This window comes from Choloepus didactylus, chromosome 2 (genome assembly GCF_015220235.1).
Source record: "Choloepus didactylus isolate mChoDid1 chromosome 2, mChoDid1.pri, whole genome shotgun sequence".
Taxonomy (NCBI): Eukaryota; Metazoa; Chordata; class Mammalia; order Pilosa; family Megalonychidae; genus Choloepus; species Choloepus didactylus.
In genome coordinates, this window is record NC_051308.1 from 155,296,364 (window position 1) to 155,425,126 (window position 128,763).

Below are 128,763 nucleotides of genomic sequence, written 5' to 3' on the forward strand. Positions count from 1 at the left end.
CCAGTTAGGGGATGAAAAGCAGCAGCTGTTCAGCGAGCTCCATCAGATGTGTTGGGTAGCAACACATATATGAACTGCCGTCGCTATTCACTCAGTTTATCCTAAGGGACTCCCCTGGTAGTCAAGATTCTGGGATAGGGGTGCCCTCCTTCAACACAGTGTCATTTGGCCAGGGACTGAGTTCACCCTCCTGCAGATCCTAGATTTGGCTCTATCTTGTAGGTGTCATTTTAAGTTTAACAAGGAGGCTTCAGTTCCATGTAGAAGTTGTGGAGTGCTGCTTTCATAACTCAAGGCATAACAGCAGTTGAGTGTGAAGGATCACCTACTCTGGGTCTATGAGAGCCTCTGTTTCCAGGATGTTCTCTAATGGTATACAGCATAGGACCAAGGATGGCAGCCCAAGGGGTTCCTTTATGTCAAGTCAATAATAGTAGGTGCCAAATAATTTAATTTTTTACTGTATTATTCATTGGGTCAGAGTGTTGATGCCCATTATGGGGTATTTTAAGGCAATGGATGCTATGGCTATGGGAAGTTTAGGCTAAGGCAATAATTCTGATGGTTAAGTTGCAGGCATACCCATTTGTCCTCTATTTTATGTTCGGTAACACCCCAAAGATTATGGTCCCTTCATTGTTCAAATCTGGTGGGATACCCAGGTATAAGTGTAATTTGAGTCCCAGTATTGATTAAGGCATGGAGGATTGCCAATTGATTTATCTCGGTGGATGTTAGTTAATTCAGAACCTACGTTTTTTTGTCATATAATTTCTTTTAGTCAATTTTGGATTTCCAATTTTGTCAATATGTGGACCTCTCTGTCTATTTTGTGTTTCCTTCCCCTGTATCCAAATTTTTGTTTTTGTTTTTAGTTTCAATTACTGGATATACATCAGGGGTGATCCACTCTACCTACCCTGCTCATATTATAAGTGTCTTCCTCCATGGAGTTTCATATCAGTATCATCAGGGTTGAGAGTCTCCCCAGTGGAAACGGTTGAATGAACTCAGATGGCACAGGTGTTTTTCTCTGTAACTCTTGAGTATCAGAATCTCTTTTTTGGTGACAGAGAATAGTTAGTAACTGCAGCAAAGGTGTTTTTGTTGGGTCCTAGTGAGCCAGCTTTTTAGGGTGTGGACCTCAGCATGCTACCTTGAAATGGCTCTTCATCCATATGAGTGACAACCCAATGGGCCCATACATTGCACAGTTATCAGTCCTTCCCCCAAGTGCACTATGGAATGGGGCCAATGCTTGGTTAAGACACACATCCAATAGTCATAGAGTAAAAGTCATTTCCCTGAGCTTTGCATCGGTCATATTTGTGCTGGAATCAAGACACATGGTTCAATATGAGGCACACAAGTAGGTGTATGCTGAGACGTGATCCAGGGCAGCTTTAAGAAGGCTCCCTATCCCATACTCCTGTCCCTAAATTATTAAAACCTCCAACTTAGGTTGATTAAATCCATAACAGGACTCAGACTCAGCAAAGGCAGTACAAAGCTGCACAGCTCAAAGCACAAACTTGACAGCAGGCAGCAGTACAGCTCAAAGAGCATGCTAGTCAGCAAACATCAGAGTTATTTAACAAGCCAAAGCTAGAGAAAAAAGACCCCCAGTGGTGTCAGTCATCATCTAGACCCCCTGTTCACTGCTCCAATTGTGGTCACTCCACAGATGTGAAAAGGGATTCCACCCAAATTTGATTCAGATGTCAAAACTGATGACACAATACACGCACAAATAGGGCAGGAAAAGGTTTATTACTTGCAAAATGCAACTTTCTGGAGAGAGAAAAGCAGGCTTCTAAACACGTCTGAGAATGGCTTGAGAAAGCAGGGAGTAATGAATGGCTTAGGGTTTTATGGTGGATAGTTGGGCATGAGATTGGGGTGAGAGTTCTCTCACATGGACTGCAGTGTATATCGTTTGAATTTCCTGCTGGTGCCAAAGGGAGGAGCACCTGGACTTTCTTATCAGCCTGCCCAAATATATGGTGGAAAGGGAGAGAGGAGTGGTGAGGCCTTAAAGCTGTCAGCAAACACCAAATATGGAGTCATAGTCTTTATTACACTCTATATTACACATGGTTAATTAACTTAATTAACTATTATTAACAATTAGGATAAAATAAAGACCTTCTTAGAAAATCAAAAACTGACTTTATCACAAGTAGAATCTCAGTGAAGGAATGACTAAAGGATATACTTCAAGTCAAAGAAACATAAACCTAGAAGGGAGGTCTGAGATGCCAGATGAAATGATAAGCAAAGAAATGGGTGACAGCGAGCTGTCTTCCAAGCCATTAAAGTTTTTGAACGTATTAGTTCATTTACAGAGCACTGTTTAGTTGCTGACATTGTAGCACTGCACAAGATAAGTACGTATCCTTGACCTCGTGGAATTTACAATAACATGGTGGGAGGAAGACTGCATACACGCAGGCTGCTTCCCCAAGTCCTAGAATTGTATTGCTGCCCTAGCTTCTTGTGAAAAAGCACCGCATTCTTTCCGTCCTTGTTAATTGGTTTTAAAGGCTTTTGCCTAAGGTATAGGTATACATCAATTGCTCAGTTGCTTTCCCCCCAAAAAATGTGCTGGGTAGTAAGTTCATAGTACCTGAGGTTTTTGTCCTCTAGATTTCACTGCATTTCCCATACTTTCTGTAAGCTTGTAATAAAGTCCTGTTCTTAGTCTCGATCAGTACTATCCAACAGAAAATTTAACATTAGCCATTTTAGTCATTTAAAATTTTCTAGTAGCCACATTCAAAATAAGTAAAAAGAAACAGGTGAAAATAATTTTACTAATTTTATTTAATTTTATAATAATTTTATTACTTAAATTTATATATCTACATATTTATTTAGTATAAGTTTTATATTAAGATAGTATTTGTTTACTTATTTATATTTCAATTTATTAGATAATTTTAGATATTTTAGTTAACCTAATATATCCAAAATATTATCATTTCAGCATGTAATTAATACAAAATTGATAATTACATAGTTTACATTCTTAGTTCCTGTTAAATCTTCAAAATTTGATGTATATTTTACACTTGCAGAACGTCTCAATCAGATGTAAACTTTCCCTGGAAATATTTGACCTGTATTTTAGATTTAATAAAATTTACAGTTGAAAAAATAGATTCACATCCCTAAATTGTTCCAAACATTAAAAATGTTTCCAAGAACTGAATTGAGTGTCAGTTTTAAATTTGAATTTAAATAAAATTAAAACTTCCATTCCTCATTCGCCCTTGCCAAATTTAAATGCTCAGTAGCTAAGTGTAGTAGTGACTGATAACAATGGACAGTGCAGGCCATCACTCAACTCAAATTCTCCCTTTGGTTTGCATATTACTCCCCGAATCAGAAAGGTGAGAGAGCTTCTCAGTTCTTGAAAATAACACCAAAACACCTTAAACTCACATTAAAAAGTCTTTGCAACATGTTGAAGACATTGATATCACCATGGATCACAAGCAATGAAACTTCCTAATGACACTAGTTAAAATTAATTATTTTCTCCTTTGTTCTCCCAAATAACTTTTTCCTACCTCTGTTTTAGCATTTATTCCAAAATGCTTGGTATTATTATTCATTGATGAGGCACTGTATCTTAATCCTAAATTACATGAGTTGAGAAGATAGATCTAGCTTTGATTCCGGGTTTGTCTATTTACTGGCTGTGGCTCTTGGGCAATGTTATTCAATTTTTTTGAGCCTCAGATTCTTTACCAATAAAATGGTAATAATAATGGTACTTAATCTCATAGTGTTGTAGTGAGGATCAAAAATGATACTGTATAAACTGCTATGCCCAGTGGTTGGCACAAATTACAAAAAAGAAAACATGCTAGCAATCATTATTGATCTGTTTCCCCATTACAATACCAGCTTTTTAAGGTGAGGGACTGTGTCATATTCTGTTTGTTAAGTCTACATTATCTAGCACTGTGCCATACATATATGGCTATATATATATATATATATATATATATATATATATATATATATATATGGCTATATATATTTATGGCTATATGTATATGGCTATATATATATATGGCTATATGTATATGGCTATATATATGGCTATATATATATGGCTATATATACAGCTTAATAAAAGTTTATTTTGAGTTTAAATTCAAATTGATTGCTATCACTGACTGGATTTATGCTTCTCTGTGCTTCATATCCCCTCCTTGTTTTATCTCAATTTTTATATCTTTTCCAGTTTCTTTACCTTTTTGTCTTTGTAATCTCAATTGTCGCAAAAGTCCCAAGAGTAGGTAAGAAAATAATAAAATAAAATAAAATAAAATAAAACAAAATAATATAATGTAAAGTAAAATAAAAACCTCTTTTCATAAAGCAAGGTCCTAATGGAATATAAATGACATTTAATTTCAGAACTGCACTGGAATAAGGATGCTAGGCATAAACACTTAACTCCTAGAAATGTATTCGAAGCAACCTGGTCCCTTGGCCAGCTCACCAGTGGTTGGATAGTGTGGCATTGTGTCATAGTGTAAAGGTAGAGAGCTACTGAAATCTCTTGGGTCAACATATCAGTCCTGTGGAAGTTTGCCCTCCCAGGGCCTGGCAAAGGTATCAGGAAGTCTCCATGAGTGAAAAACCTCAGACTCTGTCACAGTGACTGCCATTAACTGATGAAATCAGTTAGGCTAGCAGCACTACCTGCTGAAAACTGACCCAGCAAAGTCACAGAGGAAGAGATGGCAGTATAGAATAAATGAAACAAAAAGATAGTGGACTGTGTTTTCTTCTTGTTCTGTGTTTAGAAAGGTAAGTTCCACCAATGCTTTCTTTAATACTGTTTGAACAACTGCTTCCCAGCAACTCAGAGCAGCCGCCTGCTTGGCATCGTTCCTTAAACTCACTAAGTTATTACAGTTAATACTGTAGTTAATGGTTTCTAGAAAGATGATCTCTATCGGCATCTGAGTGTACACATTTTGGGCTAAATATTGAGAAATCGTAGGTATGTAATACAAAGCCTGGGTGTGTTTGTCTGCAGAAAACAGCTCGTTAGGATTAATCTTTTACAGAGTGACTAATGCAAAGGGAACGAGGACCTTTCCTCTGTTTGCACAGAGGTTTGTCAAAGCTTTCCAACAGGTTTCTCTGGAATGCAGCAGGTCAATATTGGAGACTCTACTCAAACTCAGGAACTTAAAAAGCTTGAATTTTTTTTTTTCACTTTTGTATATTGTAGTAAGTTCTTGAAAATAAAATGGCAGAACCTAAGCAGAGGACTGACTGCCAAAACGCATGCTCAGTTGGGGAAAAGTGTGTTAAGCAATCATCCAGCACACTTCAAGAGCTTCAAGTGCAGCTGGTAGGACTCTGTATTGCCTTCTGTTCTGATTCTTGAGCTTTGCCAAGCTTTTGTTTGAAAAACCATCTTTACGAAGCAGTGCATTTGTTATGCTATATCTGAGAATACTTCTCACCTTAGCTTCTGCTTTGAACTTTAGTGAAATGACTTGCTCTCTTGAGTTACTCTTACATGAGAGGCCAGAGGACACAAGGCAGGTGACTTTAGGCTGAAGGTATGAGGCAGAACTTCTTAAGGGACATTTTTTTGGTAAAAATTTGCATAAGAGTTATAATAAGAGTTTCATGTATGAGTGCTATAGTCAGCTAATAGAAGTTAAATTCTTTCCCAGGGTAATGTAATTGTTAGTCCCCATAAAAAGAGAAAGGAAAAAAATAAATCGCTGCTTTATCAATAAAAACATTCAAAGCTGAATACCTACACAAGGAAATTTTCAGTATAATTTATGACATTTCATCATGTTGAACTGCATTCCAAGTAATTCATCCCAGCAGTTTTATTCTCAAAATGAAAATCTGTATTGCTCTTGACTTCCTCAAATAAAATGAGTTTACATTCAACTGTAGTCCATATACTTGATAATTTATCTGACAGGATAAGGTTATTAGCAATTTAAGAAATAAACCCATTTGGATTTTCAGAGAGATTTAGCAGAAATAGGAGATTGCTATGATGATCTCTTAAAAATTACAATGTAACACACAAAAGTGAGACTTAAGTAATAAAATTTTCCACATACCAATAAAACCAGAGAAATTCAAACTCAAACTCTCTCAACTAATTTCCCAGGATTAAGCGGCTGGTATTGAAGTCAATGAAAGATATACTTCACAAAGCTGGGAGGTCAATTCAATTCAGGAAAGCAGACCAAACAGCCACTATCTTTAGAGTTCCTATGCTTGAAATGCATCCCCATCAATTGGCTGGAAGATCTTGTAAGATTTTCGAGGCTAGTCAGAGTGAACTGAAATGACGGTGGCCATAGCCCAAGAATTCTGAAGCTCTCAGGTGATTGAATGTTAGATGTGTAAGGGCACTTGAGATTGTCTAGCCCAACCTCATAGTTTTAGAAAAGAAGAAAATGATCCTTGCAGAAAGTTAAATGACTTGACCACTGTCACTCAGTCAGTATATGTCTTCACTCTCTTGCCTTTCAGGTAGATCTTTTAAAACCCCCATCAAATTCTTACAGGAATTATTTATTCTCTTGATTTTTTAAAAAGAAGTTGTAGATTTCCAGAAATATTATGCAAAAACTACAGAGTTCTATATACCCCCCATCACATTCAGTTTTCTCCATCATTAACACTTTGCATTAGTGTGGTAACTTTGTTACAGTATATGAAACAGTACTATAATTATCCTCTTAACCATGGCCCATAGTTTATGTGTTGGTGTAAATCCGTTTGTACCTCAGAAAAGACTATGTTCTTTTAATCCACTCTTGTGGGTCCAGACTTATTGTGGGTGGGATCGTTTTGAGTAAGTTGCTTTCATGGAGATGTGGCCCACCCAATTGTGGGTGGGAAAGTTTGATTAGATTCTTTCCATGGAGATGTGACCCTGCCCATTCAAGGTGGGTCTTAATTAGTTTACAGGAGTCCTTAAGACAGCTCAGGGAGAGAGAGAGCTCAGAGCTGACACAGACCCAGACACTTGAGATGCAGACAGAAAGACATTTGGAGATGCTAAGCTAAGAGATGAAGCCCAGAGTTTGCCCTGGGGAAGCTAAATGAGAACCCACATATGCTTAAAGAGAAAGCCACTGGAATCAGAAGCTGAAAGCAATGCAACCCAGGAGCAAATGTCCAGCAGACACCAGCCATGTGCCTTCCCAGCTGACAGAGGTGCTCCAGATGTCTTGGGTCTTTCTTCAGTGAAGGTGTCCTCTTGCTGATGCCTTAGTTTGAACACTTTTATGGCCTTAGAACTGTAAATTTGCAACCTAATAAATCCCCATTGAAAAAGCCAATCCCTTTTTTTTTTTTTTTTTTTTTTTTTTGGTATATTGCATTCTGGCAGCTTTAGCAAACCAGAACAGTTTACAACAGTTTTCACTGTTTGTGTTGTTAAGTCCTATTGTTGTTTTTTATTATTTTTATTCCAGTAATATATATACTACCAAAATTTCCCCTTTTCACCACACCCAAATATAAATTCAGTGTTATTTCATTTTAAATGTTGTGCTAGCATCAACACCATTCATTACCAAAACTTTTCCATAAATCCAAAAAAGAAACTCTGTACCAATTAAACATGAATTCACCATTCCTTACCAGCACCGCTGCCTCTGGTAATCTATATTCTAGTTACCAACTCTATAAATTTCCTTATTCTAATTATTTCATATCAGTGAGATCATACAATATTTGTCATTTTGTATTGGCTTATTTCATTCAACATGATATCTTCAAGGTTCATCCATGTTGTCCCACATATCAGAACTCCATTCCTTTGAAAGTTGAATAACATTCCATTATATGTATATACCAAATTTTGTTTATCAGTTCATCCCTTGATGCACAGTTGGGCTGCTTTCATCTTTTGACAATTATGAATAATGCCTCTATGAATGAACATTGGTGTGCAAATATCTGTTGAAGTTCCTGCTTTTGGGGGAGTATATACTTAGAATTGGGATTGCCAGGTAGTATGGTAATTCTATACTTAACTTTCTGAAGAAACTCCAAACTGTTTGCCACAGTGGCTGCACCATTTTACATTTCCACTAATAATGAATGAGTGTTCTTATTTTTACATATCCTCCTTAGCATGTGTTATTTTATATTTTTTTGAAACAGTAGCCATTGTGGTAGGTGTGAAATGGTGTCTTGTGGTTTTCATTAGCATTTCCCCAATGACTAATGATGTTAAGCATCTTTTCATGTGCTGCTTGGCTATTTGTATATATTCTTTGGAGAAATGTCTATTCAAGTCTATTGCCTATTTTTCAAACTGTATTATTCTTTTTGTTGTTGGATTATAAGATTTCTTTATATATTCTGGATATTAAGCCCTTATTGGATATGTGGTTTCCAAATATTTTCTCCCATTCTGTAGGTTTTTTTTTTTTTTCATGGTAAAGTCCTTGATGCACAAACATTTTTAATTTTGATGGGGTCCCATTTATTTATTTTTTTCTTTTGTTGATTGTGCTTCTGGTGTAAGGTCTAAGAAACCATTGTCCAATACAAAGTCCTGAATGTGCTTCCCTATGTTTTATTCTAGTAGTTTTATAAGTTTTGGTTATCATATTTAGGCCTTTCATCCATTTTGAGTTGAGTTTTGTATATGGTATGATGTAGGAGTCCACCCTCATTGTTTTGCATATGTAGATCCAATTTTTCCAGCACCATTTGTTTGAAAAGGCTATTCATTCCCAGCTGAATGGACTTGGCACATTGGTGAAAATACAATTAGCCATAGATGTGAGGGTTATTTCAGAACTCTCAGTTAATTTCATTGGCCTGTTTGCCTGTCCTTGTGCCAGTACCATGCTGTTTTGATTACTGTAGCTTTGTAATAAGTTTTAAAATTGGGAAATACGAGTCCTTTAATCTCATTCTTCTTTTTCAGGATGGCTTCAGCTATTCAAGGCCCCTTGTCCATCTATATAAATTTGATGATTAGCTTTTCAATTTATGCCAAGAAGGCTGATGGAACTTTGATTGGAATTGCATTGAATATGTAAATTGCTTAGGGTAGAATTGATATCTTAACAATATTTAGTCCTCCAGTCCATGAACATAGAATGTCCCTCCATTTGTTTAGGTGCCTTTGATTTTTTAGCAATTCTGTATAGCTTTCTGCATGTAAAACCTTGACATCTTTGATCAAATTTATTCCTAGCTACTCCATTCTTTTAGTTGCTATTGTAAATGGAACTTTTTTTTAAATTTTCTTTTCATATTGTTCATTACTAGTGTATAGAAACACTACTGATTTTGGCGTGTTAATCTTGTACCCTACCATTTTGCTGAATGAGTTTACTAGCTCTAGTAGCTCTGTTGTGTATTTTTCAAGATTTTCTATGTATAGATCAGGTAATCTGCAAATAGGGAAAGTTTTATCTCTTCCTTTCCAATTTGGATGCCTTTTATTTCTTTCTGTTGCATAATTGCTCTGCTAAAACTTCCAAAGCAATGTTGAATAACAGTGGTAACAGTGAGCATCCTTGTCTTGTTCCTGATTTTAGGAGGAAAGCTTCCAGTCTTTTACCATTCTTTATGATGTCAGCAGTGGGTTTTTCATATATTCCCTTTAACATGTTGAGGGAGTTCCCTTCTATTCCTATTTTTCTATATGTTTTTTCAAGAAGGGATGCTGGATTTTCAAATGCCTTTTCTGCATCAATTGAGATGATAATGTGTTTTTTTTTTCTTCATTCTATTAATGTGGTGTATTATATTAATTGATTTACTTGTGTTGAACCATCCTTGAATACCTGGGGTAAATCCCATTTGATCATGCTGTATAATTCTTCTAATGTGCTGTTGGATTCAGTTTGCTAGGATTTTGTTGAGGATATTAGCATCTATATTCATAAGAGATATTGGTCTGTAATTTTCTTTTCTTGTGGTATCTATCTCTGGCTTTAGTATTAGGGTCATTTTGGCCTCATAGTAAGAGTTAGGAAGTATTCTTCCTCTTAAATTTTTGGAAGAGTTTGAGCAGGAATAGAGTTAATTCTTCTTGGAAAGTTTGGTAAAATTTGCCAGTGGAGCCATCTGGTCCTGGGTTTGATTACTGATTCAGTCTCTTTACTTGTTATTGGTCTGTAGAGATCGTCTATTACCATTTAAGTCTATGTTGGTTGTTTGTGTGTATGCCCATTTCATCTAGGTTATCTAATTTGTTGCATGCAGTTGTTCATAATATACTCTTATAATCCATTTTTATTTCTGTCAGATCATTAATAATGTCCTCCATTTCATTTCTGAATTAGTTATTCTCTTTCCCTCCCTCCCTCCCTCTCTCTCTCTCTCGTTCTCTTTCTCTCTTTGTCAGTCTAGGTAAAGCTTCTTTGATTTTATTGATCTTTTCATAGAACTAACTTTTAGTTTTGTTGATTCTATTGTTTTTTAGTTCTTTATTTCATTTATCTCTGCTCTAATCTTTGTTATTTCCTTCTTTCTGGTCACTTTGGATTTCATTTGCTCTTCTTTTTCTAGATTATCCACTTTGAAGTTAGGGCTCTGAATTGAGATTTTTATTCTTTTTAAATGAAAACATTTAGGTCTATAAATTTTCCTCCCAGCCCTGTCTTATTGTACTCCACAAGTTGTGGTATGTTGCATTTTCATTTTCATTCACATCAAGATTTTTCCTAATTTCCCTTGTGATTTCTTCTTTCACCCCTTAGCAGTTTAAGAATACATTATTTAATTTCCACATATTTGTTAATTTTCCATTTCTCCCTCTGTTATTGATTTATGGCTTTATTGCATCATAGTCAGAGGAGATAAACTGTATGATTTCAATAATTTTGAAATTATTGAGACTTGTTTTGTGACCTTATATATAGTCTATCCTGGAGAATGATCCATGTACATTAGAGAAGTATGTGTATTTTGCTGTTGTTGGGTGAAATGTTCTATATATGTCTGTTATGTCAAGTTGGCTTAGAATATCATTTAAGTCTTCTATTTTCTCATTGATCTTCTGTCTAGATGTTTGATCCATTATTGAAAGTAATGTATTGAATTCTCCAGCTATTAATGTAAATCTATTTCTCCCTTCCAATCTGTTAATATTTGCTTCATATATTTTGGAAATCTCCCATTAGGTGCATATATATTTATAATTATTATGTCTTCTGTTTGAATTGATCCTTCATCAGTATATAGTGACCTTCTTTATCCATGATAACAGTTTTTTTTAAATGAAAGTCTTTTTATCAAGGAATGACTATGGTTTGTTAATTTTCTTGTAGTATGGTATGAGCATATTGGAAGCAATGAAGTTATATTTCAGGATATTTGTTTTTCCTATTCCTTTGCTTTGTTTTGTTTGGAAATGTTTTCTTTTAATATAAATAAAGTTAATTTTAAAAAAGAAAGTCTATTTTATCTATTGTTGGTATACCTACTCCTGTTCTCTTTAGATAACTATTAGTTTGGAATAATTTTTTCCTTTCACTTTCAACCTGCTTGTGACTTTGAATTAGGGTGAATGTCTTGTAAAAAGCATATAGATGGGTCGTGCTTTTTTTTTAATTCTCTTTGTGCAAATATCTGCCTTTAGACAGGACGGTTTAGTTCATTTACATTTAAAGTAACTCCTGGTAATGCCAGACTTTCTTCTGCCATTTTATTGTTTCATCTTTGTAAGTTTTTTACCTTTTTTGCCTCTCAATTATTGTTAATGCCTACCTTCATATTTACTTGATTTTTTTTGTATTGTACAATTTTCAGTCCCTTCTCATTTCTTTCTGCATTTATTTTTCATAAATTTTCTTTGTGGTTACCATGGCTAAAATTTTATTATCCTAAATCTTTAACAATCAATTCTGATTTGATATCAGCTTAATTGAAATGCTTACACATCCACTGTTCCTATAGCCCTCTGTCCTCTTGCCTTTTCATTGTACATATTATAAATTATATCTTTATTAATTGTGTGTCCAAAAACACATATTTATCATTACTTTTTATGCATTTGCATTTTGGAATCTGTAAGAAATAAAAATTGAAGTTACATACCAAAAAATACAATACATAATACTGGCATTTATAATTACCCATACCTTTACCAGAGTTCTTATTTCTTTATGCCACTTTGATCCACTGTCTAGCATTCTTTCCATTCAGTCTTCAAATTTCCCTTCAGCCTTACTTGTTGGGCAGATTTTGTGATGACAAATTCTCTCAGCTTTTCTTTATCAGGAAATGTCTTAATTTCTCCCTCATTTTTGAAAGACAGTCTCACTGGATATAAAATAATCTTGACTGGCAATTATTTTCTTTCAATTCTTTAAATATTTTGTCCCACATCTTCTTGCCTCTATAGTTTTTGCTGAGAAATTGGAACTTAATCTTATTGAGACTCTTTTGCATTTAACACACTGCTTTTCTCTTGCAGCTTTCAGAACTCTTTCCTTGTCCTTGGCAAGTGACAGTTTGACAACTGTTCTGGTTTGCTAATGCTACCATTTTGCAAAACACCGGAAATGGATTGGCTTTCATAAAGGGGACTTACTTGGTTACAAAGTTACAATCTTAAGGCCATAAAGCATCCAAGGTAACACATCAACAGTAGGGTACCTTCACTGGAGAAAGGCCATTGGCATCCAGTAAACCTCTGTTAGCTGGGAAGGCATGTGGCTGGTGACTGCTTGCTTCCAGACTGCATTTCAAAATGGTGTTCTCCAAAAAGTCAGTGTCAGCTTTCAATGGCCATCTCCAAAATGCCTGTCTCAGCTACAGCTCCAAAATGTCACTCTTAGCAGGCTCTCCAAAATGTCACTCTTAGCTGCTCTGAGTTCCTTCTGTTTGTCAGCTCTTTTATATGGCTCTTAGTGATTTAAGAATGGGTAGGGTAACACCTCCATGGAAATTATACAACCAAAGGTCTCACCTGAAGTTGACTGAGTCACATCTCCATGAAAACACTCAATCAAAGGATTCCAACCTAATCAACACTAATATGTCTGCTTCCACAAGATCGCATCAAAGAACATGATGTATTGGGGGACATTTATTTGTATGAAACGTTTTGATGACTGATTGGATCTCTTTACTTGTGATTGGTTTGCTGAGGCCTTCTGTTTCTGTTCAGGTCAGTCTCGGCTGTTCATGTGTTTCCAGGAAATTATCCATTTCCTCTAAATTGTCTAGTTTGTTGGCATACAGTTGTTCATATTATCCTTTTATGATTTTTAAAATTTCTTTGAGATCCACAATAAAGTATCCCTTATCCTTTCTGTTTTTTTTTTTTTTTTATTTGGGTCATCTGTCTTTTTTACTTTGTCAGCCTGGGCCAAGGGTTTGTCAATCTTGTTGATCTTCTCAAAAATTCAACTTTTGTTTTATTTATTCTCTCTGTTGTGTTTTTTGTTGTTGTTGTTGTTTGTATCATTTATTTCTGCTTTAATCTTTTTTATTTCTTTTCTTCTGCTTGCTTTAGGGTTAGTTTCCTGATAATTCTCTAGCTTCCTCAGTTGGTCTTTGATTTTAGTTCTTTCTTCCTTTTTAATGTCTGCATTTAAAACTATAAATTTCCCCCTCAGCACAGCCTTTGCTGCATCTCATAGGTTTTGATAGGTTGTGCTCTTGTTTTCATTCCTCTCTAGATATTTACCAATTTCTCTTGCAATTTCTTCTTTGACCCTCTGATTTTTAGAAGTGTGTTGTTTAACCTCTAACTTTTTGTGAATGTCTGGCTCTTTGGTGGTTATTGACTTCTAGTTGCATTCCATTATGATCAGAGTATTTGCTATGAATAATTTCAATCTTTCTAAATTTATTGAAGATTGTTTTGTGCCCCAGCATCTGATCTATCCTGGAGAACATTCCATGAGCCCTAGAGAAGAATGTGTATTCTGATAATTTGGGATATAATGCTCTATATATGTCTATTAAGTCTAATTCATTTATCGTGTTTTATAGGTTCTCAATTTCCTTATTGGTCCTCTGTTTGGTTGTTCTATCTATAAAAGAGAGTGGTGTATTGAAGCGTCCCACTATTATTGTAGAAATGTCTATTGCTTCCTCCAGTTTTGCCAATGTTTCTCTCATGTACTGTGGAACACCTAGATTGGGTGCATAAATATTTATGATTGCTATTTCTCTTTGGTGAATTATCCCTTTTATTAATGTATAGTGTCCTTCTTTGTCTCTTATGACATCTTTGCATTTAAAGTCTATTTTGTCTGATATTAGTATTGCTACCTCTGCTTTCTTTTGGCTGTAATTTGCATGGAATGTTTTTTTTCCATCCTTTCACTTTCGATCTCTTTATGTCGCTGGGTCTAAGATGAGTCTCTTGTAAACAACACATTGATGGATCATACTTTTTAAAGCATTCTGCCATTCTGTATTTTTTAATTGGGGAGTTTAATCCATCCACATTCAATGTTGTTACTGTGAAGGTAGTCCTTGAGTCAACCATCTTATCCTTTGGCTTTTATTTGTCAGGTCTGTCCCCACCCCCCACCCCCATATCTTTTTTTTTCCTTCAAGTTTCCTTTGCTAGTATTCTTCAGTTCTGTGCTCTTCTCCAGACCTTTTTATCCTTTCTTTTTCTCTCAGCCAGGAGAACTCCTTTTAATATTTCTTGCAGTTCAGGTCTCTTGTTAGCAAATTCTCTCAGCATTTGTTTTTCTCCCTCAATTTTGAAGGAGAGCTTTGCTGGATAAAGAATTCTTGGCTGGTAATTTTTCTCTTTCAGAATCTTAAATGTGCCATACCACCGCCTTCTTGACTCCATGGTGCCTGCTGGGTAGTCAATATTTAGTATTATATGGTCTTCCTTGTATGAGGTGAATCACTTCTCTTTTGCTGCTTTCAGAACTTTCTCCTCTTCACATTTGACAATCTGATTAGTATATGCCTCTGAGTGGGTTTATTTGTATTTATTATATTTGGAGTTCATTGGGAATCTCTGATTTGCATATTTATGTCATTTAGAAGGGTTGGGAAGTTTTACCCAGTTATGTCTTCAAATACCCTTCTTAACCCTTTACCCTTCTCTTCTCCCTCTGGGACACTAGTGATTCTTATATTTTCGTGCTTCATGTTTTCCATCATTTCCCTGGGATCCATTTCAATTTTTTTTTTCACCATTTGTTCTCTTGTGTATTCACATTCAATTGATCTGTCCTCTACTTCACTTATTCTTTCTTCTGCCTCTTCATATGTGGCATTATGTCTCTAGTATATTTTTAATTTGATCAACAGTATCTCTTATTCTGTAAGATCTATTTTTTATTTACTCTTTCAAATTCTTCTTTACACTCTTCTAGTCTTCTTGATGTCCTTTATGCCCTTAGCCAACCATTAAAGTTGTTTTAGAGATTTGTGTGCACTTCTTTGATTAATTGCTCCAAGTTCTATGTCCCCTCCAGCTTTTTAATTAGTCACTTGGCTTGTCCATTTCTTCTTATTCCTTCATGTGCTTAATGATGTTCTCTTTTTGGCTTTGGGGCATTTGCTTATCTTGGTAAGTTTATTTTGGGATATGCAGGATTATTTGAACATTTATTTATAATTTGGCAGAGCTACAGCTTGGTGGAGTGCACTTTCCCTGTGTTACAAAGCAGATGGTGCTCTTGAACCACCTCCTACACTCAAGCCAGCTGTCCCCCAACTTCACCTGTGCATTGGGCAGGCCCAAACTGTGTGGATATCCACTCAGTGCACCAGTTTTCCATGTGTTCTGGGGACTTCCAGCCCTGTGGGTTGGGGGCGGGCCCTGCGCAGTTCAGCAGGGAGTCCACTCCCAGGCACAGTGGTCCAGCAGTTCCCAGGTCTCTGAGTGGATGTCTTGCATGCTGTGGGGCTATGTGTCTCATCCTCTAGCTCAAATGTATCCTAGATTCTGTCCAACATGCACCTTTGAGTCTCTGGGTTTGCAGAAGGGCTCATGGCACTTCCATTTGGCACCCCTGCTACTCCCTGCCTGCTGGCTGTGCATGCTGTGGGCTTCTGTGGCAAAAGAGTAAATGTGGTCGACACAAGTCTGCCAAATCCCTAGTTCCCTCACAGGAGTTCCCAGCTGCAGAGCTGTGAAGGGTTGTCTCTCCAGCCAATTGCTGAGGTGGGCATGGAAATCTGCTCCCTCTTGTTTTTGATGGCAGTTCTCAATGGCAACCCCAGTTGAACACACCCTGTCCTTTCAAGGGCAGTCTCTCTGCCTCTACATCTAAGTCCCCACTATGTGCTGTAGAGGTCCCTGTCCAGACTGCAGACAGTCACACCCTGGAACTGCTGTTCTGGAGTGCTTTCTGCCCTTCATATAGTCTTAAAATGCTATTCTTATTAACTTTAATTTAGCCTCTGTAAATTGCAAATAAAGCAATGAAAGCATTTTACATTTGGGTTAAACTTTTAATTTATGAAAACTTGAACATCTAAGACTTAGCAATAATATAAGCTATTAATGATTTTACAGATTTATAGACAAGGTATTGAAGGTTAGCAAGGTTACATGACTTGGCCAAAGTCACAGAACCAAAAAATAGAGAATTCAGAACTTGCACCAGCCCCGTTTCATTGTTTACACCACACAACTGTGGATGGATAACTGAGTCAAAGCAGTCACTCATTTCTCTCAGGCTCAACTTGTAAAACTCTTACTGGTAGTGAATTGAAGTGTAATTTTCTATCTTCCTCTGAGAAGCTTTGCATTGTGGCTAAGAGCATGAGATTTAGACTCAAACAGATATGTATCCTAGTTTGGAAATACTGGATAAATAACCTCATCAGGTCTTGATTTTCTCACCTGTTTAATGGTGATATAATAATAACCATCAGTTTTCTGTAACTATTAAGTAGCATTGTGTGTAAAAGCAAAGTTTGTATCTCATTGTTTGGCCTAAAATAAACACTGAATTTTAACATTACCATGCTGTTATTCTAGAATATGCTGTCAAAAAGACAGAAATAATATTTCTTTTTTATCATTAATATATCTATATATATTATAATAATATATACATATGGTTATGTTTGTATGGGCTTCAGTATATAGTGTCAGTAAGTATCCTTCATAGCTTTCAGAATGATAGTAACTTAAGGACAAAGATATGTCTTTTGTCTTTAATGTAGAATTTCTACAATGAAAAGATAGGTTCATCTTCTTTCCCCAGAACAAAACATGTTCTGGAAGAGTAGATGTTCAATAGAACAGTTGTCGAAGTAGAATTTAACATTTACTTTGAAAATAATCCTTGGCCTGAGCTGGCTTGCTTATTTATTTATTTATTCTTTATTCATCTATAGCATGAAATGAGAGGTGTGAATTTGCTCCTGTGTCTGAAGGTCTCAGTTTCCACATTCCTCTCATATACTGAGTATTTTGTTCTGCTGTTGTTAATCTAGTATTTAATGATGTGGTATGTGACTCTTATAACATGAACTGTATCTGCTTGTGTGGCTAGCCAACTCCCTTACCTTTTGTTCAACCAAAGAAAATATCTAATCTAGCAGTGGAGGAAAATTGCCTGTTGTTGAAGGTAATGATGCAATACTTACTACACCTTACTGAAATCTAATTGATTTGTCAATATGTAACTTTTAAGTTGTACGTTATCTTTAGTTGCCTAAGAGATGCAGTTCTACCATTAAAATCTGATTTTTTGTTTTATTTTGCATTATTTTAGTTACAAGTCTGGTTGAATGTGTATAGGTATATAAACATGTAGATATACACATACATATACAGATATATATATATATACACACACACACATTCATATATGTACAAGGAAGGGAAAACTTGGACCTAATTTACAGATGGTTCTGCATATGCAAGCACCACCGAAAAGTGAACAGCTGTAGCACCACAGCTCCATTCAGGGACATCCTCTAAAGGACAGAGGTGAAGGACATCTTCCCAGTGTGCAGAGCAGTGCCCCTGGAGGAGAAATGGCAAGAGGTAAGTGTCTATATAGATTTGTGGGCTGTGGCCAGTGGTTTGGCTGGATGGTCAGGGACTTGGGAGGGATATGAGGATTGGGGGAGAAGTCTATGGAAAGACTTCTGTGAATGGGCAAAGAATGTAAAGATTATTTGTGTCTCATGTGAATGATTACCAAAGTGTCACATCCCCAAAGAAAAATTTTAATAATCAAGTGAGTAGGATGACCAATTCAGTGGATAGCAGTCAGCCTCTTTCCCCAGCTCTTCCTGTCATTACCCAGGTGCATGAACAAAGTGGCCATGGTGGCAATGATGGAGGTTATGCACGGCCTCAGCAACATGGACTTCCACTCACCAAGGCTGACCCAGCTAGAGCCACTGCTGCCATGTACAATCTGCCAACAACAGAGAGCAACAATCAGTCCCTAATATGGCATTATTCCCTGGGGTGATCAGCCAGCTACCTGGTGGCAGGCTGATTGTATTGGACCACTTCCATCACGGAAGAGGCAATGCTTTGTTCTTACTAGAATAGACAATTACTGTGGATATGGATTTTCCTTTCCTACACACACTTCTTCTACCAAAACTACCAGCCATGAACTTACAGAATGCTTGCTCCTCCATCATGGCATTCCACACAGCATTGCTTCATGTCAAGAAACTATTTCATAACAAACGAAGTGTGGCAATGGGTCCATGCTCATGGAAGTTACAGGTATTACCATGTTGCCCATTGTGCTGAGGTAGCTGATGTGATAGAAAAACAAAATGGCCTTTAAAGAATCAATTATAGCACCAACTAAGTGCAATACCTTGTGGAGTTGTAACATTGCCCTCCAGGAGACTGTATAAACTCTGGATAAACATCCAATATATGATGCCATTTGTGCCATAGACAGAATTCATGGAACCAGGAATCAAAGGGTGGAAATGGGAGTAGCACCACTCACTATTTCTCCTAGTGTTCCACTATCTGAATTGTCCTTTCCATCCTCATTACTTTAGGCTCTGGTGGTCTAGACATCTTATTTCCAAAGGGAGGAATGCATCCACCAAAAGACATGACAATGATTCCATTGAACTGGAAGTTGATACTGCTTTCTGGTCACTTTATGCTTCTTGCACCTCTAAATCAGCAAGCAAAGAAGGGGGTACTGGCTCAGGTTATTGATCTTGATAGCTAAGGGAAAATTGGGTTGACACCACATATTGGAGGTAAGAAAGAATACAGGAGATCCCCTAGGATAGTTCTTAGTACTGACATGTCCTGTGATTGAAGTTAACAGAAAACTACAACAACCCAATTCATGCAGGATTACTAATGACCTAGACCATCCATGAATGAAGGCTTGAGTTTTCACCAGGCAAAGAACCACAACCGGCTGTGGTGCTCATAGCAGGTAAAGGGAATATGGAATGCATTGTGATCACAGGACCTGTTGCAGAAATAAGGACAGTAATAGTTATGAGTATTCCTTCCTTATTTTGTTACTGCCATGTGCTTGTATGTATGTGTGTATGGATATATATTTTTTGTTTTCTTTTCTTTCTTATACCATTATCTCATGTAAGATGTATTCATAATAGCTGATTTTATATCACAGTATTTAAGTTATTGGTTATCAATGAAAGTAGTGGACATCAATCAAGGATTTTACATTTTCTTTGACAAAAAGGATTAGTTTACTTTCATTTATATGCAGGGTAGTTGTATCTTGTTTGATGAAAGTATGACTGGGATGTTGTCTTTATTTTGAGGGTAAGTATGGTTTACAGATATGTGCATGGCTGCCAAGTTTACAAGGGGTGAACTTTGATGGTCTTTTTTTATGGTCAATTGATTTTTTTTTTTAATTAGAGAAGTTGTAGGTTTACAGAAAAGTCATGTATACAATACATTAAATACGGAGTTCCCACATGCCACCTTATTATTAGCACCTTACATGAGTGTGGTATATTTGTTACAATTCATGAAAGAACACTTTTATAATTGTAATCTTAACTGTAATTGTACTACTAACTAAGGTCCATCATTTACAATAGGGTTCACTGTTTGTGTTATGCAGTCCTGTTATTTCTTTTTCTATCGGTTTTTATTCTAGTAACATTATACAACCTAAAATTTCCCCTTTTAACCGATTCACATATATAATGCAGTGCTGCTAATTACATTCACAATGTTGTGCTACCATCATCACCATCCAATCAACCTAAATAGAAACTCTGTACAACTCAAGCATTAACTCCCCATTTCCTACTCCCAACCCAGTCCCCACAATCTATACTCCAGATTCTGAATCTATGAGTTTGTTTATTCTAGTTATTTCATGTCGGTGAAATCATACAATACTTGTTCTTTGTGCCTGGCTTATTTCATGCAACATGATTTCTTTAAGGTTCATTCATGTTGTCACATGTATCAGAACTTCACTCATTTTATGGAATAGTGCTTGGCATATAGGAAGAACTCAATAAATAATGGCTGGGGGGGGGAGAAGATGGCAGCATAGAGAGGAGTGGAAGCTAGTTAATCTCCCTGGAACAACTAATAAAAAATGAGAAACAACTAGTAAATAATCTGGAATAACTGTAGGGGGACAAACATGACTGTACACTCATCATACACCAACCTGAATGGGGAGGAATGCCCAAGATCACAGCATAAAATCTATAAGTAAAAACTGTGGATCCAAGCCAAGAGCCCCTTCCCTGCCACTGGCAGCCCAAACTGCAAAGCTTCACTGTGATAGAGAGCAGCACTCTCCGAGCAAGTGAATATAGCTCAGCTCAGCTCCAACTGAGGTTTTAATTAACAAATGTTGACTGAGCAATACAAGTTATGAATCCCCAACAAGCAGACAGAGGCTTTTGATGATGACTGACCTTGGAGAGCCAGAGGACCTCTCTGGGAGGGAGGGGGAGCCCAGAGGACCAGGTGCTCTCTGGCCAATGGGTAAAACTGAAGGTGGCTACAGACTGGCCCTGAAGGGGGACTTTCTGTCCCTTTTTTGGCTCAGTGGGGAAAGCCTCAGCCATTTTCAGTTCCCAGCACTCTAACCCAGACAAGGGTGGAGATAGCAGAGTCAGAGAGACTATTCAAATGCAACTGATATCTCCCCAGGGGGTGTATCTTCCCTAAGAGGAAAGTGGTGGGCCCAGCTCTACTACCCCCCTTACATTCAGAACCATACCCCAGAGCTTGGGGGAAAATAGCCATGTGCCACACCTCCTTACACCAGTCTAGAGCTACAGGCTGACCTGTGTCACCTGCTGGGCAGAAAAGCACAGTGACTTGAAGCCTCAGGGAAACCTGTTACTATTGCCTCCTTCCAAGACCTGAGCCCATTCTGGTCTGGGAAAACCGGATTGGGGTAACCAAGGAAACCAGATACCCAGACAACAGAAAACTACAACCTACATTAAGAAAAATGAAGTTATGGCCCAGTCAAAGGAACAAAGTTACATTCCAATGAGATATAGGAATTTAAACAACCAATGCTAAACCAATTCAAAAAGTTTAGGGAAGATATGGCAAAAGAGATGAAGTGTATAATGAAACCACTGGGCGTGCATAAGGTAGAAACTGAAACTTCGAAAAAACAACTGGCAGATCTATGGAAATGAAAGGCACAGCACAAGAGATGAAAGACACAATGGAGACATACAACAGCAGATCTCAAGAGGCAGAAGAAAACACTCAGGAACTGGAGAAAAGACACCTGAAAGCCTACACACCAAAGAACAGATAGAGAAAAGAATGGAAAAATATGAGCAATGTCTCTGGGACTGGAATGACAACACAAAATGCAAGAATGTACGTGTCATGGGTATCCCAAAAGAAGACGAGAAAGGAAAAGGGACAGAAACAATAATAGAGGAAATAATCAATGAAAATTTTCCATCACTTTTGAAGGACATAAAATTACAGATCCAAGAAGTTCAGTGTGCCCCAAACAGAATAGATCTGAATAGGCCTATGCCAAGACACTTAATAATTACATTATCAAACGTCAAAAATAAAGAGAATCCTGAAAGCAGCAAGAGAAAAGTGATCCATCACATACAAAAGAAGCTTGATAAGACTATGTGTGGATTGCTCAACAGAAATCATGGAGGCAAGAAGGAAGTGGGGTGATATATTTAAGATACTGAAAGAGAAAAACCACAAACCAAGAATCCTATATTCAGCAAAACTGTCCTTCACATATGAGGGAGAGCTTAAAATATTCTCTGACAAACAGACAATGACAGAGTTTGTGAACAAGATACCTGCTCTATAGGAAACACTAAAGGGAGCACTACAGACAGAAAGGAAAAGACAGAACTGAGAGGTTTGGAAAACAATTTTGGGAGATAGTAGCACAGCAATGTAAGTACACTGAACAAAGATGACTGTGAGTATGGTTGAAAGAGGAAGGTTAGGAGCATGTAGGACACCAGAAGGAAAGAGGAAAGATAAAAACTGGGACTGTATAACTCAGTGAAACCTAGGGTGCTCAACGATTGTGATAAAAGGTACAAATATGTTTTTACATGAGGGAGAACAAATGAATGTCAACATTGCAAGGTGTTAAAAATAGGGTGGGATTGGGGGGAAAATACAATCAATGAAAATTAGAGACTATAATTAACAGAAACATTCTATTATGCTTCCTTTAATATAACAAAGGCAACATACTAAAGCTAAATGCATATGGGGATGGGAGTACATAGGTGAAGGGTATGGGACTCTTGGCATTGGTGATGTACTCTGACTCTTTATTCTACTTTGGTTTAATGCTATCTTTCCTTTTGTTGCCTCCAAGCTGTCATGTTTTGTTTTGTTTTGTTTTTCTCTCTTTCTCTTTTCTTTTTCTTTTGTCTCTCTACCTTCTTTGACTCTTCCTCCTTCTTTGTGGAAGAAATGGAGATGTCCTCATACAGATAGAGGTGATGATGGTGAATACATAAATATGTAACTATACAGGGAACCATCGATTGTTTACTTAGGACTGAATATATGGTGTGTGAACAAAACCATTTTTAAAAAAATGAAGAAATCTTGAGGGCACTATATTGAGTGAAATAAGACAGACACGTAAGGTCAAATATTGCAGGGCCTCACTGATAGGAACTAACTATAATATGAAAACTCATAGACATGAAATATAAGTTACCAAGATATAGAACAAGGCTAAAGAATGGGGAGCGGTTGCTTATTATGAGCAGAATATTCAACCAGCATGAAGTTAAACATTTGGAAATGGACAGAGGAGATGGTAGCACATTGTGAGAATAACTAACAGTGCTGAATGGTGTGTGAAGGTGGTGGAAAGGGTAAGCTCAGAATCAGGTATGTCACCAGAAGGAAAGTTGGAGGTTAAAAGATGGGAATGTATAAAACAGTGAACCTTGTGGTGGACAATGTCCATGATTAACTGTACAAATATTAGAAATCTCTCTCATGAACTAGAACAAATGTATGACATTGTAACTAGGAGTTAATAATAGAGGGGCAAATAGGGAAAAAAATATACCTTTGCAACCTATATACTACAGTTAGTAGTATTTCAACATTCTTTCATCAACAGTAACAAATGTACTATACTAAAACTATGACTCAATAATGGAGGGGGGTTGTTTAGGGGTATGGGATGATTTGAGTTTCCTTTTTTTGTCTTTATTTCTTTTCTGGAGTAATAAAAATGTTCTAAAAATTGAGGAAAAGTTAATTGTGGTGATGGATACACAGCTGTATGATGGTACCATGGGCAACTGATTGTACACTTTGGATCTTTGGATAATTGTATCCAAAGAACAATCTCAAATAAATACATATGTATATATATATACATACATAAATAGATAGATAGATAGATAGATAGATAGATAGATAGATAGATAGATAGATAGTTGGAATCAGTGCATGGGTGCATGGGAACTCTGGCTTCCTGTGGCCATGTCCCCCAGGGCTGTTTTGTTGCTAACGTACAGTCAAGGGTACAAGGCTGCTGTTTCTGTGATCACCCACGGCATTTGCACGAAGACTACCGGTGGAACTGAGGTCTCTGCAGACGATGCTGCAGTTTATGCTGCCAAGAGCTACTCTTCCAATGCCCTGTCAAGATTTAGATGAAATTAACTTTTGAGTTTTACTTGCAACTGCCTTGTCTAGAGACTCAGACAGGAGGCTATGAGACTGGCTGGGGGACAATCTTAGTAAAGACACACTACTGTCCAGATTCACCTCTTCCCTTGACTTTAGCCCAACTTTCTTGAAACGAAACTCCCTCCTTTATTTCTATTTTTCCTGAATCTTTTCTTTTTTCTTCAAGGTTCTAAATCTATCATGAAAATAGTTTTGGTGGGCAGCCTCACCTAGCTGGCCATGTCCTGGCAAGCCTGTAGCCTGTGGCAAACACAACAGGCTCATACCTTATCAGGGCCTATTGCAGTAGTTGAGGCAAAATATGATGAGGGCCTGAACTAAATCAGAGGCAGTGTTAGTTGAAAGTCAGACAAAGAGCCCAGAGGAATTCAGGGCAGCAATCACTATGCATTCATTCAAGGGTAATAGTCAAAATATTAAACAAACCAGTTTGGCAAGAGCACTAACCAATGAAATGGATGCCCCAAACATTCAGAAAGGATGCCAGACCTAAACAGCACTGTGGCTGTAAACCAGCATGTACTGGCTGAATGTCAGCTTTGCCTCCATGATTGTTGAGGGGCACACTGTCAAAAATTCAAGTTAACAGCGAGTTCTGAGCAATAGTGTGGAGGTTTGGGGACAAGAAATAGGACTGAATTATTGAAGTGCCTTGACAGAGCACAGGTAGCTGATAGAGCTTAGTAGCGGTATTGCTTTGGACTGGTTAGAAAGAATGGGTGGCTGTGTTTGATGATTGCAGCTTCAGACTTCCAGAAGAGACCAAGCCTTGATAACTCAGCAGCAAGCAACCTCCTATCTCATATCTCAGGTTTGATATCTGCTTTTATAAACATACAAAGCCATATAGTCGCTTATTGATCTAACTTCTCTGCAGACTTAGAGACGGCAATTCTTTTTACAGTTCATGAAATTAGAACATTATTCTCAAGTCAATGATAAGCCTGCTAAATGTTCATTCTGACTTGACCCAGAAATGCCCTATAACATTTCACAATCTTAGACCTTTCAAATAAAAAGATTAATTTGGGGATGAAAAAAAATGAGTTGCATTCCTATTGCATTTGATCTTTGAAATGGTGAAATTCCTGATTATTTGAGGCTCTAAAATTTTTCTTTTTTTTTTTTAACTCACTAACCCTGGAAGACATATCAGTAGTAGAGACAACAAATAAGACTAACCTGATCAATGCCAGCAGCTCCTTTAGTCTCCTAAGTATTAAAACATAACTTTAACATTTACATTGGTTGGAGCTGTATGTTTTTCATTTTGTCTCTGAGTTAAACATTACCTGTTTCTTACCCTACCCTATTCTCTTATCACATACAGATACAAAATTAAACTTCTTTGTTGACAGAGAGTGAGGGAGGAAAAAATGTTAATGACAGAGCATTTGTAGATGTTTTGAGAACCCAGAGGAAACAGGAATGCTCTTTGCAGTTTCTCTGTACCTCATCTATGTCCTTCCTACCTAATACTCTTTCTTCAAGATTCTTTAATACATTTTAAAATGTCCAGTTCCTCTTTGTTCCTCATAAAGGTGATGTAGAATGGGATTCCAACTTGGTTAAACATGTTCTGTCAAGAACACTCCCGTACACACAGCACCACATTGAACACAAACCTGTTAAGGACTTCACCTTTCAAGAAATGACAGAGTAATTACAGGACTGTGTGTCCTTCATGAGTAAAAACAACCAAACTAAAGTGCTTTCAAGGTTTGCATGGCCTACTTCTCTCCTGGAAGGCTGCATAAATCATCAACTGTTAAGGGACTGTTTCATGGATGCTTGGCACACGTATGTATGTGTATGTGTGTGTGTGCGCATGTGTGGAAGAGTGCACAAAGACACATCATGGGTTAATGCACTCAGTTTCAGGTTAGTTGAAACTCTGGCTATAAACCCCCAATACATTTTACCTCCATCTCTGTCCCCCTTAATCTTTAAACCCCAGGCTTCTTTAAGGGGAAATTTAATCCATATATGTCTGTCTCATTTTCATTTAAATCGTCAAAAAAGTTGTTTTAAAAGAGTTCTTTGATGTCCTAGACTCCCTTGAGCCTTTTCTTAGCCTATTTTCTTAAAAACAGGAATTAGCATTTTCCCAGGTGGAGAGGAGTTCTAACTCTCTCCCTCCCCAAACACAACTCCCCAGGTCTCAGCTGCAAAAAAAAAAAAAAGTTTTGGAGTTACTGAGGGAGGGAGCACTGACAGAGAAAACAGCTTATCTGAGAATCAAAGAGCAATTACAAATATGAACTATTAATCCCAGGCTCCACATTGAGGTTAATAATTAACATTTCTGCCCTTTGTGGGGACCTCCTTCTGCCCTGAAGATCTGTCCAGGGAGGCGTCCAATCTCCCACACCTGATATGCCTGCTGTCTGGAGAACTCAGAGGTGTGGCTCTTAATGCATGGTTTGTTTTTCTGCCTTATCATATTTTTGATAAACCAACAGATATGCCCATATCAAAACCCATATTTTTTACCTTCTCAATAGTACATTCCTTCTTTGCTTTGTGCCTAATGTGTATCATTTCATTTCATTCTATCTTTCACATTCAAGACAGAACTTCTTAATCTTTTTTAGATACACGGAAGCATGCATATTCCATCTTACTACACATAGTCCTGTCCAAAGAGTAATCCACGTTCGCCTAAAATTCAAGGGTCTCCGCAGTGAAGTCCTAACTTTAATGAATGGAGAAATCACAAAAAATTATTTAGAAGAAATGTACAATTAGAGAAAGAGAGCAAATACTGTAGTTCCTTGGTCCAGAATTCTTACTTTTTTGGAAGACTTTTAAAATAACTGACTTGCTTCAAATATGATTTTTTTTTTCTTCTTCCCTCAACACTACCTGAAGGTTTCCATCTCAGGTTAAATACAATTAATATCAGAAGGGATGAATTTGTGGCTTCTTTGAATCATCCTGGAGGAATCCACAGTCATCATTTACAAAGGACCAAATCACTTTGAAATTTGGACATAGGTTTTCAGTTTGGGAGGCTCAGAACCAATGACATGTTTCTATACCATTTTTGAAATGCAAAGCTGTTCAAGTCACCATATTTAAAAACTTCAGTGGCTGCTCATTGCAGTAAGGATAAAGACCAAAATTCAGGATAAAGAGTCTACAAGGCTCTGTAAAATCTCATTGCTGCCAACACCACTGCTCCCATCTCCACATATCCTGGTTCAGAGCCACAGAAGACACCCCCTGTCTTCTTCATTGGCATAACCTTGCACAGCTCTGTACCTTGGCTGATTGCCATACTAGGAGTGAGTTCCCACTTTTTTTCTTGCTGGATTGTTCCCTTGATCTCCAAGGCCTCACTGAAAAGATATCCCCTAGTGTGGCCTCGCCTAACTCTTTCAGACTATGACTTTCTTTTTACATCTTGGTCTTCCCCATGACAGCACAGTTTGTTATTAATATCACCAGCAGCCCCTTGCCTAGTACCTGGCAGAGTTCTCTGGATAACACCCCCTGCTATCAGCCCCAAACACTGCCAAGAGGAGGCCAGTCAGGCCGGGCTCCAGGTTGTCCACTCTACTTCAATCAGAGCAGCCCGTATTTCATCTTTTCACATGCCAGACTTCCATAAATGCATGCATTAGGCACTAATTATGCATTTGTTAAATGGATGGATGGACAGATGGATGGACTGATAGATGGACAAATGGACAGATGATTAGGCTGCAACATCTTAGAATTCAAATGAATTGAATTAATTAACAAATATTTATTAAGCACATACAGTGTTGTCATGCAGGGTTCAATGGCAACTATAAAGAGGTCAATAAGTCAATGTCAGCTTGAGACAGTTTTGGGTTATGTAGTGAGGCAGGGCTTAAATACATATAAAAACAAATAGGAATTACAGCACCAAACAGCAATATAAGTCCCAGGGCCAGCTTTTGAGGCTGAAGCAGTAGATGTAATACCAAAACGAAGTGGGAGGGCTAGTGGGATTTTAAATAATGTTTTATATAATAGAGAATTTAAAATTTGCCATGAAATTTTTCATAGATTATCTTCTCTAAAACTCATCACTAGCATTCCTTGAAAATGTTGTTACAGATGCTGTAAGGGACATGGTGTAAAATAATGTAATCATAAATAGTAAGTTAAATAACCAGCCCAAGTTTTCACAGCTAGAGAACAGCAGATCCAAGAAAGTAGAATTTGCAATTCTCAACCAGGGGACAGATCCAGGTTTTATAGAATCTAAAGCATATCCAATTTGGGAGGCCTTTTAAAAAAAAAGTAATATAAAATATAAATACAAAATTAGAAAGTGGATATTTATTTAGAATGAGAAAAAAAATCATGACAATATTTTAGTTAATTGTCTAGCACATATAATTATGTGTTATGTTTTATGTGTTATGTGTTATGTTCTGATGTTTTTTTTTTTCCCTACATTTTTTGACTGTCTACTTTGATAAGATACCAGACCCTGGGATCTCTCCTATTCCAATCAGTCAGAATTAAAGTTCTGGTCAGCTTGGGGTAGTTTAGAAACAGAGCCACTAAGATTGGGATAAGAATTTACATCCACTTCAGCTATGTGCAAGGTTATAGCACCTACAATAGAAGCTTATGACATCACCTACTCCCTTCCTTAAAGGGCAGTCAAGGATGAGCATATGTTTGAAACTGAAAAAGTTTTTGTTTGGAGAGTCATTAAACAGTTCTTGAGATAATCAGAAAGCTCATCAAGGGGTGGAGACATCTCTTCCAGGTCTGTCTCATTCCTGAATCAATATTAATAAAAGCAGTTTTTCCTTTATATCATTTATTGTTTTATGTCCAGCTCTAAACACAGCACATGGCATGCAGAGGGCACTTAAACCATATTTGGTGAGTGAGTGAAAAAATGGATGGCAATTCATTGTTTTATATTCAGCTATATTATCCAGAGCAGTGATTGAAGCACCCACTTCTGTGGTCAGGAAGAGGATTCCCTAATAGACAGCTGCTAGAAACAGTTCCAACCCCTTATCTAAGAACTAGGGCAGCTTATACAGAGGACAGAAGCAGAAGGGAGATAAAAAGGTCAGTTGGTAAATGAGCAGAAGTTTCTGGTACTTGTATGCAATTCTCTTAGCTCCACAGTAAAAAATTTCTTCTTTTCTAGGGGAATGGGTCTTTGCTAAGCCACCAGATATTTTCTGTAGATTTCATTCTAAGTTTCTTGTGGATGTTATACAGGAGCTTTCCTGTCCACTCCCTGTCCCTCCACTTTACTTTCCAGCTTTCATATCTGTCAAGTGGTGACATTTTTCGTTAACCCTGAAGAATAGGCAATTTTGTTAACAGCTCTGTATACATATTCTACTTCACTTTTCAAAATAGACAAAGACATTCTCGAAGGAGCCAAGGCAGCTGACTTTCTCTTTCCACTCACACATTGGGACTCGTTTCAGTCATGCATTTTTCCTTCTCAATGTCAGCCTAACTCTCTCCTTGTTAACGTATGCATATATACAGCATCTCCTGCCAACTTTGGTAATCCACTTCCAAATTACTCTACGTAAAGACATTGGTCCCAATGCTTCTGTAGTTCTTTGGGTTCTTTGGATTTGGTCTATCTTTTTTTCCAACCATGTAACTGTAGATCTTCAGAGTTCAGAATGAGACTTTGTGCCTTGCATTCATCTTTCCCTTCTAAAAAGTTCAGTTACTAACCCTACTGCATAGCAAGACTTTTTGATCTTGGTTACCCTCATGTGCACCTTTTTAATTCTTCTCCAGTATATATTTCCTGTAACATGATATTCGTGTGGGAGCCTTACCATAGGGTTGATATGCTCTGACCTTTGGTGTTCAAATCATTTGTGAAATCTGCTGCATGGCCTTTTCACTTTCAGGTTTCCTTCATCACTTCCTTCCATTATTTTGCTTCACTCACATCTGTGTTTGCTTATTGTGCACCCAAATGTGTCAGTCATTTCAATGGAAAAAGAAAAAAAAAAAAAATACCCACACATCCTGTCTTCCAATCATCATAGGGCATGATCCCGAAACAGTCTTCAGAAAATGGTTATAAAAATAGAACAATCAAATATGGTGGAAACTCAACGAACTTCTTGTTGAACTAGGTGAGCTGGAAAATAAGAAGATAAAGGTCATTAAGCTCTTTTTTCACACTTTTCTGGCAGTGCTTTATTTCTTTATCCCCCCATCTTTGCCTAGACACCTCCTACAAGCTCTTCAGGTTTCAGCTTCTAAAGTGCTCTGTGTGCCTTTAAAACACTCTTAAAATGTTGTAATTATTTGCTCTGTATCTATCTTCTCCAGTAAACTATGGCATCTATGAGGACATGGAGTATATCTCTCTAGTTATGCTGTATCCAAGTTCTAGAAGATGGTAGGTGCTCAATGCATATTTGTTGAGGGAATAATGAACTAATCTCATGTTGTCTTTTTCATCCAGTCATTGTTCTGTTCTATATCTCTTTTGTTCTGGCTAGTTTTCTCTTCATTTTATTCTTACTAAATAGAGTTGTCATATACCTGACCTCCACTTCAATCTTATTAAGTATTTTATGTTCTTTTTCTTTTTTGTTGGCTTTCAATTTCAGAGACAGCATAATATATTCTCCTTCCACCATTATCTACCTCTCTATGGCTTTCTGAGAAGTTTGCTTTCCATAGTGGAGGTGGACCCAGGTCTTTTGGGGTCTGGGCCTTGTAGATTTAGGGATGCTGCTTTGAGAAGAATTCAAAATTAGGGGCAGTCCCTTGGGGAAGGTAACACTTTTCTGTCAGTATCCCACAGAAGTGGCAGATGGTATTGTACAACTACGACATTGAAAATAATTCTGAAAGCAAAATAAAGTTAATTTTAAAAAATCATATGACAGAATGAGGACATAAAAGTAGTGATCAAGTGAGAGGGGCTATGATGATAGATCAGAAGTAGGAATGAGGGGATATGAGAATCAGGATTTGGAACTAAAGTCATTTTGCCTTATGAAGTCAATTATAGCATAGCAATTAGTAGCTTTCAGTTTATAAAGTTTTGGGTTTCACTTATTAACTGTGTGACCTGAGGCAAATTACTTAACATCTCTGTGCCTCTGTTTTTTTGTAAAATATTTATCACACAGGTCTGACCTAATAATTAAATTGCTTTATGCATGTTATGCATGCTTTATGCATATTTAGGACAATGCTCAAAAAACAGCAACTATTATAATTATGGTTTGTTTGAATCACAAGAAAAGCCTTTGTTTAGGAATTGCAAAAGGAAGAAGAGGAGGAGGAAGGACGCTATATCAACTAAACCAGTTTCCAGTTTCCTTGGGATCATTCCACCTTCCACTGCCATCAATAGGAAAGCAATGAAACCTGTAGAATTTCTGGGTCTTGAGGGCCCCATTTCAATGAATGAAGTGAAATGCTTGCATTTCAGGAGCTAGCTATTATCCCTGGTCAGTTCAAATGGGTCATCGCCTATCAGTTGGAAGTGACAAGTGGGCAGCACATAGCAAGTTGTTTTCAAAACAGCATCACCAAAATGATGAGGGTTCACATTGGCCAGACCATGATGAATTTGCTTTGGTGACTCATCACCATTGTACATGTTATTGATGCTATGACTAGAAGCTCAAAGAAAAGGCCTGGTTTGACCCTGTGGTTCCTCTTGGGGAGAATGGAGGAGCTGGAGAGACCCATTTATCTAAGGCAGTTTGCCTATAGTCTGCAGCCTATATCATGATGGTAAATTGATAAACACTGATGATTACCCCCCCATATTTGCATCTATATTCATAAAGCAGAATGCATTCTATGTAGCAAATCCAGCACCCTTGTTTCACTATTTCTTTGTGCAACATGAAACAGAGGGTCTGAACAAATAACCTTCCCCTAATGTTTAATGTTTAGACTAGGTACTTATTTTCTGCTTTGGACATGTTCAAAATGTTCAAAAGCCTTGCTAAATACTATTTCTTGTTCTTGAAATACAATATTTTGAACTCTATTATTCTACCTTCATCTGCTCCCCATGTAATCTCATAGCATGGAGTAATTTAAAAGAAATATTGTTCTTATGGGGCTTTCTTGTTCTAACTTAAAACCAAATTCTGAGCTATTATAAAGTTTAAAAAAGCTATCTCAAAAATCTGAGTGCTTAGCTGTATTTACCACATAGATTACGTAACAATTCCTCAGGCACAAAACCTTAGGTAGCCTAGCCCATCCATTTCTCTAAACATTAGCTCAACAATTGAGAAGCTATTTTAGATAGCCAAAATGAAGTAAGATTAAATGAAACATTTCCCCTGTTGCTCTCAAACTTCAGAGGCTAGTCTATCCTGGCTCAGCCCTGGAAAGCAAATCTCTAGGAGGTCAGAGTGGGAATGTTAAGTCTTCCAGGTACACGTCTCACCACCCACATGGATAGCATAGGCTCATGCTCACCTGGAATTCTCTGACCTCTCCATGAGCAGCTTCAACTTCATCTTGAACTTCTGATGTGGCCTGGTATCCACCAGGAATCTTTTGCTTTGCTCCATGCAGTGAGTTGAATGGTTCCCCAACCTCCCACCCCCAAGCTGTGTTCATTGTGAACCTGTGAATGTGACCTTCTTTGGAAATAGGAGTTTTGCAGATATAATTAAAGATCCCAGTATGACATCATCCTGGAATTTGTGTGGGTGCTAAATCCAATGACAGCTATCCGTGTAAGAAAAAGGCAGACGGTGATCTGAAATACAGACACATAGGAGAGAAGAGGATGTGAAGACAGAGGCAGGTATTCGAGTGATGCACCTAAAAGCCAAGGAATGCCAAGGACTGCAGAATCTAGAAGAAGCGAGGAAGGAAACATAGCCCTGCTGACACTTTGATTTTAGACTTCTGGCCTCCAGAACTGTGAGGGAATAAATTTCTGTTGTTTTAAGCCACCACCAAATATATGGTAGTTTGTTACAGTAGCCCCAGGATACTAATACAGCCTACAGTAAGTGTAGCTTTTATAGGACTTCTACAAAATGCAGTTTAATTTTTGAGCCTATTCTAGGCCTAGGGTAGAAGTAAACTCATTTCATAACATGACAATAGGCCATTAATTACTCACCTCTGTTATTCACTATTACATCACTCCTAGGAGAGGGGTTTCCCACAGGCTCCATGTAAAGTAACAGTCTTTTGCTTCTTCCATCCATATTACCTTGCATTAATCTTGAATTATGACATATCTTAAATTTGTATCTGCAAAAATAGTGCTTTAAATATATAACATTGACAGTTATGCAGATCTATGGAGGTAACTTATCTGATGATCACACAGTGAAAGGAATACAAGGAAATGTAGTTTTGACCAGACATGACACAGGATGAAGCATTGTCAGGTTGCTCTTGGTTTTTGAGGGTGGGGCTCCCTATTCAAACAGGGCAGAAGAAGTTGTCTTTAAAATGCATGGCCAGCCACCAAGGCAAAGCTCAGTGGATGCCATTTAAATGGAGATTGTCTCTCTCCAACAGCCAGTAAACTTTTTTTGGAAAGAACTGCTCGTCAAGGACTTAGCATCAACTTTGTATGTAAATGTATACTAAAAATAAACCATGCATTATGGATGATAGGTACATGGCTCTGCCTCAAGGAGTTTGCAAACTAGTTGGAAAGCAAGCCCCTTACCTACAAGACATTTCATCCAAATGCCCATTTCCATTTCCAACCAATGTGTTTTGCTGTATTTTCTTTTACTGCAAGAGCCTCCAGACTAGCTGTCGGGGTGGCAGACACCCTGCTTCATCACTAGCTTCATGTAGACCAACATATGGAAAAGAGAAAAAAGAAGCTGCAGCCCAAACACTGTGCTTCTGTTGCTTGTTGCTGAATGTTAGGCTGGCTGGTTCTCTAACTGTCCCACTGAAAATGTTTTCCTGACTTAGTAAGTAATGAAACCAATCATAAGTCAGAAAAGTATCCAAGAGGAACAAAGGAAAATGTGGAAAATATCTGTGGTCTTAAATGATATGTTTTCATTCTATTTCATTGAAAATATTTGCAGGTCTAGACAATTTCAAATACATGTCTTTCCCTTGGAAAATTTATCTTTCATCATAGGCAAGTTCCTCAGGAGAGAATTATAGGAGTATCTGCATATGCTAAGTTAACGGAAACTGATGCTGTTGGCAAGGTACTATGGGCATTTTCAATATTTGGCACTATATAGGGTCTCTCCCACTTTAAAAAAAAAATCTCCTTGCATATTTGTTCTCTGCCTCTGTTTTCATTATACGAATCAATCAGTGCTTCCCTATATATAACCCTGGACCCAAACAAGGAACCCCCAGTTCTGAGCAGAAAAGATCTTGCCCTCCCTCCATCTCATCTCCATGTTGGGATCTCTATCTTGGATGTGGTAATTTGGAGCTGTTATGTACCCCAGAAAAGGCCATGTTCTTTTAATCCATTCCTTTGGCTGCAGAACTATTGTGGGTGGGACCTTTTGGTTAGGTTGTTTCGATTGAGATGTGACCCAGCCCATTCAGGATGAATCTTAATCCTCTACTGGAATCCTTTACAAAAGGATAAAGGACACAGAAAAAGCTCAGAAAGAACAAAGAAAAAGCCCCTGGAGTTGTTGAGAGAGAGAGCCACTGAAGCCAGAAGCTGAAAGCAATGAAACCCTGGAGAGAAGGACCAGCAGACACTGGCCATGTACCTTCCCATATGATAGAGGTGGCCCAGATTTCAGCAGCCTTTCTTCAGAGAAGGCATCCTTCTGTTGATGCCTTAATTTGGACATTTTCATGGCCTTACAATTGTAACTTGTAAGCTAACAAATCCCCATTGTTAAAAACCAGTCCCTTTCTGTTATACTGTATTTTGGAAGCTTTAGCAAACTGAAACACTGGGCTTTGGTCCATGTCTTATGTGTTCAGCAGGGAAGGCAGCATCCAGGTCAGGCTTCACATTCAAATCTTTCTTCAGAAAGTTGAGAGGTTGCCTGTTCCCATGCACAGATTAATTTGACCTTTAGGATTCCATTCTGTAAGTGGAACTGTCTGCTGTTTACATTGTAGTTTTCTAAGCACTGATTAGGTAAATGGAGATTTACGATTCTTTCTCTGGAAGAGAAATTCTGACCTTGTCCTTTGCTCCATTGCCTCAGTACATTGGCATGAGCAAGGGAGGTTCTGAGCACAGACAAATAGCTTTTGAGAAATCCAGGGGAACCAAGATGACAGTCTCTGACACAGACAAGCATGGAAGAAGGGTATTAATTATCCATAACTAAAAGCATTTTCATGTGCACACTTTCCACCTACTGGGATTAACTCTGTGATCCTCTAACTGTACCTATGGTAGAGATTTCTAGAAGTCATCATCCTTATGAACATTCTTCAAGCCCTTGCAATGTGAGAACATTGTGAGAGATGCTGAAAACCAAAGGGAGGAAAAGAAGATCTCTCAGTCTCCAGAGAGTCACAATCCAGGTGAGAAAGGCTGGGAAAAAATAAGATACAAAGACAATTGTGATTACTGCTATGTGAGTAATGAAAATAACATTTGCCACAAGATTTTAAGAAAGAAAGAATTAGATCCAGGAATGTTGCGTTAGATGGATTTGAATGTCTTGGAATAGGCAATTAAGTTTTTGAGGACAAGGGCTTTGGTCATATGCAGTGGACTTTGGTGGGGTTAGATTTCAATACGTTAAATATAATAAGCTTTTACATAGTGGACTACTTGCAAGTTGGAGTTGCGTGCCCTTTTTCATAGAGGTAAGAAGCTAGAATTCAGAGAAGGTCACCCCTGTCTCAAAGTGTGTAAGTTGGGCTGTGAGGGAGCCATGTAGATGAAGATGCTGAGCATCAAACAGGAAAGCCTTGATATATAAGGAAAAAAAAAAAAAAAAAAACACTGAGGCTGCAATCTCCTGCTTTGAACTGTGCAGATGTGAGATGTGCAAAGAATGTTACAATCCCCCTGCTTTGACAGAGATAAGAGGAACAGAAAGAAAATAAAGTCCTGGGTTGGAAGGCTGAGACCCTGAAGCAAAGGCAATGCTCATGCATTTCAACCAGTGAAGCGTTATAGCAACCCAGATGTGGGAAGAGTTGGGGAGAGAAAGAATACCAATATGAATTGTAGTTTTAATGAAGGTGGAGGGATATTAACTAACATAGCAAATGCCAGGAACATTGACAATCAGTGGCCTTCTAGGAGACTCATTCTTGCCTGAGGACCTCAGGCCCAGAAAGAAGACACAAGCTGTGAACTTTCTTAATCACCTTCCATGTCCCCAGCCGTTTCCATTCTGGCTGCAGCCTAATAAGCTTCTAAGCCCATGTTGTCTGATTGACCCGTCAGTTTTTAATAAACTTTGTGGTAAAATTGAGTTGCTAATCCCCCGAAAACTGACCCAGAGTTGACTCCATGCTTTCAGATTGTATAAAAGCATCCAATATCTCCAGAATCACACACATTTCCAGGTGAACCCAGGGGCCAGGGCGTGTTGGTGCTTTGTGTCAAGTTCGGGAAACAGATGCATTCTGGGAGGTATAAATTCTTCAAGTATTAAATTTGTCTTGTTCTAGCCCAAGCATGATGGTGGAGTCTTTAGTAAATTTTTAACTTGTCATTAAAAATGCCTTTCATGTCAGAATTTTCAAGGGCACTGACATCTGAACAAAAAGAAAAGGCAAGTGTAGGAATTACAAAAATAAACACACATTCATTTTGAATACGAAGGGGAATTGCACCCTTTGTCAGGGTGTTTCAAGGAATAAAGAGTGCATTTTTCCTAATAGATTGCTATTAAGAACACCCCTAAGCCTATCATCCATAAGAAGATTGCTTTGCCACTCTTTATGTAAGCAGGAAAAATGAATGAAGTTGGAAAATGTAAAACCTCCAATGTGTTTTCAATTGCAGATCATGGCACTTTCATCCTGAAATTTGGGGAAGATAAGTTTTAATTACAGTAATAAGAACCACATGGGCAATGATTGATGCGAACCTGATGTGTCCTATTCCTTTATTAATCTTTTTAATTAGCGGCAGAGAATGTTTTATCTGCTGGGAAGGAGATGAGATGGGCCGTGATGCTCTACTGCACTTCTGGGACTGGAAACCTGATTGCTCACCAAGGGTCCCGTTAACCTGGGGCCAGGAGGTGAGGGACCCAAAGCTGGGAACACTTGTTTCCAGCTGGGAATGGCTTCTCTTATATCTCTTGCAGCAAATTATCTGCATGAATAGCCTTTTTCTTTTCTTTCTGTTAGAATGGGTTTTTGCTGGCATTGTTAAAACTATGGGAGTTAGGGAGGGAATTTAAATTGTTGCCACACCAGTGTTGAGAGTTCACATCTGCAATGAAAATAAGGGTGAAGAACTGAAATGGCAGGTGTCAGGTCAGCTGGGAAGGGAGCCCAGGATATGATGGAAGGATGTCAGAAAGTATCTGTAAGCCACAGAAATAAAAATAATGAGATCTGTGTTAACTCAGATTGCTAGCTTATGACACAATTGACAAAATAGGAAAACAGGGTTGGGAAGAATAAGAAATCTAAGTACAAATCAGTGGTTATGAAGCATGATATAATACCCATTTGAAATTTGAAAGTTGTTAAGTTAGTACTCTGGGCTCCATGCTATAGGAGCATACATTCATTTAACAAAACTTTTCTGAGGGTCTATTATGCATCAGGTATTGTGTGAAGCCCAGAGTATGCTAATATTAGGAAGATAACCTAAAAGAGTGACAATCTAGTGAGTGCCATAGACAAATATATGAAAATATGGAACCACAATAAAGGAATTATCTAGCTGTCTAGTAACAGGAGAAGTCAGGGAAAACTTGACAGGGTGAGTAATACAAAATTTCCAGGTGAATGTGGAGAAAAAGTTTCCTTGGTAGAAAGAAGAGCTGCTCAAAGCTGTGGACATATGAAGCAGCATTTTCTGTTCAGAAAACTTAAAGCAGTCAGATAAGGGTCTGCATTGAGTGAATGGTGCCCAATAGGCTAAAGGGGCAGGCAGAGTCAGGTCAAGAAGGGACTATATCATATAGGGTATGTGAATCCACTGAGGGAATCTAAATAAGAAGTCATTAGAAAGTAGAGGTTAAGATCACATGGTGTAGAGTGAGAAAGACTTACAAGATGTCCAAATTATGGCTATAAGAATGAATGGCACAGACCTGCATCTGAATCTTCACTCCACTTACTGCTCACTTAGAGTCTCAGTGTTCTTTTCTGTAAAATAAGGATAATACCTCCCTAACAGTTGTGTGAATATAAAATGATAAAGAATGTAAAAGTTACTGGCATGTAGTAGATGCTTAATAAATGTTACTTTCAGCTGGTTGTACAGTAGCTAGTTCAACTGAGATTTGTTGCAAAGAAATTAAATTTTAAAAATGCAAGTTTTTTTCTCATAAGACAGGGCAACACCCATTCAACAACTGGCATTGAGGGAAAAAAAAATTGTCAGAAGTTCAATGCCATCTTTTTTAACGAACCCAAGCAACTCAGTCTTTCCTAGCTCACTTATTAGAACACAGGTCATCCCAATAGATAATTTCTCATTTCACATTAAAAAGAAAAGAAGCCTTTGGGAAAGGAGTGGATATTAATAGCTACACTGAGGAAAGTCTTCATAAAAAACTTTGGACAATGACATAGACAGGATTCTGCTCTTTCCTCCAAACTGAGTTTGGAGCCATGTAGATAAGCCATTCCTTAAACAGGAGATGTGTGTAGTAAGTATAGAGTTCAAGGTAGGTAGAAAAACAGGGCATAGGAGAGTTGCTGAGGCTGAAGCCAGGCATGGCCAGATCAGGGGAAGGATGGGCAATGCTCAGGATGGAGTAAAAGTACTGTGTGCTATGTGAGAGCCTGTGGAATGTTCAGGGACGACCCTCCTCATTCCCCCAATGAATGGAAGGACCAGAGATAAGGACGAGAAGATGGTTTTGTGGAGATATCAGTACACACGTTTCCTGATTATGTTTGTCCAGTCTCCTTATCCTCCGGTTCTGGGATGTTGTAATTGTTTTATGATCCAGTTCATGTCCTTGGACATTGATCAGATGGAACACAGAGCTCAAACACATAAATTTTTGGCTTTCCTTTTTCCAAAAACCACAGAGCTTTTAAGTGATTGCTTCTGAACATGACCTGCTCTTGGGGCTTTTTGTATTTGGCATACTACTCTGTGTATGTGTGGAGAAGACCCACTAAGGGTGTGTTCCAATCTCTCCAGATACATTATAGTGCACGGAAAATGTCAAACTTTCTTGGCACTCTTCTTGTACATGATGACCTGGAGGAGTCAAACTGTGGAGTTCTGCAAGGGAAAGGAAATATGGGGAGTAAAAAAAGAAATTAGGCAGTTCCATAGGGAAAGGGATCTATTATTAAATTATCTTTTTCCAGTTAACATATAAGTCTCTTTGCTGGGCACTGTTGTCTTCTGTAGAATTTGTTGCCAACACTCCCCTTCAAAAAGCCAGCAATACCCCCCCCCCCCTTTTTAGGAGAGAAACAGGTAGTAGTTTGCTCAACTAAGAAGCACAGAGGAAGGGCTTGGTCCAGTGTCATATGCTGCTTCTCAAATGTGTCTGCAATGTTGTTTGTAAAAAGTGCTTTGTATAAAGAGAGAAAAATTATGAAGTAAGAATGATTGGTGATGGCAGCTACTGGCAAACTTGTATTTTAGGGTGCCTAATGCTTCCCCATTCTGCTTCCTTATCAACCTTCTTGGCCTGTACTTTCCTGATGCTTCTTAATTGAGCAAACCTACACCTGGTTTTCTCCTCAAAAAAAATGACACCTTCTGGATGCTGGGGATATGTTAACACGCTCCTTGACATGGTGAAGTTTCTGAGATGGCATATAATAAACTTGGTTAAGTCCAGTATTTCATATTAAACTGAGTAATCTCTAGTTTTTGAGCAAGAAAGGCTAGTGGAAGAGATGATCTGGGGTGTCTGAGGTTTTATGGCACTCAAATCATACTATGTAGCCTGCCATCTACTCCTCATATGGGCAGACCTGTCCTAGCCCTTTGTACATGATACCTGTCTGCGCACCTGTGACAAAATGTTCTTTGTTGCTTTCCTCTTCATCTCACACTTTTCCTACTGCCTTTCCTCCACAGCCTCACTTCCCCCCAACTCTTCATCAGGTATTGAATATTTTCTTACTTATCTGAGGTTTAGGCTTTAACTCTGGGCCATTTAGGTTCTTTTGAGTTTTAGCCAGCATAGAACTGCTTCAAGACTAACTTCATCTCTTAAAGATTACTGACTTGACGGAAATTTGGAAGCCTAAAGGGAACTGTGGAAAATGTTTTGACTTGTATTTTTCCAACTATTTCAGTTCTGCCAACTGAAGATCAGTGGGAGGAAGATAAAAGCAAAGCTTTGGTTAATTTGCATCCCATTGAACCCACCCATCCCAAGATCTCATTAATTAATGTCACATTTTTCAACAAACTTATTGAGCACTTAGTATATGCTAAGTAGGATGCTAGGAGTCAGGGATAAAAAAAATTAATAAGACATAGTCCCCAGTTTCAAGGAACTCACATTCTAGTAGATTGATTCTTGAATTTTGGTGTGCTTAAGATGGAGAATTTGTTTAAAATGCAGAATTGAGTACTATACTCCCAGATATTCAGACTTTTGTGGAGCATGTTTGAGGCCTATGACTGCATTTTTAGCAGGCTCATCAGGTGATTCCAATGTAGGAAATCCATAGAGCAAATTTTCCAAAACTCCTTTTAGAGATGATTCAATTTTCTAAAACACCAATTTATTTTTGAAATAAAGAAATAAAAGTAAAGAATGTTAAACACCCTTTAATTCTTTGTCTAGTCCTATCTGCAACACAGATCATGAGTCCAATAGGTGAAAGTTTTGGTAAACAGAGAACAAATGCTGATAATATCTCAATTAATATTAATGGCCCCAAATGAATCACGTTCATGTTGCAGTTTTACTCTCCTGTTGCCACAGATCTCTTTCTCTATATGTTGCCCAAATATAGCCAGTTAGTATTCCAAAACAAAAACAGTGATAACCCAAATGTGATGGGTGGACAGAAGGAGGAGTGATGTTGTCATCTGTCTCATGTACCTCAGCATTAGGAAGTCAGTGGTTGTGAGCTGTTTCTATAACTCACTTAGCTCTTGAGAAGAATTACCTTTCCCATGTGGTCTTGGCATTGGTGTTCTAAGGTTCTTGCCAGTAATTAGAGTGTTGATTTAAGTCCTAACAAAGTACTTAAAAAGGTACATGCCATTAAACACACAGGAAACTGCAAATGCTGGAGAGCATGTGGAAATTGGAACTCTTATTCATTGCTGGTGGTACTGTATAATGATACAGCCACTCTGAAGGATAGTCTGGTGGTTCCTTAGAAAACTAGATGTTGAGTTACGCTATGATCCAGCAATTTCACCTCTCGGTATATTTCCAGGATCTGAAAGCAGTGACATGAACAGATACTTGCACACTGACATTCACAGCGGCATTATTCACAATTGCCAAGAAATGGAAACAATCCAAATGTCCTTCAACAAATGTGGTAAATATACATGGTGGACTACTATGTGGCAGTAAGAAGGAATGAGGTTGTGAAACATATGGCAACATGGATGAACCTTGAAGACATAATGCTGAGTGAAATAAGCCAGACACAAAAAGAGAGATATTGATTGTATGTTACCACTAATGTGAGCTCTTGTGAAAAATGTAAAATAAACATTTTATATTGTAGAACATAGGGGACCTAGAGATAGACAGCAACTAGTGAAGGGGGAATGATAATCTAATAAGAACAGATAAACTATTGAGGGTAATCTCAATGTTACGAGAATGCTCAGGAATATTATGGTTTGCAAATTTTCTTGGGTATGGTAGGAACATGTTGGAAGCAATGTAGTTATTTTAGGTTATTTGTTTTTGTTATTTCTTTGCTTTGTTAGGGTTTGTTAATTTTCTTGGGGTATGGTAGTGACATGTTGGAAGCAATGCAGTTATTTTAGGTTATTTATTTTTCTTATTCCTTTGCTTTGTTTGTTTGAATTGTTTTGTTTTTTTTTTTAATTTTTTGGTAAAGTTAAAAAAAAGCTATTGCATTTTTTAAAAATTAGCTTCAATGTAGTTATTTTAGGTTATTTGGTTTTTCTCATGCCTTTGTTGGATTATTGTTTGTTTATTTTCTTGGGGTATGGTAGGAACATGTTGGAAGCAAAGTAATAATTTTAGGTTATTTGTTTTCCTTGATCTTTTGTTTTGTTTGAAATGTTATGGGGTTTTTTTGATGTTTTTTGTTTTTGTTTAATTTTTCAATAAATAAAGTTTAAAAAAAAAGGTACAGGACACTCTTGACCTGCTGAGGGAAAATAGAAGGCTCTGCTCTTGTAAATCAGCATCTCTTGGACTGGACATGGAGAATCCCAAGATAAGACTGTGAGCATGCCCCAAGCAAAACAGTCTGAATTTTCAGATCTTGGAACAGTTGTTTGGAGAGGGCATCATTTCAGCCCCCAGATCTGCTCAGAGAAAAATATAATAGTGGTAGTGTCTGCATGGGGGCATTATATTTAAAATGTTACCATAGAACCCAATAATCACATAAGTACACCGATTAAACAATAAAGTCTTGACATTTGAGGACTTAATACTTAAGATTACAGCTATTTTATGAGTGAGTAATTCAAAGGGTGAGGCACCTGATTTGTAGGGCCAACATCAGCCATTGCCCATCAGTTTGGCTCTACTGGTTGTTCATGGCTGACATCCATTCTGATGGGTTCGGTGTCCGTTCTCATCAGTTTATGGGCCCTACTGGGCTTTACATATTTTAAGTATCATGCCTGTAATTTTTTTTTAATTTTGTGAAGATGTACTCTTGAGCAAGTAAGCCCAGCTGGGTCACTTTCATCACAGGGCTGAAGGGAGGCTCTTATATTTTTCAACTAGATTTCACATAACAGTATGTTTTATTGATATCCAAAAAATGAAAATCTTCAAAGATTTGAAATATATTTTTCCAGGAATGTAAATAATCTGCTAAAGCATAGTTCAAATCAGGCCAAAATCAGGCTATTTACATATTTTAAAACCCAGCACACCATGGTTATTCTCAATATTCTCTCCACCAAATTTAGGCTTATGCAGGGTCTCTACTGAACCTTCCTTCACTTATTTAAATACTTTAATTTCAACAAACTAATGCACTGGCACTGGGAAAACAATGAAGACTGAGACAGACAATATGAGCCCCTCCTTGCATGCAACTTTTGCTTCTGTCATCACCCACCAAAGTGTCACGTGATTAATTACTGCTATTTTTATGGTTGCTGCTGCTACTTTACTGATATTACCAGTCACTCATGTTTGTCAAGCAATTACTATGTTCCAGGCATAAGAAGTACTATTATCAAATCCATTTTACAAGTTAGGAAACTTAGTCTCACAGACCTTAAGTAACTTGATCAAGGTTACAAAGTTAATAATAATGAAGTCTCAGTTTAAATGCAGGCAGTCTCACTAGTGAGCCCATGAAGATATTATTCCCATCATGAGTCAATGCTGAGTAAATAAAATTTTAAATATTAAGGAACTGGGTTTAGCATATGCTATGCAGTTTCCATTTGGTTAACTGCTGAGAGTCATGGCCAGAGTAACTGGCTTTCCTGGTTGAAAGGGATTGTACAGCTCAGAAAGTAGCCAGGAAAGATTTTCTTCAGCAACTTCTCCAACTGAGGATCATTTAGCTTGAGGTCACAATCGGAGGTTTGTCACTTCATGAGGGAACACGTTTTACTCACAGAAGTTTGACTTTGCAGTTTCTCTTCCTGAGGCAGTGAAATATTCCTTTTGGTAATGTCTTAATTTACCAGGCTGCTATGACAAATACCACACAATGGCTTAAACAATGGTAATTTATTGGCTTACTATTTTGAAACTAGAAGTCCAAAAACAAGGCATAAGCATAGCATGCTTTCTCCCCTAAGTCTGTAACATTCTGGTGCTGGCTGCCAGCAATCCTTGGGGTTCCTTGACTTGTACTCCACCCTCACATCACATGGGGATGCCCTATCCTTTCATTTCCAGGTTCCGTTGACTTCTGGCTTCCACTACCCCCTCCCCCTGCCAGTTCCTTCTCTTTGTAAATCTACTCCCCTTGGCCACACCTTAAAACTAAAAATAACAGTTTCAAGAGTTCCTATTTTCAATGGGTTCACATCCACAGGAATACAGATTAAGATTAAGGGCATGTCTAAATTGAGGTACACTATTCAATCTTCTACAGATAACTTCAGATTACAATACAGATAGACAATACATTGGTCTACTCTCTTCTAAAATGATCCAGAATAAGTCTACTCCATTTCACTAGGCCTTCTTCTTGCCTCTAGTTCCCAATCTTTTCTTTGATAGACCAATTCTCAGATATGTCATTGATGTCTGTGGACAAATCTGTCCGTAGATTGACTACATCAGCACAATATTGGTCTTCACGGGACTGTTTGTCTTTTTAATTAAAATATTGGTAATATTTAAAAGTTAGGAGAATTTTAAATAAAATTATGGATTCTTATCTTCTCTTGACAATGATACTCTCTGGGGGCACTTTGCCAATTTTCCCACAGAGCATCAATCAATCAAGTAGGCACTCCTCCATTAGACTGGTCATTCTCCCCCACTCTGCAACTTCTCAAAAACTCATCATCCTGCTTGTACTTTTATTTTTCTTTGGAGGAATTCTAAATATTTTTTGGACTCACTTATTTATCAAATGATGGCTGAAGAAAGATGGACTGAGAAGTCTGCATTTTCAAGAAAACTTGGAGAGAGAATAATTATTTAAGGAGGTGAAAACCATTTTTTATTCCTAGCATGCTTGCTCACATGTATTCCTTGCTTGGTTATTACAGGCTTTTGAGTTCATGACCTGAGATTTAATTTTTTTCCCTATAACATAGTTTTCAAAACCCTTTCCATTGGGTTCCTCTCTAAAGCACTTTCTTCTGTTCATGCGCTTCTCCAAATGTGTTTCAACAAGCACAGACTTGACCTGGACTTCAAGTTTGTGACTTCAACGTCTAGCTATATTTCTCCTGCTTTTCACCAACCAAAATATTTTTGTCTACTTATGACATAGTAAATGCAAAGATTCAAAAAAGTTTCACTCATCCCGGTAAATTTTCTTTGACATTTATAGAAAAGTGATAAGGAGATGAATCTTCAAGATGTGCCAAGGCAAGGCCAGGTCAGTTACTGGGTCTTAGAATGCAAGTGCAGTATCTCCCTGAGATGGCTGTTCCAATCACCAAGGTGTCAGAATGTCATGAACCAAATTGGAGTCTCAATAGAGCATCTCCAGGCATTGTAGTTTTAGAAAAAAAAAAAAAGATGTCTTTAATAACTATAACTGGGCAAGAGCTCATCTTTATAGCCCATTATATTGATAGAAAGAGCAACTAATGACCTCTCATTATAATCTAAAGTCTCCAATTATTTTATTATTGTTATTTAATATCTATTGAGTTCTAGCTCTAATTTTACCCAGTTGGTTCTATGGATATAAATGTCTTAATTGATGTGGAATGTAATTTAGGCTTCTTTTTGTACTAATATCAAGAATCCCTTTTAAAATTGGCAATTCCTCACCCGTCCCAGCACACAAACACACACATACCCCTCAACAAGAGACACACAAGTCTATTCCTTCCTTGGCACACTTTATTCTTTCTATTATTTCTGTAATAAATAGAAAGAAGGGAACCTGCTGGAATAAGCAAAAGGAAACGTGACTTTATACTAATCAGCTGTTGGGATAGCATTCTTTTAAATCTTCTTATATTTACTATAGATTAAGAATTTGACCTGTAACTCTGATATTTTGATCAAAGGTAAGTAGAATTTTGTCCTCTCATTCCCTAAACTTTAACTCCAATTGATCAATGACTAAATAGCATATGTGGTGGAAAAGAAGCCAATGAGAAAGCATCATGCTTTCAAACTGAATATAATTCTGTTCTCCTGACCTGCATTAGAAATTTGTAAATAGCTTTGTACAACAATCTTTCAATATGTAAAAGACAAAATGTTTCTTCATCATCCACATCATCATCACCTCTTAAAGACGTACTTTTCGTACTATGCAATGTTTTCTCATTTATCTTCAAATTAAGTCTATGAAGCAGGTAGGAGAAATGAGGAAGCTGAGGCCTGAGATACATTGTTTGTGGAGTTGTAAGAACTTTTTTTCCCATCAAGGACAATGTCTGTGGAAAAGTTAAAGCAAAAAGAAAATTGAGAGTAAACTCATAAGAAGGAAAGAAATGACAAAAGAAAGGAAGGGAAGAAGGGAGAGAACGAAGGAGGAAGGGAAGGAAGGAAGGGAAGAAGGGAGGAAAGAAGGAAAGAAGGGAGGAAGGGAAGGAGGCAGGGAAAGAGAGAGGGAGAAAGGGGGAGGGAGGGAGGAAAGGAAGGGAAGGGAAGGGAGAGGGGAAGGAGGGAGGGAGGAAGGAGGAATGAAGGAAGGAAAGGAAAGATAGATGAAAGAAAGAGAGAAAGAGAGAAAAAGAAAGAAAGAAAGAAAAAGAAAGAAAGAAAGAAAGAGAAAGAAAAAGAAAGAAAAGAAATAAAGAAAGAAATGAACGAAGGAAGGAAGGAAGGAAAAACTGACAAATGTTGGTCCAAAATAAATTCATTATTTCCTCACACACCCACCCCCCAAACTGGCCCTTCTACTCTAATCCCCATAAAGTGAATCATTTAGTCTAGCATCGCATTTTACAGCTGAGGAACGAAGGCATCAAACAAATGAGATATCATACTAGTTTACCAAACACATCCTTGTAAATCACATGTAGTAATGGGCTAAGTATGGACCAGAAGGGGCCCCCTGGCCACAGTGTTCAGACCAACAGAGTCAGGGTGACCAGGGTGTTCACAAAGTGCACATGGTACACTACCATTTTCTCGTAGTCTAAGAAAGATCTGCCTCATTCTGAGACTTTAGCTCCAGAAGCAGCAGCTGTGTTTCTAATCCCACCAGCTAAGAAACTGAACCCATGTCTATTTATGGCTTAATAATGGAGGGGAGTTCCAGAGAAAGGCCAACCAAAACTGAGTTGTGCACATGCTCTCATGGAGTATTCAGACTCCTCAGATGGTTCATTTGATTCTTCACACAAATTTGTTGAGTGTCTATTGTGTGTCCAGGGTATTGGTGATAGAGTGAAGAAGGCCATACAACACGTCCTCATGAAGCTTCTGGATTAGAAGACTCTGCGATAGTCACATTTGGAGGTTATGTTCAAAATATTTAACAATAGTGTTGGGCCTGGCCAGTCAGAGCAGACACCTAACAAGTAAGAATGGACTCCAGATGGTTTGCCATATTGATACACATTGGTTAAATTATCAGCCTTAATGCTATCCCCTAGTTGGGGACTATTTTTTTAAAAATATTTTAATCTATTTCCTCTAAAAGATAATCAAAATCTCTAGAGGATAAGGAAAACTACATCCTAAATTATGTGCAATGTATTTACCCCTTCCCTTCCTGGCAAAGGCTGGTCATCTATCTTGAACAACCATCCCTAAACTATCACCAGCAGATACCACAGAACATCTGTGGCGTGCCTTAGAATTACCAGCCAGTTCATCAGATAAGCTTAAGATCTGCTGAGAGTTTTTTTCAAGGCCACAGTCAGTGGCACTATCAGGTTTTAAAGAAACAGTCACACACCTACACACAATCTTCTTTCCAAACATTCGTTTGTTCTTTGTTCTACTGCTCTTTCTCTTCTGCTCTCCTCTCTTTCCTTTCCTTGCTAATAAAATGTGGATCAAGATACTAATAGGAACATTATGAAAAGGCACAGGTGTGGGGGACTGAAAGATGTAGCTCATACCTTCAGTGTCAATTATCTCTTTGGAAAATTATCAGCAACCTAACAATGAGTGCAGAATATGGCTAGAGATGAGAAAGGAGCAATCAGTATCTTCTTCAGAGCCCCATCTTTAGGACTCTGTTCTCCTTTGAAATGGCATTCTCTGTCACTGGCAATGAATAGCATTCCAAAAATTTTTGCTGTATCAGATATTATGAACAAAGTTATTTTTAATAATAATAGGTCACAATTGTTTATTATAATAAGAAAAACATATACTTCCGAAAAGCATTTTTCATTTATTGGTTGATGTGACTCACAAAGGATTGAAAATAATACTGTACCATATTTAAAACCATCATAGGACAGAACAACAAGAAATAGCACATAGTGTACCAACATGCAAAGTATTTTAAGGGCTTTTTTTTTCACAATGATTTTTTAACAACTTTAGTGAAGCATATTTTATATGCCATATAATTCACCTATTTCAAATGAACAATATAATAATTTTGTTAAATTAACCAAATTGTGTTTAATCACACAGATCAGTTTCAGAACATTTTCATCATCCCCAATAAGATCCTTTATGTCCATTTACAGTTCATTTCCATACCCATCCCCAGTTCCAGGCAACCAATTATCTGCTTTCTGCTTCTATAGATTTGTCTTGTCTGGACAGTTGATATAAATAGAATAATATATGGATTTTTTGTGTGTGTGTCTGGCTTCTTAGCATAATACTTTTGAGGTTTATCCGTGTCACAGCATGGGTCAGTAGTTTGTCACTTTTTATTGCTGAGTAGTATTCCATTATATGGATATTCCACATTTTGTTCATCCATTCACCACTGACGGACATTTAGGAGATTTTTTCCTCTGATTTTGACTACTGTGAGCAATTTTGCTGAGAAATGTGCAAGTCTTTGTGTGGATATATGTTTTAATTTCTCTTGGGTAGATACCTAGAGTGGAATTGCTGGGTCCTATGAGATGGTGAATTATAGTGGAAAAGAAATAAAAAACAAGGCCTTTGGATGCAGGCAGATCTCAGTTCTAGCCAGCCCCAACTCCTACGTGTGCCTTCTTTCTCTTTCTATGACTCTTATTTTTTTTTTTTCATTTGTGATATGGGAATTCAATTTCTACCACATTGGGTTATTGTGAAATGCAAATGATGAAATATAAGTAAAATGCCCAGTCCAGACTCAGGCACTTACAAGTTACTCCGTATTTGGTAGATAATATTATTATTATTGAATCATTATGGTAAGTAAGAATGAGTCTAAGATCATAATTTTTTTTTAAATTGCAAGAGCACAAAGTAACCATGTTCTAGGCCAAGTATAACCATTTCCTAACTGTGAATATGAGCAGATAGTGAACTTTTCTGAGTCCTCAGTTTCCTAATCAGGATAACACATCTTTGAAAGTTACAAAGGATTTAGTGGGGTCACTAACCAGTAAATAGTAGCCATTGAAGTTATTTTTGGGAGCTTTCTTTTATACATTTCTTTTCTACAAGTTGATTCTTCAAATCTATAAACTTTTATAGTAACCCAGGCAGGAAGGCAGACATTCCTGTAATACTACTTTCTTGGTTAGGACAGCTGAGCATCAGGAAGATTATTATAATAAAAATGACAGCTAATACTTACTGAGTATTCACTAATATGTGAAGGACTAAGATAAGCATTTTAACTATATGGAATTGCCCTTATACTTATTAGAAGAAACTCACATTGGTGAAGTCTCCTTTTTACAAGTGAGGAAACTTAGTTTTATTGAGATTGAGTTGAAAAGGTCCAGAAGTAGTTCCAGGCTCTGTCTCCAAGACCATAATCTTAACAACTCTGCTCTAACGTCCTGTATTCTACCACAGGAATGAGCTCAACCCACATAATTCCCAGCTCACTTGGGCTCTATAAAGCATATGCACTCTATTTGAGATATGATTTTTAAAATCAGATTAAATCTGACTCTTGCCCTCTCTGCTGCTACCCAAGTGGGTGGGAAATCCAACTTCAGTTATTTTTCTGGAAATCTTCTGTGTCTTAGAATTGCATAAGAATCTTGGAGCTTAAGGTATCCAAGAAATTGCAGAAGGGTCTTTTATCCTCTTGTTTTCAGTTCATCATGATCACTGCTGAGATGCATAAAATTCTCACCAGTCCAAGAACTAGTAAATGCTTAGCTCATAGCATCCAACTTCTTCTTTCCTCACACCCTGCCACCAAAGATTGCTCCATGACTACTGAGGCCTTTGTTTTATACTTATTGTTCCTGTCTCATCTCCAATTATCTCATCAGAGATCTCATTACCTCTGGAAATACGCATGTCCATACCTCTAGCATGGAGGAATCTCTATGGTCCAGCCACTTCTGGCCTCTTCCTTCTCCTTTCAAACAGGTCAACAAAGAGTCTATGTTTGCAAAGCAAAGACTTCTCAACTCTCCATGAGGAAACAAAAGGTCAAACCACCAAAACCAAAGGCTTGGATATTCTCCTTCAAGAAGGACTGAAAAATGATTCCCAATATTTCATGGTAAACCCATAGATCACAAATATGCACTGCTAGTCCTTGGAGTTACAAATATTAGGAATGGTTGCTAGCGTAAACATAAGTCTAAGTAGCTCAATTGTTTGTAACTTTCCCCCCCTTTTTTCCCATTTTCCTTTTTCTAGGTGTATTTCTTTTTTTCTGATTATATTTAGCAATGCAATTAAAAAGTGGTAAAATAGGTGTCAGAGTTGCTAATTATATAATTATAAGAGTACAAAGCAGCCATGTAAAGAGTGGTGAAAACACTCACTTGTTCCATTTAGGAAATAATGAAAGGTCCTGTAGCCAGGCTCTGCCCTTGTCTCTGTCCTGAATTCCCCTTTGAAGGCCATCATTACCAAGTCATTAGTATTTTTAGGGGATGGTGACAAGGTCATTGGGCACAGTGTGAAAGGCTGATGTGCTTGCCTCACCTAAGAACTCAAATGAGTGGGCAGAAGGTATAAGATAGGTGGTTCTCGGGGGAGGGACTCCAGGGATTCTAATGAAAACTCTAAATCTTCTTTGAGACTGTTTCTTCTCATCCCAATAACCTGTGCAGTTCTATAAATTGTATATGGAACTAGACCAATCCTAGAGAGAAATCTGCTCAGTGTTCACATTGCTTTCATCACAAACGTCCCTATTAATCTGAAAGAGTTTTAAAATAGGCATTTAAAACAGCATTTTAAGAAATATAGGGATGAACAGGTGACATCTTTCCCCCAAAAGTTTTCTTCTCTCAGCACAAAAAAGTTGGTTAACTTTGGATAAGTGTATTTAATAGATTTATTCAGCCCTGATTAAAGGTCAAGAAATATTTCCTTCCTTCCTTGGTCCTTACCTCTCCCTTCTTCTCTCCCTTCCTTTTCCCTTCTCCTTCATTCAAGATGTTTTTTAATAATTAAATAAAAATGTTCTAAATTAAATACAAAACTCAGAAGAATATTTGTAATACATGAATAATATATATAAAAAATTTTTAAAGTCCATGTAACCCATCACACAGCTTAAGGAATAGAAAACATTTTGACATTTTTATGTGCCCTCTCCCATTCCCCTAGAAGTAATCACTATCCTGAATCATATGTTTTCTGGTCCTCTGTTTTTTTCATGTTTGCCACACTTGTTTTTCTACCTAAGCAGTACATTGTGTGATAAAATAATGAATTGTATTCTACTCTTTAGATCAAGGAATTCAAAATATGAGTATAATTTGCCTTTCTCATCTAACATAATGTTATAAAGCCCATCCAATTCCCATAAAGTTCATGCATTGTCAATGATTTATAGTATTCCACTGGGTGAGTATACCACAACTTATTTGTCTATTTGTTGATGGATAACAGGGATCTGTCTAGTAGTTCTTGTTTATGTTTTTTTTCCTTTGCAAACAAGTGACTATGATAATTCTTGTGCATGTCTGCTAATTTATACTTGCAGCTGTTCTCAAATTTTCTAGTCTCATGAGCTTTTTACTCTCTTGAAAGTTGTTGAGGACCCCAAAGAGCTTTGTTTATGCTGAGTTTATCTATAAATGTTTGCAGTATTAGAAACTAAAACTCAGAAATTTAAAAATATTTATTAATTTATTTTAAAATAATAATAATAAACACATTATATATTAATATTGATAACTTTATGAAGAATAACTATTTCTAAAAAGAAAATAAATTAATGAGAAGAGCGGCAGTATTTATGTTTTTATACATCATTTAATGTCTGGCTAAAATGACAACTAAATTCTCATGTCTGCTACTGTATTAAATCTTTTGGGTTTGTTGTTTGAGTTGAAGTACTTGAAGAAAACTTCAGTCTCACGCAAATATGTAGTTGGAAATGAGAAGACATTTCAAACTTCCTGAAAAGGTTTTCAGACCTCACTTTGAGAACCCCTGCCTAGGAAATGAATTACTTTTCAAGATAATGTCAAATTGGTTTTCCAAGTGATTTTATCTATTTATACTCCCCCTAGAAGCACTGTATACAAGTTCTTGTTGCCCATGCACTTGAAGACACTCAATATTGCTAAGTTTTATATTGTTTAAAATCTACTGGAAAGGAAATGTTATCTTATGGTGGTTTTAATTTTCATTTCTCTGATAACTAATGCTTTACCTTTATGCTCTGTCCTTTTGAGAAGAGTCTACTTTAAGAAAGGATTTTCTATCCCAAAATCATGAAAATGTTCTCCTCCAAGTTTTTCCAAAAATATTTGTTTTGATTCCCACATTTAAGCCTGTATCAACCAGAAATTGTACATGTTGTGTGAGTGGATATTTATATAAGTATAACCATATTTACATATGTATACCTATTATTTCATCCTAATTTACTGGATTGTCCATTCTTTCTCCACTGATTTGTATTTCCAGCTATTATACATCAAATTTCCTACATGCTTGTACCTATATCAGGGATCTCTATTGAATCCATTGGTCTGTCTGGTTCTGACAAATACCATAATACCTCCATTACTTTAGCTCTAATAAGTTTTGACATAAGATAATGCCAATCCTTCCAACTTCCTCTTCTTTTGGAGTATCTTGGAGTGCTTTTATTTTGTTGTTTTTCATATAAATTTTAGAATCAACTTACCTACCTCACACACACAGTGAAAAAATTGAAAAACACTTGAGTTTTCATTGACATTGCATTTAATCAATAGATCAAATTGAAGAAAATTGACATCTTTATGAAATTGATTCCTTCTATTCATAAATATAGTATACCTACAATTTGTTTGATCTTATTTAGTTTTTTTGAATAAATATAAATATTGTGTTTAATAAAGTTTTTGCATCTCTTCTGTTAGATTTATTCATGAATCCCTTATATTTTATGCTCTTTTGATAAATAATATACTTTTAAAAATTATAGTTTTATCTATTGCCTGTAGAGAGCAATGTAATTAGGTCTTTTAATATCTGGCTCTTTTGCAAACCCTCTTGTTAATTCCAATAAGTTGTCAGTAGACTCTTTGGAATATTCTTTGTAGACAGTTATTTCCTCACTATATTATAATAATTATCTTTCTTGTTTTCCAATCCTTATGTCATTTTTTTTTTGTTCTTATTGCACTGATGAGGACTTCTGTTATAGTGATGAATACAAGTAGCGATGACTGACATTTGTCAGGTTTCTGATTATAAAAGGAGTGTTTTTAATCTTTTACCATTGAGTATCATAATTGGAACAGGGATTTTTGTAGATACTCTTTATCAGTTTAAGAAAAGTTCTTTCTACTTTCATATCATTAAGAATTTTTTCATGAATAAAAGTTGAAGAAATCAAATTCTTCATCTACAGAGGAGAATTTATGTTTTCTTCTTCAGTCTAATAATATGATAAAGTATGTGATAATTAATGTTCTAATGTTCAGTCACTCTTGAATTTTTGGAATGAACAGATCATGGGTTTGATATATTTTCTTTTTTATACATGACTGCATTCCATATGTTTGTTTTGATTTTGGAATATCAGATCTAGTTTCATGCATGGGACTGATATGGGTTTGAATTTTTTGGACAAAACAAATAGTTTGAATATGGGCTGCAAATTTAAATGGGTTGACTTATGAATTAACAGGAGAGAGAATTTGTACCTCCACACAGAGGTAAGTTTCTCTGCTGGCCCCCTGTAAAACAAGTTTTCACCTAACTCATCCATCCCCTGAAGGTGGAGATCGTTGTGGTCTTTAATGTGATGGTCTCAGATCAGAATCTCCACATTAAGCAGTCCCTGAGATTTGTCTCCTTTCTCCCTCAAATTCATCAAACTGAACCTTTTGATCCATGAGTAATAGCAGTGTCCCTCAGATTTTTTGGTTGTGTTTATTTGTTTTAGTTCTGGGCTTCAGAGTCCTCTTACTACTCTAGATTCCTACTTTCAATTCACCATTTGTCTCTCAGAATTCCCTATATTTTCTTGGCTATTCAGTTAACCATTTTTAGAATTTAACTTAAATTTTATATATAAAGTTTTTCATAGCAGGATAATTGTTTAGAATATCTAATCTGTCATACTGCCAAAAAAATGGAAGTTCTTGTTCATCCTTTTCTTAAACATTTATATTATATTTGAATTTTGAAAAAATATAAAGTTCACCAAATCATAAGGTTTTCCTTCTAACTAATGACTGAGGTACTCATGGAGGTAGGAGACATGGGAGGGTCTGTGGGCTGAGATTAAAGAGAATCTGTTGTAAATTTATGTCTGCATTATACCGTGTTAGAAGAGAAAAACACCAGTTAGCCTGGAAAATGAAGATGGAAGACAGATGCTCATCCAGGTGTTCATCCAGTCAGTCAACAAATAGGTATTCTGCACCTACTCTAGGTCGGGAATTATGCCGCATGCTGGTGATACAGCTGAGAACAAGATAGGCAGGGTCCTTGCTCTCTCAGAGCTTAAAATAAGCTGAAGGTGCACACATCATGCTGAAGGGGTCTGAATGGAAAAGATCTAGAACATGAGCAAGAGCTAGTAAGAGCAAAAAAGGAAGGCCAACCACTGCAAGGGGTATAGCTATCCAGATAGAAGAAGGTTAAGGAAATCCTTTAGGAAATGCCAATCTTGCAAATGGCAGTGATATTCCATGCATGGGCCTATATTATTAAGAGGCAAATAATATCTCTTAAGAGAGCATGACATGTAAATAAGAATGAACCCTTACTAGATCTGCAGGATTTTAAAATATCTATGATAGGATTTTTTCATCTGTTGTATATCTCACATTACAGTAGAAAAGGTATTGTTAAATAGTCATGATGAACTGGTCCAAATATCCCAGGTGTCACTTTTATTTTAGGTAGACCAGAAGACTTGCTTTGAATTTGAATCATATGTGGGCATTACACATTCTTGATCACTGGTCATTCTTTGAATGTCAAAAATGTCCTTTACTCACATTTCATGCTGCCAGAACTGTAATCCAATAACAATTTTCCTGGTAAGTGCTTCTCACTTGCCACCAGGGAGCAATTGCTTTGCTGCACTGCACTTAAAAGGAGTTTAAACTAAAAAGACGCAAAGTTCACATTCTTATCTACAGTGGTTGTGAATATCCTAAGAAAATAATATTTTAAATTATTGAATTTGCACTCCTATGAGACATAAACATAATTGCAGAGAGGGCATCTTTATTTTTTATATGCTTATTTATTAATAAAGAAGAACTTTCTATTCATGCACCAAAAGATTGGTCCAGTGGAACAAAACAATAATGCAATGAAACCCCTAGTTCATTAAGTTGGAATGCTGGGATTGAATTACTAATTTATGTTGTTTATAATTTCATGTTATAAATTATACTATTTTAAAACATAGGAGAAAAATTCCCTTGGAGTCTGCCTAGCTCCAACTCTGGCTAGGAAAGTTTTATTTGTCCCTGGGGAGCTGAGAAGTAGGGGGATTCACTGAAAGAATAGCATTTTCACAGGAGCACACAAAGAAACATTCACAGTCATGTTCCTTCATTACAGAAGGCTTAATAAACATAGCCAATCACTTTAAAAATTATTCATGGCATGCTAAGGCTTTTGAAAGGCATTTTCAATTTTTTAAAAGATAGATTTTGAAAATTGACAAATTTTCAGAGATGTCACAGATTTGTTTGCCCAGAGAGTAAACTTGGAGATGAAGAATGGTAAAGAAGTTTATACGGGATCAGTAACTTGGAATGGAAAAGAAGGAAGCAGGGTTGGGTGGTGGGAAAGGTTGGGCTACAATACGGTCTCAAAGAAGGCCACAGCCAAGCCCATGGGGAACTCGGGAACTGGGCTGACCTTCAGAGATAGGTAAGAGAACCACACTTTTTACCTCTGTGCATGCAGGCTGCCAAGGAGTGGGCATGGCCTTGAGGGAGGTGAATTTCTTCAACCAAGGCAATTCCTGAGGCACACTGAGGGCTGTCTGTTGACAGGGGAATCTGAGAGGTGCATTATAGTGTCCACTATTGAAAAACATTCTAACAAAATCAGGTAAACATTTGTACAAAATTAATTAAGGATAAATATCTGGCTTGGGAGATGTTAGTCCTTTAAGTATTATCTTCCTTCGTTTAACAACTATTCCTTTAGTATTTACTATGTGCAGACATTGGACCAGATGCTGTGGAGAAACTGTGTGGACACTGAGGAGATGACTAAGTCATAAGAGGAAAGGGAAACCATGTCCACTGAGCTTCCACCACAGGCCAAGAGTTTTATATAGATTTTTTTCAACTAATCCTCAGAAGCCACATGAGAACAGTCTTGTTTCTGATGAGGACACTGAGATTTTTATGAATTTTAAAAATTTCTCCAAAGCCACAGAGTGTGAATGTGGTGCTATAGAGATGTGGTCTGTACTTCCTGAGCCCAAAGCCCATGTCCTTTGTTCTATAGAGCATTATGCTGTCACCAGGACAGACAAACCATGACATAAGCAAAATAATGCTGTGCCACATTTGATGTACAGGCAAAGTGCTGAGAAACAGAGGAAGAAGCGACTATTTCTAACTGGAAGAAGGAAGATTGAGGAAGTATAGAGGACTGAGTAGGATTCCTGGGGTTGGAATAAAATGGGCAAAGGGATGACAAATTGAGGGAAAAGTGTGATTAGGGACATAAGGCAATTTATTCTCCACACAGGAGTCAGTATAATCTTTCTGAAACCAAACTATATCATGCTTAAAACCTTGATCCTTCAAGATTCAGTCCAAAATCCATAATACAGCACACAAGAACCCTGGCCTGGGTTTGGCACCTTTCTCTATGCCCTCCTTCACTATCACAGTATTCCTCACACTTTATTGAAACAGCTTCTCTTCCTAAAGGTGTCTGCTTCTCACTAGACCATTAGTTCCTTCAGAGAAAAGACCACGTCTCATTTACAGCTGTGCTTCTTGCTCTAAGCATGGCACCTGGTGCACAGTAGGCGCTCAGGAATATTGGGAGGCAGGAAACAAGGAGGGAGGGAGGGAAGGAGAGACAGGGGAGGATTGAGAATTACATCTGGCAATTAAGGTTTGTAATTTTATCATCTCTTACAAGAGACTATTGTAAAGTTTGCTAACAACTTTCGGATGAAAAAAAAGAAAAAATTTAGGGCATTCCAAATTAAGAATGTTAAAATTTGAAGAAATTATTATAGACTAGAGGATGTTTGGTAGTAACTTGAGAGAAAAAAGTTAAATAATTTTAACATTTTCAATCCGTTTAGAATATGTTTACTGCCATTGTCTTGACATTTGCTGTCATGGTTCCTTTGGAGTTTCCCTAATGAAAAGCAGTTTTCCTTCTTGTCATTCAGATCCACCTTCTCCCCTGCAATTTTTTAAGTTTTAATTTATAGAACTATTATATATATATATATATATACATATATACATATATATATATATATATACAGAATACATATATACATACATATATATATATATATACAGAATATATATCACCCTGAATACTCCTACAAAGATTTCAATTACGTTTCCTCCCTTTTCTTTTTCTTCTTCTCTTCCTTCTTCTTTATAACAAAATTGGAATACAGCTAAATATTCTTTATTACATTCTGCTTTTTTTTCCCCTGCAAAGCATAACAAACTTCTCCCCATGTCATTAAAAATTCATCAAAAGAGGATTTTTAATTGATGTTAGATTGTTAATTATATGAGCATTTCTTCATCCATTTAGCAATTCCCTTGTTTTAGGACATTTAGGCTCAAGTTTTTTGATATGAGTTTAACTAAATAATAAATTGGCAATGAGTCTCAATACAGCTTGGAAGTGCCTCATATGTCGTGTGATGATTTTAGTTATACCAGCCCTCTCCAGTTTGATTATAGTTATTTTGGCTACTATTTATTTTTAAAACTTCAGTTTACTATCCTGAAACTAAATACCTCTTAAGGAAATTATGAGACTAATCTGGTAGGCCTTAGAAGAAAAAATTATTGACATCTATTTATTCATTTATCACACATTATTAATTGTTACTATGTGGTTTTGGTCTAAAACCTGTGGAGGACTTTGGAAAGGGGACTTCTGAGATCTTCTGGTTTACTGTGGGAACCAGTCATCCACACAAATAGGACTAATGGAAGACAGTGGACTTAAAGTCATGAGAACTCCAGACAATTAATATAGAAGTGATATATTATATAGAAATTATACAGAAATGCAAGGAAGAGATCTTCTATTTTGGGGTGCTATAGAAGACCTTAAGGAAATTATGACATTCCAGAATAACTTGTTTGTTTAGATGTTTCTGTGTGTGTGTTTGTATAGACACACGTGTACATAAATATATGTATATGCAGATGTTTAAAATGTAAAATACAGTTATTTTGTTCAAAAAATCAGTTAGTTAATTTATAAGTGTAATTCAATAATCAGTAGTGATATTAATACAGAAGCTTATTCAGAAATATGAAGTTTAATACTCAAGTGAAAGCACTTGTGACTGAAAATGTCTGAAAGAAAAATGGGTGCTTTACAATGTATACAATGGTCTGCAATATTAAAAATTATATTTTTACTGTGTTTGCTTTCTGAAAAAATGTGTTTAGGTTTATATGCACTTTAAAAAACATCCTGTGGATATTCAAACATCACCATTGGGATGTAAAGGAAACATATTTCCCTAAAACAAAAAATAATACATCCAACTATTGCAAATGTTTGCAGTTGACCTGCATTCTTTCAATCCTCTTATATGTAACTCATTTTTGAGGTGCCCTTTGTTCATCTTCATTTAGATGGTAGCTTTTGCTTTTATTTGCCTTAAGATTCAAGTCATTAAGGATTTTAGAGTTAGAAGAAAATATCAATTCTTGCACATTCCTTCTTCAAGCATGCCTTGCCTTTATTTTTGGAGGTCACACTCCAGGAATACAATAATTTGCCTCTTCAGTGTCTTGGAAACTCCTATAAAAGGCCACCAATGCTACATGTTTTATATGTTCTCTTAGGACAATGGTGCAACGTCACGAACCTTGAATTTCTGAAGGTTCAAAGAAGGTTCTAAGTCTGAGTCCCATTATGAACTCATTGTCCAAGGAACTTTTGAAGATTACCTTATTATGTCTTTTGACTAGAAGAATCCTGAAGATTGCTTCCATAAAATGACCAACACAGATGCAAAGAAGATGCCAATTATCAAATATGAATCAGAATATGCTTTTCATTACCTTTTTGGCTCTGCTATTTTCATCTTCTTTTTGCATGGGGGGAAGTGGGATAGGTGCTAAAATGTTTCATACTTAGCTTTGTGGTCCATATAATTCTAAAAGTAGTATTCTTATGAAAAACACATTCTAAAATAAATCAGATTAGGAAGAGAGACAAAGATGCAGAATAGGCACGAAACCCAGCTGTTCTTGCTATGATTTGTTCAAAGAAGAGTGCAATTAATAGGAAATAAATGATTTATAATCCATGAGTTCAATTGTGAAAGGCATTGTATGCTAAGTAAGGAAATGGCTGTATGTACAGTATAATGTTGTACACCTGTGAACATTGTTTACATGGCATGAATAAAAATTTGGGTTCATCGTTAACAGTAAAAGCTGGACCAGAGTCAGACACAGGACCAGAGTCAGACACAGGGCCAGGACACACAGCCAGTCCTGTCTCTTGCCTGTTTTACCAAAGAATGTATATTGAGCTTTTTCTGTCCTTGACCTCCATTTCTCTCCTTTGTTTAGGGGGTTTACTATTTTCCTATATAGTACTTTTCTAATTGGACATTTCCCATATCTGAGAGTAAATAGTTTAATTGCTCTCACCAGCTCTACCCAGAACTCTGAATAGAACCATCCTTATCCACTTACAGGATCCAATAGATTGTGATATTTCTGTGAGATGTAGTTACAGTGAACAAAGGCAATAAACACAGTCTGAATGGGTGGCAGGGTGAGCAGGAGGATGCAGCCATCATTCCAAAGCAAAAGCCTGGATTTGTCCACAGGAAATAACCCTATGTTGAACAATCAGAAGAGAAATAAGAATTTCCTAATAAGTGGAAAACCATATTTAACATTTATTAAAACCATAGAATATTACATGGGATTTTCAAAATACATGGTCTCCATTTCAATCATTTTACATGGAAGTGGCACAATATCACCAAAATACTTACAAGAAAATTTATTTCTTACAAAATAAACCATGTGAATATATATTTGAGTCTCAATAGTGAGGATATTTTCTGGGGCTGAAAGGACAAAGGGTGCTGGATTTATGTTTCTTGGGGTGAAAGGCTGCTTTTCTGGCTCTGCTTTAGAACTTGTAACATGTCTGTGTTCACCCACTGGCCTGTTCAGAGAAGTGGAAACAGATTTTCCTGAAGAGGTTTTGAAGAGTGGGTTAAATAAAATAACAGGTTTTTGCAGGGTATAGGAAAGCACGATACGCCTCCTACCTCTTACATTTGATTGGAACCTGGAATCTGTTTGCTCTTGATTAATTGATCTGTGTTTGTAGCAGGATAACACCATATTGTTTATCGTGCTAGGAGCTTTGCTTCTCCCTCACACGGACAGCTAATGGGTCTGTCAGTGTCCCAAACACCAGAGAAGTTAACAAGAGATATACCCTTGGAGAAAGTTGGATATGAAATTTTATGGAAAATGCCACAATTCTCTTTCAGGATATAATGATGGGTTCTACAAAACTTAAGGTTTGAAAATCTAAGGAGACACTCAGTTACAATGATGTAAAACACATTTTTTTTGATAGACGAACTCTGAAATCTGCAGTTCTCTTCCTTGGCTCTCTTTCCTATGCTGGGCTGTACAGAACATGTGCAGTACTATTCTGAGTTTTCCGGAAGTGAAATAACTTTATGGTAATCATATGCAAAATCTTTCTCAAGTTTTTTTGCAGTTTACTTTTTTATGAGTCTGTTAAAAATTTAAGAGAAGCCTTGTTGACATTTTATATGCTTATTTTTCTTTCAAAGGAAAATTGGAGGATTTTTAAATTTTCATATCTAAGATGATAAAAGGTGAAATAACATCATAATTCTTATCATGTTCAACTTGGTATTTGGTTGTTTTATTTTCTTTTCATGAATTTTATTCACTTTGTAACCAGTCTTGTATATCTTAAAAAAAAAAAAAGCTTATTTCACTTTTTCTTTTTTTAAGAAATTTGCCTGGGTAGAAAATCTGAAGAAAATATTTAAATTCTTAAAACACCACCTCTGAACAATGTTAATAAATAATGTAAATATTTTAAATATTATCATTTCAATATTTAAAATACCAGAACAAGTGATTTTGGTAAATTCTTTGTCCTTTGAGAAAACTATAGAAACGAACATATTGTTGGCATGAACATATTTTAATACAACCATCATATAGTTTCCCTCCCAATGTGTTTATAAAATGGAATAATTTTAGTATAAGGATGCAGCTACAGCCATTTACTATTTTATATAATGTTTTATTCATCCAACTGGCACTAAGATTTTTATACAGTTCTCCAAATAGTTTACTGATTCAAGTACTTCTTTGACCCATTGTGAGCTCTTAAGAAAGAAACATTATGACAATTGTGGATACAACAATTCGTTAGGTTTAACACAACTATTAGTTCTTTAATTAAATATTGACTTGAACCTCCAGGTTCTACATCGGATGAAAGAGTGATCTTTCATCAGCAAATGGTTTTACTAATTTTTTTCATGCATTCAAACAACATTTATTGAATGCCTACTATGTGCAAAGCAACACTTAGGCACTGTATGTATGTGTGGTGGTGTAGTGGGAGGTAGAGTCAAAGATGAAAAACACTCAGATTTCATTTTTTTGGTTATTATTACTATTATAAAGTTAAGAAGCAGGATGCTATTGAAAAAGCTTGACAGTGCTTCCTAATGAGGCAAGCATGTAGCAGCTGTGGGAGGGGAGACAGAATGGTGGACATTTTTCAAAATGGCATTTGGTATTACAGATTGATGCATGAAAAATAAAAACAAGTATAAGCTATTGAGTCAACAAATTATTATTATAGCTATTTTTATGGGATGATCTTGTTCTGCTTTTGGGTTAGGCTGCAAATTTCAGTCACTCATTAGCATTCCTTCTTTGAAATAACTCTAATATGGCTGTGTATTAATTTGATTTCTACGAGTTTCCTGAAATAGAAGACCAACTTGACCTGTGGCTGGTGCCCGGAAGGTCACACCCTGTGTCACATCAGCAAATTAGTGCTGATTTTAACCCTTATATGGTAAAGCCCACCACGGGCAAAACAACATCATCATTATTTTTCTAACTTCCAGCCCTTCATTAACTATGGCATCACATAGGGGTTATATAACTGAGCATAACTTTGTAAAGTTTATAAACATAACAGAGAACATTCTCACGAGTGTCCTAGACCAGGCCTCATGCATCGCTCCTTTGGGGTCACCCAAAGTTCCTGTCTGCAGACATAGCTCACCCCTTCAGCTACAAGGGGAGGCAGGCTGCCCACCCTGGCTGTCCCAGTGCTAGCCCCTCACGCGAACATACTCTGCAGCCCTGTACGCCTGCCAGAATGTCACTAGAGGAAGATTGATTGCCTCTTAATAATGTTTCTCGTAAGTTTCACCAATTGAGGTCTTTTTCCAGTCCCTCAGAATTTGACCCCCACAATGTGGCATTCCTTGAGGCTCTGGCCTGACAAGACCATAGAGTCCCCCAGAGAACCGGATTTTGAGTCACTTCTGCAGTAAGAATCTAGGGCTGAGAGACCGATGAACACCCACTGATTCTTACCAAGCATGACCACCCAATTCAGGGTACTGCATCCACACCAGCCTCAGAAGCTTGAGAAATTACCAGATTCCACCATGCCCAGCCATTAGGCAGAGTGGAGCTAGGAATGCTCCTGAACCATTTACTCTCCTAGTTCTTAACCTCTTTCACCACACAAACCTACACATACAGATCTTTAAGGCCATAGGAAGTAGAGATACCAGGGAATTTTTCTGAAAGCATCCATCCCAGAGCCCTAACATTAAAATGCTTTACTTTATACAACAGTTTTGTCCACATTTTTTTGGTGTTATCATATGGTCCTAAATTTTCATATATTCAGCAAATCAGTATGTGTGTCTGTGCGTGCCCTGATGGCTATAAGGCACAACCAACACCCACCTTACAGGATAATTGTGTCACATTAGTTTGTTACTCTTTGGCATTACATTTCAGGGTCATTATTTGAACTACAGTAGATTCTAATTGCCACAACTATGACTTGTGCTTTATAGAACTTTACTGGCTCCTCCTTATGTAGCCCTTTCAAATTTTGGATCATTAGGGGTGTTTGCTTTTTCCCCTTGATTTCTGTGCTATTTCACAAAACACAAAATTGTGTTCTCTTTAAATCTTTGTTTTTCCTCTCAGCCAGATTTTACATTTTTAAACAAATAAACAAATCACCCTTTCTGCCTCTCTTTGTCCAAATCTAACTGGGTTGCAGAAAACCATATTTGATTGAAAGAGATGTGACTTATTCCTCTCCCACCCTCCACCTAACTTCAAAATGGGCTACTTTCTCAATTAAGCACTCTCCCTACCTGAGATCCTGGAGGAAATTTTCTTCCAAAAAGAATGTGGGATCTTGAGAGCAAGGGCTTTGGTAGCAGTCAGACCAGAATTTGAATTGTGGATCTGGCATTTAATTGCTGGGTAGCCTTGGGCAATTTATTTAACCCCTGGAGCTTTGATTTCTCCCCCCATAAAATGCAGGTCATAAGAATGACTTGCCTCAGGATTTAATGAGTAAAGATACATCTAACATCTATTAATGTCCAGCACATAGTAAAAGCTCAATAAACAATTTGTGAGGGTGAGAAGGTTTATCCCTGAGAGAGAACCCCCAGCCTTTAATTCCTATAGAAGACATTTACTTCAGTATCTAACTTTTTCCAGTTTTTTTTTTAACAACCAAATTGTTAACTTAATGCTGCAGCCTACTGACTTTTTTTTTTTTTTTTTGCGTACGTCCATCCCTGCAGCCCAGAAACTGTAACTAACAGGCTTGGTTTAAGAAAAGAATTTCAGTGCCAGGCACTTCATCTATGCCCCCTCCATCCACTGCCACAGTTCCAAATTAGAAGGAGCTACAACCACATTAAAGAAACACTCTATTGGTTTTATCTTCACACCTACCCAGACCCACATGCAAGCTGGTTATTTTCTCCCAATGTGGTGCAGATACATGAACTCCAAAGAGAAACCTGTGAACACATTTATTTTTTATGACAGATACTTCATCATCATGGAAATTAAAGGAAGGTTGATAAACTTTCCAGGTTCTTCGTTAGTGAATTTCAAGGTGATGGCCCCTTCTTCTGACAGACAGCTCTGTAGCTGTGGCCCATGCATCCCTGTGCTATTAGCTTACAGCAGAACGAAAATTGCAATTAAAACTAACTTTTTTGCAAATTTAAATATGCATAAGAAGCCATTTTGGAGGGAAAAAAGTCAACAAGAATGCCTGTGAGAGCAGGATGTGAAGTTGTATCCATAGGATCTTTCTTCTCATGAAGCTTTTGACAACAGGAATTTGAACCAAACTGTGACACTAAAGTGAAAGCTGTTCAACAGTAAAGCAAGCATTTTTTCAAACCTGTGCCAAGATCTAAAATAGCACAAAAAGTCAAGTGGTGGGCCAAGTAGATCCTAGATAGAACACAGAAGTTAGGTTTATTCAATTATTCTTTCATTCAGCTGGTATTTTGGAGCACCTACTCTGTAAAGCATTAAGAGAAACCCTGACGTATGCTGATAAAGAAAGAGTGATGGTTCTTTCTGCCTTGTAGCTTAGAGTTGAGGAGCTAGACAATAAACAGTCAAAAACAAGTAAGCTTACAATTACGTACATATAAATGGTGATAAATGCCATGAAGGAGACAGGTTGGTGTGATGATGGATATCTGGGGGAACATACTTCGATCAGGAGTTCTGAGATGACCTCCCTGAGAAGCGGCCATATCAGGCCAGGGCTGACGGCTGAGCCACCGGCCTCGTGAAAAGTCAGGGAACAACGCTCTAAGCAGAGGAAAAGCCAAGAGCAAAGTCTTTGAGGCAGGACAGCGGCAGGACAGAACGTTAAAAGGAAAGGAAGTGCAGGTGGCAGTCAGATAGCCTTGCCTCTGAATCTTGGCTTTGCTGTATTATCTGAGTGAGTTATTTGGGGGTCGTAAATAGTGAGGTTAGAAGTGGGAACCATGGAATCAGGTTAAGAGGGTTCACTTGGCCTCATGACTTACTACATGCATGTCCTTTAGCAAATTACTCTCTGTTTGTTAATTCCTTCCTCTGTAAAATGGGAATAATGATACTGGACTGTTGTGAAAGAATAAGTAAGATTACCCATAAGCATGTAGAGTAGCCTTATCATAAAGGAAGCATAAATAAATGCTCACAATTCTTATTCCTATCATTATCATTGCCTGTTATAATTTTTGTTATAATTCCTTAACCCTCAGAGGATTAAAATAAGAATAATAAAGGCTATTCATAGGGTTCTGTGGAGGATTAAATGAGATAGCGTATGCAAAATTCTTTGCATGTATTGTACAGCACAGTTTACTCAATTTCTTGAAAGCTGTTATTACTTTTGTTTTTATATTAAATAGTAGTGATATCTGTACATTAAAATTAGTATCAATTCTATATATTTTCTAAATTGCCTGAACCCAAAATATTTTTAGAGTATTAAAATATTCTTAGAACTGAGCCTTAGCCAACATTTCATTTGGTTCAAGTCCATATTCTATACATAAAAAAGAACATTCGTTACACTTACATTTTCATTTCTGTCACAAGGCCTTTCTTGCTTGTCTAACAAATGCAGCAAAGTCTCTCATCAGAGCCACCTTCAGCATTCACGGACCTAGATGCTAAATGTGCCTGTTAGTGTTTGTCAGGTGGCTTTTCTGTGATTTCTTTTTGGCCCCAGAAGGGAACAGAGAGAGCACAGAATTAGATATTGCCCATCTCCAAACCCCTCACAGCCTCCACCACACCAATATGTGCCACAAATAAGGACATAAAAGAGTCAACAATGCAGGGTAATGACCATCAGATGCCAACCTGGCCATTTTTGTAGGAGAGTCAGTGAGGTTTACAAGACTCTGGAAGTAACTTCAAAGAAAGAGAAGGAAGGAAAGAGAGAAGGGACAGAGGGAGGGAAGAAATAAAGAGGAAAGGAGGAAAAGGGTTAGGGGTTGAGGAGGGATGGAGGGAGGGAGAGCGTAGGGCTAGACACACTGTACTAGATCATAGCAGTGCTCAGAGAGAGCAGTGGAAGTTACAAAGCGCAAGACCTCTTGTGTGTAGATTAAATAGAAACCAGGCATGAGACCAAATGACAATCATATAGTGGGTCTAACAGAAATGTAATACTCTCTTTCACTCACCACTTTAATCTTCATTCTATTTCTGTTTGATTTGATTTTCACGAGAATCTGTGAGCAACCTTAAGGCTTGGTTTCTGCAATGCAAAAGCAAATATAAATATATATGCATGTATATGAATATTTACATATATGTATATTTCTCAATTTAAGTCAATTTCATTGAAAAGATGTAAGCGAATTCATGTTTGCCATTGTGTTAGACATGGTTAACAGATGACTGCACTGGATTTTCCCTTTTCCAATTCTTTTGCTATCATACCAACTCCCTATGAGGGAGGTGTTTTTGCTCCCTCAGAATAATATGGGAAGGCACAGAAATTATGGTTAGGCAATGGACTTTTAAGGAGTGAATTCCTTATGGCTGAATCCCTGGTGTACATTACAGGATTGTTATGGCTTTTTAGTCTTAACACTATTTGAAAACCTATGTCTTAGGCTGCTTTAATGAAACTGCAAAAGCCATTGATTCTAGTAAGATACACTTATCAGTTACTTTCCCCATTGTATAAAGCTAAGGAATCACTACATACAATTTCTTTTCTTCGCTACTCATCCATTCACTCTCTCATTACAGTAATGAAAAGAACTCCGGAACTCAGATTTCAGCTGACTAAATGTGCTAACTATGAGGCCCTGGACCAGTTCTTGAATGCGCAAAATGTTTTATTTACTCATTTACAAAGTAAGAGTTGGGCTACAGGATCTGCAAACTTACTTCCATCCATGAAGATTTTGGCCTCCAATTGTGATCAAATTCTGTGAGTTCTCTCTCAGTTACTACTCCCTGAATTTTGATGAAATACACTTATTTCCAGGTAGTGAATAGAGATCAACACGTTGAATTGAAGGATACTGCAAATGCATATCTCTCTGTAATAAATCTCATCATTTCATCCAGCCTAAATCAAACCCCAAACCTCTACTCTCCCATAATCGCTGCCTCTGGTAAACACCATCCCAGTGAAACGCGATTCTCAAAGGGCTCTAGGGCACAGGTAATGAAAACTCCAGCACCAACTTGCAACTTGCACCTTTCACTATACTTGGTATGCTTAGTAAGATGTCTTCAAGTTAGGACTTATCAAAGAAAATATAACGTAGTTTAGAGTCTTTTTTTTAACTTTGTCTTACTACCCCACTGGACTCATAGTTATCTTTGTCATTTGAAGTAAAAAGCACGTAGAGAATGAAAACCAACTTATGCTAAAGCATTAAGCTTACAAAGGACAGTTTTTAGGGTTTTACCTTTAAGGATGACAGGTAGACACTAAGATACTCTCTGTTTTTTTAACCCTCTTGCTGCTGGGGTGAGGGGACAGTATTCAAAGAGTGTGCCGGTGAGATCATTTAGCGAGAAATGTAGGGAAGTGGCGACAGCTGAACACCATTCTTTATCAGTGTGGTGGGGGAAGAAGAGACTGTCTACAGAGCATTCTTTTCATACTTTGTAGCTCTAAAAGTAGCCAGTTAATTAGATTCCATGGTTACTGCGATTGTAATATCTGCTTATTTGAAGTGCAAAGATAATCATCAATTGTACACTCTTGACTATGCTATTAATGGCTTTAATACCCACAGTGTGTTTACCTCTTGCATTGTAACGAATACTTAGCTATTGTGGTTTTTAACATGCAGTAATTCAGTGAATACCATCTCTGTGAAATGCCCTTGCCGTTTTATTCTGCAGTATTAAGTGTTGTTTTTCTAGCAAGGTCTTGAAATGTGGGGCATTATGTATGAGTTATGCTAATTTGTTAAGGCAATGAATACATTAATTTCATTAGTAAATGGCCTCAAAGCAATAATTACCAGTGTAGGTGTGTCAGAAACGATCATGTTCAGTTTTGCCAGTTAATTATTAAGATTTTGTTCTGAGGGGCCCAGGTTTGACATCCAGCTTCAATTTAGCCATAAATAAAACCCTGAAGTATGTAGGGATGAAGACATGAAGCCAAGAACTTGTTTTGCACTTACACACTTCCACTTTTTGTTCAATTCTGACTGCCAATAAGATGCCAAAATAATTAGTGTTGGTAATGTAAAGTTTTAGCATACCCCAAAAAGGCACATTTTATTTGAAATAGCAATTATGTTTTCTCTATACCCTTCTGTGCCTTCCATAAGTGAATTTTAAATTATCTGCAATACAGCATGTAACTTACTGTGATGAACTCCACTTAGAACTTTTGTCTACATTTCCTCTTTAAAGCTAAACCTCACTTTATTTTTTTTTAAAAACAAATGGAATTTTCCTCTAATGGATTAATTGGCTCTCTGAGCCTGCTCTATTATTATACTACTCGAACCATTTGCTGCTAAGCAGTAATAGTAGAACCTATATTCTAGTATTAATTTCCACAAAAATTTGACATTCTTTTTATAATCATACACCTGTTCGAACCATTTAATGCATCTCCATTTGCTAAAATTATGTGTGCAGGTCGTTTAAAACTGAACAATCACTCAGATTGTTTATAGAATCTTGGAATACTAAATGGTTCTCAGTGTCCCAGAGTTCTGCTCTAATGAGAAAATAATACCCTCCTAAATTTTTGAAGAAAGGGAATACTGTGGGGTTTGAGAAGCAGATGACACACATGTAAACATAAAGGACACGTAAGCCATCAGGAAACGGCAGAGTACACGCAGGACAAGGAGGAAGGATGAAGACGTCATTACAGGAGCAGATGCAGAAAAGTATCAGGAGGAAAGCATACTGCTATCAGCATTTAATACTTCAGAAAAAGGCTTTTATTGTTTTGGCAAGTGTCTGTGGTCAAATCAAATACCGACAATAACCTAATCATAATAATGGTGATGATGAGGATGGAGTTGAACAGCTAAGGGATTGTTCCTTTTCTAGATTCTTCATAATTGAGGGGAAATGAATAGTGCTTCTGTTCCCTGACCAATTTTCCAGATACTGATTCTTCAACCACAGCTTCTAGCTGCCACCCCAGCCATTAGCTTGACCATGTAAAACACTTTTGATTTTTGAACACTTCCAGACTTCAACCAGATTCTAGATTCTTAGGATCTGAAGCTTGGCTGCAATGTGCAACAAACCATTCTACCCTCAGGATTTGGAAAAGACATTGTTTTACTCCAAAGCAAGGTTTCATTTACCTGGATGGACAACCAACATTGAATACTATTAATTTTGACAGATCACACCAGTTTAGGCAAAGATGGTTTGGTCTGTGAATTTGGTGATCATGGTCCTCACTTTTACTGATTGGTTGAAAAAGATCTTTTCTTCATCCCCAAATTAATACAGGATTCCAAACTTTAAAAGTGACTCTGAGTTTGACTAGTAGAGTCTAGACTTCATTTAAAGATATTTGATTAACATGAATGTACCTTTAGTAAGATCCTTGGTGATGATCTTGACTTGTTTAGCTATTGCCTATATTTGAAATGTGTTTACAGACATGAATTCCTGCTTCTGTGAAATGTACACAGGAAAAGTTAGAGGCCAAGGAGCACCCTTCTGGTTTAAGTTTACAGATACAGATATACCTGCTCATTTCAGGAGGTTAGGGAAATTACGTTTGAATTACAGAACAGAGATAAAGAACCAGGGCATATGAATTACACAGCTCCAGGGGAGCCTTATTCACATGATATTTTGAATGAATGCTAATATCAGGAATTGTGCAGTGCACAGCCTTTTCACCCATACATAGCAGCCCTGTTAAGGACTCTGGTTCAAGAGTGATAAAGATCTGGGTTGTCTAAGCTCTATCATTTACCCTCTGCATTACCTTGGACAAATCATATAATTTCCTTGAGCTGCAGTCTTCTCATCAGTAAAATGGTGATAAGAAAATATAACCTGCTCCATAGAGGTGTTATGAAGATTAGAGTTAATGTATGTCTGGCACATGACAAGAAGCCAATTAATATTAGTTTTCCATTTTATTACTATTAGTAGTAGTAACATTTTTATTAAGTTGGAATGCCAGAGTTCTGTAGAATCCCCAGGTCTAAACCACAGCCCATACCACCTCTGCCCCTGCTTCTAACGCCTATGTCAATATTAAGAGACTTTGCTAATACAAACTCAGTTGCAGATTCTCAGGCTTCTGTGCCTTTTAAACTGAATGCCCTCCTGCAATGACTTGCATTACTAACCCAGACTGCTATACACTTTTCTGATACTTCTAATATCCTCTTTTTTCAGACCCACGCCCTTCTTTCATTTTCTCTCTTTTTTTCCCTCATTTTCCTTCCATTGTCCTCCCACTATCCCTGCCATCCTCCACTAATATCTCAGCTCCCTCAGTTACAGTCACTTTCCCAGATCCACCATGGTCCCAGAATGCTCCTGTTTGTCCCCACATGCTGGGCAGCACATGTGAGTGCTTAGCCCTGACCTGCACTGGGAGCCCTGCATATGGAGGATGGAGCGAAAGGAGCTTAAGGAGAAATGCCCAAAAGGAATTAAACTTTCATGCATTATTCCCTTGAACTTCTTTCTTCTGGCCTGTCACAAGGTACTTAAAACTGTTACTACGATGTTAAGAGCTACTCTGCACCATCAATTGTGCTAAGCCTTTACATAATTTTATTATTCAATAATCACTAACTTATAGGTATAAATATTATTGCTCCTGTAGGAATGGTAAAACCAAGGCTTGGAGAGAGTTTGAGTTGCCTGCCTGAGTTCATATGGCTGGTAAGTATTTCAACATTTATTTAAACCCAAATCCGAATGGCTCTAAAGCCCTTTCGCTTAACTGCTAACTTTGACTCCCTTTCCACTACATTTTATAGATTCTTACCATTTGCACCGAATGCACCATTCAAATAAAACCCTAGGGGCATTGCATTGCATGAAGAAATAATATTAGAATAATAATAGAAGAGTTCTACCACACGATGCTGACGCTACTCCTCCTTTTTTTATTTTTTATTTTTTGATGGAAGCATATCATTAATGTGAAAAATACTCCAAACCTGCAAGCTAATGATACAAAGATGGTAGAGTTATCCATATGGTGGGAGGTATGCTTATCCATCATGTTTGTTGTTATCTCGGGTTTACCTTAAAATCCATGTCTCAAAACAAGCAGGTTCTGTTTGTAAGCACCAAGAGAATAGGACAATGCTAACAGGTAAATCCAGGATGATAGATTAATTCAGTTAATATTGCATTTAAGAGCAGAACAATTGCCTTTGAGCAGCCCCCTTCATTCAAGGAGTTCCGTGGGGTTTCCCGTTGTGTAGGCTCCAGGCTCCTAGGAAATAGCAGAGTTATTGCCAGGAGTGAAGCTAAAGCCAAGGATTATATCAAGCTGTATTATATCTCATGCAGATATGTTTAATTATTCTTCAGTGTATTTTCAAACTTAGAGGTGTGGATGTGATTAATAATATAGATTTTTAAACATTGCTAAATTTACAGTAGCTTATCATTAAATATTTTCTCAGTCCACATAAAATAAAATAATAAACACTATCATATGGAGGGCATGAGACATCATAGCAAAATAAAAGGGGCTCTTCCAGTAGAAGAGATGGAGGCCCATTGAACACCCTGTTGCAGTGCCAAGGATCTCCCTTTCTAAACTTAAGCGGGAAAGAAATACAAGTCCCAACGGATATTGTGTCCCTCTTTAATGAAAGAATTTATACATTCATTCCTCAAAGCCCTGAAACAAATGGTGGACTTCTTCTACAGCTTTATGTAGAAAGAAAAGGCCCTGGTCTATAGGGAAGTGAAAAGAAAGAAAGGCGAGTAGGTGGTTTCTACTGTCCTTCCAGCCACTTCTGCAGATGTCGCTGCCCTACTCTTTATACCCTTCTCCTTAAAAAACCTTAAAAACATACACCACCAGAGTTAAACCAGGTCATGTGAAAAGTAAAATGCAACAGAAACGTTTGTCTTCCTGTTTTCCCTACACGTACGCTATTAGTAGCAACTTGTCTGCCTGAGGCACCTTGTGAAATTCCCCTGACAACGTGTAGCTGGAGATAGCGCAATGTGCGATGGAGGGATTGAGGGTTCAGTGAGGAACTCTTGCCCGTTAGATCCTGAAAACATGACTGGTTCGTATTATATAACCCCTGACACCCAGCCCCGAGAAGCCATCTTGTCTTAATTTGCCAGAGCTGCTATGGCAAATACCATACAATGGGTTGGTTGCACAGCAGGAATTCATTGCCTCATGGTTCTGAAGGCCAGGAAACCAAACTCAAGATGTTGGCAAGTCCATGCTTTCCCCCGGGATCAGTAGAGCTCTGGGGATGGCAGTCTTCCATCACAGGGCGATCTGCTTCATTCTCTCCTCCTGTGCCTTTCTTTGACTCCTGGCCTCTACATCTTCTGGCTTCTTCCGGTTTCTGCTTTCTACTGACTTACTGTGTCCAAATTTCCTCTCTTGGTAAGGTCTCTGGTAATATGGATTAAGAACCATCCCAGTTTGATTTGGCCATACCGTAACTAATAATACATTTTCAAAAGGCCCTATTTACAAATGTGTTCATGCCCACAGGAACATGGATTAAGATTAAGAACATGTCTGTTGTTGGGGTACATGATTTGATTGACCACACGTTATCACAAATCAATCTAGTTTCCAGTTGCTTCTTACCTTAGCACCTCCCAAGCCTTGCACCATCTTATTTGAAAACTGTCCCAACTCCTAAAGCCTTAGCCATGGCTCAATAGCCAAGGCCTGCCTTAGCATGTACCAGCTCCTGGATTCCAGGAGCAGAGCTGTCCTGCCAGGATTGCCAAACTCTCTTTGTAGAGATCTCCAAGCATCATGCCAAAAATCAGGCCACAGGCCTCTGCCAGGCGTGAAATCTGCGTATTGGGGAAATAGCATTTTTGTCTTTCTTGCCTACTACACACAAAAATCAACCAATATTTTGCTAGTGGAACTAGAATGTGAATCTAGAACTTGTTAAACAGTTTGTCTCTCTACCTATTTACATGAATTTAGGTGAAATCTGTACTTCTGAATTTTATATTAATATTTATGGCACAATTTAATACACATTTAGTAATGTAATGAATCTGATTGAAAGATGTGGTCTGCACATAAGCCCCACCAGAAACTCATTTACTAACAGAATCCAACCCTAAGTAAAATAAACAGCTTTGCTTTCTACTGACATTTTATAACCACCTTAAGGGAAAGGGGGGAGGGGAATGTGGTTTCCATGTGGATTTAATTCAAGAACTTCCCGAGAAAGTGCTTGAAGGCAATCCAGTAGTGAGCCAACTTTCTTCTAAGTCACAAAAAAATACATTGTACCAAATAGAGGGGATCAACCACAGCTGCGAAGAGGAAATTTAGAATTATCATCATACCAGTATCAGAAGGTCCTCTATGTTTATAGCTTCATAAAAGTTCACAGTTAGAGTATTTGCTACCAACTAATAAAACTGTAATGAAAAATTTTGCAGATATTTTCTGTACACAGCAGTTACCTAATCCCCAAATCCTGATGAATTCATATATTCAAAACATTTAAAAGGCAAAATATACCCAAGAATTTATGTGTGATCTCTTTAAAGGCACAGGTCTTAACCCCATTATTAGATAAGAAACAACTAAATTGTGTGGCTATACATCAATATTTGTCTGAAAATAAATTCTGATCCCTTTATTGCCCAAACATTCGAAAAACCATAATTAAGCAATGACACTCCAGGGTGAATGTTATTAGGTAATAATGAAGGCCTTGTCCCTTTAATGCCTCTTGATGTGTGTTGTTACCCAGGGACGCCTGGATTCCATGTCTTTTTGTGTTTATAAAGGAGGTCTCTTTTACATTTATTTTTTAAAATGAATTCTAACAAGAGGGCCTTTGTATTTATTGTACTAAACACATTCGTCCACTTGGGACAAAATAGTTCCTATTGGAAGGGTGAAAGGAAGCAAACAAAAAACACTTGAAAATATTTTTTTCTGCTATTTTTGGTCCTGTTTTGTTCTCCTCCAGTGTTATTTTTAATACAAAAGTGCAGACACCTTCTGTGTGTTTCATAAGTTTCCCCTTGTCTCCCTTTCTGTGCATCTCACCTCTGAGCCCCACACCATCACTTGGCCGGGTCTGCTTAGTAGGCTTTAGTCCCAAACAGATTGCCCTTAACTTTGACTTTCCAGCACAGAGCACAAAGTGGGAGGCCATGGGGGAGGAGGAGAATTAAAATTGGAGGTGTTTCAAGTGTCTGTACTATATTATATCGCTCTATGAAAAAGTCATATAGCTTAAAATGAAAGATGCAAGTGCAGAGTTTGTGATCTGGAATTAAAATTCATTGCCGTGTGGAGCTCATAAAAATCTGTATATAAATGTTGCTGTTATTATTTATGAATAATAATTGTATGATAATGCTTCCTCTTTAGTTAATTATTTGTGTGGAGGCCTAAGTACATTTAGCTATTATTATTATTTATAAAATCTGTATGTTTATGGAGTGCTACATGCCAGTCACTGTCTTAGCATACTTTATGCACACCATCTAAGGTAATCTTCACAATAATTATATATATAACATGAGGATAGTTGGCAACTTAGCCAAACTCATAGAGCTAGTAAGTAGTAGAGAGTGTTTCCTGCCAGGTCAATCAGAAGCTTAATACCTTAACTAGTCCCCTCCATAAGTCACTGCCATCCCTAGACCCATGCTAAATAAGTAAATAACAAGTAGTCTTATACAGCTAAAGAAATCAAGACCGAAAGAAAACAATTAACTTACAAATGTCACATGGTTATCCAGCAGTGGACCAGGGAATGGAAAGCAGACATTTCTGAATATGGCTCACTGCTTTGACCGCAAAACCAGGCAGTCTGAACTCTTTTGATGATCATTTCTTTGGGAGTGGTTATTAATGTTGGAAAGCTTGAACGGCCATGATGGAAGTCTAGATTAACACCAACTGCATTTTTTTATTAACAAAAATGTAAACTTACCCATGAGAGCTACTGCCTGGGAGGTATGAAAGAAATATCCAGACAGAGGATCAAAATAAAACAAACCCAATTTAAAAGCCCTCCTTTTACCATAAATTCGGTGTACTAGAGGTCAAATCGGACTCCAGTGTGTAGAATGAAGTAGAATATATCTTTTGCTTAACACAGATGTTTCATTCTCCTCTGACAGCTACTCTTTTTTTCTTTTTTTTCTTTCTTTTTTGGTAACAGGATTCTATTATATATAAAACGGAAATGCTACCAGCTTGGAGCTTTTCAAATTTTCAGGACTTTTGGTCATTCTTTTTTCCAGTGAGCATGTGAATCAAGTAGAAACAAAACTAAACACAAACACACACCAAATAAAGAGGAAACATAGAAAGTTCTCCCATGCATCCCTTCTCACCCCAACCCTGCTGTTTGCATCCTGTCCTGCTGAGATAGATTTCAGGAAGGCAAACCACCTAAGCACCCCTCGATTTGCCCATTGTTCTAATTTTGCAGACCTATCATTTTTCACCTGAGCACAGTTGCCAAGCACCGGTAAGATGCCTTGGTGAAAAACCCACACCTCCCAGACTGCAGCCATCCTGTCTGTCCCCTCAGTCCCAGCCATTCCATCATGCCGTGTGGACCTGCCTGGAGCTGTTTGTTGAGCTGCTTCATGTTACTCTTTGACTGAGAGAGAGACAAATGTTCCATATTATCTTTAATTTCCATAAAATTGTTTTAATCTTTGCTTTATAATAAATGTATAACAGCGCCCTCGGGGGATCTCTGTTTTGTATTATAGGTGTCTCAGTTGGAGTTATGTGCGAGATAGAACTGTTCAGGTTTGCTTTTCACCCAAAGGACTCAAATGATACTTTGAAACAAAAGATTCCCCTGGGAATCATCCATAGACATAAAATGGAGAATTTCCTTCCCCCTGCAATATGCCTCCATCCAACCTCCCCATCCAGCAGACATATTTATTAACCAAATCAAATCAGGAACACAGGGAACGTAAGCAGCAGGCGCTGAAAGATACTTGCCCTCTCTCTGACTATACCAGCTTTTGGCGTAAAATATGTGTGTGTGTCTGTCCATCTGTGTATAAATATATATATATGTATGTGCAAAAATATCATTATAAATATATAATGTATATATGCATAGACATAAAATACGATTAATTCACTAAACTAAAAGCCTCTGCCAATGTGTCCATTTCAAACTTTTTAGCTCCCATGGCTCTGTAATACACCAGCTTGATGGAAAAGGAAAAGGGGACGGGGTGGGAAGGGGAAGGTCCCATGAATACATTTTTTGACATTTTGTTTATTATCATTTTATCTGGGCTAGTGGTAAATGGATGGACTTGTCAGCAGAAATCTCTTGGTGAAGTAAATAAAGAATCTTAATAGGCAGGGAGAATAGAACAACGGCAAATTGCCCACAAAGAGATCTAATTTATAGGTTTCTTTTTCTCTGAGATTCTGTTCTGGATTCTGGCTTTGCCAGAAGAAACAACTGAATGATGACATGAATCCATATGCAGAGAAAGGGCTTTATCTGGAGAAAAGGGAAAAATACACAGTGATTCTCTGGGATGCTTCACCCCAGCTTCTTCTGAAAGTTAGCTGCCATATTATTGCTATGGTGTCACCATTTTCAGCTGAAGCCTGGAAGGTTGCCTCTATTTTTATTTTCTGGTCTCTGTTAATAAGCCCATGCTGCATTCGTGAAAGAAAAATATTGAATGTGGCCACACCAGTTATAACATTATGGCTATTTGGGTTTAAGCATAATAAAGATACCAACAAGGGCACCTCAGTTATTAATATTTTTTCAGGTTAAAAGGCAGCAATAAATCACAAAGAACGTTTCCAAGCAGTAGCACTTTTATAGAAAATTGCTTGCTATTTAAACAAAATATTTGCTCTTCATCTCAGGAAAATACATGGATGCTTCTGAACAAGGAGCTATTTTACCTGCTCTCTGCTTCCCATAATTAGCGCCACCCTACTTGAATTTTTTTTTTTTTTAATTTGCTTGCCTGGATCACAGGAAAATGGGGCTCAAGTTTGCTTTGGCCAAATGGGTAGTTCCTTCATTAGTTGCCTATGTTTTTCCACAGAGTATAGGGTTATGAATTTAAATATTTGCTCTTCTGTATCCTTTCTTCTGAAAAGGCTGAAGATCTCTGTGTACCTCTCTTCTGGGCATGAATAAAGCAAGATGGTCAGTGAGTTTTGATCTGATAGACAAAGCTAGGAATCTCTCTTCACGACTTGTCAATAAGGAAGAATCTCCTTCAATTATGCACTTAAGAAAATACCTCTCCCATGAACTCTGAACCCAGAGGTCTGCTCAGAACCAGGCCATTTATCTACCAAAGCTGGATTATTTACATCTTTGGGTGTGGGTTGAGAGGATAAGGTCACACGGATATTAACCTATCTTTCTTCACTTCTGGATTAGAACTTGCAAGTTAACAGGAAGTAATGGACATTTTAGACTCTTGCATAGGGCTCATTTGACTTTCTCCACTTCATTATAGTCTGAAAGAAGCCAACGTATTTGACTGACTACATCCCAAAAATTGTGTGGCTAGTGATGGTTTATTGTATATTAATTTACACTGGAAAGAAAACAAAATCATGAGTGTCTGTTTAAATATCCCCTTTGGCCAAAAATAACTGTGTCACTATTAGATGGGACTGGTCCTTAGATGAAAAAACAAAGCTACCTTCATCTAGGCTGATCATGGTGCCAGTTTCATAGTCTGAGCTAAACACGTATTTTTCCCTCTTGAAAATAAGTTCCTAAAAAGAGTTCCAGGCATTCCAAGTAATGATTATAAATTTACCAGGTTAATTTATGAACCAATAAAGTCCTGTCAAGTCTCCTTCTCATCTTCTGGAAAACAGTTCTGCAGAGTGGGAAAAAAGACCAGCTAGTTACTAAAGAAATATATTCTTGCTTCTCATATATTCCTGTTAAGTATTGCTTTGCAGTCAGATTCTGTGCACTGTGGAATATGGAAATCCCTACAAACACAGAAGGTATTTGGAATGATATGGTCTACATTGTTAGATAGTAAGGCTTTAAGGAAATTAACAATAAATGTGTCATTATTATACCCAAACTGCCATCAGATTAAATTCAAAACTCTAAATGAAAAGCTGAGGCATTCGGTTCCTTAGACACATAACATAAAATCAAGGCTATTACAAGGAGACAGTATTTAAGATGTCCCCCCTCCCTTTCATCCTCAGTAAACACCTTGTAAATTTGTCTGAAATTTTCAAATTTTGCATTAATTGAGGCTCCTTGCCTGTTCCTTTGAGTTTGGGTGTGAAAATATATCAAATCGCAACACACAAAAAGCTGCTCTCTCAAGCCACATTTCATAACATTATTTCATCAGATGGTCTTAATTTTCTGCATGACGTTATCTTTTCAAGCTGACATAAGACCAGGCTATGATATTTGCATATTCAAGACAGTACCATGCAGTTTAACTATGTTTCTGCTTGTGTGGGAATTTGGGGCATTTTTACTTTGAGGAATCAAACAAATAAATCCTAAAAAAAAACAGATTACTCTTTGAATGACTTTGTTCTTGCCTTTTAAGGAAAGAAACACTCAGAACTGCTTTAATTTATGCTGTAGTAGCCGAATAAGCTGTCTGGATATACGTGAGGTGTATATATTCTTTCTCTTAAAGGTTTTGGAAGTCCAGTCCAATTAGTCAATTGGCTGCTTTAGTTGACTAGTATCATTAAAATTGGGTGGAAAGATTTAACTTTAAAATCTTGAAATCTAGATCAAATTAATTACTAACCTTGGAGTTAGAAGATGTAAGCCTTGGCACCACCACTCTCTAGTTCTGGGTCAGCCACTTACCCTGTGTCAATGTCTCTTAACATGTATATTCACTTTTCATTAAACACATATTTCTGGAGTGTCCATGATGTGTTAAGTGCTGTTTTGGACACTGTAAAATTCAAAAACATCTATGTGTCTAGAAATATGACAGATTACAGTTGGAGGGGAGTCTTAAAGAGAAGTCCAGTCTATTACAGAGATGAGGGAAATGTGGCTGAGTTGATTCACTGACCCAGGATACGAAGCAGTAAGAGATGGTGGGAAAGAACTGGAATTCAGTGCTCCTTCTCACAACTCCAACCTCTTCCTAATACACTACACTATCTCCCTTACCTCTCTTACCAGGTTGCTTAACAGATAAGAAGACTGTGAAGATGTTATCATTACTAGGAGAAAAGAATAGTCACCCTCTCCCTTACTGTTTGAAGTTCTATCACTCAAAACTCTTTTTTGTTTATTTGGTTGGTTGGTTGGTTTGTTCTTTGTTTAATGAAAAGAGAAGTAGCATATTGGATTGTTTCTGATAAGCATAGGTTCTATCAGAGTCTTGCAATATTAGGTATACAATAATTCTAGCTACCGCACATTGCACCTAAAAGGTTCTTGTCAAGGTCACCGATAACCTCCATATTTCCAAGACCACAGATGCATTTTTCTTCTTTTCTCATTAGCCTCTGACAGAGCTTGAAACATTTTCTTCAGGTGGCTGCTAGAACATTGCTTGGTTCAGCCTCTCCTTACTTGGCCACACCTTCATCATCTCTTTTCCTGGATTGTCCTCTCTTCCAGGCCTCTATCGGAATGCCACAGGCTTCACCCTCCAGAGCTCTTCCCTTCATTCTTTAAATATACTCCTCTTGTGAGTTCATCCAATCGACTCCAAAACCTTGAATACCAATTATATGCTGACAATGTCCTAGTATATACTCCCAGATCTAACCTCTCCCCTGATCTTCAGATTATAGGCCAAACTGTCTACTAGATATCTCCACTTAGATGTTCAATACACATATGTATCAATTAAGAATGCAATCTGCTGTGGATAAAAGAAAGCTTGATTAACATTGGCTTAAACAGACAGATTTATTTATGCCACACAATAAGTGTAATGGAGGTTGGAAGTCCAGGGATGGTATTGTTGCTCCATGGTCATGTCAAGCACCGACTCTCCTTCTATCTCCCAATGCTACCACCTTAAGGTGTGCATTTGGTCCTCATCGCCGAAAGATGACTGCTGAAACTCACGTATCTTTTCTGTATTCCAGAAAGAAGGTGGAGAGGCCAAAATGCACAGAGGACAAAAGCCTTCTCCTCACGAGGCTATGCCATGCTTGATCTTATTTTTTCTAGGAAATTAAACCAGGTACTTCTCCTAACCTCTTTCTTAGCCAGTACTCTATCACATGGTCATTCCCAGCTCTAAGAGAGATTGGGAATTTTAGAATTTCATTTTTAAGCTTGTAATCCAAAGAAAAGGGGGAGGGGATTGAAAATGGTTTTGAGTGAGCCAAAGTACACTGTCTGCCAGAGCAGTTCACACTTAAAATGTCCTCCCCTATCTTCTCCATCTAAGTAAGGTTCCCTGCATTTTTTCCTACTCAAACTAAAATCTTCATCATCATCCATGACTTGTCTCTTCCTCTCCTGTAAAACATCAAATTCATCAGCAAAGCCTTTTAGATCTGCCTTCAAATATATCTAGATTCTGACCATTCTCCAGTACCTTTTCCACTCTTGAATTAGTCCAAGGCTCCATCATTTCCTGCCTGGACTACTACAAAACCCTCCTAACTGATCTCATTGTTTCCTTGCTTGCCTTCTGCAGGTGCTCCTCTGCACAGAGGCCAGTTGATCCTTTCAAAGCCTATGTCTGCTCACATCACTTCTCGCTCAGAACCCTCAAGTGACTTCTCCCTCACTCAATATCAAATTGCAACTCCTCGTCAACAGCCTACAATGTCCCCCTTGTTCTTTCCCCAGCTCCTTTTGGATTGCACTCTGCTACACATACATGGACCCCTTTTGGTTCCTCCAGCATCAGGGCACTGCCAGTGTTCCCTCTACATCAAACACTTGACTCCTAGATGTCTGCAGGTCTTAGTATCTCATTTCCTTTAGGACTCTGATTAAATGTCTTGTTATCATAGTGACCCTCCCTGAACTTTATATAAAGTAGCAACCTGGCCCTACTCCATTTCTTTCTCCTTACATGGCTTTAATTTTCTTTATGACCACAAGATATAAGATATATTTTTGTGGGTTTGTTGATTTTCATCTCTCAACTAGAGACTTTGTTTCATTCATTGTCTACCAGTTGTGGGCACTCAGTAAACAAATAACAAATTAAGGTTGACAAGGCGTCGAAACAATGAGCGTTACACTGTGTGCATTATTTGATTTAATTCTCACAACTCTGTGAGTTAAGTACTATAGTATCTCCATTTTATAATCAATAAAAGGGTGGCTCAGAGAAGAATGCAAGATCTCACAGTTAATAAGTGGCAGACCAGGATTTGGCGCCGTATCTAGGTGGCTCCAAAGCCCAAGCTCTTAACTCCACCCTTTATTGCCTTTCAATAAATATTGAAAGAACGATAGATATATTTACAGAAAAACAAAAGCTTAATTGGATTTTCCTTGTTCTTCAGGGCTTTTCATGGTTTAATTCCATTTACATTGGATGCTCCATTATACTCTCTTGATTTCCTCTGTTTCCTAACTTTCAGAAGAAGCATTTTACCAGCCTCAGGAATCACCTAAGGAGCATTGTTGAATGAGACCCCTCCACTGGAAGAGTGGTCCTGAAATAGTTTGGATAGTCTCCCACCTTTTAAAAGATAATAAAATAATTTTAGCACTACTTAATCTAATGGACTAGGGCGAAAGGAACAGAGACATATTTTTAGGATTGCCCATTTTCTTCACCTCCCTTAGTTTGGTAATTTAGCTCACTGCCTGGCATTTCTTATTGTGAGAAACTTGAGGGGAATTCTAAGGAAGGTTAAGTAATCTCCTTCTCAAAAAAGTTCAAGAATAGGACTGATAAACTATGCAAATTGGCATGTGTTCTGGACTACAAAGAAATTGAGCTAGATTTATTTAACAAATGCTTTTATTAAAATAGAAATTCATAATTCAACTGGATTTAGACACATCATTTCTATGACTGGTGCCTTACTGGGAAAACGTGTGAAGAAATTTGGCATGCATGAACTTAAATCTGTCTGCAGTATGGGATAGGAAAGTTGGTGAACTGAACAGCTGTGATTGTTTGTATGCATGTATGCCTTCATATGTAGCCTATATTTTAAGCGGTGGTTTATCTGCATCAGCCAAACAGGGCTGCTGCTGTCAGATCTTCAAGTCTCTAAGACCCTGTTATCAGGTCGACCAAACATTGGCTGCTTCCTATCACAAAACCAGACTAGAGAATGAGGCTGGATTCACCCAGTTCTGGGATCTTAACAAATCTGCATTAATTTTTAACTCAAGGATTTAGAAAGGCAACAAAGAGTTTGAGTTGAGAAAGGCCATGCAGAAATTAAAGATTTACTGAATCTTCAACTTAGACAAATACATAAAGCAAATCCCACCTATAGTAAGGATGCAGCTTCTAAATGCCTCTGATGTTATTTAAACCACCCCCAACTGGGCCTTGGCTGAGAATGGCAAGACTATGTTTGGGTCTTAGTGCAGACAGTTTTCCTGCCCCATTCTTTCCTGCCTTGCACTGCTCAGCCCCTGAGCCCCGATGTTCTCTTACTTGAGCTCCTTATTGGTTCACTCTGGAATGATGGTTGAGAGCTTACTATGAGCCAGCCATATTCTAAATACTTTATATAAATATTAGTCAAATTTAGACCCTTTGGATTGGAATTATTATTATCCCTTGGCACATAGTAGGTACTGAGAAAATATTGAGGAAATTGAAGTACAGAGAGATTAAGTAGCTTGTCCAAGGTCACTCAGCTAGGAAGTGGCAGAGCCTCCTTCACCAAGGCACCCCGCCTCCAGAGCCTGAGTCCCTCACCATCTGCGGTACCATGCCTGCAAATTGCAGAGAACGCTGCCGATCAACCAGCAGCTAGTGCCTGTTAGGTCATTAGAGTACACAATTTCTGCTTCGGCCACAGAGTTCATCAATTGCTGCCAATGCTGACATGTCATTTAAAAAGAGGTTCTGGACAGGAGTCCAGAGACCCAGTTTCAAGTGACAGTTCTGCTCCAAACTAGCAGCATGATACTGAGCAATTTATCACCTCTCAACTCTTCAGTTTCCTCAAGTGTAAAATGAGGAGGATGGACGCTAGATGATTTTAAGCTCCCTTCCAGCCAGAGCATTTTATGGGTCTGCTTTCTCTATTATCTGTTCTTATTTCTATCACTTTTAAAAAGTTATAGCAATTGGCTCTTGTACCAATCCGTGCACCACAAAAGCAATAGACGGTACTTTGCAGTGATACTGAAGTGACTACTTACATCACAGTCCGTAATTACTTATAGGGACTTGGTGTCTAGAGTGGTAGACAAGCATAAACAAATCATTCTATAGGGCTATGAAGCAAAACAGCACAGTCTTCCTATCTGAGGATGAATTCTATAAGGAGAAGGCCACTTGAAGGGAATCTACTTAAAATGTTATTATGGATTGTATTATGTCCTGCATAAAGACATGTTCAAGTCCTAGTCCCCCATCCTGTGTATGTGAACACAGGTGTAAATAAGATCTTTGAAGATGTTAACTAGTTAAGGTGAGGCCAAACCAAATCAGGGTGGAACTTAACCCATCATGACTGGACTCCTTATAAGCAGAGACACAGTAGGAGGAGACAGACGGGGAGAGTGGCTGAGGCAGAGATTGAGTTATGTCTTGCCTACAAGCCGCCACCAGAATGCTACAGATTCTGGAGAAAGCATGGTCTTGCCAACAACTTGACTTTGGACTTCTAGCCTCCTGTGCCAATTTGGCTGTATTATGTCCCCCAAAATGCCATGTTCTTTGATGCAGTCTTGTGGGGGCAGATGTATTAGTGTTCATTAGGTTGGAATCCTTTGATTGAGTGTTTCTATGGAGATATGACTCAATCAACTGTGGGCAAGAACTTTGGATAATTTCCATGGAGGTGTTACCCCACCCACTTAGGGTGAGTCTTAATTGAATCACTGGAATCCTATAAAAGTGTTCACAGACAGAAGGAGGTGCTGTAACTTACAGAGACATTTTGAAGACAGCCATTGAAAGCAGAGTTTTGCTGATGCTTTGGAGCTACTAGCCTAGTTTGCCCGAGAAGCTGACACAGAGACATTTTGGAGAATGTCATTTTGAAACACAACTTGAGAGCAGCTAAGAGTGACATTTTGCAGCCTAGAGAGGAACATCCTGGATGAAAGCCATTTTGAGACCAGAGCTCCAGAGCAGACACCAGCCACATGCCTTCCCAGATAACAGAGGCCTTCCAGATGCCATTGGCCATCCTCCAGTGAAGGCACCTGATTGTTGATGCCTTACCTTGGACACTGTATGGCCTTAAGACTATAACTGTGTAAACAAATAAACCCCCTTTTATAAAAGCCAATCCTTCTCTGGTGTTTTGTAAAATGGCAGCATTAGCAAACCAGAACACCTCCCAAACCATAAACAATAAATTCCTATTGTTCAAGCCAATTAGTCTGTAATACTTTGTTAGAGCAGCCTTAGAAAACCTAGCAAACAAATAAGGACCAAATTTTCACAGGCAACAGTGAAGAAAATTTTATTTCAATTGCATATCATAAAAGTGCTAAAACTGTATGAAAATAAGTGTATTATTTTCTCTTCCCAAAACAGTTTTGATTATATTTCCAACTAGTTTTAATTCTTAAAATGAACAAAGAATGAATCAAATGTTGACTTACAGGGTGATACTTTTCCAACAAATTTTCTGATAATCTGACTGGATGATCTTCCTTTCAAATTTTATCTGCTATGTGATCATAAAAAACAACAATTTTTGCAATATCAGAGAGGCTTCAGTTTTCCTGGGGATCTCTATTAATATTCTAACAGTAAAAATCATTCTAATTCAAATTCTACTTACTACTTTTGTCCATTTTCACTTCTTTAATTGTTACCTGGTTTAATTCTGTGAGATTCTCATTTGTCATTGGTTTTGCAGATCCATTGAGAGTTACCCAACATAATCATCATCAGCTGGATTTTTTCAAGATTTCTGCTTCACTGTATGTTAATACTGCCATAATGCAAAATACCAAAAATGGATTGGCTTTTATATATGGGATTTATTTGGTTATAAAGTTACAGTCTGAAGACCATGAAAATGTCCAAATGAAGGCATCAGCACAAGTATACCTTCACTGAAGGAAGGCCAATGACATCCAGAAAACCTCTGTTAGCTGGGAAGGCATGTGGCTGGCATCTGCTAATTCCAGGTTGTGTTCCAGCTCCACTCCAGCTCCTGTGTGTTCTTCGAAGTGTCTCTCTTGTCTGCAGCACCTCCTTCTGTCTGTGAACACTTTTATAGGACTCCAGTGATTCAATTAAGACCCACTGGGTGGGGTAACACCTCTATGGAAATTATCCAAAGTTCTTGCCCACCGTTGATTGAGTCACAACTCCATGGAAACACTCAATGAAAGGATTCCAAACTAATCAACTAATTATCTGCCCCCACAAGATTGAATCAAAGAACATGGCGTTTTGGGGAAAACAATACATCTAAACCAGCACATTCCACCCCCTGGACCCCAAAATGACATGATCTTTCCATATACAAAATACATTCATCCCATCACAATATCACAGAAATTTTAATCATTTCAGTAACAATAGTTAAGTACAAGAGCCCATCAAAATCAGCTACAGGCATGGTCTGTCCTAAAGCAAAATTCCCCTCTAGCTGTGGACCTCCAAAATCTAGAACAAGTTATCTGCTTCCAATATACAATGGAGGGACAGTCATGGGATAAACATACCCATTGCCATAAGAAGAAACTGAAAGGAAATCAAGGTTCACAGGACCAAAACAGCTCCTAAAACCTGCAGGGCTAACTCCATTAGATTTCAAAGTCTGAGAGTTATTCAGAGAATGGTATTTTATCCTTGGGGCTTGAGAGAGCAGGAGTCCAACCCTTTCCAAAGGCTTACATGGCAGCCCTTTTCTCTCCAAACGCTGAAGTGAATGCTCTAACATATCCACACAGTGGGGACACCACCTCCTAGGCCCCACCCTCCTCAAACATCAGGGCACCACCTGGACTCTGCCTCTCCAGGGCAAAGGCTCTCCCCTCTCTGAATAGTGGGGTGGTGGCCAGGTTCTCCCCAATCTCTGGGGAATATGCTCCAGCTCCTCTGAGGCCTGGGGTGGCAGCACTTTTCCTGAGCATCAAGGCAGAAGGCCCACCCTCTGCCTCCAGGGCAAACTCACCCTTTCCTCATGCATGAGCCACTCCTCTTCTTGCCTGAAATTTCTTGACTCCAGACCTCAGTTTCCATGATTCTGTCCTTGAAGAAATTTTTCTTTCAATTTGTTCCTTCTCTGTTACCTCCAATCCAGACCAGCAGTGGCTCTGTCTATACAGATCTTGGAAAAATCTTGTTGGCTTGGCATGAAGCACACAGGGGTCAAAACCATCAGACAACAGGAGTTTCCACAAATCCTTTCTGTATAACTCCATCTCCATCCTGGCTTGTACTGAAATGGCCGTCGGGTTCCATGTTTGGTTAAATCCTCACATGGGGCTGTAGCCATGGGGGTTTCACTTTCTGGAAGCCCAGAATCTTCCAAACTGTCAGTTTCTGGTTTCTTTGTACCCAAGAGTTCAGTTCTTAGCTTGTTTTCCTTTCACATTTTACTATAAGCTGCCAGGAGAAACCAGGCTACATCTTCCAGATGTAATTTGGAGATCTTTTTAGCTAAGTATTCCAGCTCATAGCTTTCAAATTCTGCCTTCCATCCAATACCAGGACTAAATTTTGCCAAATTATCTGCCACTCTAAAACAAGGCTCACCTTTCTTCCAGTTTGCAATGACACAGTCAACATTTCTGCTCAAGGCCTCATCAGAAGTATCTTTAGAGTACATAGTTCTACCAACAGTCTTTTCGAAGCAGTCTAGGCCTTTTCCATCAAGCTCCTCACAATTCTTCCAGAATCTTGCCCTTATCCATTCAAAAAGCTGTACCAACATGTTTGGTATTTGCAAACTCAGCAGCACCTCACTTTCCTGGTACCAAAATCTGTTCCGGTTTGCTAATGCTGCATTTATGCAAAGTAACAGAATTGGATGGCTTTTATAAATGAGGTTTATTTGGTTACAAAGTTAGTCTGAAGACATGAAAATGTCCAAATGAAGGCATCAGCACAAGTATACTTTCACCTAAGGAAGGCCAATGACATCCAGAAAACCTCTGTTAGCTGGTGTGATGGTGAGGTTCATGTGTCAACTTGGCCAGATGATGGTTCCCAGCTGTCTGGTCAAGCAAGCACTGGCCTAACCATTGCTGCCAGGATACTTGTGTCTGGTTAATAAACCAACAGGCTGGTTTATTAAATCATCAGTCAATTGGCTGCAGCTGTGACTGATGACGTCAATGAAGGTATAGAATACAGTTGGCTGGAGTTAATCCAATCAATCAGTTGAAGACTTTTAAGCTAGGCAGATAGAGGACCTTCACTTCCTCTTTGGCTGACCAGCAAAGCATTTCCTGAGGAGTTCGTTGAAGTTGCCAGTTCATTTCCTGAGGACTTCATCGAACATCTTCATTGGAGTTGCTAGTTTGCTGCCTGCCCTACAGAATTTGGATTCATGCATACCCACAGTTGTGTGAGTCACTTTTATAAATCTTACAATCATAGCTATCTCTCATTGATACTGTTTCCCTAGAGAACCTTCCTGCATGGGAAGGCATGTGGCTGGCATCTGCTGATTCCAGGTTGTGTTCCAGCTCCACTCTCAGCTCCTGTGTGCTCTTCAAAGTGTCTGTCTTGGCTGCAGCACCTCCTTCTGTCTGCGAACACTTTTATAGGATTCCAGTGACTCAATTAAGACCCACTGGGTGGAGTAACACCTCTATGGAAATTATCCAAAGTTCTTGCCCACAGTTGATTGAGTCACATCTCCATGGAAACACGCAATCAAAGGATTCTAACCTAATCAACACTAACTGTCTGCCCTCCCCAAGACTGTATCAAAGAACATGGCATTTTGGGGGACATAATATATCCAAATGCGTACACTCTTTGATGTATTTTATAAGTTTGCTTTGTGTGGTACAATATTTGACAGTCAGTGAAATACTGACCAAGAGAAGCTTTGACTTGCCTGGAAGGGAGGGATGTCAGAGCCAGGCTTGGAAAGGATGTTTGTGTGGGGATTGATTGCTTAAGTATTCAATACATTAGTGAATATTTTCATGTTATGTTGACTTTTGCTTCATTATGTAACCCCATAACTGCAAGTACTCAGACATGAACACTCAGATATAAACAGTCTCCAGTATGATACAGATATTATAGCAACCAGACTTAATTGTATTTACAGATGCACAGATCTCATTGATCTGCATTTACTTCAACACTTAACTGTACTCCTACACATATTCACAAGGCTGGGTTCTTTTAAAGCAATTAAGCAATGTTTCAGTTTGATGGTTAAATGCCTTGTATGTTTGCCTTTTTGGGAACTAAAAGAAAACTTTAAAAGAAATCTTACATGTCCCATGCTGCAGGGGAAACTTCAGAGATCTTCTTTGTTGTCATTCACCATCATCCTACAAATTTCTAAGCCATTCTGATTAGATAGTAAAGAGTATTTATTTAAAATATAATTAAGGTTAATGATATGCTATTATTTCTTTTAAGGGACAGGTATTCTTTTTTCCACTTAGCAATGGTATGTGTGCCATACATTTGCCTACTGCTTATCTCCCGCCCTTCTCTTGCATATTTCTGTATCACAGGGACGTGCATTCTCCAGCTTCCCTTACCAACTAACTGTGGAGCAGTTTCAGCAATGGGAGGAACTGACAAAAGACTGGAGGGTGGGATGAAGGGAGAAGTGGGAAAGTCAGGGGATCTCTCTTTCTAATGCCTCCTTGAGCGACTTCTCTGGCTGTGACTGTATATCCCCATGGCTCCATCTCCTACCTCACCTTCACTTCCTCCTTGACTTCATCTTCCTCTAGTCAGTGCTCTTCATAGTTCTAGCCCCAAATGGTTTTTACCCCCTTTTAGGTCTGGTAGCAACAGCCTTTCCTGTGTTTCCTCAAGTCCTGAGGTAGGCAAGCCAAGGCTAATCTTTTGGTGCCTTTTTGGCTTCTCAGTTCTCTTATTACCTATATAGCCAATTCCTTGTATTAAATTCTCTCTATTCAAAATACCTACAGAGATTTCTATTTTCTTTGCTTAGTCCCTAGCTAATATGATAAGCATGCGGTTAGATACTAGCAAACCAGTCGAGTCTAAGTTCTGCCCCCAAAGCATCTTCAGGAAATGTTCCCATTTGAGTGAGCAGTACTGAATGCTTTGAATAGCATACATTGCTGCTCAAACAGGCAAGACTCATGAAGAATGTTCAGTGAATTGGGGATTAGCTTTCTAATGTGTTGTGTAAAATCCAAATGCATTTATTAAGGCCAAGAATCTCTCCTGATTTTCCCAGAAAACATTCCTCTGATCCTTTTATTATAGCTCCTATTTCATTGTTCTTTAGCAGGTTTTCCAAACCTCAGCACTACTGACATTTTGGACTGAATAATTCTTTGTTGGGCAGAGAAGGAGGGTTGTACTATGTATTTTAGGATGTTTAATTCTTGATATCTACCCACTAAATTCTAGTAGCAGACTCCCCTAGTTGTGACAACCAAAAATGTCTACAGTAATACCAAATGTCCCCTGGGGTGATACAGGGGATACAAAAATGTCTCCAGTTGAGAACTACTGTATGATAATTATTTGTTTACAGACAGATTTCTTTTTAGATTATAAATTCCTTTATGTAAAAATCATAAGTTAAACATATTCAAGATTTGAATATACTAAGTACTCAAAATTTTAGTTAATCAATGCATACATGAATTAATTTAGAGAATGAAATGATCATATGAATTGATTATCTCATATTAGCTTTTCTCACAGAAATTATAAGGAAAATAAAATGCACATGGTGATATATATATTCAAGGTAAAAATTAGGAAACTTAAGGGCAATTTTCAAGGTTGAATGGTATAATCATGAGCATATTGTTCCCTTATTGAATGCTTTATATTCTATTCTGAATGGTCAAAAAATTATCCTGCTTGTGCCTTATAACAACTTGTACAGTACATTAAAATCATTATCACTATTTTAAATTGAGGAAGCCAAGGCTCAGAGAGGTTAAATGGCCTTCTCAACCTCACCTGATATATGAGGAAGGGAGTTAGGACTTGGGTCCAATCTTCTGCTTTCCAAGCCAACCCCCTTCAGTGCTCTTCTCAAAATGCAAATCTGCCTGGGCTTGTGTCCTCTTGAAGTTCTCTGCTCCCTTGCAGGACACTGCTGTCCTCTGGTTCCCCACCATCTTCTCTCCCCTTTCAGGCACTGTCCTTTGCTGTCATCTCTACCTAGCCCACCCACTAAACGTGCATATTCCTCAATGTCCTGCCCTTATGCTGTTCCTTTTCTGACCACTTGGGATTCTCCTCCTACAATTGTAGCTCTCTAGCTCACAGACTCACCAGCCAAACTGCCTGGCTTCAAATCCGTGCTCTCCCATGACTCTTTGCCACCTTAGGGAGTTATGTAACCGCTATGTGCATCTCATTCCTCACCTGTATAGTGGTGATTAAAAAGAGCATTGTGCCAATTTGAATATATTATGTCCCCCAAAATGCCATTATCTTTGATGCAATCTTGTGGGGGCAGACGTATTAGTGTTGATTAGATTGGAATCCTTTGATTGAGTGTTTCCATGGAGATGTGACTCAATCAACTGTGAGTGAAATGTTTGATTGGATAATTTCCATGGAGGTGTTACCCCACCCATTCAGGGTGGGTGTTAATTGGGTCACTGGAGTCCTGTAAAGGAGTTCACAGACAGGACCTCAGAGCAGCTAAGAGTGGCATTTTGGAGAGGAGCTGCAGCTAAGAGACATTTTGGAGAATGCAATTTTGAAATACAACCTGGGAGCAAAGGAAAAAGACATCAGTCATGTGCCTCCAGAGTTAACAGAGGTTTTCCAGACCCCAATGACCATCCTTCAGTGAAGGTACCCTGTTGTTGAGGCCTTACCTTGGACACTTTATGGCCTTAAGACTGTAACTTTATAACCAAATAAATCCCCTTTATAAAAGCCAATCCATTTCTAGTATTTTGCATAACAGTGTTAGCAAATTGGAACAAACACCTACCTTATAGGGTAGTGCTGTAGGAACCAAAATAGGATAATCTGTATAGAGTGCTTAGATAAGTGCCTGGCACATTGGAAGAGCTCAATAAATATTAAGACATACTAACAAAATTAAATTATGTTAAGTGTATAACCACTGGTTGTCTTTCTCCTGGGTGTCAAACCTAGAGTAGTAGAAGAAGTAGATAGCAGAAGATGTCCATGAGCCAGCAAGCATACTAACGGTGAAAAAGACATCAGGATACAGATAAGAAAATGAGTAAAAGGATTGCAACATGGCAAAGAAAAGAATGAAGATGACAACTGAAAAGAAAAGGATAATAAGGATGACAGCTACAAGTAAGTGGGGAGTTGAAGGTAACAAGAACATTAATATTAAATCCCAAGAAGCAGACAAGCTTTGAACACAACTAAATGACAGGAAGATAAAATTAAACTTAAAAAAATAACAGAAAATACCTTCACCATACCAAACTGTTCAACCACAGGAGCACCATATCCTCTTACCTTTTCTTCACTTTGGCATTTGTTGTTCCTTCAGCCTAAGACCTTCTCCCACATCCCATTGGACTGTCTCTCCCACTTGACTTTCAGGAAAGATACTGTCCCATCTGGAGATGCTTCCCTGCTAGTGTGGTTCCCCCAAGAGTGGAAGAGATGCCACTCCTATGAGTTCCCATGCCACTCTGGGCTTACCTCATGGTAGATCTTATTTCACTACTGATTTGCTTATTTGTCTGAAACTTCCATAGGGCTGAAAGCTCCTAGAGGGCAGGCATATGGTTCACAATCTGGAACAAGCCCATGAATCCTGATAAAAATTTAAAGAATCAAGCTGTTAAGATTTCTAACTTCCATTTGCCTATCTCTATCTAAATATACCACTGGCTTCCTTAAAACAACTCTGTATATTTCCTTTCTGGCAAATGCCCCTGAACACCATTAGCTTAGTTGCCCCAAACTTTCAGTAAGTCCCCTTCCTTACTAAGGATTCCCATCTCACATAAATTTTCCAAAGGTCTCCATTTATATTATTTTAGAAAACAAACCGGGTCAAGTTACTACATTGCTTAAAATCCTATGAATTCTTATGAATTCCCATTTTGTATAGGCTAAAGACCAGTGTCATCCTCCACCATGCCCAACTCCAGATATTCTCTCTAGATTGTTTACTGTTCTCTAAATATGACATACTTTTTTTCATCTTGGATCTTTGCTCATGTTTTCTTTTTCCCTGTCCATCCCTATCCACCCACCCCCAACCCTACAGATCTGATATCCTCCAAAACGTTTCCTCACTGATTCGCCAAGAAAGAGATAGTTTCTGTCTCTCCCTCCCTCTCTCTCTCTCTCTCTCTCTCCTTCTGTACTTTGAATGCTGCTAGTGCTAGACTTGTCATCCTGCATTTGAATCTGTGTTTAAATGTCTGCCTTTCCCTACTTGACTGTGAGAATCTTTAATTCAATTAGTAAGTCATTTTCATCCCTGTATCCTGAGCACCTAGCACAGTACACAACATGTTGTTGGTACTTAACAAATCTGTTGACTGAAAGAATGAACAACCCAGTGAACTAGTATGGACAACTTAGAAATGCCTCTCCTAGGTAGAGCAAAGCAGTGCAGTACATGACCGAGCTTGAATCAGTGATCGTGACTGTGTGTGTTCTGCAACGATGGCTAAGAACACTCAACAACCAGGTGTTTTCCTTTTAGAAACACACATACACTATCTACTCCTTTATAGCTTTAGCAAAACTGTAGTCTAGGTCACGGTCTCTTGCCCTCCAACTCTTTCAGAAACTTGTTTTGGTATGTGTGTGTGTGTGTGTGTGTGTGTGTGTGTGTGTGTGTGATGTTTTAATTTCAGTACTTCTGCTACACACCAGTTTTCTTTCCCTGCTCCTGATGTTTCCTAATATTTCACACTCATACTGTGATGTCTTGCATCTATGTGCCCTAAAAGCCTTTGTAATGGCATTAGCTAAGTGCAGTCATGCCCAGAGGCAGAATAGTGAACTCAGATGCTCTCAAAGTGTTCCTTTTAGCATTAAAAGTCCTTGATGTGGAGCCTGACAGCAGTACTTCTGTGTTTGCCATACTTCTGTTGACTAGAATCTAGTAATTAAGATCATTTCTAAACAAAGACTGAGAGAGAAAAGGGGACCCAGACAACATATTGGCAGCTGCCATAAAAAGTGACAAGGAACTGGAGAAAAAGTACCTGTGTTTGTGCCCTGGCAGGATGAAAAACAAAGAGAAAAGGGAAAGGAAGGGGTCCAGCAAAGATATTTTGGTCAATTTCCTTCACAAACAAACAATTCCACTGTTAATAAAAAGAGGTTTCTTTTGATAATGGGCAGCTAAAGTGCACATTCTCTGCAGTAAAGTAGCTTTTAAAGCAAGTTTAAGGGGTTAGAAGGGGCTAGAAGAAGAATTTATAACTAGCTGCCTCCTGCTTTTATTCCCTGCTAGCATCACCATCCTCCGACTCCTTCCCTCTCCCAAGTCCCAGGAAAGAGCGAACTTTCATTGGTCCAGATTAGTGCTGAGTGATGACTTTTTTGGCATCCAAACCAGAGTCAGCTCAGTCTACCAGTTCAATTGCAGGTTCACAGATCCGGGGGTGATGTTTTGGCTACTAACTTAAATGTGTTAATTTTTTAACACTCACCAGGTCGCCTTTTGAAGTTAACACCCTTTTAAGGAAAGTAGGGGAAATTCACACCTCTTCAAAGGCAACTGTTTTCAGAAGACTTCCAAGAGTGTAGTATATGCTGATTGGTGTTGAAGCTCATCGCTTGGAAAAAGCATAAAAAGTTTGCTCTGGAAACTCTTTTTTTTTTTTTTTTCTCTTTTTTTGAAGATCACATGTATAAAGAATGAGCTTATTCATTTGTTAACACATGTTTATTAAAGGCACAGCATAAGATGTCACTGTGTTGGAAATTGTACGGATACTAAAATTATTCCTCTCCTTGAGGAACCTGAAAAGTCTCAGGAGTCTTCACTTTTATATGCATGTCTTGTCTTCGCTAGATTCCTGCTGGCAGGCTCTTCTGAAACCCCAATATTTATTTATATATTTTAAATCTCTAGCCCTAGCTCAGAGCCTTGCTAGAAGACATACTTAGTGCATGTTTGTTGATTGCCACTCCCAAGTCCAGGGTAATTTAGGAAATTTGCGTTCCAGCCTTGCCATCTTACTTGGTCTAATCAAAAGAGATCATCCAAAATAATGAATCAAAAGCAGTTATGGAGGAGAAAGGCAGAAGGATGTCCTAATTCCCTCAGGATTCTTAAATGTGAATGATGTAGGTCACAAATAAAATATCACTCTGGTTTTTATGAGCAGCAATATTGGAATTGTATCAATTTCAGAACCCATTAACTTTTGTAACCAGGGTAGTTAGTGATCTACAGTTGATTCTTTGTGTGTGTGTGTGTGTGTGTGTGCAGGTGTGTGCACACCCAGGTCCCAGCCACTGTGTGTACGTTAAACATGGTAAGGCTTATGGGAAGACCCAGCACATGTTAAATACTAAGGGTGTAAAAACGTTTGTTCTTTTAGAGCAAAGAGCTGGGAATGAATGTGATTTAAATGCAGCATGACAAATATTTAGTAGTGAAATATTCATTTTCGCAGTAACACTTATCTCTAAAATGAGCCCTTGAAAAATACAGCTCCATGTTTCTGGTATTGCTCCCTGAATTGTGCCTTTCTCAGTTTATTCTCAATTAGTCACATCAACACAGTTTTGTAACCCTGACATAGAAAATATGATTGTAAATAATATAGCTGGGAATTTGAGGAGTATATGCTATTAGGGAAGAATTCTTTTTTTCCCTTTCCTTTCCTTTTTTAAGGAAAAAAATATCCTTCAGCACTGTGATGAAATGTTTTATGTCTGTAGTGTCTGCAGTAGGAAGATGTGGAATTAAGGAGAGCTATAAAATATAAAGACTCTAGACCTGCATATGATTATCCATAGTAAATTGATGTAAATTTACTTTATATTGCTTACCGCAAAGTTTTCACTTGCAAAACAAGATTTTCTTTCCCCCTTGGTCTTTTCAGTTTTCACAAATCCAAATGCCTATGGATATTTGGGAACTCAGGCTAGTTTTGGTTGCCTTTATACATTCAAAATGTCAAGTTAAGTGTTACTAAAGGCTATTAATCCAAAATAATCTAATGTATTGACCTTTCTAGTCATTATCTGTCAACTGTAAAAGAAAGGAAGACATTCACAATATCTGAAATGTTGGATAAAATCCTTTTTGTTTGAAAAGTTACAACAATAGATTTTCATGAAAAACTTTGGAAATGTAAAAATATATGTACACATGTATGTGTATATAAAATATATATAATATTCTGTCCTATCAATGGAAGCCAAGATGAGGCACTGAGACCTTATACCTCATAAGTTGCAGTTTTCAGGGACCTCATCAGCCCTCTTGATACCTTTCTTTTTCTTCAAACCCATAACCAACCATCTGCCAAGTAGTCACCACTCCTAGCTCTTCCTTGTCTACAACCATTTTCCTAGTTCAGAACCTAATTATTTCTCTGCAAAGATTAGTGCAACCATATTCCTGACTCTAGTATTTCTCCAGCCAATATATACTTTTTATTAGTGCAAAATTAATCTTGACTTAATCATCTGGTTTTCATCTTGCAATTAACTTGACTCATAAACATCCAGTGGTCTACAGACTCCACTACATCAAGTCCAGCTCCTTGGTTTGGCATCAAAGTTGTCTGCAACCTGGACCAAGACCATCTTTCTAGGCTAGTCTCCCATAGACCCTCAAGAGCCCTCGAATACAGCCACACTTGAGATTTTGCAGCCCCCAAAACAATTTCTCCTTTGCTTCTGCTATTTAGTCCACCTGAAATCCAGGCACCAATTCCTTGCCTATTGAAATCCCATCCTTTCTTCAGTACACAAAAGCAAATGCCATTTCTTCCATGACAACTTACTGTATCATGCTGAATGGAAGTGATACCTCTTTCCTCTGAATTTCTGAATCATGCCTGTCCTTCATGTAACTTGTGCTTAAGCCGTTTATTGCTTTGGCTTTTTGCATATGTCCCCTTAGCTCCTACGTTTGATTATAGAAACCAGAAATCCAGGGGCTATGCTTTTCTCATAGAACCTAGTGCTTACATACTAAATATTTATTGATGTAATAAGTTTGGTTTACTTGATTTCCATAGTTTATTGAGTAAATTTATCAAATTAGTTTAATTAATCCAATTCTCAAGAGAGAAGCAATATCGTGGATTATTAGACCAATACAACAAATTCAGGAAACATTTATTTAAATATTGTTATGCTCCAGCTAACTCCCTAGATGTTGGGAGATGAAGAAGTTCTGACAAAGGAACTGAGTTGAGAAAACAATGTATAGGGAACAACTGCCACGATGCAACCTTCACTCAGGCTAAAGACAAGGCCCTTGCACTCATAGGGCCACAATGAGAAGGAGAATAAAATAAAGCTTTCAGGCCTCTTCCTTGAACCTGACAATATTCTCTTAGACATAAGATGTGAATCTTCTTTATAGTCCTTTATTTTCCTGACCATTTTTCCCCATTCCACTGAAGTGTGGCATCAAGAAAATTATTCTTCCTTTTTGCTGATCTGCTCTTTCTCTCTGGTGGATTTCAGAATTTTCTTTTTGTCTTTGATGCCTTTAACCTTTACTATTATGTGTCCAGGTGAAGGCTTTTTTTCCCCTGTATCCTTCTTGTTTGGCAATATATGTGTCTTTTTAATCAGGGTTGTTTCATCCCTATTTCTGGTAAATTCCCAGGTATTTCTTCAAATATTTCTCCTTTCCAGTTACTTTCACCTCTTCTTCTTGATCTTCTATTATACATACCTTGACACTTCTCCTTCTATGATCTATGTCTCATAACATTTCTTTTATATATATATATATATATATACATATATATATATATACATATATATATATATACTGCTTTTTGTTGTTTTTAATGCAAATTTATTGAGATATAGTCACATAACATACAGTCATTCAAAGTGTACAGTTGTTCACAGTATCATCATATAGTTGTGCTTCCATCACCACAAACACTGAACATATTCATTACTCCAAAAAGTAAAATAAAGACTAAAATAAAAAGAATATCCAAAACATGCCACCCCCCTCCTCTCCCCCATTGTTCATTTACTTTTTTTTAATATAGTTTAATTGAGATATATTCACACACCAACAGTCATCCACAGTGTACAATAAATTATTCACAGCATCATCATACAGCAGTGTGTTCACCACCAGTATCAATTTTTGAATCTTTTCCTTACTCTAAAATAAAAATAAAAGCAAAAAATAACTCCTAACTCTTTCCATCCCTTCCATCCCACTCTATTCTTCATCTAAATTTTGTCCCAATTTTTCTACTCATCTGTCCATATGCTGGATAATGGGAGTGCAAGCCACAAGGTTTTCACAGTCGCACAGTCACACTATGCTATCTTTGTAGTTATATAATCATCTTCAAGAATCAAGGTCGCTGGGTTGCAGTTTGACAGCTTCAGGTATTTCCCTCCAGCCATTCTAAAACACTAAAGACTAAAAGGTTGAGTGCATAAGAATACCCTCCAGAGTGACCTCTCATCTCCATTTGAAATCTCTCAGCCACTGGGACCTTACTTTGTTTCATCTCTCTTCCAGTTTTTGGTGAAGAAGATCCTCTCAGTCCTACAGTGCTGGGTCCAGGCTCATCTCCAGGAGTCACTTCCCACATAGACAGGGGGATTCACACTCCTGGAAGTCACATCCCACATAGGAGGGCGGACAGTGAGTTCACCTGCAGAGTGGGCTTAGTGAGAGAGGAGCCACATCTGAGCAACAAAGAGGATCTCTGGGGGAGACTCCTAGGCACAATTATAATTGGTTTAGCCTCTCCCTTGCAGCAGCTAGTCCCACAGAGGAAAGCCCCCTGATCGAGGGCTTGGCCCACCAAATTGGCAGTCATCAATGTTTACAGGAAAATCAGCAATAGCCAAGGTGGGGAAGTCCAACACTTCCACATTTCTCCCCAGCTCCTCAGGGGGCCATGCAAATACACTTATAGTCTCTGCCCATATCACTCTGGAATGTGTTGGGATTTTACCCCAGCCTGTACAAACTTGCCAAATCCTACTTCCCATTCAAAGCTCTATGCATCTATGGTGTTCAAACAAACTGTTTGTATAAGTTAAATTATCTAGTGTGCTACAGAAAATACAGATCCTGCACTAGATAAACATCTCCTCCCTTGGTCTCACACATAAGTTGCAGTTTTATAACCCAGTCAGTATCGTCCTTTACCCTTGGGCCTGATTTGCCTTAGTCCTAACCAGATTCTCTTGATTCATGTGTCTAATTAAAGTCTGAATTCTTTTTTAGCCCTTTCAACAGTTGCCTTTGGGGTAATACTGACTTTCATAGTTGCCAAATTCTAGCTCTGAGCCTCATGTGTCACACAGATACCCAAAGTTCCAGAAACCAACCAGGTTATACACAAGGAGCTCAGCATCTCGGGATTTACAGATAACCAGTACAACTCAGGAATAGATGTACTGCTGTAAGAGCTTACAATCTAGGGACCTTTACAATAAGCATTTCCCTGATAAGCTGTGCTCTAATATTCAGTTCTCAGAGTTTGCGCATTATAGTCAGTCCATATTAGTGAGGCATCATAATGTTTTTCCTCTCATTTCTGGTGTGCTTCACGCAAAACTTTGTACTCAAGATCCATTCACCCAGTTGCGTATCTCACAGCTTCATTCCTTCTTGTAGCTGTTCAATATTCCATTGTATTCACACACCACAGTTCATCATTCTGTTCATCAGTCAATGTGCTACTGCAAATAGTGAATACTGCCACTTTAAATACCGGTGCGTAAATGTCCATTCATGTCTCTGCTCTCTGATCTTCCAAGTATATACACCATACTAAGGTTGCAGGACCTTGAAACCCCCACATGCCTAGTTTCTTATGGGACCACCTTACTGTCATCCAGATAGGCTACACCATTCTACTTCCCTACCAACAGTAAATACATATATCTCTCTCTCCAAGTTCTCTCCAGCACTTGTGCCCTCTGTTTAATTTTTTCCCTGCAATTTTATAGGGATATATTCAAATACCATACAGTCATCCACAGTGTACAATCAGTTATTTACAGTATCATCATACGGTTGTGCATTTGTCACAATTAGCACTTACACATGTTTATTACTCAAAAAAAAGAATTGAAACAAAAGAATAATAAAAAGGATAAAAGGGAAAAGTAAAAATAAAATACAGCAATAAAGTTGGTAATAAAAAGGATAAAAGGAAAAGGAAAAATAAGAAAAAATACAGCCACAAAAAAAGAGGAAGATGTGAAAAAAGTAAAAAGAGAAAAGAAAAAAAAAGAAAAAAATGGCAACTAAAAAGCCACAAAAGAATATGTTAAAATAAAACAAAATACCATAAAAAAGTCAGACAACAATACTAATTCCAAGAATCCCATACCCCTCCTTTATTTCCCCCTCTTATAGGCATTTAGCTTTAGTGTATTGCCTTTGTTACAATTAAAAAAAGCATAGGGAGGAACCTAAGATGGCGGCTAGGTGAGACAGGGCAAAAAATCACCTCCATGAAAAATACTAGATAAAAGCCAGAAAGTGACCCAGAACACCAGTTCCAGCAATGCACCAGCTGGACAAGTTCTGCTAAATCCACAGGGACAGTATATTTGGTGAAACCAGGCGTCTACATTTTGAAGTGAGTGAGTGAGCCGGCTGAAAGTTCGGCGGCCATGCTGCAGTGTGGGGAAACTGTGGGTTGGCATTTGGAGATGGACTAGTTCTTTTTAAAAAAAAAAGCCCAGGAGCGCCTATGGATATGGCAGTGAGAACCGCGCAGTGAAGCATGGCAGGAGCAGGCAGTGCCAATGCCTTGATGTCTGGAGTGGAGGATAGCCCATCCCACACCTGCTGCTGATTGTCTCTGGACCAGGGGGGCAAAGGGGAGCCAAAAGGAGAAAGAAACTGCTCCCCTTTGCAGCCATCTCCTGGGCAGACTGGGGACACTCCTACCTGGGGCCAGAGCCATAGCCCAGGGCTGCGCCAAGGGTCCCAGTGTGACAGGGAGTGTTTCCCACAGCACCAAGCACACCCCACAATATCGGCCATGGACAGTGGCCTTTAATGCACCCGCAGCTAGTTCTTCCAGACCAGGGAAGGCGGAGCTGTGTGAAAAGGGGGAAATTAACACGCCCCATTCAACCATCTTTACAGCAGGCTGGGAACACCCCTGCACAGCCCAGTGGCCCAGGGCTTCCCTGGAGGGCCAGCACGCATTTGTGACATGACACAGCCTTCCCTCAGCAGAGGTCCTGGAAGAGCACAGCTGAGAAGGGGAACCTGCTCCGAAATCTCAGGGACCCTATGCCAATTCCAACGACTTGTGGGTCAGCAGCAAAGACGATCTGTGGCAAGACTGAAATGAAGGCTTAGACTCTTGCCACAACCTTAAATCTCTGGGAACACCAGGGAGGTTTGATTATTAAAGCTGCCCTGCCTCCCTAACCACCCAGACACACCTCCCACATTCAGGGCAGACAGCACCAACAACACACCCAAACTTAGTGCACCAATTGAACCCTACAAGAATCAGATCCCTGCACACCACAAAGACAAAGTTGGGGAGAACTGACTTGAGGAGAATAGGTGACTCATGGACACCATCTGCTGGTTAGTTAGAGAAAGTGTTTGCCACCAAGCTGTAGATCTGACAAATTAGATATTGGTATTTTTTACATCCAGAAAGAACCCTATCAAGTAAAGGAAGTGCCAAGAGGCCAAAAACAACAGAAAATTTTAAAGCATATGAAAAAACCAGATGATATGGAGAACCCAAACCCAAACACTCAAATCAAAAGATCAGAAGAGACACAGTACTTGGTGCAATTAATCAAGGAACTAAAGACAAACTGTGAGAGCATGGCACAGGATATAAAGGACATGAAGAAGACCCTAGAAGAGCATAAAGAAGAAATTGCAAGAGTTAATAAAAAATAGAAGATCTTGTGGAAATAAAAGAAACTTGACCAAGTTAAAAAGACTCTGGATACTCATAATACAAGATTAGAGGAAGTTGAGCAATGACTCAGCATCCTCAAGGACCACAGAATGGAAAATGAAAGAACAAAAGAAAGAATGGGGGAAAAAAATGAAAAAATCAAAATGGAGCTCAGGGATATGATAGATAAAATAAAACATCCAAATTTAAGACTCATTGGTGTCCCAGAAGGGGAAGAGAAGGGTAAAGGTCTAGAAAGAGTATTCAAAGAAATTGTTGGGGAAAACTTCCCAAACCTTCTACACAATATAAATACATAAAGCATAAATGTCCAGCAAACTCCAAATAGAATAAATCCAAATAAACCCACTCCAAGACATATTCTGATCAGACTGTCAAATACTGAAGAGAAGGAGCAAGTTCTGAAAGCAGCAAGAGAAAAGCAAATCACCACATACAAAGGAAACAACGTAAGACTAAGCAGGGACTACTCAGCGGCCACCATGGAGGCGAGAAGGCAGTAGCACGACATATTTAAAATTCTGAGAGAGAAAAATCTCCAACCAAGAATACTTTATCCAGCAAAACTTTCCTTCAAATTTGAGGGAGAGCTTAAATTTTTCACAGACAAACAAATGCTGAGAGATTTTGCTAATGAAAGACCTGCCCTACTTCAGATACTAAAGGGAGCCCTACTGACAGCAAAACAAAGAAAGGAGAGAGAGAGAGAGAGGAATTAAACAGACATATATAGAACACTACATCCCAAATCACCAGGACACACATTCTTCTCTAGTGATCATGGAACCTTCTCCAGAATAGACCATATGCTGGGACATAAAACAAGCCTCAATAGATTTTTTTTTAAAAAAATTGAATTTATTCAAAGCACATTCTCTGACCACAGTGGAATACAAATAGAAGTCAATAATCATCAGAGACTTAGAAAATTCACAAACACCTGGAGGGTAAAAATGAGGGGGAGATGAAAACATTTCCAGATAATCAAAAACTGAGGGACTTCATCACCAGTAGATCAGTCCTATAAGAAAAACTAAAGGGAATTGAGCAGGCTGGAAGGAAGGAACACTAAACAAGTGACTGAAACTACATGAAGAAATAAAGATTTCCAGTAAAGATCACATGGTAAATATAAATACCAATACTACTGTATTTTTGATTTGTAACTCCACTATTTACTTCCTACAGGATCTAAAATACATAAACTGTAATGATAAATCAGTGGTTTTGGACTCAATGTAAAATAGGTAATTTTTGTCAAGAACTACATAAAGGTGGGGGAATGGAGGAGTACAGGAACATAGTTTATGTGTCCTATTGGAGCTAACTTGGTATCAAAGAAAAACAAGATTGTTATAGATTTTAGAGGTTAAATTTAAGTCCCACAGTAAACACAAAGGAAGTTTCAGAGAATATGACCATAAAGATGAAAAGTAGAGTATAGGTTAAGAGAAGTGGGGGAAGGGGCAATGGGGAGTTAAGAAATGAGCGAGGGTTTCTGTTTGGGGTGAAGGGAAATTTCTAGTAATGGATGGTGGGAAGGTGATGGCATTGCAGCATTCTAAATGTGGTTAATCCCACTAATGGAATGCTAGGGAGGGTTTGGAATGGGAAGATTTAGGCTGTATATATGTTTCCACAGTTGAAAAAAAAAAAAACAGTCTAAATACATAATGACAATTAAATGCCAAGGATGATCCTGGATGGGATCTGAGGATGGAGGAGAGGAGGCTCAAAGGGACACAGCTAGGACATAAGAAAAAAAAAAAAGGAAATATAGAATGTAAGCTTTGTATCAGTGTTGAATTTCTTGAACTTCTTAGCTGCGTTTAATGGTATTGCATAAAAGAATGTTCTTGTTCATGGGAAATGTGTATGTGAATTATATTGCTTGTTCAAGGATGTGTGCAGCTTGCTCTCACATGTTCAAAAGACAGCAATAGTTGATGGTTGATATGGAGGGAGGGAGGGAAAGAAAGAAATAGTGATGTGACAGGATGTTAAAGTTGGTGGAGCAGGGTATCGGGGGAGGGGAGTCAGGGTATGCTGGAGTTCTGTGTATAGGGTTTGTATTGTTTTTGCAACTGTTCCTGTAAGTTTGAATTTATTTCAAAATAAAATTTTTTTAAAAAAAGCATAGTGCAATGTTGCTGTTATCTATAGATTCCACTTTGCATTGGTTGTGTTTTTCTCCCCAAACCACCTCCTTTTTGGCACCTTGCAAAGTTGACATTCATTTGTTCTCCCTCATGCAAAAACACATTTGTACATTTTATCAGAATCATTGACCACTCTAGGTTTCACTAAGCCACACAGTCCAAGTTTTTATCTTCTATCTTTTCTTCTGGTGTCCTACATGCCTCTAACCTTTCTCTTTCAACTGTACTCACAGTCATCTTTGTTCAGTGTACTTGCATTATTGTGCTACCATCTTCCAACATTGTGCTCCAAACCTCTCACTCCTGTCTTTTCCTATCTGTCTGTAGTGCTCCCTTTAGTATTTCCTGTAAAGCAGGTATCTTGTTGACAAACTCAGTCATTGTCTCTTTGTCTGAGAATATTTTAAACTCTCCCTCATATTTAAAGGACAGTTTTGCCAGATATAAAATTCTTGGTTGATGGTTTTTTTCTTTCAGTATCTTAAATACATCATACCACTGCCTTCTCGCCTCCATTAAGAAATCGACACATAATCTTATTGATCTTCCCTTATCTGTGATGGATCACTTTTCTCTCTGCTTCCAGAATTCTTTCTTTGTCTTTGACATTTGATAATCTGATTATTAAATCTTGGTGTAAGTCTATTCAGATCTATTCTGTTCAGAGTTTACTGCAATTCTTGGATCTGTAATTTTATGTCTTTCATAAGGGATGGGAAATTTTCAGTGACTATTTCTGCCCCTTTCCCCTTTTCTTCCCCTTCTGAAACATTCGTGACATGTACATTCACGTGCTTCATGTTGTCACTCAGTTTCCTGAGACATCGCTCATATCTTTCCATTCTTTTCCCCATCTGTTCTTCTGTGTGTAGGGTTTCAAATGTCCTGTTCTCCAGTTCATGAATCTTTTCTTCTGCTTCTTGAAATCTGCTGCCATATGTCACCATTGTGTCCCTCATCTCTTGTATTGTGCTTTTCATTCCTGTAAGTTCTGCCAATTGTTTTTTCAAACTTTCAATTTATTCCTTGTTCACCCAATGTCTTCTTTATATCCTTCATCTCTTTTGCCATATCTTCCCTCAACTCATTGAATTGCTTTTTGGATTGATTTTTTAATTTAGGAGGATTGTTTGATTAATAATTAGTTGTTTCATTTCCTGTATCTCAGTTGAAGTGTATGTTTATTCCTTTGACTGGGCCATATCTTCATTTTTCCTAATGTGATTTTTCATTTTCTCTTGTCTAGGCATCTGGTTTCCTTGAATGCCCCAATCAGATTTTCCCAGACCAGAGGGGCTCATGTCTCAGTAGGAGGCAGTATTCAGTATTAGGTTTCCCTGCGAGTGAGTCCTAGAAGATTGACAGACTTTCCCATGAGGTCTCTAGACTCTGTGCTTTCCCAATCCAGGCCAGCAGGTGGTGCTTGTCAGCCCACAGCTCCCCACCAGCATAAAGAGGTGCGGTCCCTTTAATTCACATTGGACCCTGACCTGGTAAGGGGAGGAGAGTGTCAGAAACCAAGCTTCAGTTGTTTCTGGTTTGTTTGTTTGTTTTCCCCTAGGCCCTGGGGTCTGAATTATCTGAGGGAGGGCAGCCACTTGATCTGGTCCCACCCCCCTTTTATTAGGGAAGATACACCCCCCAAGGGAATTATCTTCTCCATTTGAATTTCTCTTTTGTCCTTCTAGCTCTGTTAACTCCATACTTGCCTGGGTCAGCAGGGAATTGAAGATGTTGGAGGCTTTCTCTAATGGGCTGTTTAGAATGAGAGAAAAAAAAAGGAAAAAAGCAAAAGCCCCTTTTCAGGGCCAGTCCCCAATGCCTCAGTTTTCTTGGGACACAGCCATCTTCCAATATTCTGAAAGTCTCTGTTTTTATTTTTTTTTCCTGTCAGCCCTGCCTCCTCCCTACTGGAAGGAATCTGCTTCCCTTCCTGCTCCATGCTTTTAGCTTCAATTTGGTAGTCCAAATATGTTAATTAAAACCACAATTGGAACTTGGTTGAGTCACCTTCCCTGTAGCCTGTTTCTTTTTTCACACAGCAGTGTTTCAGTTCAGCCTGTCCTGTCGGAGGGGAAAAGAGCTTCAGCTTTGGGTTTGCGGAGCTTTACTTACAATTCTGTGCCAGAATCTCAGCTGCACAACCCATTCCAGGCTGGTGTACAATGTGTGTCCATTCACAGATGTCTCCCAACAGTTGCTCCAGATTATTTACTAGTTGTTCCTGGTTGTTTACTTGTTGCTCTAGAGAACTAACCTAAATTCCACACCTCTCTAGGCTGCCATCTTGGTCCACCCACTAATTTGTTTTTGAGATGTATCTGTCATTTGACATTTCTATGGAGTTCTTTATTTTGTCTGTCATGTTTTCCCCAGATTTGGAATTAGTTCCTATTTACAACTTGCAATTGTTTCATATTCTCAATACCTGTTTCAGTTTGCTAATGCTACCATTGAGCAAAACGCCAGAAGTGGATCGGCTTTTATAAAAGGGGTTTATTTGGTTACAAAGTTACAGTCTTAAGGCTATAAAGTATCCAAGGTAAGTCATCAACAATTGGGTACCTTCACTGGAGGATGGCCAATGGTGTCTGGAAAACCTCTGTTAGCTGGGAAGGCATGTGGCTGGCATCTGCTCCAAGTTCTGGTTTCAAAATGGCTTTCTCCCAGGACATTCCTCTCCTGGCCACAGCTCCTCTTCAAAATGTCACTCTCGGTTGCTCTTGGGGTGTTTGTCCTCTCTTAGCTTCTCTGGAGCAAGAATCTTCTTTCAACGGCCATCTTCAAATTGTCTCTCATCTGCAGCTACTCTCTCAGCTTCTGTGCATTCTTCAAAGTGTCCATCTTGGCTTTAGCAAGCCTGCTCCTTCTGTCTGAGCTCATATAGTGCTCTGGTAAACCAATCAAGGCCCATGTTGAATGGGCAGGGCCACACCTCCATGGAAACTATCCAGAGTTATCACCCACAGTTAGATGGGGCACATCTCCATGGAAACACCCTAATCTAAACATTCCAACTTAATCCCCACTAATATGTCTTCCCCCACAAGACTGCATCAAAGAACATGGCTTTTTCTGGGGGACATAATATATACAAACCAGTACAATACCCCAACTTACCTAACTGAGGATGTTTAGTATGCCTATCTTTGATCCATTAATCCTACTTTATGTACTATAGTCATTGTTTGGTCTTTCACAGAGCTGTGTACCTCAGTTAGTTCATTATTTTTCCTTTGAACTTGTATCACCCTGGGAATATCAACTACCTATACTGATAGTTTGTTTTTTGAAAAAGGGATAAAAGTCCAGACCCTAGCTTATGCTTTTCCATGTGAGTTTAGGAATTAGGGGCCAGGGGGCCTACAAGTCAGGGTGAAGATCTGCTGTCCTAGTTTGCTAATGCTGCAGAATGCAAAACACCAGAGATGGATAGGCTTTTATAAAACGGGGCTTTATTTCACTACACAGTTACAGTCTTAGGGCCACAAAGCGTCCAAGGTAACACCTCAGCAATCGGGTACCTTCACTGGAGGATGGCCAATGGCGTCCGGAAAACCTCTGTTAGCTGGGAAGGCAGCTGGCATCTGCTCCAAAGCTCCGGCCTCCAAACGGCTTTCTCTCAAGACGTTCCTCTCTAGCAAGCTTGCTCCTCTTCAAAACATCACTCCCAGCTGCATTCAGTTCCCTCTCTCTGAGTCAGCTCATTTATATAGCTCCACCGATCCAGGCCCACCCTGAATGGGCGGGGCCACACTTCCATGGGAACATCTCATCAGAATCATCTCCCACAGCTGGGTGGGGCACATTCCAAGCAAATCCAACCAGCACCAAAACTTCCGCCCCACACAAGACCACAAAGATAATGGCATTTGGGGGACACAATACACTCAAACTGGCACATCCGCTGATGTTATGCTCTGGGCTTGATCATTCCCTGTTTTAACAATATGAGTAAAAACAGCTTTACCAGGTCACTCTGACTCTCAGGAAAGTTCCCTATAACCTCAATACTGAATGCTGCTCTTATCCAAGTCTTGGTGTAATCACTCGATCCTTGGGTTGCTGAGCAGAGTGGCAAACGGGGATACTAAGGAACCAGCAAAACTGCCTAAACCTGTGACTATCCCCCCTCCAAACTAGCCAGACCTCTGTGCCACTCTGAGGTTACTCCACTCCATCGCTCCAGCTGACACTGGACAGGAATAGCATGGATTTTCTGCCTCAGAGTGGTTTCAGGGTGAGTAAAAAGCACATTGAAGAACCTCACCCCAACCTATTGCTTTTCTAGAACACATAATTTTTGGTCCACTTTGAGCTGTTCATCTTTACCTACCCCATACACAGACCCCATGATCCAAACACTTTCTGCTTCCCCTGGAGTTTCTCACAATTGTTTTTCTCAGAACCACCAACCTCTGTCTTCCCTTTGTCACATCTCCAGGCTTGGTTGGGTTCAGGGGTGTAAAGCCAACAGGTGTGTTCACTAGGCTCTCTCAGAGATTTTTACATAATTGCCCAGTTAAAAAATCCTACCCATTTTTAACGTCCATTTGCCAAAGGAGCTATTTTAGGAAGGAGTGTTTGTTTTTGGCATGATATTCAAGGTTTGTCTTGGCTTATGTATTCTTGGCTGGCAATGTGAAGAGCAGATCCAGCTTAAAGGAGATATGCCCAAAGCTGAAGCTTCTAAAAAGTCCTTAGCCAGTATTAGTCAGAGTTTCATCAGAGAAGCAGAACCACTAGGAGACTTTATATATTTGGGAATTATATATATAGAGAGAGAGGTTTTTTAGATAGATAAATAGATGATAGATAAATAGATAGATAGATAGATAGATAGATAGATAGATAGATATGAAGGAGATATATAAAGAAAGAAATTTATTACAAAGATTTGTCCTTACACAATATGGGAGTAGTCTAAACAGTCTCTATAAAGGTATTTTCTGTGTTTCTTATGCTGGACTTTCAAGTCCTCAGGTCCAGCGGATGAGAAAAGAAGATGGATGTAAAGTGCTGGAGAGAAAGAACAAGTTGGAACCCATAAGGACAGACTAGAGCCCATGTCAGTTCACTGCCTCCAGCCTCAATGGTATTCATGCCTTGTAGGAGAAGGTAGTTCCCTTCATCATTGTGCTTGACATCTAGCCCAGAAGTTGGAGAATTTAAAGGAGGATCCAGGGGAAAATGGAACATTTGTAAGGCCATCTGCCATACCACACCAGTAAGGCTGTCCCACACCACATAAGTGACAAAGTACATGAGCTGCAAAAGTACCTGGTGTCTCTTCCCTGACTTTCGTGGCATATAAAGTGATATGGCTGCTGCTTCACTCCTGCCCTCTACCTGATGTATAAAACTATCTCTTATGACTCACCTTATCTACACTCTACTGAGAAAGAAAACCTGGGAAATGTGGTCCAACCTAGCCAAATCTATATGACTCTTTATTCTCTCATCATCTTCCACCTGCCAGCTCCATTAAATAAAATGTTAGAATGTCTTTCCTATGCAAGGAAAATGTCTAAACCATTATAGATATAATTATATCCTCCAACCCCTCCTTAGAATTACATACCTTACACTGACTTCTGAAAACTTCAAGTAACACTTTCAACCAATTGACAAAATAATATATAATGTATCAATAGAAGTCTTGTCAGGAAACAGGTGGCACCCTCAAATTAGGAAGACTTGAATAGAATTTTGAAAGAGACGATTTGAAAAGGAGTGGTCAGAGTGTAATAAAGCCACAAAGGATAGTTCAGTGTTCTGGGGCTAGTATCAAGATTCTCTTATCAGCTGCCATGCCTAAAGGGATTGTGGGTCAGGGGGGTGATCAGTTTCCAGAACCCTGAAAGACAGAGTATTAAAGAAGGGGCCGTCTTGAGAAGACCAGGAACCTTTCGTAGAGTGACATAGCCAAACGAGTCATCCCTGAAAACTGATGAGCCAGGGAAACAAATAATCTGACCTCTCTCCTCCCTCCCTCTAATCTTCCATAGAGACTTCCCCATAGTTTAACACAACTGAGCCCATTATCATGCTCCCAGGGCAGAGAACAGGATGAAGAAGGATAGGAAATGATCAGAAGGGGCTAATGGGCAAGATGCAGCACAGTAATAATAATCTACATAGAAATTTGAACTGAAAATGACTTTGGCCATCTCCATCATTTTAGAGATAAAGAAGGCAATGTGTTGAGAAGTTATTTTTCAGAATAAAAAGTGCCTTGAGGACAGGCATATCTTGGTCATTTCGTATTCCTAGGATCTAGCACAATGTCTGGCTCATAGTAGGTACTCAGTTAATGTTAATTCAACTGTTTTGATTGGATTAAATTGGATTTTGTAAGACAGAGCCACAATTTAAACACTGGTTTCCCACTGCCAAACATGACTTCCAAACATCTGAATTTTCACATATCAGAAACATTAGAAATTGAACGTTTTAACTTCCTTGTTTTTACTCCCACCCCTACCATAGGTGATAAACGTCAGAAAGCAGGAATAAGAAAATTAAGGGGCCTGCGTGACTTACCAAATGTGTAATTAGACTCCAATTAGATTTGAACAGGCTGCAGTGCTCTTTCTCCTGTTGAATCTTTTAGTATTGAGTATATTGAGTGCTTTATCATGCTTTCACAATTCCACAATAGCCAGCCAAGTGCTGAAGCCTTCTTACATTTGGAAAATGAATCCATATTTCTAATACCAGTTTTTCTTTTAACCCATTTGTAAATGATTTATTGTAGTGGCAAGTCAGATCATGATAAGATAAAGCTTTTTAGAGGTCATTAAAGAGTTTGGGGGAAGTTCCTACAAAGATGCTAGTCTTACATTGTCTGGGTGATAAGGCAACTTAACAATTTATGTCAAAGTTTGCAAAATGTGTTTGTCTGATAAACAGTTTGCTCTGCAGGCATCAATCATACTTGTTCTCCACGGTGCGTTGTATTTTTCATGAAGTGAACTTTAGTGACTTTGCCCGTCTGTAGGATTTCGAGATTGCAGCATGCGAAAGAGTGCGTCCCATCTCCCCCTGCACAGCTGCATTTCAGATCTCACAATGCAGCTGCCACAATGCAGGTTGCCAATGTAGGCAAACACAATAGGACTGGTAAGAGAGGAAGGTCCGTGGAAGCTGGTGTTGTTGGGAAGGGAAGTTTCAAATAGTCCTGGGATCAGGGAAAATGGATATGCTAGAACAAAAGATATCACAAATATGCATGTGAATGCTTGCTTAAAAAATGTGCTAGATTTCTCGGTAGTATGAGGAGCAAATGGATATGGGAACATTTTGGAAGGCTGTAAATTTTCACAAATGGGAAGCATTATTTGGATAGGAGGTAGAGATCTAATTTCTGTCCCAGCTCTGGTCCTTGCCCTGGTTCCTCATCTGTAAAAAGAGAGTAGTAATACCCGCATCACCTTCCTCCAACAGTCCTTAGGTGATCAGATGCAGGAAAGCATATGAACCCACTTTGTAAACTAAATCACTGTGCAAATATAAGGTATCACCATAAATGCTGGCTCAGGAGAGAGGATCTATTTATTGTTCTTAATAACTTAAAAAATAAAATAAAATACCCAAGATCCTAGGACAAGTTGGTTAACATATATTTGGCTTTCTCAAATCTTACCATTTTAGAAGCATTTGCAACTGCTTATAAATCACTTCTCAAAATTGCCCTGAGCTGAAATGATATTTCTAAGCGCATGCTAAAAGCCTATAAGTGCTCTGTTCTTGAACAAAGTGAAATCAGGTTACGTTAATAGAAGTATTAATTAATTTGCTCTAATTTTATTCAGCAGAATTAGCATTATTGAAAAGTCTTTACCATCCTTGAGTACCCTAAAGTACAGGAGGCATTAGAGACAGGGGCTCCAGCTGCAGCACCTAACAGTGAGTATGAGAGTGTGGGAGATTATTGTCTAATTTGGAAACCTGAGACGTTACTGTGAAGTGCTGTGGGGTGTGTTATAATGAAAATACCAATCCACATTAGCCATGGTTGCCATAAGCAAAAATCTTAATATCTTGACCAAACCTACTTAAGGTTCATGTAATAAACCCGCATTCCTAATTTTATTAGTGATGTGCCAAGTTAAGCACTTTGCTGGCCTTTGGACAGATTTATAGCTTGACTGTGCTGAATTAGTGATGACTGACAAGAGGACATTGTTTTATAGGATGCTATTTAGATAAAAACCTGCAGGGTGTTTCTGTAATGTTGTCACTTCAAGTCCAAACAGGAAAAAAGAAATGTGTATTAAGGAGGACTCTTCATTAGCTTTTATGAGTTTAATCTAGTGCAGTCAAACACTTCCTTATAAGGCAAGACACTTTAATGTACAGAGACAGCCTTATCTCTGTTCCAGGTTTCAGAATAAAACAACCTCTTGGGCTTAGTTCTGCATCAAAAAAGAAAGTTAATATTTGTTAAGCACTTAGAATAGAGCCTGGCACATAGCAAGCACTCTCTATGTTTGTTAAATAAATAAAATAAAATTGAAATCCATTTTTCTCATTCCACAGTGTATTTCTATATGCTTACAAAAGTCACCTTTAGCCAGCCTTCTTCTCCTTTCCAGTATTTTCCTGCTGGTGGGGTTTTCCAAATTGTTAGTCATTATTTCTCCCCATGGTTTTTACAAGTCAGATATCTCTTGTTACAAGGAGAAAGATCAGAGCCTTCTGTGTATTCGTGGATATCAGAGCTAACATTCCTGTGGGTTTTCATACCAAAAACAATCTGTCTGTGTTGTGGGAGACCGTCCTGGCCTCATATGGTTTGGGGGATGATGTGAAGTTTTAGACCTCACTGTACTGCACTATTAAAAGCTAAATGATTTCATGAACACAGACCCTGGCAGCCTTCTTGGTTTGGTAACTGGGGGAACAAATCTTCAATTTCTTCAGAAACTAAAACCAAGGCCTCTCAATATTTTTCCCCATGATCTAAACAGATCATTGGCCTGAATGTCAAATTCATTAATCCAAATCCTGCCCCCTTTCTCTTTCTCAGCAAAAAAATAAATAAATAAATAAAATTAAAATTAAAATTAAAATTAAAATTAAAAAAAAAAAAAAAGGATTCCTTGAACTCACTCTTCCCTTTTCCCTTTTGGGACCAAAGATAAAAACTGTATCCTAATCTGACATATAGCCTCTACAAGCATTTACTGTGAAACTCAAAGCTCCAAATGAAAGATCTTAAAGGGTATCTTAGAATCTGTGATAAACTCTTTAAAAACAAGCCATACAAAAGAATCTAGCCAATAATTGCGATACTGTTCTTACAGTTAGTGAAAATATGCTCCTATTGCCAACATGTCACTAGAAGACGTACACAAGTAGAGTTCTAATGCACCAAGAGGTAAATTCTGAAATGTGTCTTTGGTTTCACTAGAGCTTTCCTCTAGACACTCTGGGTCAAGGTGGGAGTTTACCAGCAGTGCCATAGTATGTTTCACTGGCATTTTCATCTTTTATCTGAGATATAGATACAGAAACAGATACAGATACAGATACAGATGATATAGATATAGAAATGCATACATACATACATACATGTCTGCATGGATTATTTAAATGTGTGCCTATATGTATTTCCTATGGTGGAATTAAGTGACGAAAATGAATGTGAATGGCACCCTGGCACTAAAATATTGTCTCACAGTTACTGTATTACAATTTCTATAAGTCTATAAGACTTTTTATTTCACAACTTTTATGTTTTGTATGAGTTCACATACTTTAACTCCTAGGCATAGCATTACCTATTTGAATTCTGATTTGAAAAGCAGTTCCCAGCATCCCAATATGGATGTTGAATCCTCTCCTCTCCACTCCCTTCCCCTCCTCTCCCCTCCCCTCCCCTCCCCTCCTCTCCTCTTCCCTTCTCTTGTCAGATTAGCCTTCCATTCTCCTGTCCCATTAACTCTGCTCCTTGCTTTCTGGAGCCTGGATAAAGTCACATGGCTGGGATGCCACCTCTAATCCTATTTTTCATTTGTATACTGGATTTTGTTAACCACTTTTTAAATAAAAATACAGCATGATTCTAATGTACTAAGGAGTTCCAGGAATAACCATATAATTTCAAAACGATACTGATTTTGTTTATATGCAGCATAATCTTTTACAGTCCTTAGTCTTTATTTGAAGCATTGCAAAGTGGATTTTTATGAAAGGTATTATAAAGGACTCCTTGTTTCTCCATAACAGATCTGAACGTTAACTGATCAGAGTTCAGATAAATAGTCTTTACTCTCCATTAAAATATTACAAAGCCTTTGGTAAGAAACTGGCATAAAGATCCTTCATTCTTGTTTAATGAACACTTGTTGGCAAGTATAACACTTTAATAGCTTTGCAGAATGAATTTTGTGTGTGCATCCTCCATTTCCCTGTCAGACACTTGTCCAGGTGCTGGAAATTTATTGGGGGAAGCATATTTTTACTCATTAGTTTTGTATTTGATTACAGAACAGTAAAATATGAACCACCAAGTCCCCAAGGCATATCTGTGTACATTGAGATTAGTAATTGCATGTCATCATGTTTTCCATTGGAATTTATATGGAGAGATGGGATAGGTGCTCCTTAAGTAGGTTTAAAAGCAAAGCAAATTTGTATTTAATCCTTTTTGCAGCTATAGTTTCCCTAATGGAGAAAAGGTTAGGCTATATCATATATTTTAAGCATAGTTTTAATTTATTTTTTTCTTTTTTTTTTCCTTCACAGTTGCAGCATATCAGATTTGCTTGCTAACCACACTAAAAAAAAATCAGTGCCTATAAGAATAATATGACATAAAACCTGTCAACAGAGACCAGCTTTACCCACATTCCAAGAAGCACAATGAGGAGGGATGATTATAGGAATAGACAAGCTTCACCATTCAAACAGGGAGCTTAAATACAGAAACAGAAATTGCAGGTTGATCTTCAAGATACACCTTTTGTTAATCTACAAAGATTGTTTTTATATTCAAAAATTGTAGTTTACCCCTTAAAACAAGCTATGTGTTTAGAGTCTGAGATTGTAGTTTTGTTTTTATTTTTTAAGTTATGCTTGCAAAGAGAAATTATCATTTTGTTGTTTTGTGGTATAACAACAATAAACGAGGTACACTAAATAAGTGATCTTGCTTTAGATTTTGCTGTAGTTAAACAGTGTCAGTCACATTGTGCTCTTTTCTATAAAGATGCTCATAAATGCAATTTCCAAAACAGGATCTAATGAGGTACTTAATGGTCACAAAACTGGCACATTTGATAATTAATGTTCCTTACTGATATTTTGCTGATGCAGCATAGTGATAAACAGTGGCACAAATTTTTCAACCACTAGTTAAAGTAAGAGCATAAAAAAAAGAACTTTAGTAACATTATTTACTGTAGAGTAAATGAGCACTTGGGGCCATCTCCCAAGGGTCAGTGAGAAGATGAAAGATAGACAAAGAGCATCCACTCTGTAAAGCAGAAACCCTTTCTTCACATGGAGGGGTATAAAAATATTTCTCTGATTTATCTGCTTATACTCTATTCCACTGGTAAAAACTAAGATAATTCATGTCCAAGGTTCTCAGCTACCAAACAATAATTAAAATGTTTTGAGAACTTACCATGTCCTGGTATGTAATTATACATTTCCTCATTGCATCCCCACAACAATTCTATATACAGATCCTATTATTATTGCCCCCATTATAAAGATTAGGTTGCTAAGGCTTCACAAAGTTAAGGCCACATAGCTTATTAATAAGAGAGGCTATTTATTAGGAAGAGAATGGTGTATAATGAAAAGACTGTGGTCTTACTGCACCTTGGGACATGCCTTGAAGATATTAAATGGTAACGAAATTGCAATTTTTTCTGCCAAAACACACACACATGCATGCACACACACACACACTGCATGCTTCCAAAGAAGTCAGCGGAAGTGGAATTGGAAGATAGATACCTCTGCCTCCAAAGCTCAAGACCTTCCCATACACCACTCTGTCTTTTTTATAAACATGAGTTAAAGGCAATTCTTTGTCTTACAGCACACAAAGCAAGTTTAACTTGCAATTGATAGATAGATAACCAAGTCTTCAAATGTGACACATGATTTTATGGGTAACTTTAATAAAAGTACGCTAAAGGGCTAGTCAACCTCATGACTCTAAATCTGGCTTTGTGTGATCTTTTACAGCCATTTGTAATAATATTGAATGAAGTTCTGTTGTTCAAAACACATGCAGAAATTGATTTCTATTTACCCCCAGTTACTAAATGCAGAATCTAATTTGGGGTGTGTGGGTGTGTGTACAATTCTTGACATTATATTGAGTGACTAGTTCGAGACTCCTTTTCAATAGAGAACAGCTAGATTAAAATTAAAATGTAGAAGTGGTTGGGAAATGATACGACATAAAATCTTGAATAGGCATTGCACTTTAAAAAGAAGGAAAGATTAGATACGGTAGTTTAAAACTACCACTTCTAGTATTTTTTTCTTAAATTGCATCAATGTTTTATGGCAGATGGATCATGTTTATTTTTGTTGTTGTTGTTTGTAAATTCCCAATGACTTCAAAAGGGACATGCCTACTAAGAATAGTGTGCATTTCACAGCTGAGATTTAAGGGATTTGCGGGATCAGCAAAGCTGAGAGATAATTGAAGACTCACAGGGGAAGCATAGAAGGGATCAGAAGAGCAGAGGGAGGCTCAAGGAGGATTGTAGGAGCTCCAAAGGAGCTGTGAATGGATCAGTGGAACAAGCAGAGGTTAAAGGAGTTCATAATGGCAGATGAATGAATGAGAGAAAATTATACTATCATGGAGGACAACCAGAAAGCAGAAAAAAGTAATGTGCTAGTCTATCCCCAGCCTGCTGGACTCATTCTGGGCTACCTCACCTATCCCTGTGGATTAGATTGAACTTAATGCTACTCATTTGCTCCCTGGTGCCAGACCATAAATCTAACTGCCTGCTGAACATCTCCACTGGATTAACCAATAGACACTTCACACTCAGCATGCCCCAGATTAAATTGATCATTTCTTCTCCCCTGCCTATGATTGGGTGCCAGAGTGGCTCAGAAAATCTCTCAGACTCCTACCCTCTACTTAGAATCTTCCAATTCTGGGATGGTATTCTTATATCTGGGTTCTCGCTCTGCTTAGCTACTTTAGATTAGTGATTTGGTGGGAGCCCTTACCTGGCCTTCAGTTTCACCTCTGCTCTGTGCTCTGCAGTCCCATGGGCCATCCCCAGATCTTACCAAGCCTATACCCTCAGAGAAATCCAGTGTCTGACCTCCTGCTTGCCTAAGAGAGATGTTTGTCCTTTTATCTAATCTAGAAATTGAGAGTTGTTCTAGACTCCAACCTTGTGTTCCTTCTATATAATAAGGCACCCATTCTTATCAATTCTACTCCAAAATATTTTTCTTTCTCCTCTGTCACTGTGATTATCTCCTTTCCCATTGCCATGTCCTATGAATTCCTTCCTTCTTCAGTCCTTGCCTGAAACATTGAAATAGTCTCCTAACTGGTCTCCCTGTCTGCACTCTCAATCCCCACCTCCCACTCTATTCACCTAAATCATTGTTTTAAAATAGAAATCTGAGTATATTAAATTAATTAATCCAATTAAGGTCTTTCGATGTCCTCCCATTGCCTTCAAGACAAAGTCAAAACTCTTCAACACAGCATAAAAAATTCTTCTAAGCCTAGACCTTTGCCTAGTTATACAATGTAGTTTTCTACCATTCTTCATCTCATATGCTAACCCTCCAGCTATACTGAACTACTTGCAGCTTAATGCTCTGTTATACTTCCATACTTTAGCTATGGTCACCACTTAAAATGTCTTTCTCTCAGTCCCCTCTCCTCTCACTATCAACCTAATGAACTCTGATTTTTCATGATTCAGCTTAAGTGTTACCCAGTCTAAAAGGCCTTCCAAGAACCTCTTCCATTCAATTTCTGTAGTCATGGTCAGACATACCCAAGTGATACTACAGAGGAAAGGGGCCAGGAATGGCCAAGGTGTGCAAGTAGACCCACCCCATAGACTGGGAATAATTCTGGGGTTGGGACAATCCCAGCTGAAGATGCCGGGTGGAAGTCTGGCCCACTCAAAGAGTTGAATCTTTGAGACAGATGATAGTTCAGAATTGGGGAGAGTTAAATGAAAGTCATTGGTATCTTAATAAGAAGATGGAGCTTGATCAAAGGGAATCCAATAGCAGTCAATTAACTTGAATAGGCATATGTTTAGTTGACATGTGAGAATTCCATTGAAAAGAGCCGAACTGCAGTCTCTATACTGTGATGGCTGCTAGATAGCTTAATAAAATGGAGTCTTAGGCTCAGAAAACAAGACAGAAAACTACTAAACAAGAAGAGAGATGAGGAGGAAACCAGGCCTAGAAGTAGACAAAAAGCCAGTTGCAGGAAATGGAGGCATAAATTAAAGAGTCCATCCAGCAGAAGGTGACTTGATGCTGAGCTCCAGAAAGCTATGTGAGAGTACCTCCAAACCGTGTCATGAAGCCTCAGCTTAGGGACTGAGTAGGGCTGGATCCGTACAAGGAAAGCATAGCTCCAGCCTCACCGCTGGGGGCTATGGAGTCAGAGCCCAGCAGGGCCTGCCAAGCTCCACATTCCAACTGATGTTAATTCCGTAGAGGTGATAGTTTTTCTTGACCTATGTCCCAATTTCTTCCTTACTTAATTTTATTCAATGCAACTTGAAAAAGCAATTATTATACCATTATGCCTTACTTGGGTTACGCTTTTTCTTACTATTTTCTAGAAAATCTCTCTCCCTGATATTTGCAGCCTTGCAGTGCTTGCAAATCATCCACACGTCCCTATTAATTGTTGCTTAGTCAGCCCTCTTTCCAGTTTACATCCTTAACCTTTCTTTGTATGCCAGGCCTTTGTTACATAAGCATTTCCCTAGCTCAGGTTTGCCCTCGTCTTTCTGACATGGATATACCCTCATTTACACGTGGGCCTGGGAAGACGGCCCACTCAGTGCTGTATACATCACAGGTAACCGAAATGGAGCAAACTACTACAGAAACCTAGGAACCCTTCCACTCTGCAAGAGGCCCATCTCCACCCTGTTCCTCTGGGGAAAACCTCAGTCTTCCTCCCCAAATTATAATTATCTTCCTCCCCTGGGATGGTAATAAGTAATCAAATGGCATCCTACCCTAAAGGAATTTAGATGGGTTTTACAGCTTTTTGGTTATATACAGCAGCTTTAAAGGCAGAGAGAGCCCAGATTTGGGGTCTGGCTATTTTGGGCTGGGCAATCTTGAGCAATTCCCTTAATTTCTATAGGCCTCAGTTCCCTGGTCTATAAGATGGAGATAGTATAAAACACAAAAAGCTGTTGTAAGGAGAAAATATACGTGAGCACTTAGTAAAATGCCATGTACATAGTAATTGTCTGATAAAAGTAGTAGTAATTATTATACGTGTGGAAAAAACCTCCTGAGTCCATGTTCTTCATCAGGGTGTCACTCTTCTCGGGGTTTTCAAAGCTGACACCTACCAAGAATGTAATGGTTGACAGAACATGTTTGCTGTGCTTTGGTGGTTTACTCCACCAAATTCATTACGTCTTCTTCCAATGCCAGCAAGTGAAGATTTCTCTGCCAGCTTCACCCACTCTCTAGAAAATTGGCTGATGTGAAATTCTAGGGAAATTCCTATGACCTGTTAGTTAAAATTCTTGTTGATATGCATCATCCCTGGCTGGAGATTCATGATTAAATTTATTTGGAAAGCGCTACCCTTCTCCTCCCCAATCCAGACCAAAAATGTTGAAAGGGTGTTACAGATAAAAACATGAAGGAGTGAAGGAGAATTCTGATTGCCCAGAAGTACATGTAGCATTGACATACATGTCACTCACACATGTCCATCATCTTGTCTCTTTTCACCTTCATATCAGACCTATAGGGTAGCTATTATTACACCCGTTTTACAAGGGAGGAAACGGAGGCTCATGGCTTTTAAGTAAATTGCAACTAACTAGCTTCAAAACTGGATATCTTAATCCCAAGTTTCTTCCTTGGTCCAGTCTGTAGGGCAACGTGCTCTGAAGAAAATGGATTTCAAGACCCTCTTGGCAGCCATGCTGTCTCTTAGCGGCTTTAAATTTGAAGCCAGCATTTCTGGATTTAAATTTTGGCTCTACCTCTTATGAACTGTGTGATCTTGGGCTAGTTATTTAACTATTAAAAGTCTCATTTTCCATCTGTAAAATGAAAATCATAATCCCTTCACAGGTTAACCAAGCAGATTTGCTTGTCCACCATTGATAAATGGTGGACTCATGCTGCCTTTTCCTTCAGGTTTTGGATCTTTGGCAAACATTCTCAGCTCTCTTTTTTGTTCCCTTGGACAAACCCCCTTGTCCATGAAACTGTTAATGATTTTCAAGCATACACAGAATAAAAACCAAATCTTCAGCTCTGTGTTAAGTGTCCCAAAACCTTAAGATATGACTTGCTAATTTCTACCCAAAATACCTGATGATTTTAAGCACAGTTCTACCTAGTCTTATTTTAAAAAGTTGTCGTCTGAAGTTTAGGAATAAAGAAAAAAATTATAATAATAACATGGTATAGTTGGAGTGGAAATTGGAGAAATAATATTTTTCTTTTTATTTTAAATATCCTAGAATGTAGTCTCCCTCCTGCCCCAAGAAGACCAGGTTGCCACAGTATTTAAAATCTGTATTCAGTGGCATCATGCTAGTTATTAAATTATTTCCGAAATCTCAGAATGGTCAGATTGTTTGAAAAATAACCAAATTATTTTACTTCCTACCTAAGTTTGCTGGCTTTTTTGTTACCCAGAACATTCAACCCAATTTCCTGAAACCAGTAAGTACCAAATTTTCCTTTCCTGACTTCGCTCTGTTCCCAAACCGATAAAAATGGTATTTTTGAATTCTTAAATAGAATAGGTAACCTCTGTTTCGGAAGGCAAGGCAATTTGAGGCAAAGAGGACTGGATAGCTCTCAGACTTGGGTTCTAGGAGCAGCCTCTCCTGTTAATTTTCTCTGTGACTTTGGGCAAGAATCTCTGAGTCTTATTCAGTTCACTTACAAAACACGATCATCCATTCATTCTTTCATGAACAACCATCACATGCTATTTAATAGGGATAAGCAGTGAGCCAGAGAAAAATCCCTGCTTTCAAGCAGCTTGAACTCTAGAAGGGGAGGTAGGTACTAAAAAAGTAAACAAATAATACATATCTGTAATATGTAAGATAGTGGAAAATAACATGGGAAAAAATGAAGCTGAGTAAGGACAATACAGAGTGCTGGGAAGGGTTGGGGTGGAGCTGCTATTCATACTGGGACACCAGCGGATAAGCATCATCTACCTCTTAGGAATTTTTTGAGAATTACCTAAGAGAATAGAGACAAGGTTCTTGAGAACTTTGTTGATTATGAAGGATGGAGATTGAAGTGGTAAACACGAAAGTAAAGTGGACCATGAAACAAATATTTAAATTAAATGAACACATATCCCAGGAGGCAGAGCAACGTCAGGCTTTAATGTGAGATAAGTGCATTTGAATGCTGTCCCTGATATGGATCATAATTGTTTAAGTCACTTTGTCTCCCTGTGCCTCAATTTCCTCCTCTGTAAAATGGGGATAATAAACAGTTATCTCCCTCAGGGGATGGCCTCTGAAGATTAGGTTAATACACTCTAAAGTGTTTACCAAACAACAGTACATGATACACAGTAAAGCTCAATAAACGTCAGCTGCTTTTATTATATAATCCTTTCCGACGCATCTTGCGACATTTCCTTGTAGAAATAGCCCACATTCTAGAACTGGTGTGGTGAAAGTTCATCTAATCAAACACGGGTGCTGCCCCCATTTTTAAGTGTGAAGGTAATATTTTTATTTTTCAAACTCGGATAGTCAAACTTCTTCCCTAAACTTCAAAACCATTTACCCTCTCCACCAGTCTGCAAAGATTCTTTTAAACACAAGTTAATTCAAGGGTTTCTTGTGGCCCTTCAGTCATGTCAGTGAATGAAACTCAAGTCACTCCGACAAATGATGCAAATAGATTGCTGTAGCCTGAGTGAGCTACGTAGAGTCAAACAGAAGAGAAGCAACATATAGGTTTCTCAGGTGTGTCCTTCCCTTTTCTGTGGCCCAGTCCTGCTGTCCTCTCCCTGTTGTCATAGCTGATATTCAGCCGGCAGGTGCTGTCACCTGCCTCTTGTCATTACAGAGGTTTTTCAGTCCGGGATGCTCAGGAGAGCTCTCAGACGAATATTGCCATTCTGAGATTCCATACTCACCTTGCATGCGATTCATCTCCACTTGAAACTGAACAGAATCCTATTAATTATCACTTCAGGAAGTAAACCAGTTTCTCATATGTGAAAGGAATGCCACAACTCGAGTCCCTCTTTTTGTCTGGGATTGCCTGAGGGTTATTACAGATGGTATTGAACTAGTAAGAATAATTTTAGCGTTACTGCAACAACAAAGCATTTTGTAAATGCATAACCTTGTTTTTCCTAAAAAGCCCCGAATAACTGTGAAGTCACATTTCTGGTTTAAGGGTGATAGCTCTTCTCTCTCTCTGCTCCCTCCAACTCTAAAAGCGTGTATTCAGTCTCAGGCTTTAAAGTCAAGGCAATGTGCCGATTGACTGTGCTGACATAATTGTGTTAATGACAAGACACGCAGGCTACATTGTTAGATAGGTCGCTTATCATCACTATTTATTTAGTTCGCTCTGCCAAGTCTGAATTATACTTTTTATACATTGTGGTTAGAGTCAGTCATTTAAAGTGCTTCAGCATTGAAACATTTTTTTTTTACAAGTCTTTTAGCTGTAGTTCAAGAGAAAAAAAGTCTTCTACAGCATCATTAAACAGGGTTCAAAGTAAGTCCTTGCTGAAAGACATGAAGTTTGAGCTCTTAGGAAATGAAACCTTTGATCTCCAAAATGATTAGTGAAAACATTTTTGTACACAGGCCCATTTTTATCTCATGTTAAAGAAAATAGTACAATTTTATCTACATAATACTTCTTGTTCTAGTGCCTCAAGTCGTCCATTGTTAGTTACTAGAACTGCCTGAGAGCCCTCTGCTCTCTGCTGACGGAAGGAGCTGGTGACAGGCCTATCTTTCAAGGAATCAGTGCTATTTGGCTGAATGCAGAAGGACCTAACTTAGTGGTGCCACTGTCATATTTCGAAAGGATGGCATTTCAAAGATGTGAAATTCTCAAGGTCTTTTATTTTAAAATGAAAGTTAATGGAAAATTGATGCAAAAAATAAATAAATAACATTGAGTCATAAGACTGAGTTATTGAAGCAATAGGTCAACCCCAAGGCATTCTGTGAAAATAAGAAGTATGGTCTTTGGGTAAGTAAAGATAATAGCAGCTAGAAAACACACAGGCAAACTCTAGATTCGCCTGCTGAGAAGAGATGCAAGAGCTATACGGTTAAAAAGAATGCACAAATTATCCTAATGTTCACAGAACTGATGTTCATTCTCACGAGTTTTGGTTGCTTTGAATGCATTCATTCAACCTATCATTATTTATTTACTAGATGCGGGACACTGTTCTAGGCTCTGTATCATGAAACTGAACAAAACCAAGCCCTTTCCTCTATGGAAGACATACATGAACATTCTGGTACATGAATCTTATGTTCTTCAAGCCATAATATAATTATGGGTCATATGATATCTCATCTTTGGTTTCAGTGTTATTGCCAAATGGTCTCCAATATGGTGGTATCAATTTACATGGATGAGAGTTCCCTCACATCTCACCATCTCTTTGTATTTTCAGCCTTTGTGATTTTTGCATATCTAAAGGATGAGAAATGTTACACCACTATGGATTAAAGTTGTGTTTCTGTGACTATTAGAAAGGTTGAGAATCTTTTTCTGTTTTGGGCCACTCAGTTTCCTCTTCTGTCTGTTCATGTCATTTGCTCTTTTTTTTTTACTTACTCATTTTTTTATTGGTTTTCTTGTCTTTTTCTCATTGATTTGTTGGAATAGTTTATATGTTCATGATATTAATGCTTTGCCAGTTATGTGTCACAAATAACCCTATCCAGTCTGTGCTTTTCTTTTCTTTACTTCTTATAGTATCATTTGTTGGACAGAAGCTTTGATGTAGTCGCATTTTTCCATCTTTCCTTACAGTTTTTGCTATTAAATTGTCTTTTCTAAAAGTCAGTTCATACAGATATTCTATATTTCCTTTAAGATTTTATATTTTGCTTTCACTTTTCAGTTTCTAATTCACCAAAAATGGATTTTTTTGTCTGGTATGAGGTAGGAATTCAATTCAATTTTTTCCCATATAGTTAACTGGTGGTCCCAGCACCATGGATTTGTAACGCCACCTTAGTCACAAATCGTAGTTTTGCATGTTCATTGATCTGTTCTGTTATTTTTCTTCTGTTCCACTGGTCCAATGTGTCTATGTCTGAATCAGTATTGTACTGTATTAATTATTACGAGTATAAATAAAATAATAATACTTCTTACTCTATAGTTTGGCAAGTCACATCTTCTAAATTATCTTAGCCCTTTGAATTTCCATATTAATTTTACAATCACTTGTCATATTCCACCAAAAAGTCCTATTCACATATTTATTAGATTTTGCAGAATAATTTGGAGAGAAATGGTATCATTATTAAAATAAGTTTTCCTATTCATGACCATGATAGGTCTCTCCATTTATCTAGGCCTTTAAAGTTTTAATATTTTTCTCCTTTAAGGTTTTGTACCTTCCTTCAAAAATTTTGTTGGAAACTTTATTTAGGGAATATTTTTTGTTAATATTTTTCTAATTGTTGCCACTTTACAGGAATGTACTCTATTTTGATAAACTGATCATTTATCCAAAAACCTTGCTGAAGCCTCTTTGGAGTTCCAAATCTTGTCTGTATCTGATCTTTGCTATTGTTTTTAGAAAATCATATCACTAGCAAATTAAAAATGTTTTGCTTCCATCTTTTAATTTATTTTATTGTTTAAATTTCTTCATTTTATGTTACTTAGAAAGTTTGAACATCCAGTACAAACATGAATGCAATTGGTGATGGTGTGCAGCCTATCTTGTCTCTGAATTTTTAATAATTCCCCATTAAGTTTGATGTTTGCCATAGACTTGGTTAAAATATTTTTTTTTAATTTAAAGATCTCCTTTCTATTTCTAGGTCATTAAGACTTTTTGGCTTTAAAAAGTTGAATTTTATCAAATACTTTTTCTGCATCTGGTGAGTGATTCCATGTGGTTTTCTTCTTTAATTTTTTAATGTCGTGAATTACACCAACAGATTTTCTAATTGTTTTAGTTTCCTAGGCTGCTCAAAGCAAATACCGAGAAACGGGGTGGCATAAACAATGGGAATTTATTCACTCGTGGTTTTGAAATATGTCCAAATCAAGGCATCATCAAGGCAATGCTTTCTTCCCAAAACACTGGCTGCCAGCCCTCCTTGGTTCCTCTGTCACATGGCAAGGCACATTGCAGTGTCTCCCGGCCTCTTCCTTCTCTCCTGGTTCCATTTCAGCTTTTACTCTCTCTGTATTCATTCTGCTTATAAAGAACTTCAGTAATAAGATTAAGACCCATCCTGAATGAGGTGGGACACAGCTCAACTGAAGTAGCTTCATCAAAAGTTTCTATTTACAATCGGTTTACATCCACTGAAATAGATTAACCTTAAGAACATCTTTCTGTGGTACCTACAGCTTCAAACCACCGTACTAGTATTCAGCCAACTTTGCATGACTCAACTTGGTCATGATTTCTTTTAAATTACTGTTGGATATATTTTATTTCTAATTTTTAAAATATATTAATAAATTAAATCATTTTTCTTCTCACACTGTCCTTGTCTGGTTTGAGGGTTAAAATTATAATAGCCTAATAACATTAAGTAAGAACTATTCACTGTCTTTTAGAACAGTTTGTTTATGATTGGGATTATCTGTTCCTTGAATGTTTTAGTAAGAGCTGATCTTTAAAATCACTTGGGTCTGATACTTTTACTGTGGTAAAATTTTAACTACTTATACAATTTCTTTAATGTTTCCATTTCTATTCAGGTTTTCTATTCCTTTTTGTGTTAGCTTTGACAAATTATATTTTTCTAGAAAATTTTCTATTCCATCTAATTTCTCAAATATATTTGCATAACATGATTCACAGCATTTTCTTAAGAAATTTGTACTCTCTGTACTCTGAGCAAATAGACCTCTGTAGGTAAATTTTCATTTTTATTATTGATATTTTCATTTATGTCTCATACCATCCTTTTTTTCTTCAACCAATTTCTCCAGAACTTTGAATGCAGCTTAGTCTCTTTAGAGAAGCACCAGGCTTTTTAAATTGCTTCATTGCATCAGTTTTTATTTTATTAATTTCTGCTCTGATTTTTAATATTTTATTCCTTTTGCTTTCTTTGGTTTTACTCTATTGTTTTTTCTCTAACTTCTTGAGTTAAACAATTACTCAATAATATTCAGTCTTTCCTTCCTAAGAGCATATAATGCTATAATTTTTCTTCTGTGTTATCACTTTAGCTGCACTCTACAAATTTTATTATGCAGTATTTTCATTTTTATTAAATTTCAAATATTTTCTAATATTTATTATAAGTGTTTCTGACATATTAGTTATTTAGAAATATAATTTTTGGTTTCCTAACATATGTAAAATTTTAAATTCTTTTTCTTTTTGATTTTTGACTACTAAATTATTTTCCCTTTTGGCCACATCATTAACTAAAGTTACTAGTATTTCTTAAAATTCTCTAAATTGACATGATTCTCTAATCATTTCTTTTTAAAATTGCCCCCCAACCAGCAATGACGGTGGCATTTTATTTGTTTTTTGTCAATTACAAAGCAAACAGAAAAAGGTACTATAATGTACAATGTTCATTATTAACCCTAAATAAATTGTTGGTTCCTGCAAAATTCTCATACTTTTGTATTCTTTCTTAAAATGTAACCTTCCTCTGATAGAAATTTAGTGCTTAATGTTAGTCTTAAAAGTCTGTGGCCTGGAGCAGAATCTCTTCATGCTTAAATCCTGCCTAACCTACAATTTCACCAGATTCTTGAGGAATATAAAATATAAAAGATATTTCAGGCAAATACAACCAGAGTTGCAGCCTAGATCCCATCTGGCCATCTTGTCTGCTGCTCTCTCTTAGACCATGTGTAAGAGCCAAGGGTTCTATTCACCCACATAGCAAACCCAGGGGTAGAGTTTCCCTGAGCACATCCCTCATAATGTCCACTTTCCCTGTGACCTACCCTGATGTCTATGATGTCTTTTAAGGGTGGGAGTGTTTCTTGATCAAAAGAAAACTTTGATATTAATTCTGCTATGCCTGTCTCCTGGGAGGAAAGTGAGAGAAGAGAGCGTTTGAAAGAAAGAAGCCAAGAGAAGACAATGTATAACGTAGATGGCTTCATTTTATAATTCATGGATTCCTCCCTATAAAAGTCCCATGTTTAGAAAAGTGAGACCCCTTTGTGCCAACCAGGTCTTTGCTTTTGTCTGTGGCATATTTCAGACCTCCTTTTCCTTGAGGAGGAGTGACGGGGACAAAAGTCTTGGGCTCCTATTCCCACCCCATTCCGCATTAGTTACATGGCTTCGCCAACATTATTTGCAGCTGGTGATCATGGGGCAAGGGTACTTGCATTGTTCAAAGAGGGGTGCCTCAGCCTTTATTGGTTGACATCCTCTTGGGGCCAGTTTTCCTCCTTAATTTCTTAATCAATTCAGGATTGAAGTAGGGCAAGTGAATACCTCAGCCAGAACTCTGGTGTTTGGAACGTCATAAAGTGACTAGACAGGGTTACAAAATGAGGCTGGGAAGAAACATATGGATGGTATCACTAGCAGAGGACTGTATCTAGTACTTAAATAAGGTGATGGTAATACAGAGATCAGTTATTGATTAACTCATTCACTTACCAGATATTTCTGGTAGAAAGAAAAAGCATTGACTTAGCATCTACTATAAGCAAAGCCCTGCTCTAAGCCATTTACATTTATTAAATCATTTAATACTCACACATAAAACCTCTGATGTTATTGCCATCTCCAGTTCACAGATGGTGCAACTGAGGCACTGAAAGTTTCCATTTCAAATTGCTAGTAAGAGGCAGAGTTAAGATTCTAATCCAGGCTGACTTGTTAGAGAGTCCAAGCTCTTCTTAACCACTCTGCTGTTCAGCCTCTCAGTATATTATAATGTTGAGACATACTAGAAAACATATGCATAT

The 128,763-nt window shown here is 38.0% G+C and overlaps 1 long non-coding RNA gene across 5 annotated transcripts; it reads left to right on the top strand.

Annotated features, from left to right (window-relative positions):
• The first annotated feature begins 4,639 nt into the window (after positions 1-4,639).
• LOC119527078 lies at positions 4,640-94,900 on the top strand. 5 transcript variants are annotated; one of them, XR_005215317.1, is made up of 5 exons: positions 4,640-4,827; positions 67,524-67,707; positions 71,569-71,627; positions 92,310-92,480; positions 94,817-94,891. It is a non-coding gene; the product is annotated as an uncharacterized LOC119527078 (long non-coding RNA). The 5 variants fall into 5 exon arrangements; XR_005215319.1 differs by lacking the exon at positions 92,310-92,480 and adding an exon at positions 81,019-81,116 and having other exon boundaries at positions 94,817-94,867; XR_005215318.1 differs by lacking the exons at positions 92,310-92,480; positions 94,817-94,891 and adding exons at positions 17,833-17,974; positions 76,112-76,690.
• The last annotated feature ends 33,863 nt before the right edge of the window (positions 94,901-128,763 follow it).